Source organism: Phocoena phocoena, chromosome 20, assembly GCF_963924675.1.
Source record: "Phocoena phocoena chromosome 20, mPhoPho1.1, whole genome shotgun sequence".
In the NCBI taxonomy this organism is placed as follows: Eukaryota; Metazoa; Chordata; class Mammalia; order Artiodactyla; family Phocoenidae; genus Phocoena; species Phocoena phocoena.
Genome location: NC_089238.1, coordinates 52,288,216 through 52,407,364, shown reverse-complemented (window position 1 = coordinate 52,407,364; position 119,149 = coordinate 52,288,216). Strand labels below are relative to the sequence as shown.

Below are 119,149 nucleotides of genomic sequence, written 5' to 3'. Positions count from 1 at the left end.
ACTAACACAACATGGTAAATCAACTCTGCTCCAATAAAAATTTTAAAAAAACAACAGGTGGGATCATTTAGCGGTGCATTCTGCTTAGGACACCTGGATTAGGACAGCCCAGGGTGCATCAATCACGTGAATCCCTACTGCGCAGCATGGGAACTCAGTTTGCCAGAGAGGGAAAGTACTGTTTTGTTTTGTTTTGTTTTGTTGTGAATAAAGGTCCCTGAGCTTCCTCACCACCCTCCCCACCACTCAGAAAGAAAAAAAATCACACGTAAAGAGCAACTTAATTATACTTCATTTTTTGGAGAAGTAAACATAAAATGTTTCATGTACCCATTTAAACAATAAATTCAGGGAACCAAAAACTCTACTCAGGAACTACAAGGAATAGTAAAAAAACAAACTTCAGCTCCAACTTTCTGGCCCATCAAGAGGGAGATAGTATGCCTGTATTTGATTTTAAGGTTCCCCTACATTCATGAATCTCGAGGTGATGCCATTGCCTAAAATCCATATTCAACTTGCTATGAATGTTGGGTGATGAATTACTGGCCTCACCTTCGCTCATGTGGCTTTAAGAAAGAACCAGCTGTTCCCTCTCTGGGTGGAGTGAGAAAAGCTGGCCTTTATGCAGCCAGCTGGGTCTAGTAGTATCAGGGCTGGGCCCAGACTGTTCCAGGATCGCAGAGCTCAGTCCTGAGAGCAGCGTGGCCTGGCTTTGCTCCACCCTGGCTGCACATTCCAATCACCTGGTGGGAGCTTTAGCAATACCCGTGCTGGGCCCCACTCCAGACCCACCCATTCAGAGTCTCTGAAGATGCAGCCCAGCCCTCAGTAGTCTTAAAACTTCTCCAGCGTACTCTACTTCGCACAGCAGGCCCTGGTTAAGAAGCCCTGGTCCCGGGGAAGATGCTACATGTTTGCGTTAATACCAGATTCACGTTCCTCCCTTTTCTGTGTCTGGGGTATGTTACTTACCCTCTTTGAGCCTCCATTTCCTTATCTGTAAAACAGAGGTATAACAATATTAAAATCTCAAGGTTATTCAAAGTCAAGGGTCTAGCAAAAGCCCTCGTCCCCGAACAGTTAATGTTGGCCTTTCTTCCCTGCTGTCTCTGAAGGCACTTCCCTTTGATCCACATTTTCCATTCAGTCCCACAATAGCTTGCCAGTTTATTCTGCTGTCTGGTGTAAACACGTGTAACCATGTCAGGGTTATTTATTCCTAGGTTGTGAACGCTGAGTCCTTGTGAGGATTAAAGGAGAATGTCTGGCATACATTGAGTGCTTGGGAAAAAATTACACTACCAAGCGCGGCATCTCTGGTGCAGAAGAAAAGAGCTCAGGGCTTATGGGCATCAGAAGGCCTGGGCTGGAATCTCAGCCCCTAGGATCTAAAACTGTGATTTGTCACATGACTCCCCTGAACCTCACTTTATTCTGCAAAACAGGTTGCGATGCCCTGTCACAGGGTTTGTTGAGAGGATTAGACGGAAGTTATATAAGTGAAAACATGATCGTATTCTCCTTTCTTGTCCATTTTGTGTATTCAGAAGAGAAATGGTCCCCATCCATCAAGAATATTCTCTGAGTCAAGTACTTGGTGAAGCCCTCTGCATGTACTGGCTTGCTCTGGCCTTATAGAATTCTATGAGATGCGTGTTCTTAGCAGTGTTTTGGGGATGAGAAAACTCAGGGAAGACAACCAGGTTGCCTTAGATCACACAGCTGCTCAGAGATCGAATTAGGAAGCAAAGCCAGGAAGTCTGACTTCGAAATATATACTCTGACAATTCCACACAGCTCCAGCGCATGAGGGATGTTTGCTAGGTTTCTACCGAGTGAAGTGAAGGGTGGAGGACGAAGAAGGCCAGTCTTGGGTTGATATGATTGTCTTGTTATGGAATACTGAGCAAGCTCCCTTCATTCAGGTCCCAGCTACTCCTCAGGGACAATGTTATGGTGAAACAAAGGACTTTTTCACGATGGTGATAATAACTTGATCATAACAATAGAGATCTATATATTTTCTAGGGCTGCCATAACAAAGTAGCACAGAAAGTAATTTTCCCAGTTCCAGAGGCTGCGAAGTCCATAATACAGGTGCCGGCAGGGTTGGTCTCTTCTGAGACATCTCCTTAACTTGTAGACAGTCTTCTCACTGTGTCCTTACATGGTCCTCCCTCTGGATATGTACAGCCCTGGTGTCTCTGTGTGTCCACTTTTCCTCTTATAAGGATACCAGTCAGTTTGGATGAGGGCCCACCCTAATGGCCTCACTTTAACTTAATCACCTCTTTAAAGGCTCCACCTCCAATGCTGTCACATTCTCGGGTACAGGGGTTAGGACTTCGACATATGAATTTGGGGGTGAACACAGTTCAGCCCATAACAATATCATGACAGCACAATGAGTTAATGCAAGATACTTTGGCTGAAAGTAACAGAATATCTGCCGACACACCAAAGATGTGCATTTATCTCAGACATCAAGTCACCTAGGGCTCCTGGCAGGCTCAGAAGCTCATTTGGGTCATCTCACCAGGCTCCCACCTCCCACACTGTCATCCTCAGAGGGTTGGTTTCTCATTCTTGGGCTTATTCAGTTTTGCTTATGAATGACTGCCTTCCCTCCAGGAATCATGTCCTTGCACAATAACTACAAAAATAAAGCGATAAGATGTGGACGAAGCAGGCATTTTCTTTTTCCAGCTTTCTCTCTTTTTGTGCTAGAGACAACTCTTTCCCATGATCCCCTGAGCAGATTTTTCTCTTAGTCTCATTGGCTGAACTGTGTCACGTGACCCCCGCCCCCCAGGCCAATCCCTGGCAAGGAGGAACAGGAGTGCCCTGATTTCCTTAAACCCGTCATGAGTCACCCCTGCGGAACACGCTGCTACCTGAATCATGTCAAGATATCATTAGCAAGGAAAAACGAGGGAATGGCTGGGGATAGGCAACTCACCGTGTCGTCTGCAGGCAGTACAACGTTCATGCATCCTCACATTCATTCACGCAACATATATTTCCTCAGCACCTACTATGTGCTGGAAATACAGCTGTGAGCAAAACAGGAAAACAATCTTGTGCGTTCTCAGAAATTATACCAACTACATGCCAAATTCGGAGGATATAGTAGTGATTAATGAGAGTCAGTCCCTGCCTTCTCGGGCTCTCATGATGTTCTTTCTGTTTGGGGGGTGAGTCTGCATATCCCCAAAATATGCACTTCCCAAGGCAGTTAGAGGCAGTGCAGGGGTTCATAGGACTGCCTTCATGTCAAACCTCCATCCTCCCTCTTTATCAACAAAAATAACAAGCAGCAGCTGTTCTTTCCCAGGAAGCTCTGGCATCGCTCTGGAACCATGAAAGTCTGACCCCTGCTTTCCATGTCTTTGCTAATATGGGAAGAGTGGGACAAGGGACTTGTCGCCAGTAGGAGCTGTCTCCTGGCCTGTCCTCCGGCCTCTGATAAACACCATTCACTGGATGCTTGACACATGCCAAGTAGCATGCTAAGTGTCTTATTAGCTGTCTTTTAGTTCATCTCTGTGAGGGAGTCATTAGCAATCTTATTTTTACAGCCTCAGAGACGTGGAGGAATTTGATCAAAGTCAACAGCTAGTCAGCGCATGTTCTCCCCCACTAGCCAGTAATGCTGCCCACATTTTGAAGCTGATATTTGAGAACAGAGGAGATATGGGAGCAAAAGTAGTTGTTCCACAATTTCTAAAATGCATGTGCTGACTTAAAATGGGATGAGAACTGGCCAGTGCATAAGAAAACAGGGCAATGGTAGTGTGAAGGGAAGTAGCTCTTCATACACAAGAGTTTGGGTCATTGTTTGCTGTGTAACACACCACTCTAGGACGTAGTGTCTCCAACATACAGATGGCCAAAAAGCACATGAAAAGATGCTCAACATCACTAATTATTAGAGAAATGCAAATCAAAACTACAATGAGGTATCACCTCACACCAGTCAGAATGGCCATCATCGAAAAGTCTACAAACAATAAATGCTGGAGTGGGTGTGGAGAAGAGGAACCCTCCTACACTGCTGGTGGGAATGTAATTTGGTGCAGCCACTATGGAGAACAGTATGGAGGTTCCTTAAAAAACTAAACATAGGGCTTCCCTGGTGGCGCAGTGGTTGAGAGTCCGCCTGCCGATGCAGGGGACACGGGTTCGTGCCCCGGTCTGGGAGGATCCCGCATGCCGCGGAGCGGCTGGGCCCGTGGGCCATGGCCGCTGAGCCTGCGCGTCCGGAGCCTGTCCTCCGCAGCGGGAGAGGCCACAACAGTGAGAGGCCCGCGTAACGCATAAAAAAAAAAAAAAAAAACTAAACATAGAGCTACCATATGATCCAGCAATCCCACTCCTGGGCATATATCTGGAGAAAACCATAATTCAAAAAGATGCATGCACCCCAATGTTCATTGCAGCACTATTCACCATACCCATGACATGGAAGCAACTTAAATATCCATCAACAGAGGAATGGATAAAGAAGATGTGATACATATATACAATGGAATATTACTCAGCCATAAAAAGAATGAAATAATGCCATTTGCAGCAACATGGATGGACCCCAGAGATTATCACACTAAGTGAAGTAAGTCAGACAAGACAAATATCATACAATATCACTTATATGTGGAATCTAAAAAAATGATACAAATGAACTTATTTACAGAACAGAAATAGACTCACAGACTTAGAAAACAAAGTTATGGTTACCAAAGGGGAAAGATGGGAGGGAGGGATAAATTAGGGATTTGGGATTAACATATATACACTACTATATATAAAACAGATAATCACAAGGACCTACTGTATAGCACAGGAAACTCTATTCAATATTCTGTAACAACCTATATGGGAAAAGAATCTGAAAAAGAATGGATGTGTGTGTGTGTAATTGAACCAGTTTGCTGTATGCCTGTAGCTAGCACAACATTGTGAAACAACTATACCCCAATATAAAATAAAAATTAAATTAAAAAAACACTATTAAACGAAAAAAAAAAGACTTAGTGGCTTCAAACAACAAGCATTTGATCACGTCTGTGGGCTCTGTGGGCTCAGCTCTGTGGGTTGACAGTGCTCTGTGGGCCAGTTCTTCTGCTTTCACAGTGTGGGTTCCTGGTGTGGCTGTGAGTCAGCTGGCAGTTGACCGGGACACTAGGAGGGCTGGGCTTGGGCCTCTCTCCTTCCCCATGTGGTTTCAGGGCCTTCCTTGACCCTCTCCCTGAGATCTCTCTAACAGGATAGCCAGACTTCTTCCATGGCAGCAAAAGCCCCCAAAAGTGAGTATTTCAAGAGAGAGGAAGCAGAAGCTGCCAGTCTCCTTTAAGGCTGAACCTAGGACTGGCATAGTTTCATTTCCCCTGACTGGGGCAAGGAGGGGCCACACCAGGGTGTGAATATGGGCCTGGGCTGTGTGGTCCCCTGGGGCCACCTCTGGAGACTCGCAACCTCAACAGATCCATTTCCATTAGAGCCTCAGCTCTTCCACCTGCTAAGCTGAGCGCTGAGCTATTGGCTTAAATCTCAGAACCTCAGTCTCCTGATCTCTAAAATACGAATGATAATATCTGCCTCACAGGTGGCTGCAAAGTTTAAATTAAACATTGTAAGCTCTAATCGTGTATGTCATGGTGCTTAGAATATAGTAGGAGTTCATAGTGTGCTCCTTTCCTATCGTTTCTTGGAAAAGAGAGAAAACTTGGAAAGGTCAGCCAGTATGATAAGCAGAAACATTAATTTTTTGGAGCAGCTACAATGTATACAACTCTGGTCTGTCCCTGGAAGGAAAGTAGACCCTCATGACCCAGTACAGGATTTTAAGTTTCTTCTAGTTTGGCTGTGAAGACACGTACACAGTAAGTAATAGCTAGTTCCCTATTATACCTGCTCTAGAAGAGGCACAGATAAGTATCGTGGGAGTTCTGAGGAGGGAAATCTTGCTCAGGCTGGGGAGGGTTAAGAAAGAAGGCTTCCTGGAGGACGAGGTGCACAGCCGAGCCCTTGAGGGTGGGAAGAAGTTAGATGGGCAAAGAGGAGGCAGGTGGGAGGGCCAGAGTGGGCAATGGCGTGGAGCTGGACAATTCTAGCAGGCGGACAGGGAGGAAGCAGAGCCAGCGCCACCAGGGACTTAGTGACAGATAATGACAATTATAGGTGCCATTTATTGAGAGCTTCCTAGGTGCTGGGCTTTCCTTGTAAGCCTTTTGTACACATGATCATGTACTCCTCACAATCACCCTAATGGGTGTTTAGCCCCATTTTACAGACAAGGAGAGTGAGGCACAGAGGAGCTAAGTAACTTGCCCAACACCACAGATCTAGGCTTCGAACCCACGCAGCCTAGCTCCAGAGCTGTACTTGCAACCACTGTTCATTTCCACTGCCTCCGGGATGGAGGTAGTGGAAATGAACAGTGCACAGTCCGATCCCCGTTTAGGGATTAGATTGTGCCAGATTGTAAGAATTTGGGCTGTACGCTGTAGGCAATGGTGTCCTAAGTCAAGAGGCCAGGTCCAGGAAGGCATTTCTGCGGGAATTTTGCTGTGCTGTCCAACACAGCAGCTGCTAGTAGCATGTGGCTATTTAAACTTAAATATAAGTTAATGGCAATGAAATTAAATTCCTTATCCACACTAGCCACATTTCAAGGGCTCTGTAGACACATGTGGCTGGTGGCTGCCATCTTGGCCAGTGTAAATCACTGTGGAAAGTTCTATTGACAGTGCTGAGTTAGCAGGAGAGCTGCCAAGATGGCATTTGTATGTGACTCAGGTGGACAGAAGCAGTTATGACTGCACGACAAGCCAGTTTAGAGAGTATAATTGTCAGAGAAGCCCATGGTTGTCAATGGTAAAAATGTGAATAGCTCACACACTCATTCATTCAGCTGTTCCACAAATACGGAGGGCCACCCATCCGGGGTGGGGTTGCAGTGGCACAGAAGAGGTGACAAAGAGGCATGAGTGAGAAATCCTCCAGGGTAGGGAGAGGGGTTTTCCAGAAGGCTTCCTGAAAGGGGCAATGCCAAGCCAAGAGCTGAAGGATGGCTGGGAGTTGGCCACGAGGAGAAGCTGAGAGGAGCGATCCAAAAGGGCCACAGTTTGTGCGAAGACTCAGAGGCATCCCACAGCGTGGCCACACCACCTCATTCCAGATTTTTGAAGGGGTGGGTGTGCAGGAGAGGAGAGCAGGGGCCAGGGGAAATGGCAGGCAGGAGAGAGAGGGGTGGCGGAAGAGGAAAATCATTCAGACTTGAGGCACTGGAGGCTGGGTTGCTGAGAGGGAAGCAGGAAGAAGGCTGGGGTTCGAGGAGGCGGTAACTGGCAGGGCCCTTCTCTGAGTTGGGTTGAGTAACCCCTGGGCTTCCTCCCAAGTCACACACGTTTGCACAAGTTGGCTATGTTGCTTCCAGCAGTGATCCAGAGACTGTGGAAGAGGACTCCCTTCCAGAGGGTGGAAGGCATGGTACAGAACCACACACAGTCTGCCCTCTGGAGGATCTGAGACGCTCTCAGCGTGAGCAGGAAGGCTTGGCCTCCTCCCTTGGGGAGGGAGAAGGATGGGGGTTCCCAGATGTGTGCTCCTGCTCTGTAGTTTGTGTATCTTGTTATCGTGACACAGACCCGGCAGACACTATTACTATCCCCTCTTTATGGAGGAAGCAACTGAAGCTTTGGAGGTGGTACCCCGGACCAGAAATCACACAACACGTGGCTGGGGTGGGAGATTGAACGTGGAATCCTCTTACCTTGTAATTTGGGGAAGGATGCACGAAGAGGAGGCTACCTTCCCCAAGGCCACTTTTTCCATGGAATGTGCTGCGTCCATAAAGCAGCCTCGAGATGAAGATGTAAAGCTGAATTCAAAAGGAAAAGTTTTTTGTGCTATAAAAACAGCAGGCTTATTTTGCAATTCTGTATCTTCTACTAACAAAGTTGTAGCCTAAAGTGAGTTAATATTTCCCTTTTGGAGATAATGTTATCATATCTAAATTACTTTGCGGTTTTCCCATTAAGTTAGCTCTTAAATGGTGCCTCTAATTAGCCGGTGTGATAAGCTGAGCAGGATAATGTGGAAATCTCGGATAGCAGCGTTCAAGGTAACAGGAATAGTGCCAGCACAGGTGGCAGCTGCCTCCCCGAGGGACAAGCGTTGGTGGTGAGCTCCAGAACACAGGATGTAGGGAGTGGTGGGAGAGCCTCCCCAAGACTCCCGGAGTGAACACTTCACCACTAAACAAAGACCATAAATTATGCCATTAACATTTAAGAGGATTCATAATTTCCTCAAAGTTCTACTAAACAGCAGAGACTGGTGTCGTATAGGGTATTTCAGACAGAAAAATGGGAAATCATAGCTCCTGACCTCAATGAGCTCAGAGTCTGACAAGGGAGAAAGGAATGCAAATAATAATAATAATCATGCAGAGGTGCTGTGTATTATCATTTATATAATACTAATTTGCCACACTTGGGAGAATTGACAAGACTGAAATACAGCGGACATCACTGGTAGAAAAAGAAGTGCCTTCTAACGCCTGAGCTGGAACAGTTCAATTTTCCACCATGTACTTCAGGGCCCAGTCAGTGAAGCTGGACAAAAATTCAATTTAAATAATAACCACTGAGTTATAGTCTGGACGATGTCCTGACATTTCTACCTCGTAAATAATCTTTCACACTGCACCTCTCACCTCCAGTCCCCCAGCTGCTGTCCTCACTATTTTTGACCTCTTAGGAGCAGCCTCCTCATGGGCCCCAGTCCCACCCCTTCCAATCTACCTTCCCTGCTGCCACCAGGTGACCTGGCTGAAATTCAAAGCTGACCACATCATTCTCCTATTTAAAATCCAGAGATAAGCACAGTGCCCGGCACATAGTAGGTCTCAAGAGATACTGAATGAATGAATGGCAAACGGCCTCATTGGGCTATATCGTCATTGTATTAGTTTGCTAGGGCTGCCATGACAAAGGGCCACAAACTTGGTGGCTTAAACGACAGAAATTTATTCTCTCATGGTTTTAGAGGCCAGGCGTCTGAAGCCAAGGTGACAGTAGAGCCATGATCCTTCTGAAGTCTTGAGGGCAGACTCCTCCAGCTTCCGGTACTGCTAACAATCTGTGATGCCCCTTAACTTGCAGCTACATCACTTCAACCTCTGCCTCGGTTGCCATATGGCCTTCTTGCCTCTGTTTCTGTGTGTCTCTCTGTTCAGATCTCCCTCTTCTTATAAGGACACCAGTCATTGCCTCAGGGCTCCCCTTAGCCAGCATGACCTCTTCTTAACTTGACCACATCTTCAAAGGCCTTGTTTCCAAATAAGGTCACATTCACAGGTACCAAGGGTTAGAATTTCAATTTCAATCCTTTTGGAAGTTACGGCTGAACCCACAATAGTCATTAAGCAAAACAACTCAAAAGTGGAAACTACAAGGGCTGTAAGTGGATTTATTTTTACATCTAAGTTCTTGTAGTTTCTCTCTTGTTCTCTTTTATATATACATATATATTTATTTTTCCTTCTTCTCTTTTTTAGGGCTGAAAACTTAAGCAATGCTAAAATGGAAGTAGATTAAACTGTTACAAGGGCATGGATTAAGCGGCAATTAACTCGTGCAGAGGCTGAGAAGGCTTCAGAGAAACAGTTTATAGTTGAATTATTCTTGAAAAAGCGTGTAAGTGTGCAAGCGTATGAGAGAAGACATTCTCAGTGGAGAAACAGCATGTGCAAACGTGTGGAGGTGTGGCCTGCCGTGGCAGACCACCCAGGGGGGATAAGGTAGGGTTTTGTGGTTTATGTTGGTCCTGGGGTGCTGACACGCAATAGGGACTTAACATTCTGGGGCCTCTCCCTGAGAACCCCTTTCTACCAGCTTTTCCCCCACCCCTACCTCCACCTCACCCCTCTCTTCCTGACTAGTCCTTTAAGATCCAGGTTACCAGGCACCCTATAGAAGCAAACAACAAGGCATACATGAGCAAACTTGGAAGCCTCACCTACATACATGTTTAAAAAACCAAGAGAACACAACCCACCATTCCAGTGACTCAGGTCGTTATCAGTTGCTCAGAGCTGGTCCCCAAGTATAGAACTGAAACCACGAGAAGAGTGTGCAGGGCACGACTCAGCTGTGTGAGTGTGTTTCCCAGAATTTGATCTGGCAGCCTGAGCCTTCGAGTGGGATCAGCGAAATGAACAACAGAGAGATTGTTAATTTGGTTTCAACAGCGTTGAGTCCATAGCAAGAATCACAAAGATGTTCATGCCCTGTGGGCAGGCATCCCAGTCCCAAGGATAGACTTGTCTGAGCTTGGCTTTCCCAGAAGCAGACCCAAAGACAAACATTCCAGTGCAAATGGCTTATTTGGGTGGTGAACCCAGGAGTGGAGCGGTGAAACAGGGAGGGTAGACATTAACAGTACATTATCAAGGTCATTACCATCTCAGGAAACTGAGGCTCAGTCTGGTGGGAGACTCTGCAGATGGTGTGAACATGCCTTAGAGTAATCTTTAGAGAGCTGGGGGATTGACTGACCCAGCAACTTTGGTCAATAGGGTGAGAGTTTCTTCCGAGAGGCTCAAACTTCCAGGCATTTCCATTCTGTTCCTTGTGTGCAGAGGGAGGCAAAGAGCCATGGGTGCATTTAGAAGCCTTACATGGTAAGTGTAGGGTAAGGTGGGGCATTGACAGTGTCTGCTATAACCCTCAAGAGATAACTCAGCCCAGGCTACGGGGTAAGTGCAAGAAGATGTTCATAGAAGTGTTGACTAGGATAGCAAAAGTGAACAGATCACAGACAGGTGACGAAAACCACACAGAACATCTAGCAAAATGGGAATGGTGTAATCAATGTCCATTCATTGAAAGGAGACCCAGCCACCACCATGCGGATTTCAACGCCCTTTAGCAACATGGAAAAGGCTTACTATCTAATGCTAAGTGGGAAATGCAGGATGTAATATGAGCTAGTTATACGTACACTACGATTGTGCCTGGGTAAACATCTGTCTTCAAGAAAAGAAGCATTTGAAGAAACCACAAAGAAACGAGAATGTATTAGGGTGATGGGACCACGCAAATTCTTTTGTCATGTTGTCTTTTTGATCGAATGGAAGGCAAATTTCAATATGACTAACAAAAACACCAGTTACTATAGCATTGCACCCCCTCCCAAATAAGCTGCTTGCACTTAAATTCTTGTCTAGGCTTCTGAGGGGACCGAAACTAAAATGGGTCTATTCCCAGGACTGGGATGTCTGGGCCACAGGGCGTGAATAGCTTTATGGTTCTTTTTATGAACTCAGTGCCCTATTTAAACCAAACTTGCTCTCTTTCTGCTTTCATTGGCTGATCCTGCAATGTAGGATTTGGAGGCTTAGGCAGCTGGATCAGATCCTTGGAATCAGGCTCACATGGGTCCAGCCATGTCCTGCTTCCTTTCTTCACATACACAAAGGTTAAGACACATTGGGAGCTGACATCACCAAGATGAATTCTGTGCCCAGGAGTCTGCAATTTATCAGAATATAAAGAATATGGAAATGGAATTCAGCCTGCACATTTGTGTTCCTTATCGAATGTCTCCAAGCATGTTCCACGAGGGACATAAATGAAGCCTTTATCCAGGAGACACATTATCTCTGCGTGTGGCCTTCCACATAGTTTTCTAATGAAAGTCATTAGATGCTTGGCCCCTGGAGATAAGAGACAAGTTCTGCCCAGCCTGTGTTCCAGCCTGTGAGTCAGCGATGACATCAAATTCTACCCAGGGCTCTGCCTGGAAAGGCTACTCCAGGGTTCTTGGAAGGGCTTCTGGGAAAGGGAGGAGGGGTCAAGTGTCAGCCCCAGGGACTTGGGAAATGGGGCCAGGCTGGCAAATGCTCATTGAGTCCTACTGTGTGCCAGCCAAGGGATAGACAGAGGTTAAGAGACATTATTCCTTCCCCCCAAGAAATTCACAAAATAAAATAATCCAGATGTCCATCAACAGAAAAGAGGATAAGCAAAATGTGGCCTATCTGTACAATGGGATATTATTCCTCAATAAAAGGAATGAAGTACGGATACATGCTCCAATATGGATGAAACCTGAAAAAGTATGCTAGGCACAAAGGTACACATATTGCATGATTCCATTTGTATGAAATGTTCAGAACAGTTAAGTCCATAGCAATAGAAAGTCGTAGTTACCAGGGGCTGGGGGAGAGAGGGGTGGAAGCAAAAAACAAAATAATGGTAACTCAGGTCAGAGCAAGCTAAAAGCTTAAAAACAGACATTAGACAGCTGTGCTCTCTAAAGCTGTTGGCCACCCTGCCACAAGAAACGGTTTATCTGACACCTTTTTTGAATGCTCCAGAGTCCCACCACATTGCATGGCTCCCTTCTCCAATCTCAAATTATTAATTTCTTAGGAAGACCATCTCTTGTTATAATGGTACAAACCAGGCCCTTGGTGTCATCCCTATCACAACCCAAATGGCCTAATAGGTATTTTTCTAAAGAAAAAGTTCCCAAGAGGAACTCTGGCATTAGTAGTGAAAACAATTTTTCCCACCACTAAAGTATCATAGTATTTTGGCAAATTTAATTAATCTTGAAAGTTATCATGAACAACAAACATTACTCAGGAAGGCAAACAAAGAGCTAAGGTGGGGCTATATTAGTTCTGAAAAACCCTGAATTGGTACAGCCACTATGGAGAACAGTATGGAGGTTCCTTAAAAAACTACAAATAGAACTACCATATGACCCAGCAATCCTGCTACTGGGCATATACCCTGGGAAAACCATAATTCAAAAAGAGTCATGTACCAAAATGTTCATTGCAGCTCTATTTACAATAGCCAGGAGATGGAAGCAACCTAGGTGTCCATCATTGGATGAATGGATAAAGAAGATGTGGCATATATACACAATGGAATATTACTCAGCCATAAAAAGAAACGAAATAGAGTTATTTGTAGTGAGGTGGATGGACCTAGAGTCTGTCATACAGAGTGAAGTAAGTCAGAAAGACAAAGACAGGGGCTTCCCTGGTGGCGCAGTGGTTGACAGTCCGCCTGCCGATGCAGGGGACACGGGTTCGTGCCCTGGTCTGGGAAGATCCCACATTCCACGGAGCGGCTGGGCCCGTGGGCCATGGCCGCTGAGCCTGCGCCTCCGGAGCCTGTGCTCCGCAATGGGAGAGGCCACAGCAGTGAGAGGCCCGCGTACCGCAAAAAAAAAAGAGAAAGACAAATACCGTATGCTAACACATATATATGGAATCTAAGAAAAAAAAATGTCATGAAGAACCTAGGGGTAAGATGGGAATAAAGACACAGACCTACTAGAGAATGGACTTGAGGATATGGGGAGGGGGAAGGGTAAGCTGTGACAAAGTGAGTGGCATGGACATATATACACTACCAAATGTAAAATAGATAGCTAGTGGGAAGCAGCTGCATAGCACAGGGAGATCAGCTCGGTGCTTTGTGACCACCTAGAGGGGTAGGATAGGGAGGGTGGGAGGGAGACGCAAGAGGGAGGAGATATGGGGAAATATGTGTATGCATAACTGATTCACTTTGTTATAAAGCAGAAACTAACACACCATTGTAAAGCAATTATACTCCAATAAAGATGTTAAAAAAAAAACCTTCATTGAACATTTATTCTATAAACTTTTCTGGAGTGCCAAAAAAAAAAAAGGAATGAAGCATTAATACCTGCTGCAAGATGGATGAACTTTGAAGACACTATGCTAAAGTGGAAAAAGCCAGTCACAAAAGGCCACAGAGGATTATATGAAATTTCCAGAATAAGCAAATCCCTAGAGACAGAAAGTAGATTAGTGGCTGTCAGAGCTGGGGGAGGGAGGAACGGGGTGTGAATGCTATCAGAATATGGTTTCTTCGGGAGTCATGAAAATGTTCTAAAATTGATTGTGCTGATGGTTGCATAACCTTGTGTATATACTAAAAACTGTTGATATATATTTAAAATGGATGAATTGTATGGAAAGTGAATTATATCTTAATAAAGCTTTTGTTATAAAAAAAGAGAAAAGAAACTCAGAGGAGAGAGGCATATTATTTGAGGCAAGTTCTACAAGGTTCATTGAGGAAGTGCTGTTTGAGCTAATCGGGGATCAGCTTGAGGGTGATCACAGATGGACTAGGGAGAAAGGGGTTCCTGCAAAAGGAAGAGCCCAGACAAATGCACAGAGACATGAAGGAAGGTCACCAGCAATGAATTATGATAGGATGAGCTGTGACTTTGAGCTTCTGGGGGAATGATGGGCTCATGAGAATTTATAATTTTTGAACAGGTAACGCATTCACATAGTACAAAATGGAAAAGTCTCAAAAAGGCGGCCAATGAAACAAAAATCTCGCTCCTGTGTCTGTCTCCCACTCACCTAGTCCCCGCTCCCCACACTGGGCAATCACTGTTGCTAGTCTCCTGTATGTCCCTTAAGAGATATATTATACACATATACAAAGAAGTATTCATATGGGTTGTGTGTAAATGGAATTGGAACCTCATCAATGTCTCATACTTCACTTTTAATATTAGCCAAAATCTTAGAGATCCTCCCGAATTCGTATACAAAGAATATGTTCATGTTTTAGTGGCTATTTAGGATGTACTACCTTTTATTAACCAGTTTTCTTTAAATGGACGTTTAGGTTGTTTCCCATCTTTCCTTCTTACAAAATTCTGTAATAAATAACCATATATATATATATGACATATCACATATGTATGAATTCATCTGTAGGTAAAGTTTCTAGAAGTGGAATTGCTCCATTACAGAGCTTGTACTTTTAAAATTTTTGATAGGTATTGTCACACTACCCACAATAGAGGTTGTACCAATTCATACTTGCATCAGCAATTGGTGAGAGAGCATGTTTCCCCACATTCTGGGGGTGTGTTTGGAAACATTGTCAGAGATCATTTCATATAGGGCCTTGAATACAAAGCCAGGAGGTTTGAACTTGATCCATTGACCATGGACACCTGTTGGAGGGTTTAGGCAGTAGGTGAGGATGGGCAGTTTGAAGTTTTAAAGGCTTATTTTCATGATGACATCAAATAAATTTTGTAGGAAATTTTTATTCTCAAACAGGCATGAGTGGTAATGTGATGAGTCAGAGAGCAGAAAAAATCTCCATTAGGATTGAAGCCATGTTGGGGAGAAGGTGATTATCATCTGGGCACAGCGGCCACAGACAGTGGGGTTGGATATGAGCTCAACTTGGTTTCTTTTCCATCCATAATTCTAGCTTTCCCGCCAGTTTCCTTTTATTGCATACTTCCCACAAGCTGATGGCTCCTCGTGAAACATTTAGCCCTGAAGGGTAATGACATAAAAACCGATAACAAGGAATTTTTATCAGAAGCTAATGGTTCACCCAATGACAAGCAGACAAGTGATACAGCAACTTTATCTTTCTCTACAAGACCTTTTTGCAAATTAGTTGGATTTGGAACTTCATGGAACAAAGAGCTGGGGGAAGCAAAAATGCAGACACATTAACAAGATGTGCATTAACAAAAATGCAGACACTTAACAAGATGTGCATTAACAAAAATGCAGACACTTAAACAAGAAGTTAGTCACTATTATGTGATACAACAAGAGAAGGAAAGATGGACGGCAGCCAGTTGTGAAGGCACGAGCATATGAAGGACCTGAGAGCCAGGCCCATCCAGATGCTCCAGCCGTGGTTCAAGGATGAGCACCTTGGCCTTGGTACTCTTGGGGCTTGCCCTGGGGTTTAGGGCCATTATGGCTAAGCCAGAGGATGGCAGCTTTTGCTCTAAGAGCCAGGTGGCTTTCAGAGATGCTTGCTATGAATTTGTGCCTCTCGGCCGCACCTTCTATAGTGCCCAGAGCTGGTGTGAGGAGCAAGTAGGCCATTTGGTTTTTATTCATGGTGAATCCACCCAGCTATTTCTGCAGAAGCACCTCACCCAGGACAGGGAACGGTGGATTGGACTCACATGGAACTTGGCTTGGAATGATACTACAGAAGGTAGGTGCCACGATAATTTTGTTTTATGGGGAGCCTGTGGCTGTGATTCTCACCATAGTTTCTTACTCAGAGCTCCATGGAACAAATTAGTACATCCCAATTCTCATGGTAAGGAGACCCTCCTTTTTGGTTGTTTTGTGGATCAAATAAAAGAATTCTTGTGCAGTACCTAGCACAGAATCCAGCTTGTAGCTGACATGCTAGAAATGTCCCTTTCTTTGCTTGTGCCTAAGACTAGCTATGGCTTCTTCAGTTCTTGCTAGAATAGTGCCTGGCACTGTCCTGAGTGCTCCACGTCCATTTTCACAGTGAATGCTTATCATAACCGATGAGACAGTTATGATTGTTGTCCCTATTTTACAGATGGGAAAACAGAGTCTCAGGAAATAATGACTAAGCTATTTTCAAAGCACTTCCACATGTCCTTCCCCCACTTGTTATGAGGCTGGAGTGGGTTAAGTGCTTAGCACAGCTCAGTTCACATTAGACAGTCTCATGGTAACAGTTGTCCTGGAAACCCTACCTTACCCTTCGCTCGGTGAGGACCCCTTCCTCCAACCCCCGCATGTTCAGGTGAGTCCTCCTCTTTGCACCTGTAGGATCTTGTCCACACATTTAGGAGAGCACTTTTGGCATGACTTCAGTTTTTAGTTGTCTTCCCCCCAGACTATGAGTTCTTCAAGGGAAGGAACCATTATTCTGGTCGGTTTTGTTTTCCCAGTGTCCATACACAACAAAAAATGAATGTCCGTATTTAAGCCTTACCCCTGCCCCATGAGGCAAGCACTGCTACTCTTATTTTATGAATGAGGAAAATAAGTCCAGAGGGATGAAATGAGTTGTTCAAGATGACAGCGTCCTGCTACCTCCCATTGCCCAGTAGAAGCTGCTGGGTTTTATAAATGAGTAGCTTGGTCTGGGCTGAACACCTGTAGAAATGTACCAGCGTGGATGGAAATACTTTAATAAAGGAGCAGCCGGAGAAGCTCATTTTAGGAAACTCACAGCCAAGAGATTTGAATTCTAAAATGCATCTTCAGGCAACATCTACTGAATGGTTTCTTGCTTTGTAGATGCAGAAATTGTGGATTTCTGTATATCGGACACCCATTCACATGCAGTTAAAGGAGCGTGTCTATTTAAAATCTCCAAGGGATACTGCATGGCTGCTACAGAAAATGGGGTAGATCTGAGTAGGCTGATACGTCCCAACCTCCATCGCTCAGTGTTATTTAAGAAGCAAGGGACTGTCCTGGCTGTGTGCGATATGATGGCATTTATGTAACTATATTTCAGGCATTCATAAATGTTGATGTATGGATACAATTCATCCTGGAACAATTTTCAAGAAACATAACAATAATGGGAGTAGTCCATAGGTTGAAAGAGGGAAGATGTTTTCACTTTATACCCTTTTATGTTCTTTGAATTTTTTTAACCATATGTATGGATTTCTTTTCCTTAAAAAAATGATAAATGTATTTTTGAGTCTTCACAGTAAATAGTTTACAGCCAGTGTTTTCTAGACCTCTGGTGTACCTCTGTATTACACACACACACACACACACACACACACACTTCAACAATCATGTTGGTGTATTCAAGGCTCTGAAGAGTACCAAAATCATGAAAATTGCTTCCACTTTAACTCAGTGCTGCCCAAGTATATTTGACAAGGGCCCCTGCTTCTCTCTGGAGTATGTCTTGCCATCCCGAGGCACACTTCTGTGCTCTTTTTTATTTTATTTTTTAAATTAAAAAAATTTTTTTAAACCTTAAAAAATTTTTTTAAATTTATTATTATTTTTTTGGCTGCATTGGGTCTTCGCTGCTGCGCATGGGCTTTCTCTAGTTGCGGTGAGCGGGGGCTACTCTTTGTTGCGGTGTGCGGGCTTCTCATTGCGGTGGCTTCTCTTGTTAGGGAGCGCGGGCTCTAGGCGTGCTGGCTTCGGTAGTTGCAGCATGCGGGCTCAGTAGTTGAGGCACGTGGGTCCTAGAGCTCGCGGGCTTCAGCAGTTGTGGCTCATGGGCTTCAGTAGTAGAGGCTTATGGGCTCTAGATGCAGGCTCAGTAGTTGCGGCACACGGGCTTAGTTGCTCCGCGGCATGTGGGATCTTCCCGGACCAGGGATTGAACCTGTGTCCCCTGCATTGGCAGGCGGATTCTTAACCACTGTGCCACCAGGGAAGTCCGGTGCTGTATTTCAAATTGTGGTTACACATTACTGGAAGCATCATCTATTTAATCAAACCTCTTTGTATGGGCTCTTGGGCTCGGCACCCCGGTTTGTAGGCTGAGACCTTATCTTGGAAGATAGTGGCTAGGTGATGCCCCTTCACTGGCATGGGACAGAGAGGCCTTCAGCCTGTCAGCACTGCCTGAGCACCCACTGCACACAAGGAGTGGAGCTGGGGCAAGCTCTCTGCACACCAGGATCAGGAGGACCCTTCCAAGTCCTAGTGGTCATATTCCCATCCCAGGGCCCAGGATCTGGCTGGACACCTCAAATGTGAGCTACAGTCACTGGCGCCGAGGGCAGGATGCTTCTGTAACCAACCCCTGGGGCTACAATGGGAGAGACCCTTCCTTCGGGTGGTTGCCCTCGGACAACTGCACACAGGAGTTTGCCTTCATCTGCGAGTTTGGTGAACTGGCCTGTGCTGTGGGGTCTCCTTCCTTCTTTCTTTCTCTGACTCTCTCTGTCTCTATCTCTCTGCATCTCCTTCTGTCTTGTTCTCTCTTTTTCTGTATCTCTCTGTCTCTGTCTCTCTGTCTCTACCTCTCTAAATGCCCACAATCTCCGGCTGTGTGATGCTCTGTGTCTCACTTCATCTCTCCAGCTCATGTCCCGCTCTCTCCCTGTCCACTTACCTGCCTACCTGCCCTCTAGTCTCACTTGTCTCTCTGTCTTCCCCTCTCATAGCCCACATTAGAGGGAAGTGCTCAGCCCTATCTCTGCTCCCTTTCCAGTCTTCCCATGAAGAGACATGTGGTCCCAGGAGGCTGTTCTCACTCACCCTTGACTCCCGCTCCCTGGTCAGCCCGGCTTTGAGCCCCTCACCCCCGCATCTCACTCCCAACTCCCAAATCCCCCCACGCTCTGCTCTTGTGCCCTTTCCAGCTGCTGCCTGTGGTAGGTCCCTTTTGTGGGCCCTGGGAACCCCTTCTTGGGGACTTTGTGTGCAAGTCCCCGCAGGAGTGGCCCGAGACCCACACTGGGTCCTGCCTGCCATGGGGGGCCTGGTCTTGGAGCTGAGCTGCCTTGTGGTCCCCTGACCCTCAAGCCAGCCTTGACAGAAGGTTCTGGGCTTCCAGGCCCAGTCCCCTCCCTGGTTCTAAGCCCCTCATTGGAGACTCTGGCACCCAGGCCCCAGTCTGGGTTCAGACACTTATGGGGACCCCTGCTATATATCCCCCACAGTCAGCTTTATAGATGCCACGCAAGCTTAACTTTCCTGCCTGGCCGATTCGGAAAAGTCGAAAGCTTTGTGGACCTGTGGGTTGTGTAGCTTCCTCACTTCTTACCAAAGCTCCCCGCCAAACCCCATCCCCTTCCCCACTCCCACTGCAAGCCTGTCTCAGCACCGTCGGCCCCCAGGGTCTTGCAGTCCCTGGCACGAAGTCACACTAGGAAGAGCTAACATACATCCAGCAGGAGTTCCCGGCACTGAGCTGTACGTGCCTCTGTGCACTTATTCATCACACAGTAGAAATACCTCCATCATTCTGTCGCAGGCCCATGATAAAGCTAAGAAAAGTGATGCTCAGAAAGGGTAAGTTCCACACAGCTGGGAGGTGACAGAGATGAGACGCGAAGATCAGAGAGAGAGACTGGGAGACACTGTGCTGCTGGCTTTGAAGATGAAGGAAGGGGCAGCCTCTAGAAGCTGGAAAAGGCAAGGGAATAGCTTCTCCCCTAGAGGCTCCAGAAGGAACCAGCCCCGCCCACACCTTGATATTAGCCCAGTAAAGCCCATTTTGAACTTCTGACCGTAACTGTAAGAAGATAAATTTGTGCCGTTTAAGCCACTAAGTTTGTGGTCATTTGTTACAGCAGCCATTAGGAAACGAACACAGATCTTGATCTCAACCCCTGCCCTGTGGCGGTCCCATCAGGCAGACGGGCCTGAGTCTGAAGCCAGTGTTTCCTACTTTCTGCTGTGCACGTCTGAGCCAGGTCATTCTTTATCAACAAATGTTTACTGAGCACAGACCACATGCCAGGAGCTGGGCTGGAGTGGGGTTTCAGCACAGTGACCCCACAGAGCCCGATGTTACCACAGGGGAGGATAATAGTGCAGCTCATAGGACTGGCATGAAGACTCGATGAAATCACTCATGCATTCAGCAAATGCTTGTTTAGCATCTATGATGTGCCAGGCATTGTTTTCAGAGAAGTCTCAAGGAAGGCACTCGAAACAGGTGGAATGATACTTGCCACTTTTACAGCCCTGACCCTACTTGTACAGACTCATCTGATCCTCCTAACGACTCCCCCCATAAAGAGGAGGCACGGAGAAGCTGAATAACTTGCAGAAGACCACACAGCCCGAGTGTGGCTGGGCTGGCCCTGACCCTGGGCAGTCTGGCCCCAGAGCCATGCTCATGCCCTCCACATCATCCCCTTGCTGAGTCAGCTCCCACTGTGTCCTTGCATCTCACAGTCCTGACCCCTGAGACCCCTCTGCTTCCCATTACCTGGGCACTTTCCCATCTGTGACCACGAGCCCTCCTTAGGTGTCACCTTACCTTTGCCACAGGTGTCGGCCAGAGTCTGGCCTGCGAGAACCTCAATGCCACCATGCACTGTGGCTCAGGGGAGGTGATCCAGATCCAGGATGCTTTCTATGGGCGCCAGACTCCCCATTATTGCATCCAGGGTGCCGGGGACCCCTCAGACCTGGAGGAGGAATGCAACTGGGTCAGCGTCAAGGACGAAGTGGCAGGTAGGGCCCAAGGGCTCTGTAGCTCTGGCTGCAAATGCAGGGCACTTCCTGGTGTCCTGTGCCCAGCAAAGGGTCTGGAAGGATTGAACAACCTTCATATCTGACCTTGGGCTTCCATCATATAGGAAAATTGGCCAGTCTGCCCACAGTACCAAGCAGGGGAGTAAGGGGGCCGTGGCTCACCCTTCACCTGACATCAAACCCACCTGGCGGGTCAGGTGGACATTTTCCTCCCCACCCCAACTGGGTGCAAAAACGTTGCTTTCTTTTTTTAATTTAAATTTTTAAAATTTCGAAATACTTCAAACGCATGTACAAGAATGAAAAAAGTTTCAGTGAAATCCTCTGGACCCACTACCCAACTTTGTCAAATCTTAGTATTATGCCATATCTGCTTAAGATTCCCTCATTATAGAAATGAATAAAACATTAGATTCGTATCATCTGTCTTGATACATGTTGTACTAGTTTGTTTCACTTATTATGTAACTATATCATAGTTTGTCTTTTCCTCTATTGAGAGATGTGCAGGATTGTTGCTTAATCCTTGCTATTGCGAATAGTCCTGAAACAAACAAACGTTCCAGGTGGTATCTCTCCTGTTCTGGATGGTATCTCTCCTTCACGTGGGAGAGTTTCTCTAGGGTCTTATTTTTCTAAATCAGATTAAATCTGCCTCTGAGCCAGGTTTGTCTGGTGACAAGGATTTTCCCTTGGAAAGAAACTTGCACCTCTCCCCGCCACATCTGACCCACATCACCCCTCCTCCCCTTAGAGCAGGCGTGGGGGAAAGAAATGCCGACATCAGCCAGTTGGTTCTCTTCGTCTCGCCTCGTTGCCCCAGCACTCCTGAGGCTGTGGCCCACCAAGGAAGAAAGGCCCGGAGGACGGGCCAATGGGTGTGCCTCCTTCACAGATGGAGCTCAATGGGCTATTTCCTTAAAGGCCCAGATGCAAGCTTCCAAACCTTGTAGCCACACCCAGAGGGCACATTGGATGGGAGCCCTGCATCCTTTTGGGGAGGGTTGGAGGAGATCTGGGCAAAGCCCCAGGGGGGCTGTTTGTACCTAAGTGTCACCACCACTCATTCATTCAGTCAGTTTGCTGACAGACGTTTATTGAGCACCAAAATTGTGCCATGCACTATCTTGGGCTCTGTGGATGCAGGGATGAATCAAACACAGTCTGTTCTTCGAAGGGGTCACAGTCTAATGGGGAGACAGAAACAAATACAGGCAATTACCTAGCACTGTGCTCAATGTCACACAGAAGGGAGAAAAGGTGCTGTTTAGTTACTCATGCAAGACTCATTTTGTACCTGCTATGTATCAGGTACTGTTCTGTGTGCTGGAGATAGAGCAGTGAACAAAAACAAAGCAAAACAAAACATTCCCTCTCTCTTGGAGATTGTAGTCTAGTGCTGTGGATGCACCTAGTAGGGTACAGATCTCACACTGAGGGGTATAGCAAACTGGGTCCCAGCAGGAAAACAGAAATCATGCTAGGTCTTCCAACAGAGGGAATTTAATGCAGGGAATTGGTTACCCAATTACTCAGTCACGGAAGTGCTGAGAAGCCGAATAGGGGATGATGATCCAACCCTGAGATTAGAGGAGCAGAAAGCCGCTACCACCCCAAAGGGCTGGAGGGACAGCCATGGGGGATGTCACACCAAAACCAGAAGTCAGGGCCACCCGGCAGGTGCTAGAACCATGATCTGCCCTGTGGGAGCAATGACCACGGAGGGAGGGATGGGCCCCAGGGAGCTGGAGCTTCAGAGGAGATGTGGTGAGAGAGAGGGCAAAAAGCACCCTGCCCTGTACCTCTTCCCGTCTGGTGCAGGCAGACTTTGAACCCCCAAATTCCCACCCTAGTCCCTGGAACTGAGGGTATGATGAGATGCCATGCCCATGAATATGTTAACTTACGTGGCAAAAGGGTCTTTGTACGTGTAATTATGGTTGCTAATCTTAAAATAGGGAGATTATCCTGGATTATCGAAGTGGGTACAATCTAATCACATGAGCCCCTCAAAGCAGAGAATTCTCTCTGGCTAGAAGCATAAGAGAGGGGTGGCAGATGGAGAAGTCAGTGAGATTCAAGTATGAGACAGATCTGACTCCTCACTGCCAGCTCTGAGAGACAGGGGGTCACATGGGAGGACTGGAGAGAGGCCTCTAAGAGCTTAGGGTGGTCCCAGCTGATAGCCAGCAAGGAAATGGGACCTCAGTCCTACAGTCCCAAGGAACTGAATTCAGCCAACAAGAAGAATGAGACTGGAAGTAGATTCCTCCCCAGAGCCTCTGTGACACCTTGATTTCAGCCCTGTGATACCCTGAGCAGAGCCCAGCTGAGCCCACCCAGACCTCTGACCTCCAGAAAGGTGAGGTAATAAATGTGCTGTTTTATGCCACTACGTTTTTGTAATTTGTTACAGCAGCCATTGGAAGTTAATATGTCGTCTTCAGTCTTCCATCAGTGCCTGCCAGTGCACAGGGCAGTTTGGGAAATGTAGTTCCCTGCAATTTGGAACCAAGTAGGGTGAGGGTGGATCTGTGGACCAACGGTCAAAGGGCTGGTCACCTTCCCAGAAGAGGTGAGATCTAAGCTGAGACCTGAAGATATGATAGGAGTCACGCAGGAAAAGGACAGCTGGGTGAATGGGGATGGGTGTTCTGGGGAGAGGGAGGAACCCATGCAAGTCCGAGGAAGAGCGTGGTAGGTGCAGGGAACTGCAAAGCACTCAGCATGGGGGGAGGTGGGGCACTAGTGCCTGAGGAACCCAGACCCTAGCCCCAGGATGTTGGGGAAGCACTGGAGGGTCACAGCATCTGCCTGTCCCTTCTCCAGGCCTCTCTGTAGGCATCTATTATGTCTACATGGGCAGAGGGAATGGGTGTTGGGATGACCCTGAGGCTTCTGGCCTTGGGTCTCCACACTCCTCCCTCCTGTGGGCACCTGGTGCCCGTGGCAGACACAGGGTTCCTAATCTTGTGCCCTCTTTGCCAGTTCTCAGGATGTAGGTTTCTAACTTAGACCATCTGAGTAGATGCTACTGGACCAGTGGTTCTCAAAGTGGGGTCCCTGGGCCAGCAGCATCGACATCGCCTGGAAGCTTGTTAGAAAAGCAAATTCTCAAGCTGCCCTCCAAATCTACTGAATCAGAATCAGGGTCTGGAAATTTTTGTCTTCATAAACCCTCCAGGGGATTCTGGTATTCTGAAGTTTGGGAACCATTGTGCTGGACCCTGAGATATTTGAGGGCAGGAATCCTGCTTGTTTCTCCCCCAGCACCGGGCTCAGTGCCCGGTCTTCAGGAGATACCAACAGGTACTTGTTGGGGGGATGGTGGGTGAATGAACGAATTCAAGGTCACTCATCTCTGTCTGACCCTATCCTTTAATGTCCTTCACACAGTTTCTGCTTCCGCTGGGATGTGGGTGCCTCCCAGGCCAGTGCCAGGGGGCTGCAGGCCTGCCAGGGGGCAGCAGATGGGACCTACTTTGGAGACCTGTGCCCCACCTGGGGCAGTTACCTGTGGGTGCAGTACCACTGCTGGGAAGGTGAGTCCCCAACTTGCCTGGGTGTGGGAATTCCCTTCTTATCTCTAGCCCTCCTTGGAGCAGAGGGTGCAGCTATCCATGGGGGTGGATCTGCTCAGTACTGAGAGACCTCCTCACCCAAAACTGCTGCCCTGTGGCTTGCCCTCCCCACCTGGCTTAGCTGCGGGGTAAAGCATTTGAGGTTCAGTTGCAAAACAAGCCATCAAGCCAGAAGTTGAAAAACAACTGTTTTAACCCCAGGACGCTTCAAATTAAATTTCATGCGGTGACCCAATAAACACAACAGACAAAACCAAGATTACTTGATTGGAAGGATTCCCACATGCCACACGCACTCAACCACCACCCTCCCTGTAGACTGCCATTTTAGAATGCACAGGGACTTTTACAAATCTAAAAAACCATAAAAATAACCCATATTACCAGAATTTATAAAAGTTTTATAAATCAAGAAGGAAGAATCCCTCCCTTCAATTCAACAATTCTACTCCTCATAAAGAAACTACTCAATTGTTTAGAATAAATTCTTCCCTGCTTTTTAAAGTGTTTTCATAGACATGGCTGTGTATGAACGTATAGATGTATATGTCTACAACTCAATTTTTTTCACTTAATAATATATCCTGGACATCTCTCCAAGTCACTACCTTATTCTTTTAATGACTGCATAGTATCCCATCGTAAGATTATGTCAAAATTTATTTAACCCGTTCCCCTCTTTTTTTAAATTAATTAATTAATTTATTTTTGGCTGCTTTGGTTCTTTGTTGCTGCACGCAGGCTTTCTCTAGTTGTGGTGAGCGGGGGCCACTCTTCATTGCGGTGCGCGGGCTTCTCATTGCGGTGGCTTCTCTTGTTGTGGAGCACGGGCTCCAGGCGCGTGGGCTTCAGTAGTTGCAGCACGTGGGCTCAGTAGTTGTGGTTCACGGGCTCTAGAGCGCAGGCTCAGTAGTTGTGGCGCACGGGCTTAGTTGCTCTGCGGCATGTGGGATCTTCCCAGACCAGGGATCAAACCCATGTCCCCTGCATTGGCAGGCGGATTTGTAACCACTGTTCCACCAGGGAAGTCCAACCTGTTCCCCTCTTGATGGACCCCTTTTGGGGTTGCTTCTGAGTTTTTGTTGTTATGTATCACTCTGCAGTGCTCTCTTGTGCATTCTTGTGCATATATCTTGACATACGCCTGGGATTATTTTTAGAGGAGAGATCCCTCGTAGCGGAAATGCTGGGTCACAGGGTACGTGCATTTTAAATGTTAGTAGACATTGCCACATTACCCTCCAAGATGGCTGTATCGAGTTCATTCCTATCACAGTGTGAGTGCAAATTTCCCCTCAAGCTGGGACGCCACATTATGCCATTGTCCAACCAATTAATCGGTCAGAACGGCAAATTCTACCGAGTCCGTGAGTAATGGTTCAAGGAACTCTGAAGGGGAAAGATGAGTCAGAGAAGGTTGGGGTCCCCAGGGGCCATCCAGGAGAGCGGGGTCCTTGGGGACAGGAGGAAGAGGGCTGCACGGAGGAGAGGATGCAGGAAGGGGGGGTGGCACTAGTTTGCAGAACACACTTGGGTGGAATAAGAGTGAGCAGGGTGTCTTGTTCCATTTTCTGGGAAGAGAGGCCACATGGTTTGGCAGCACTTTCCGTTTGGTGGTTTTCCTCCTGGACAAAGGGTGCCCTTGGAGATCTGCCAGTTGCAGCCCTGCTGTCATCAGACAGACGGGTAGCTTAGGGGTAGGGGGGTGAGTTGGGTCTGGCTACCACATGGACCAGATTTTCTGTCCTGACTTTGATTTCAAATATCTTGTCCCTCGTGAATCGGTGGGTTCTGATCACCGTCAGTTTCTGATTTCTGAAGGGAAGGACTTCATCCAGCAGTATCCCCTGCCCCCCAGCTCCTGCCTCTGTGCCCAGAAGGGCCTGCTGCACCCTGAGTTTCCTCGGATGATCACGAATCCGTACCAATCAGGACCACAGTGGCTTTCTGACCAGCTCAAGAAAGTCCTTTTCATTTGCATTCAGGTCCTTACATATTTTCCCTTCTCATTTAAGTCAGAAACCAAAAGACTGTGCCGCACCCATCAGCCCATGGCTGGGTGAACCGCCACAGATTCTACCCCTCACCCCATCCTCCAGGCCAACTTGTAAAGCTCAAATTTGTAAAATTTAATGTGCACTAAACTGCTAACGATGATTCATCAGCCACCCTAGCCAAGGAGATTTTCCTAAAGGTGCTTTGCCTCTTGCCTTTTTAATCATTATAAAATACACTTAGACAATCAATGGATCCTGGTTAAATAAATTAGGGTACATCGTGCAGCTATTAAAGAGTATAAGGCAGCTCTAACTGAATTCATATAGAACAACCTCCAAAATATTCTAAGTGAAAAAAATGGAAGGTGCCAAATAGTGAACAGAGCACCATTTGTATAAATAGAAAAGTATGTACATGCTTGTGAGTGTGTAGGTATCTCTGGAAAGAGACCCAGGAGACTGGTAACAATGGCTGCCTCTGGGGAGCAGAACTGGGGGACTGAGGGGTAGCAGTCGGGGAGGACTTTCTTTTCACTGTAGACCCTTTTGTACACTTCAGATTCTGTATCTGGGTCATGTATTACCTAGGAATGAAAAATAAAATTCAAAAGAACTTTAAAAAGTAAAAATTTTAAGACTTTAAAAGCCCCACTAAAGATAAAGGTCAGGTAGATAGAAGAAAGTAGGTTTTAAACAGAAACATCTGCTTTGCAACAGCAAATGGTATTTTGAGTTCTGATGTGCAGGCCTGAAGCTGATGGTGGGCAATGAGAGTTTCATCTTTTTTTTTTTTTTTTTTTTTTTTTGCAGTACACGGGCCTCCCACTGCTGTGGCCTCTTCTGTTGCAGAGCACAGGCTCCGGACACGCAGGCTCAGCGGCCATGGCTCACGGACCCAGCCGCTCCATGGCATGTGGAATCCTCCCAGACCAGGGCACGAACCCACGTCCCCTGCATCGGCAGCTGGACTCTCAACCACTGCGCCACCGGGGAAGCCCAAGAGTTTCATCTTTCACAATGTCACCATTTCCCTTACATGGCTCCTCTGTCCCTACATTGGAAACCTGTCCTGTATAATTAATATGGGGGATGGCCACACTTTTGATCCCTACTACCCCACAAGGTAAGAGGAATTTCTGAGTCTTGAGAAAAAATGTATCAGTCAGTTTCTGCTTCATAACAAAACACCACAAAACTTAGTGACTTACAATAATAATTATAATTTTTCATGGTTCTTTGGATCAGCTAGGTGTCTTTTCTTGTCTGGACTACCTCAGCTGGATGGCCTAGGAAGGCCTCATTCTTTTGTCTGGCAGTTAGCTGGATGTCAGCTAGTGGCATGTGTCACTCATCACCCAACAGGCTAGCCTAGGCTCATCTGCATGGTGGCAGAAGAGTTTCCAGCAGGGAGTGAAAGCAAGGCCCAATGTGTAAGCATTTTTCAAATCACTATTTGTGTCACATTTTCTAATGTCCCATTGACCAGAGCAAGTTCCATGGCCAAGCCCACACTGAACAGGTGGAGAAACAGTCTCCACCTGTTGGTGGAAGGAGAGGCAGAGTCACAGTACAAAGGGGCATACATATGGGAATGGGAGGAATGGTGCTCACAGGTTTTCTCAATGGAGAAGGTCACTCAAACAGTCATGGAGAGCTGGGTCCTTTTAGCTCGGCTCTGCGGAATCTCCCGAGTCACTGTCCAAGGAGTCAGTAACGGGGTGAAGAAGATGCTCACCTGCGTGTACGAATGTTTTTTGTTGATAAGGATAATAAAAATAATAGTAGCAATATTAATAACAGTCCAGCTAAGCAGCTTTCACACCCAATCTCACTTAATCCTCACAACAACCCCATGAGCAGGAGCTACTCTGTCCTGAATAACAGCCACTCACCATATGAGCTGCTGGGCCCTTGGAATACAGCTGCTCTCAACTGAGATGTGCTGTAAATGTAAATGCACGTGGGATATTGAAGATGTAGCTCCCTTCCCATGAAAGAATGTAAAATATCTCACTAAGTGATGTTTTGATACTGATTACACATTGAAATGATAGTATTTTGGATCTACTGGGGTTAAGGAAATAATTTTTTAAAATTAATTTCACCTGCTCCTTCTCACTTTTTTCAGTGTGACCATTAGAAAGTTTACAATGACACACGTGGCTCACACAGTTTCTGTTGGACAGTGCTGAACTACATAATCATCTTGTTTTACAGACAAAGCTACTGAGGCTTCAAGAGGTCCAGTAGCACTGCCCAAGCCACGCAGCTGGTGAGTGACAGCATAGCCAGGCAAGCCAGGGCTGCCTGGAATCAAAGCTCAGGCTCTTAGGCTCTTAGGCCCTGGTGGAGAACACAGCACACAGCATCGGGGCCCAAGGGCACCAGACGCTGCATCCTCCAGGGAAGAGTAGCTCCCCAAGCTGATGGCAGCTGAACACAATTCATAACATTTCAAAGTCCTACCTGGGCCTGGAATAAGCTCCATTCTACCCTGCTGGGTGCCCCAGCTGAAGGGGTGCCCCATCAGTTCCAGATCCTCCTTGGCATCTGGCTCATTTCAGAGAAATCAAGGATCCCCACGAAATCATGGAGGCCCATAAGCACCTCTCCTAACCCTGAAACATCTCTGGTTCTACTCTGTGTGGGCTAGAGGTTCTGAATTCAGCCCTGTGGGTGCCTGCCATTCCCAGAAGGCCTGGGTGGGCTGGGGCAACCCGGGGACCAACCCGGTCCACAGTCCAAATCTGATCCTGTGAGTGCGGGTCTCAAACTCAGAAGTCCTCTGGGGTCTCAGGCATTGTGCCATGCCGCAAAATAAAATGTGTCCAGAGGCTGGGGTTCTTATCCTAGATACGATGTGAGACCCAGAGACGATCTCTGGGTTTCTATTTCCTTCCCTATCACATTTATATTGATGGCGATCTTAACTGTTTCACAGAGTAAAATGAGAAATTAAATATGAAGTTGCTTTGGAGAAAAAAAAGGTTTAAGTGATAGAAATACCCATGGCATTATTCTGCAGGTTTCTTCCCGTTTGCTACCATTTCATCGATAAAACAAGAAATGCTGGGGCTTCCCTGGCGGCGCAGTGGTTGAGAATCTGCCTGCCGATGCAGGGGACACGGGTTCGAGCCCTGGTCTGGGAGGATCCCACATGCCGCGGAGCAACTGGGCCCGTGAGCCACAACTGCTGAGCCTGCGCTTCTGGAGCCTGTGCTCCGCAACAAGAGAGGCTGCGATAGTGAGAGGCCCGCACACCGCGATGAAGAGTGGTCCCCGCGCGCTGCAACTAGTGAAAGCCCTCGCACAGAAACGAAGATCCAACACAGCCAAAAATAAATAAATTAAAAAAAAAAAAACAAGAAATGCTAAGTTACATAGTCTTTCAGCCCCCAAATTTTATACAAATTGCATTTGGCATAAGTCAAAATTGACTGACTGTAGCCCTGCTAAGTTCTTTAGTTACACAAGGACATTTCAGTAATATACAAATGTAGTTAAAAACTAGAGCAAATGGGACAAAATGCAAATATTTGTCCACTCTGGAGGTGAGTCCAAGGGTGTTTATCATATTACTCTCTGGAATTCTCTGTGTGATTAAATGTTTTCATAATCTAAGAGAAACAGCAATAAACAATGCTTTACATTTGCAAACCCTCTGGGCATTTGCTGTAAGTGAAAGCTACTGCATTTTCTTTTCTCTTTCGAAAGAAATAAATGGTGATACCCTCCACCATCACTCCAACCCGATAACCCAATTTTGTCTACTGTAAAGATCTGTTAGACCTTGAAACTACCCACTCACCTTCTGCTATCATTTTTATTAACATTGGGAGATATATTTCTGATGCTTTCTTATCAGCACTAGCAGCCTCAGAACTCAGTTTACAGTGTGAAAAATGGCATGAATTTTAAGTATACAGAAGTCACATACTTCGTGCAAACGTCACTATGCTTTTTTAAAATGTGTTTGTACGGACTCCTACTTTTGCTTAACTCCTCATTAGGCTAACAGGTGAATTTTTCAAATCGGACTCTGTCTCCACCCTAGATAAATCACATGAGCTAATGGATAGGATTCAACCTCAAATAGAAACAGCGTAAGAAGTCAAAGGATTTCTCCTTTAAAAGCTCCTTCTAGCCTTGCACTCCCCATGTCTTGTGTTCATTTGCATGGCAAGCTGTTTTGTTTCTCTGTTTGTCGTCGGAAACTTTCTACATTTCTGAAATTATATTATGTGCCTATAGACACAATTTGAATAAAGTGAAATTTGTCCAAGTCCAGCGTTGGGTAATTCAGCGCCACCTACTGACAGATCTGGGTATTGCCATAATTCTTGGGTCTTTATTTTGAGTCACCTCTGGACAGAGCTGAGTCTGGGGGACCTCTCATTAAATTGTATCATATTCACGTCAAGTATCAAAGCAGTGTATACAAACCAGTAAGTGATGGAATTTTGAAGTAATTTTTCAACTTTTTATTGAGGCATAAGATATGTATAGAAAACTGCACAAAAAGACACAGCTCAATTAATTTTTAGACAATAAACACATCCATGTAACCAGCACCTAGATCAAGAAACAAAACATGACCCAGTACCCAGAAATCCTCCACGGGCCACCCCCCCCAACAAGGATACTGATTTCTAACATCATCGACTACTGTGACCTGTGTTTGAAATTTTTATAAATAGAATCGTAAAGTATATTTTCTCTTGTGTCTTACTTCTGCTCAGTATGTTTTTGAGATTTATGCATATTGCTGTGTATAACTGTGATTTCTTCTTTCTCACTGCTGTATAACATTCTGTTGTATGAATATTCCTCAACTTATCCATTCTAGTGTTGATACGCATTGGGGTGGTTTCCCATTTGTACTATTACAACTTGTGCAACTGTGAACATTCTAGTACATGCCTTTTCATGCACATATGTACACATTTCTGTTGGGTTTATACCCAGGAGTGGAATTCCTGGGTCATAGGATCATTAAATTTAAGTTGTTGTCTCCATTGCTTTGTACTCCAAGCACAGCTTCTCTTTGTTGGCAGCAGTTACTAAACCACTTTGCACTCTTTTCTCTTGGGTGAGATCACTGGGTGACAAATCAAGAAAAATCCATTTCTCTGCTTTTTAGTCCTGGGCAATTTCAGTTGGTGCCAGAGTTTAGAGAATGGAATAAATTGCTTCTTCCAGACAGATTGCTGAAAAACAGGTAGGATTCAAGGCCATCTTCACATTTCTACAGTTAGTCTCCTTGTTCTGAAATCTACATGGTTTGATACTAATAATGGCCACTCCAACATTCTTTTGATTAGTGTTTGCTGTTACATCTTTCTTCCATCCTTTTACTTTTTTGTTGTTGTTGTTAACTGTTTTCTCAAAGTGATTATTTAAAAAAAAATTTTATTGGAGTATAGTTGTTTTACAATGTTGTATTAGTTTCTACTGTATAGCAAAGTGAATCAGCTATACGTATACATATATCCCCTCTTTTTTGTATTTCCTTCCCATTTAGGTCACCACAGAGCACTGAGTAGAGTCCCCTGTGCTATACGACCATCCTTTTACTCTTAACCTATCTATATTGTCATATTTAAAGCGGGCATCTTATAGACAGCATACAGTTGAGTCTTGGTTTTTTAAAATCTCATCTGGCACAATAATTGGTATGTTTAGATTGTTTACAATTAATGTAATTATTGATATAGTTAGATTTAGGTCTACTATTTTGTTATCTGTGTTCTGTTTGCACCCTCTGTTTATTTTCCCCCACTCCTCTCCTTTCTTCCCCTCTTTTGGATTATTTGAATATTTTCAGCATTCCATTTTAGCTTACCTATTGGCTTTTTTGGTTATTTTTCTTTGTATTACTTTTTAAATAGTTTCCTTGGGGATTACAATATACATATCTAACCTTTCACAATCTACTTAGAGTTAATATTTTCCACTTCAGGTAAAATGTTATGGCCTTACCAGCATATAGTTTCCTTTGCCTGCCATCTTTTATGTTATAATTGTCAGTTGTAGGATTTTTACATACATTGAAAAGCCCTTTCAACAGTCATACATATATTAAAGAACTTAAGGGGAGAAAAATAGGCTACATTTACCGAGATATTTACCTTTTCTTGCACTCTCCCTTCATTCCTGAAGTTTCGAGTTTCCCTCTGATATCATTTCCCTTCAGCTGGAAAAACTTCCTTCAAATTGCCTTTTTCATTTTTTTAAAAAATAAATTTGTTTATTTATTTATTTATTTATGGCTGTGTTGGGTCTTTGTAGCCGCACACGGGCTTTCTCTAGTTGTGGCGAGCAGGGGCTACTGTTCGTTGCAGTGCACGGGCTTCATCATTGCGGTGGCTTCTCTTGTTGTGGAGCATGGGCTCTAGGCACATGAGCTTCAGTAGTTGTGGCGCACGGGCTCAGTAGTTGTGCCTCATGGGCTCTAGAGCACAGGCTCAGTAGTTGCGTCACACGGGCTTAGATGCTCCACGGCATGTGGGATCTTCCTGGACCAGGGCTCGAACTGCACTGGCAGGCAGATTCTTAACCACTGAGCCACTGGGGAAGCCCAAGCATTTCTTTTAAAGTAGATTTTGCAGCAACAAAGTCTCTTACAGAATTTCTTCATTCCTGAGAATGTCTTTATTTTGATTTAATTCCTGGAAGATATTGTTGCTGGCTATAGAATTATGTGTTGACAGCTCTTTTCTTTCAGCACTTTGAAGATGTCATTCACTGTCTCTGACCTCCAGTTTCCAAAGAAATCTACAGTCATTCAAATCACTGTTTTCTCTACATGTAGTGTATCACTTTTTTTTCAGACTGATCTCAAGATTTTTTTTATCTTCAATTTTCAGCACTTCACTATATGTGTGGGCAAGGTTTTCTTTAAGGTTTTTTTTGTTTTGTTTTTGTTTGTTTGTTTTTTACATTTGGGGTTTCACAGAACTTCTTGAATCTTTAAATTTATGTGCTTTGTCAAATCTGGAAAGTTTTCAGCCATTATTTCTTCAAATATATTTTTCTACAGCAACCTCTTTCTTCTCTCTGGTGCTCCAATAACACAAATGTTTTATCTTTAGATATTGTTACACAGATTGCTGACATTCTGCTCATTTTAAAAATTTTTAATATTTTTTTCTCTATGTTCTTTAGATTGGATAATTTCTCTTGCTCTGTCTTCAAGCTCACCGACTTTTCCCTCTGCCATCTCAATTCTGCTATTGCATCCAACCAATGAATCTTTTATTTCAGACATTGTGTTATTAATTTCTAAAATTTCCCCTTGGCTCTTGTTAATAGTTTTGGCTTCTCTGCTGAGAATGTCTAGCTTTCCATTCATTTCAAGAGAGTTTCCTTTTACTTCATGGAGCATAGTTATAATAGTTGGGTTAAAGTCTTTGACATTTTAATATCTGAGTTACCTCAGGGTTGACATCTACTGATTATGTTTTCCCTTGAAATTTGGCCACATTTTCCTGGTTCTTTGTGTATCAGGCAATTCTGGATTATATTCTGAACATTTTAGGTAGTAGGTTCTGACACTCTGGGTCCTTTTAAGAATATTCTGGAAAATGTTAATTTTTTCTTGTCTGTTTGTTTTGTTTTAGCAGGCAACCAACCCAGTTAGGTTCAGACCACACATTCTGACTTGCCTTCTGTGAGCAGTGGTTCCCATTCCAGTTCAGTTTCCAAAACCGTCAGGGTCTGTTCCATTCATGTGCCACTTGGGGTGCTGGTTTACGCTGTACTTTAGTCCAAGAGGCCTTTGCTATATTTCTTTGGGTCTGTTCTGCACATGTGCAGTTTCTGGGTGAACTCATGATTCATGCTGGGCCATACACAAAATTAGGGAATCATCTTCTCTGCATCTCTCCTTTTCAGGACTTGCCCCACAATCTCCAGCTCCCACAGGCCCCTTTCCATGGATCCTCTGGATAGAAAGATTAGTTTTCTCTTAGGGATTTTGGGGTCTGCATCACCCCACACAGTCAGTGAGGCTCCAAGAGAGAGGACAGCCTGGGGTAGGTACAGGAGAGAAAAAAAAAAGACTAACACAAAACAAAAGTGGGTATTTCCTCTGTAGTCTCAGACTCACTGGGGCCCTTTTTCTGGTTCTCTGGCTAAACAGAGGGTGTTTCTCTCGGGGTTTTTGTTTTCTTTACTCACTGTGCAGTACCATGACCCAGACTAGCCTCGGGACAAAGTCAAGAGATAAAGGAGATTAAACAAACAAACAAACAACAACAACAACAAAAAACCCCCCACAAAAAAAAACCCAGAAAGAAAACAGGAAACTCCCGTCTTTATGGATGATAAAACTTCTTAAAGTTTTGACTTTCACCCGCAACCTGCCTACTGTTTTTTACTTTTCAGGGTCCTTGGGTAGTTTCTTTTTGTGTTCTGCCCAGGTTTTTAGTTGTGATTAATGGAAGAAATAGGCTATAGTGGGCTAACTCCATCTTGGCCGGCACCAAGAATCAGGTTACTGTTCTCCAAGCTTTATCACAACTGTATCCATTTGTTAACTATTTCTCAAGCCCTCACTATGTGCTAGGCTCTGTGCTAGATGCCAGGTATAAAGGGAGAACTAGACAGACACTGTCTGCGCTGACAGCCCCACAGGGAAGCATGACAGTAAATAAGCGAGCACAAAAGGGATGAGTGTCACCTAGGAGAAGCAGCAAAGCTATGGCAGTTATAAAAGAATCTAAGAAGACACCCCTGAGGAGGTGATGTTTAAGCTGAGAACTGAAGGAAGAGCAAGCGTATGAGCAAAGGGATGGGCAAGAGGCTTCCCTGTAAAGAGCACTTCTGGGCCTTGGGGTGGGGAAGAAGTGACATGTTCTATGAACTGGAAAGAGGCCTGAGCTACCAGTATACTTACAGAAGGGGAGTGTGGCAGGAGCTGAGGAGGAGGACAGGAGGGGAGGTCACATGAATCTTCTGGGGCCATTTGAGAGATTTTAAATTAGTCCCCTTGGGAAAATGAGAAGCAAAACATACTCACAATTTTGATATGTTTGGACTCATCCCATTTTACAAATGGGGAAAACAAGGCTCAGAAAGGTAGGCTGGGGCATAGTATTTTACAGATGAAGCAAGAAGGCCCAGAGAGGGGGTGTATATGAGCCACAGAGGGAGAAAATGGCAGACAACAGACTTGCAGCCAAGCATTCGACTCCCTAATTAGTCAGAGCTATTTCTTCCATTTCTCACCTGCTCCAGGAGTCTCAGTGTAACCTTCACAAACACAGAGAGCGTGGCTTGGTCGTGTACCACCTTTTTCTTCATTGTTTTTTATCTTTGCAGAGCGGGGGAGATGTATGGTGGGAGTGCACACATGCACACATGTGAATGCGCGTGTGTGTGAGCCCAACACTGGTAATGTTTCTGACCGTTGTTGGCAGTTTGTCCAGCAGCGTTTTCCACCAGTTCACAGCCCCTGGGGAATTCACTGTGTTTGTCGAGTGTACAACCAGCCAGTGGAACGTGATAGCTCAGAAGCAAGTGACGATGTGAGACAAGATGGAGAGGCTCTGTGTGACTGGGTGTTCTGGCCTGTCCACATCAGGAACCAGCCCTCTCTGCTGGGCAGTCTTCAGGGACCCTCTGTGGATTCAGGTGGAGCTTGATGGAGGTGAGTTTGCAGAAATGGTCAAGGTCAAGGCAGCCTTGATTTGCCCCCAATCTATCCATCTAGCTCCCAGGCTTCAATAAATACTAACAGCAAACACTTATGGAATTAGTTTCTTAGCCACTCATTTATTTAGTACCTAGGGTATACCAGGAACTGGTCTAAGTGCTTATATAGTAGCCCACCCAATACATTTTACGGAGGAAGAAATGGAAGGAAGGTTGAGAAATTTGGCCAAAGTCGCAAGGCTAGTAAGCTAGTGAGAGCAACCATCCTTCTGAAGACCATTTGCATGCCTCTAGTCCCATCACAAGACTTGAACTTCCAAGCCATTCCCTGTTGGGGGAATGTGAATCTCATCACAGCCAGCATCGACCAGCTTGACACAATCACATTGCCCCCAGTTAGGGCTGGTAATCAACTACAGCAGCTGTTATGGCTGGTGTCCGTGCTGATTGCTCACAGTTTCTCTTCTGATTGGCCACAGAGGCCATTCTGATTGGCCACAGAGGCCATTCTGATTGGCCATCATGTCCATTTTGATCAGTCAACGTATCCATTCTGATTTGTCATGGCATCTATTCTGATTGGTCATAGCAATATTTCTCATTGGTCACAACGTCCATTCTAATTGGTCACAGCATCCATTCCGATTGGTCACAGTGTCCATTCTGATTTGTCAGAACATCATTCTACTTAGCTGGTGCCCATGCAGTTTCAGTTGTTAAATATTTTGAATATCACCCCTTCTGTCAATAGACTCTCCCATCCTCACCGAAGGCAGTATCTTTCCTCAAGGCACAGGTCCAGTCTGAGATCTGGACAGAGACCTGTTGATATAAACTGAGTGGCACAGAGCTGTGGAGGTAAGGACATGTCTCAGTCCAACCTCATACCACCCAGAGCCTCACTCAGAGCAGTAACTTCATGGATCTATAACGGGACTTTAAACACCGTGCTTGGGGCTCCTTTCTGTTCTGGTGTGCTTGTTGGCTGAAGATAGCTTGCTAGGTGCACCTGGAAAAACTTAAGATAATCTTTTTTCATTCTACAAATATAATTGAGTGATTACTCTTTGTCAGGTATGGGGGGGAGGCAGCAATAAACATGGAAGTCAGGGTTCCTGTTCTCAGAGGGCTTACGTCAACACCATCAGCAGCAACCGTAGCATCACTCAAACAAGAAATATACTAGCTTGGTTTCTATTGGAAAGAATCCTAATTTAGTGGTTTAAATCATATTTTTTAAGAGTCAACCACAATATTTAGCATCCAGTGAGGATAACCAGCCCCAGTCTGTAAGGGAGCCCCACCTTAATGTGAACAGGCTGAGTTCTCTCGTTGGGCAGGGTTTCAGGCAGTTAGTCATGGAGATGGAAAGGGCTTCACTGCTTCGACTCAAGACAAGACTGGAGGCTAATTCTCATGCATAAAAACCAGCCACACCCTTAAGAGATGCTACCTTTTGAGCCTTCCTCGCCACAAGGATATCTCTATCAACAAAATGTTCTGAGGTTTTTACTACAAACTTTTAAGTTTACGGTAACACATGCATAGTATGAATAATTAGAGGGACTTCCCTGGTGTCCAGTGGTTAAGACTCCGCGCTCCCAATGCAGGGGGCCCGGGTTTGATCCCTCATCAGGGAACTAGATCCTGCATGCTGCAACTAAGAACCCACACGTGGCAACGAAGATCTTGTGTGCTGCAATTAAGACCCGGCGCAGCCAAATAAATAAAATTAAATAAATAAAATAATTAGAATATGCAGGTGAGCAGAGAGGGCCCTGAAAGAAAAATCACTCATGAACCCAATACTCAGAGATAATCCGTTTTAATATTTGGGTGGGGAGGATATATCCTTACATATGTCTTTATATCCATATCTATGTCTATATGTGGAATCTGACTTTACAACTGGAGTCTGAACTACCTCAGTATAATCTACTGCATGACTGACATTCTTAAATGTGTCTTACTCCACCTAGGAACAGGGGTGACTTACACTGTGCTGTCAGGTAACACAACCCTGGATGAGTTCACCATGCAGAGGGGCCCGCTCCCCTACAGTGTGACCCTGGATGGAGCAGTCCAGCAACGGATGGGCCCAGGGATGCACCACTTGGAGATCTGAGCCACCAGCAACACCACCACCTCTGCCCCCTCCAGAAACATCACCATCCACTTCGTGGAGCCCCTGTCAGGCCTGCAGGCCTCCTGGGCTCTGGCAACTTGGAGCTTGGACAGGACCTACTGGTCAATGTCTCGGCGGCTCACGGTATCCCGGAGAGGCTGAACTTTGAGGTGGCAGGACTCAATGCAACCTTCTCCCATGAGAAAGAGAGCCTTGGGGGGCCATTTGGGACTTACCACGTGGCAGTTCCTCTTGAAGGTACTTGGAGTTTGTGGCTCCCCTTCCAAACCTCCCTCCTCTTCCCTTCCTGACTTGGTGTCCAGGGTTCTGCCAGCCAGTTTTTCAGTGTGTCCCAGACAAAAAGAAGGTTCACAGCATCCAGCCTGGGTCACAAAATAAGGAAGAGACAGATATTACTTGCAGTTATAGAACTTATAGTCACAGGGATTCTCAACTTTGGCACTTCTGACATTTGGGACCAGATAATTCTTTGTTGTGGGGACCGTCCCGTCCACTGTAGGATGTTTAGCAGCATCCCTGGCCTCGACCCACTGGGTGCCAGTAGCCCCAGCCCCCAAGTCATGACAACTACAGATGTCTCCAGACATTGCCAACTGTGCCCTGGGGAGCAAAATCACCCCCACTGAGAATCACTGGAAGAGAGCGGGAGTACTTGGATTTCTTCCATCATTTCTAGAGGAGAATGTGTTTTGGGAAACTGCAGTCCACGCCCTGCGGGGGAGAGATGGGTAAAAACTAAAGGGTGGGAGAGAGAGGAACAAGAGAGGAGGTATCAGGAGGCTGCCTGGAATAGAGATAGGGCAGCAGACCGGCTGGCACCAGCCAGGGCAGGAGGCCACAGCTGACGTGCATTTAATCTGGAAAGAACAGAGTGTCTCTGAAGGCAGTGCGGTGAGGTCAGCAGGCAGGAAAGTGATGAAGGTGGCAGAGTCTCCAGCCCACCCAGGTCCGCTACCCTGGACCTCAGGGGTGTGTGAGAAAGGGGGTAATGATGTGCAGGTATGGGCTACCATGCCCTCAGCAAGGGATGTGGCAAAAGAGATGGCAGAAGGAACGACAGAGTCAAGAAGAGAAACATCGCAATTTTGCCAGGTACCAAAGGTACAGTTTGGAACAGGAAGAATCTGGAAATGAAATGGAACGACAATGGCAAATATAATAAAGAGGCTGTAATTCAAATGCAAATTAATTTTTGTCTCCTATAAAAGCTACTTGGTAGGAGATAAGAGATAAAATCTCCATACACCCTCTGTGACTTTGGGGCTCTCTCTTAGATGATAAGCAGTCTTCTCCTCCCCATGAGAAAAACAGACTGGATACCTCCAGGGATGAAGGGAGTGAGGGGGGAAGGAAAGGGAACCAGGTAGGACAGGAAGGTGCTCACTTGGTGGCGCTGGCCTTGCTCTCACCGCCCAGCAGATGTTTGCAGCCGCCTCTCGTAGGAGCTTCTATGGGCTCTTGAGGCTCATAGACAACTGACAACTACAGATGTCAGACAACTACAACTACTGAGAATAGACAACTACAAGTACTGAGAATAAGAATTCACTCAGTCCGGGGCTCTCCTGTCACCAACAGGGTCCCTTTCTCTGTTCTCCTCGTTCTCTCTAGCCTCTCCACCACCTCCCCGCCGCCAAGGCTAACATCGGGTCTTTAGAAAATTCTCACCCAGTCCTCGGCTGCTTCCAGCCAACTGTAGTCATTTCCCAAATGCAGAAATGCTGCCTTTCCTCTCTCCCCTTCCCTCTCCTCCACCCGTCATAGATCATTTCAAGGGCATGAGTAAGGAACCTGTCCATGGGGGTTCCCAGCCTCAAAGAACACATACCCAGCTCACCAAGGGCCCTCTCTGAAGACCTTCTCTCCAGGCTTGAGAAGAGAAGGTAGCACCCACCACCTCTTCCCCATGAGGGAGGCAGGGGGGCGGGGATACTCATGTAGCAGCGGCTCTCTCCAAGTCTTCTGACAAATCCTCCTCTCCCCTCCCCACTCTCTCGACCCTTTTAAAACCGTGTCATGGGCCTCCTTCTGCTGGAATCTCCTCTCTCATCTGGCAAATGAGCACCTGCTCATCCTTTGAACTTCAGCTCTAGCCCCTGCCCCACCTCATTAACCATTTCTTTCTCCCCCAAGGTAGAAGCAGACCCCCAACCCCATACCCACACTGCCTTCCATGCCGATTCCCACACTGGAGTGTCCCACATGCCTACTAGACCATAAGGCCTTGAGGACAAGGACCATGTTTCATTCATCTCTGTGTCCCCAGAGCCTTGCACCATGCCTGGCATACATCAGGGATACATTAAATTCTTTGATGATGAAAGAGTCAGATACTGCCATCAGAGGACTGGAGAAGCACAGGCTGGGAGAACTGTCTCAGAGCAAGTTAAACAATTTATTACAATGCCCATAATTCTCCACCCTTTGCATTGCAGGCACCTTTCTGGTCACTGTGCTGGTGCGGAACGCCTTCTCAAACTTGAGTTTGAAAATTGGAAGCATCACTGTCACAGGTAAGAATTTTCTGCAAGGGGGTATAAAACTTGTGACCAGGAGTTTAGGGCATTGCACTTCCTCGGGAATCTAGTGAGGGGGCCCTCAAAACAGAGCTTTGAATGCTTATTTTGTTTCACAGATATTAAGAATTCTCTGGTTACTCTACATAGGCAATAATGTAAGCAACAGAACATCCAACCATTGATACAGAATTCTAAAACATTCAAATTTGTATTCGTTACACTGCTTTAGGCTTCAAATAATAGAAAGCCCAACATAAGTGGCTTTAAGTTCAAGTCTTATTATCTTACATAACTAAGAAGTTAGTTCCAAGGTTGGTTCAGTGGCTCAGTGTCACCAGCGAGGACCCAGGCTCAGTCTGTCATTCTGCTCTGCCATCCTCAGAGCTTTCGCTTGGTCCTTAGGCTTGTGTCTCATGCAATCAAGATGGCTGCCGCAGTTCCAGACATCACCTGTCAACCCAGCATTATCCAGCAGCAGCAGAAACCCATGTCCCCCTGTGCATCTCTTTATATTAGGGAAAAAAATCTTTCCCACTAGTCCCCAGCAATCTTCCCTTTAGGTACCATTGGCCAAAGTTGGGTCAGGTGCCCAGCTGTAAGGGATGCTGGGAATCCAGCATTTTTAGGCTCTGTGGGAGAAGATGGATTCTGACAGCCAAGAGGAAGAGCAGGGTATTGGCTGTTGGTAGGCAGCCAATAGTAGATGTCACTGTCTTTAAATTCACCTTGACTGTGTTTGCCCGGACTTTTGAGTAGCAAGAGAAAGAAAAGCAGTTCAAAATGGCTCAAGCCAAAGGAAATTTTATCAACTCAGAAAATAAAAGTCCAGGGTTTAGGCACAGCAGGATCCAGCCACTCAGTGTCTTCGGAAATCTGCCTCTCTCCATCTCTTTGTTCTATGTTGGCTTCAGTCCGACTCCCTCTTCCCAAGTAGTAGCAAGATGGCTGCAGGCTTCAGTCCTTAACCCCAGAGGAGAAAGAGCATCTCTGTGTTGATATTTTCAGAACAAGTCCTGAGGCTGCCTCTCACTTGTCTAAGCTTGGTTCATGGTCCCTCCTAGACCTGTTGCTGAGACCAGAGGGGAGTGGTACTCAGGGCAGACCAGGATCACACGTCCACCCCGGAACATGACGTAGGATCAGATTCACCCAAAGGACTGAGGGTGGGGAGGGATGGTTCCCCAGGGAAAATATCATCTGTAAGTGCCATTATCAAAAGAAGGGGGCGGGGATGCCTGGACGGGGGAAGAAAATATGAGATGTCCGTTCTACTTACTGTCCACAGTCCTCCTAGGAGTTTCCACGTATGGAATTTGAGGTCCAGGGAGGTTAATTGACTTTGCAAAAGTCACTCAGCTAATTCATGGCAGGATCAGGGTAGCAACAATTTCTCTGGATTTCTTCATTCAGGGTTATTGGACCATCTTCCTTCTTACGGTTAAGAAAGATCTCTGTGTCTGGCATTTTAGCTTTGTTTTGTATGATTTTACAGACCTTCAAACTTATCATTGTGAGAATAAGAATTCACTGACAGGGAATTCTTTAAAGATCAGTAATACCCTGATCTTAAAACCTCCAAGTCACCAGGGCCTAGTCAATCACATGGAATGACCAACCCTAAGTGCTTAACTTAATCAGGACACTTTAATTAGCTATTAATCAAACTCACATTTCAATATCTTCAGAGCATATCAGCTGAGAGTACCTTTTCCATTTTTTTTAACTTGACACACTCATATTCTTTACAGATGAATAGATGACAAAGCGCTAATATATACAGCACAGCATTCGGTCCTCCTGGAGCTTTGAGAAATAAGGGCTGCCTTCAGCCTTCTTTACGGATGAGGCACCTAAGACTCAGAAAGAGTAACTAACCTGTCGAGGTTTGCACAGCCATTAAGACACCAGTGAATGGATCCAGAAACACACCATGGCGTGCTGAGTCCAGCTCCTACCAGCCTGCCAGAGCTGGTTGTGCCCATCTCTCCCACTATGCATTCAGTGAGGTCACCTTGGTATCCTGAAATCTGCCTGTATGGGAACATTTGCACCACAGAAAATAGCATATGAGATGAGGGCTCCGCACCCTCACCCTTCAACTGGCAGGTAAACATTAATGGCGAACAGCTGCAAGTCTGACCTTAATCTTGTTCTACCGGCCACTGGCAGCTGTCCGCCTCTTTCTTACCTGCCAAAGAGGTGTCTATAGCCCAGCTGTGAACATGACGGTTTTGCTTTTGACCCATTTCCTACAACCTGAATATTCTCTGCGTGTCCCTAAACCATTTCCAAAGACAGGCAGATACTCCCAGGGCATCCTCAGTGTACGCTCTGACTCTGCCCTTTGGCGACCTTATAAACACCACCAACGTCTGACACCCATCCCCACTGTGTTCATAGCTCCTTTCAGTCTCCAAGAACCACCTGGAACAAAGGCTCAGGAAAAGAATGTGAGTATTTTTTTTAAAACACTTAACCTCACAAGAAAAAGATGTCTAAGTACTCTGTTTTAGTTTTGAATTTGGGCTTTTTGGGGCTAACAGCAGAGCACTAGCAATCACTGAGGCTTCTTCTGTTTAAAAAGAAACCCAGAGGGATTGAAATCAAATGAAGCACGCCCTCTAACCACAACAGCAGCATGTTATAAATCAATAAGAAGTTATCTAGGATACGTAGATATCTCTCAGACATCTTGGAAATTAAACAGCACACGTCTTAAAAAAAAGATCAATGGGTCAAACGAAAAAATCACAAGGATATTTTAAAATATTTTAAGTGATAATGACAATACAACCTATCCAAATTTCTGGGATACAGCTAAGGCAGTGCTCGGATGGAAATTCATGGCTTTTAATGCTTCTATGAGAAAAAAGGCCCAGGTCTTTTGGTATTTATAGCAGGACTAAGTCTTTGACTCCTTGCTGTTGACATTGCTCACGCATGCATTTATTCAATGACAAGATTTATTGTGCCTCCACAATGTTCAAGGATTGGTATTAGGGGCTGGGGAAACAATGGTGAATAAACAGGTGGGGTCCCTGCCTTCAGGAAGCTTAGTGGGTGAGACTAACTCACAAGTTAGCATATAATTAAGAACTGTGATGCGTCTAACTAGAACCAATACAGTAGAGTGACAGCAACTAACAGAGGGTGGACTAGCAAATGTGATCAGACACGGGCTCTTGAGAGGTAACATTTAAGTGGGGACCTGAAGATAGGACAGTCAGCCATCCTGGAAGCAGAACACGAGCTGTCTAGGTATGTAGATGAGAAGGCCCTGAGGCCTGTTGTTGGAGGCGGGGAGGATGTAGGAGATTATAGAGACGGACAGAGGCCAAATCACATGGGGTCTCAGGTGCCAAGGCAAGGGGGTTGAGTTTTATTCTCAAACCAGAGAGACCCCTGGGGACTGAGTTCTGCCACAGCCTCCTATTATTCCCAGGACAAGCCCTCTGGGCCTGAGCTGTTTAACAGGTCTAACCAGAACTGATCCTGGAACACACCACATGCCTGCCAACCCCTTTCCTTGAATCCATGTGCTCTCCATCGTTGCCCCAGCTCACCCTCACTCCTCCTCCTTCCCCGGCTCCATAGCCCTGGGGTCCTGTCCTCTGGGAAGGTTGCCCTGACACCAGCTGTCTGCTGTGTAGAGGTAATAGCTCCGCACTGTCTTCTGCTCCAGACACAAGAGGAAGCGCGTCACTCGTTTTTCTCATCTGATCCACAGCAGCCCCAGGAGTCAGACACTGTCAAACCCTTAGGGGGAACAGATGTTCTCAACCTACTTCCTCCCTCATCTATTATCACGATCCCCTGAGCCCTCTCTATCGCAGCAGTTAGCACTCTGCATTTTAATTGTTGGGTTCCTTGTCTGTCAGACTAGATATAAGGGCGGGGGCTGAGTCTCTATTCCTCTATCTCCAGGCCTCAAGCACTGGGCCTGGCCCAGAGCAGGCTCTGTTAATGCAGCTGAACGCGTGATGAACCCTTGGCACCCAGCCCGCACTCGTCCTAGTCACTTACCCAGTGATCCATCCCCTGCAGGCTAGGGGGATCAGACAGGTCTGTCTCCACTCCATGCCTCACACTGTGGCCACCCCTGGCACAGGCTGCTCTGGGGCGCAAGGTGGGGTGCCGGCTGTGGAGGGCGTCTCACCAGCCAGCTGCTTTTTCCGCAGAGAGATAGAGGGGATGTGGAGCTGTGCGTGGAACCCGGTCAGTACTTGGATCCTTTCACGACAGTGACTCTGGGCTGGCCAGATAGTAACATGGACTTTCGCTTCCAGTGGGCACGTGGTAGGTGACCTTAGAACTCTGAACCGTCCTATCTCACCATGGAGTGATGGACAGCGGTCAGCTTTTGCTGCTCTTTTTCTTAACCTTCACATCAGGATTACTCACGCTTGACCTTTTGTGTGCCTTGTATGTGCCAGAGATTGTGAATTCCATAGAAATGGGAGGTGGGTGGAAGCAGTGGCAAACCACGATGCGGGTGGCCCTGAAGGCAGGCAACCAGGAGAGGCACTATCTGTAGAGAATTTAGGAACAACAGTTAAACCCTAAAACCCAGCCTGCTTTTTTATTGTCACCACAAACAACATTAGTGGTAAAATACTCCTCCCCTCTTGGACTGAACCCCTCTTTTAACCTCCACGCTCTTGGTATGCCACTGAGAAGATAGTTTAGAAGGAGGAAGTGATGAGGCCTTTTCTGACAAACCAAGATGGTAGCACCGGTACTTATTTTTAAGAAATGGTTGTTCTCCTTTTATACGGATATATCCTAGCTATCCACACACTCTTCTAGAAATAAAATGAATGCCATTCATACTGTACATATTGCTTTTGTTACCCTTTTTTTTCATTGAACAATGTATCCCACATATTTTCATGTCTTGGTATCTTCTTCTCCATCTTGATTTTCATAATAACTGCATAATAGACTGTCAAATTGCTGCATGATCATTTATTTACCAGCGCCCTCTTTTTGGACTTTGAGGTTGTTTCAAATTATTTGCCCTTATAAACAACGCTGTAATGAACATCCTTACAGTTCAATCTTTACTTGCGGCTGTGGTTACTTTCATAAACAAGTTCCCAGAAATGGAATAACTGGGTCAAAAGTCATGTAACATTTGAAGTCCTTTGATATTAATTGGTAAGTGCTCAGGACATCCTTCAGCATGTTAGTTCTTGTTATCTGAATTAATAGAGGATACAAATATAGGCTTTAGGTGATTGAGCTGATGACCTGACCCCAGGCATATCCTGTGAATGACTACACATCAGGGGTAGTTGGGGTAGTGGATACACATTAATCAACAGAGTTGAAGGGCAAAGGACACAGAGACTTACTGAATTGGTACAAAGCACGAGATGACATGCAGCGTCCCAGATAGAGATACAGCCTCCCAGGTCCCCAATGTACCACACAGAGACAAACAGCTGTGGACAATCACTTACACCAGGGACAAGAAGGTGCCTTCTCCCAGGCGGGGCTGTATATCCTCTGGGCGCTTCTTCTGCTCTGTGCTGGCCTCCTCACCAGTGCAAGTCACTGATGCAAAACAAGCCAACACATCCTGCAGGTTTGCTCAGAGTCTGGGTGAAGCGGGGGTCATTTCCCCAGAAACATTCTTCCGTGGCACCATTCCTTCAACCTGAAACTAAAAAAAAAAATCTCTATTTGGAACCAATTTTCTTATCCATGACCCATTTCTTCTAAAAACCCCAAACCAGAAGGTAGCCACATGTGTCAAGTTCAAGGTGCCTGGGTGGATCACAGTGTTGGCCTACCTCTCTCTCTCAGGGCACTGCTGGGCTCAGTGGAGCGACTGTGTGGAGAGGCAGCTGCGCCGCACAGACCAGAGGGAGTTGGTAGTGCCACCGTCCCGCCTGCCGACGCCTGACTCTGCTGTTACCCTGCCCCTGGCAGTCTGGAGAGGCTGGGAGCTGGAGAACCTGGAGAAGTAGTGCCTCTGTGTGTCTGACCCCCTGGAACTCAGGCCGCGAGTCAGGTGGGAGCACCAGAGCAAATTCCCGCAGGGCTGCCATTTGGCCAACATGTACTGAGTGCCAGCTCTGGCTACACTGACTAATGGGTAGGACGTACAGTGGTGGGTAAAACCAGACCCAGTCTCAGTTCTCACTGGGGTTACTTGGTGATCAGCAGTGGTTCACACAAATGAATGGAAGGAGAGAGCACGCCTCTATGACAACTTCCCTGACTCGGGGTCAGGGAAGGCTGCCCTCAGCAGAGATGTGAAGACGGAAGAGGAATTAACTTGGCCAGGAAAAGGTAGGGCGGGAGACAGGACAGACAGTAAAGGGAGGGAGCATACAATAATCCGGAAGTGAAAGAGGCTGGTGTGGCTGGAGCATGGAGGAAGAGCAGGCAAGGCCTGGCTCCGGCAGGGCCTTGAGGGTTATGTCAGACACATGATTTCGGCCTTTATCCTAAGAGTTCTGGAAAGCCACCCAAGACTTTTAAGCAGGCTGGGAACATGATCACGTTTTGCTTCTAAACGCTCTGGTAGCAGGGTGGAGAAGTGGCTGGGGCGGGGTCGGGAGGCGGCGAGAGAGGACTCAGGGAGGTTGCTCAGGCACTTGCAGGAATCAAGGTGAGAGTTCAAGGTAGCGCGGCCATCAGCTGGGTCCCTAAAGGAAGCAGATGGCTCACTGAAATTGGGAACGGAGGGAAGTTGGATAAAGGGTCTATTTACAGACAAGGGCAGGGATAAGGGGATCAACCAGGGATGACAATGCAGGACTACAACAGGAGGAAGCCATTGTCCCTCTTAGGCCTGCAGGGGTAAGAGAAGGGGATGGCATCTCTGGAACCCCCTTGGGAGCTGCAGCTGCAGGAGAGGTGCCCCCGGCACGAGCTGTGGCCTTGGCCAGAGGAACACGGCCTCTGCCAACTGCAGTCCATTTGGTAGGGAACAGGGAAAGTGGTGAATAACTATCCCAACCTCTCTCCTCTCAATGCTCCCCACTGGCTGGGCCCACTGGCAGGTGTGGAGACTCGGTGATGCAGTTTATGGAGATCAGTCCCTGGCGCACAGAGCCACAGAGTTGATGGCAAGTGGGCTGCAGGGGCAAATGGAGAATGTCTGGCTCACTTGCACTAGGGTAGACGTGAAGACAGAAGTGGGGAGATTCGAGAGCTATTTTAAAGCTCATACTAAAAGGACTGGGGATGGGTTGGACACAGCAGGAGTCAGTGATCTCTCACTGGCTCATGTGAGGGAATATGACATTACACAGAAGGCCCAGGACTCGGGTCCAGACGTGTGGGCCCATGTTCCATCCCCCACTCAGGAGTTGTGTCACTGGGACTAATCACACAACTTTCTGAGCTCAGTTTGCTCGTCTGTGATATGGGGATTCTCATAGGGTTGTGGTCAGCACTGGCTAAGCTAATAACAATGGGATGTGGCATGTGTGCTGTAAAATCACAGGATTCACTGATCATTATTAGCACTAGAAAGAATCATGGAAATTGACTGCTCTTATCCCCTCACTTTACAGGTGAGGAAACTGAGGCTCAGAGAGGTTAAGTGACTTGTGCAAAGCGGTCATTCACAAGTGGCAGGGGCGGGATTGGAGTCTAGGGTCCTCTCTCAGCCTCACACACTTTCCGTGTCATTCTCCTGTGCAGTGAATGAAATGGGAATTCAGGCAGGAATGAATCGCTTCATCTTCGTGACCTGGTTTTGGTTGGGGCAGAAGTTGTTTTTATTCCATCTCTCACTTGACAAAGCCATTTCCTACCTTCTCAAAGGACTTGAGAAGAACTGGACAAAAGACCAGGCGGGCGGCCACAACGTCTAAGGGAGCATCCCTGCTCCTTTCTCTGTCTGCCTTTCAGCTGTGAGAACTGCAGGCCAGTGAATGCCAGCAGGGGCGTTATGCTCAAGGTCACCGTGGGGGACAAGTCTGCAGCAGCCGTGTTCAGCTGGTATTTAGATGACACCCTGCTGGAGAAGGCGAGGACACTGGCAGCCTCTCAAAAACAGAAACGTCTTCCCACTTTGATTGACCAGACCTGAGTCACATGTCCAGGACTGAGCTGGGGGTTGGTCAACTCCACTCAGAGCCCGAGGAGTAGGAGTCGGGGGCTGGGGAGCATTGGTCAGAAGACAGAACGGATGCAGCGGAGCAGAAACAATAGGGAAACATCGCAGCAGATGCTGTGGGTGCCCAGCCCATCCTTACCAGGCTGATGCAGGCATCCCCCAGCTGCGATGGGGCGGCTGCTGGCCAATAACTGTGGGGTCTAACAGCCTAGCCCCCCGGGCTCTGAGTGAGACAATTTCTATGGTGCAGCTTATGCTCCAGAGCTCCCCATGGGATCAGGCTGAATGAAGCTGGATGCCTCCCGAAACCACTTCTTTGCCTTGTTTCATTCTCCACCCCATTCGGCTTCCCTCCCTGCCCTCCTGGTTTTGCCTGAGAGCCCTCCCTCATAAAGGCCCTGCACACAAATCCTTGTCTCAGACTCTGCTTCCAGGGAACCTGGCCAAGGACAAACACTCTAACGCGGCTGGAGATGAGCTATTTGGGCTGACCTCAGGAAAGCAGGTGATACTGCCGTCCATCCATTGGAGACAAATCCGAAAGGCCTCCCAGGGTCAGAAGCCACTGCCCTGCTGAGTCCTGTAGGCTGGCTGCAGCCTCAGGGGCCCTGGACTGTGCTCTCTTTCAGGCCGAGCCCCTCCCGGCGGCCTGCAGACTCCGAGGATTCTGGCCGCGATCTTTAATCCTCCTTCAGGACACCGCCACCCTGCTGCTGAACAGCTCCTTCCTGAGGACCAGCAGCCAGGCCACTGGAACCAGAGTCAGAGGTGGGAAGGCCTCCTTCAGTCTCATGTCACAGATCCTGTCTCTTGCAGACAGTGAGCAAGACAAACCCAGGAGCGCTGAAACAGGGGACATCAGTGCAGGGCGGGGGCCATACACAGGCTCTGGTGTGAATCCCACCACCGCCACGTTCTAACTGGAAGACTTCAGGCATCGGATTCAAGGTCTCTGTGCCTCAATTTCCTCTCATGCAAATGGCAGAACAGAAACACCCGCCTCTGAACTGTGTGATGCAGGGTGGATGACATACCACCAGTGGTAAAAGCAGTCGGGTATGCAGCCTGCACGTCCTGCCAGGCGATTCAGTGCTTCTCACTTAAAACAAGCCCAGAGCAGCAGGAAAAGTAGACTCTCAAAAAGATAGATAATGGGGTGATTACTCTTTTTCAGATGCATTCCTTTGATTCAGTATTTCTCAAAGTGGCCCATAGACCACCTGCCCAGGATAACCTGGGGTACTAGTTTAAAAGGCACACTCCTGGGTTCACCCCAAACCTTCTGAATTAAGTGTAGGCCAGGGAATTCATTTTAACTGATTAAAATTCTCTATGCCCAGCTCTTCCAGGTGTGCACTCCTTTTGAAAAACCAGGTGATTATAACAGGTGGTGTGGGGTATTGGCGCAGCCTAGCTCGGGGCTCTTCATGGTGCCCATGGTCTGGGGGGAGTTCTGAGTGTTTCCAGATCCTGGCTGTGGCCCGTCCTAACTGGGTCTCTTGAGCAAGTCTTGTTTCCCGATATACTCCCTCCTCACTAAAGCTCTGGGAGGAAGCTATTATTATTAGCCCCATTTTACAGATGAGAAACTGATTCTTAAAAAGGTGAAAGCCAAGGTCACATGGATAGTAAATGGCAGGACTGGGATTCTATCTCTGCCCAGTTTCTCAGAGACCCTGGAATGCCCTGCATCAAGGTGGTGAGGGGGTGGGCGTGGGAGTTGTTAGATATGCAGATTTCTGGGCCCCATCCCAGAATCTACAGAGAGGTCTGAGGCCCTGGAGAGGGGCCTGGGAACCTGCATGTTGAACAAGCTCCCAGGAGATCGTGAACCATGGCGGAGTTTGTGCGCCTCACACAACCCCCTAAGCACCCTCCGTCTCCTCTCCCCAGCAGTGACCCAGCACGCCTACAGGGAGGGCACCTACGTGATCAGCTCCCACTGCCCACCTGTACCACTGCCCCAGAGGAGGGCATTGTTCTGACGAGCTTTGCCATCTTCTGCAACGCTTCCGCCGCCCTGGGGCTCCTGGAGTACTGCTTCTGCCTGGAGTCAGGTACCGGCTTGGGACTAGCTCTCCCCTCAGCTCCTGGGCTCATCCTCTCCAAGAATAGGTGCCTGTCTCTCTCTGGGAGCTGCAAAGAATATGTTCCATGTGTGAGAGGGGTTTGCAGGATGACCCTGAAGCCCCGCCCCCAGGCACAAAGACCCTGCCACACATCTCAGCGAGGTGAGAAGCAGTAACTCCCTATCTTCTCCACAACTGTGGAGGCCAAAACAACCTCTATCGTGGCATGAGGGACGTGGAACGGGCTAAATGGAGGAGGATATGCAGAAGTGTGACCACGTGGGGTTGCTACCAGGATACCACTCCTCAGTGCACACTCGGAGTAGCCCCGACCCCTGGAGCTACTCAGGACAGGGGTGGCCTGGTTCACAGAATCGTCCACGATGCTGACCCCACCTTGCGGGAGGTAGCTGGGAATGGGCGATGTCACAGAGCATGCTGAGCTGAGACGAGACCTGTTTGCACAGGTTTACAGGAGAGGACGGAGCACGCTGATGCCGCCCCACTTCAGTGCCCCAGCCAGTGTCCTGTCAGCACAACCCACACCCAAGACAGCAGCAGGGCAGCAGCAGGAGAGACGGGGTGAGCGCCCACATTGCCTCTGCTCTTCCGATTCGGGGGTGGTTGGTCCTTGGCGGGCCCGTTTGAGTCCTTGTCTCCTCCCAATGGCCTTTGGCATTCTGTGACCCTCACAAGAGCTCTGAAAATGTGCCAGTCAGATTGGGACCTTCCTGCAAACCTAGGCTCCAGGAGTGTTGCAGGGGTGCTCCCCAGGGTCCGGCATTAAACGCCGCAAGGACATAAACTGAACCCATTGACTAGGCGAAGGTGGAGGGGCCCCATTCTCAGACCCAAGGGATTGTGGTTTTCGTGGGGTGCCCGTCAGATGGACATGGAATGCAGGGCTGTTCAAAGGGCCATGACTGGGTCTGAGTCTGGAAGGGACCAATTCAAGGAAGGTAAGCAGATTTCATTTCAAACCTGCGTCCCCCTAAATGGAGACGCCAGGCTAGCTGCTCCAGTAAGGGGCAGGGAAGTGTGACCATATAAAAATGAGCTGTCAATTACAATTCGAGAACGCTGTGATGGTCTGCACACTACAACGAAGTGATTCCAATGATAGGCGGGTCCCCTTTAAGGATACGAAGGATATTCATTCATTCATTCACTCTTACAGCAGACGTATTGAACGTCAGGCTCCGTTCTAGGTCCTAGATATACAGCAGTGAACAAAAGAGAGGAAGTCTCTGACCTCACTGTATTTATAATTAGTGGTAGAGATAGCTGGTAAACAAAGACACAGGGCAGGGGCGCTGCTTTAGATAGAGCGGCCTGGGAAGGCCTTTGTACAGGAAGTGACATTTGAGGGAGTTTGGATACGTCTTGAACCAATTGTTAAGATCTTCTTTTTCTCCTCCTCCTCTTTCTCCTTTTCGTAATTTGGTTTACCACCTTGAATTTTTCTAAAAAGCTTGTAAATGGGGGATTCTTTTGCTGAAAACTTTCATGGATTTTAGTAAAATTATTCCAAAGTCACAGCAGCACGTGATTACTTAGAGACGACAGTGGATTGGCATAAATAGCCATCTTTTCCCGGGAAGTATGGAGTCCACGAGTGCCTGCCGTGACTTCACGAGCTGTGGCTTTTGTGTCCTTGTCATCAGGCTCTACCTTGGTGGGTTTACAGTGTCCCTGGGGCCTGGAGATGCCCCCCTAATTGTCCAATGTCCATTTGCCAGGTTCCTGTCTACACTGTGGCCCTGAACCTGCCCTCCCATCAGTTTACCTGCCACTTGGATCAGAAAACAATGACTTCATGCTGACAGTGGTCATTTCTGTCTGCAATCACGTGGGTGACAGACAGCAGACCCAGGCAGCAGTTAAGGTGGGTGGCAGCCACTGTTTCTCTACTAAGACAACTTCTTGACTTGTCTAAACCTCAACAAAAGGGTGGCCGGGTTGAAGGGAGCCGAGGGTATGACCAGATGAGTGGTTGATTCATTCATTCCTTCAACGTGTATTTACAGAGCACCTACTATGTGCCCGGTCCTGGGGATATAGCCGTGGACAAAACAGATGTGGTCTCCATCTTTGTAGATCTTATGACTAGTGGCCAGTATAGGGGAAGGGCCTGGGGGACTTGGGGTGGGGGACCTGAGGGAGATGGGGGCAGAAGGATCCAGAGGTGAGTCAGCCCAAGTGCCTTCAGAGTCCAGAAGAAGGAGGACCCAGATCAGCCAACAGGTCTATAAGGCAGAGGCTGGATAAAATCTCAAGTGAATTTTAAGGGTCAGAAGCGTGCTGGAGTGGAAGGGCCTGAGAGCACGATGAGGAGGGCAGTGAGGGGAGAAGTAATGACCTGCCTGAGACTTGCTTTTAGTGGCCGTTGGCTGCTGGCACAAGTGGGTCCCCTGCCCTCCAGCCTCAGAAGAGCCCCCATGCCAGGCGCCAAGCCGTCCAGCCCTGCTCTGTTTCACCACGTGCAGGCCAGGAACTTCAGGCTCCAGGTTCTGGAACAAGAACCGATGGGCTGAGACCCTCCTGCTCTGAGCATGTCTCTGGTCTCCCGTTAGGCCGCACGTGGAGGCACCCGTGTGGAGGATGCGGCATTTCAGGCCGCAGTGTGGGACAATGTCACCGCCACTCTGCAGGGCGGGCATGGCCCTGAGCAGCTCTTCCAGCTGGCCAGGTCTGTGTCATCCGTGCTGGACCAGCAGTGCCAAGGGCCGGGCTCCGGGCAGCCGCTGAGAGAGGATGCCAGCAAAAGGTGCTCCCAATGGACTCCTTTGTCCCTTTGCTGGGGCCCTGGGGTCTGTATGCAGCCATTCGGGGTGGGCAGTGGGGTCCACGGATCTGTGGAGAAGTCTTTGGGTGCCTCCCGAGTTGTTGATGTCACCTCCCTCTTCTGGTCCTTTCAGTGAGTGACACAGGATGAAGGAAGTCTGCTTTCTCTGCTCAGCCTCACGGAGCCACAGGTTTCTAGGGCAGGAGGGAATTTAGAGGGTACCACTCCAGTCTCTTCCTACTAAAGAGGATGAAACCGAGGCCCAGAGGAGAAAAGTGACCCCATCTTGGTCATACGGTTAATGGTTTGATGTTGTCCCAGCTCTGTCATTTACCATCTCTATTGACACAGGCCTGAATCTCTCTAAGCCTCAGTTTCCCCACCTGGAAAACAGGGACAATAATAGTATTTTCCTCATAAGGTTGTGGTGAATGTTAAGAATTACATTCACTGTAGCTGTGGGTCAAATCATATGAAATTGCCAACATTCAACCAGTTTTAATCCACAAAAATGGCCATTCCATGTGCTACAACCTAGCATTAGAAACAACTCTGGCAAAAGGTATGATTACTCCCACTCCCAGCGTGTGCTCCCAGGCATGCTACCTGCGTGCACCACACACAGCATCACACCTGCTGGGCATGGAGGACAGAAGACAGGCTCCTCTGGTTCCTGAAGGGTTTGCCTGAAAGTCCTCAGCATGGTGCCGAGGATGTGAGCAGCTTTCCCGGGTCCACATTTCCAGTAGGTGGTGAAGACAGGAGCAAACCCAGGTTCACTCTTCCCCTGCCCACCTCCAGCCCTCTCACCGCAGCCCCTTCCTTCACCTAGTTCCCCCACTCCCACCCCCCGCACACCCCACTTGGCTCTCATTCACCCCGAGCATAACTTACAGCAAACTTCCCTTTGGATGCCCTGGGGTCCTAAGCACACAGACTGCACAGCCTGACGCAAGGTCTTCTCATGAAACACCAGAGTCCTGTCGGGAGACAGACGTCAAGCTCTAACTGGGCAATGGAGAAGATTTTAAGAAGGGCTCTGTTGAGAAAACTGGGGGCAAGGTTTCAGAAACAAACGACAGAGAACACAGGACCCCAGGGGCTCACCTTGAAGTGACCAGCATCCTCAAGGGGCAGCTACGCGTGGAGGGGGCTCCCCGGTAGGAGTGGTGGCTTTGAAGGATGAGGCAGGCAACCCCGGCAGGGAGGGCGCTGGGAGCAAAGCTTCCAGCTCTCTCTCCTCCTGCCCTCTCGTCTCCCGCTGAGTAAATCCACGAGCCAGAGGCTCAGCAGCCAGTGACATCTCCATGAAAGCAGCCTCCGGGATGGCGACCAAGGATGGGGAAGAGCTGCAGAGGCAAACATGAGATTATCCATTACCTGACTTTCGTTCCAGAACGTTCTGACAGGAGTCCCCTCATAGACAGGGCTATTCTTTCCTCCATCCAAGCCACGCCCTGAATGGAAGCCTGGCTGCACCCTGAGCTGTTGGCAGACATGCTCAAACTCTGCAGCTGCTGTGAACAACTGTTAGACAGTTAGAAGAGTGAGTTGTGAGTAGCAAGCAGGACGGGAGGGTAAGAGGGATTACTCACCTCTATCTGTGTTCTTCCAGATTGTTGGATGAGCCATGTCTGGCCATGTACATTTAAATTAAAATGACTTTTAATGAAATAAAGTTAAAAATTCAGTTCTCTGGTTGCACTAGCCACATTTCAAGGACTTAATATGTAGTCACATTTGGCAAGTGGCTATGTTACTGGACAAAACAGGGACAGAACATTTCTATAAATGCAGAAAGTTTGATGGGGTGGTATTAAAATTATATTCTTAGGTTTTTCTCTGCCTCAGCCAAAGCCAGCCCCTCTCATTAGGGCTTTGCGGCTTAGAAAGCATGCTCCCCAGAAGCCGCAGTAGGTCTGGCTTAAGGCTGGAGTTGGGGGATGGCTGGAGGGATCCTTGTCCCCATTGCCCCAAAGGCACACAGGGACCCAAGTCTGCAACAAGACCTCCCATCCATACTGGGCCAACAAAGTAATCCAATTTCTGAATTTCATGCCATTTTAGTCACAGTGAGACCCTGAGACACCATTTGTTTTTAAATAATGCCAGATTTTACAGATTTTTTTTTTTTGGCCGTGCCATGTGGCACATGGGATCTTAGTTCCCTGACCAGGGATCGAACTCAGGCCCTTGGCAGTGAGAGTGCAGAGTCCTAACCACTGGACTGCCAGGGAATTCCCCAGATACTACATATTTGATTTCAAGATTTGGAGAAAGCTTAAGACATCCTGTATTAGTTTCCTCCTGCTGCTATAACAAATAACCATTAACTTTATGACTTAAAACAACACATATTTATTATCTTACATTTCTGGAGGTCAGAAGTTTGAAATGAGTCGCACTGGGCTAAAACCAAAGTGGTGGTGGGGCTGTGAACTGTCTGGAGGCTCTAGAGGAGAATCCACCCATTGGCTTTTCCAGCTTCTAGAAGCTGCTCACATTTCCTGCCCCATTTTCAACACCAGCATCTTCAAATCCCGACTCCTCTCCCTCTGTCCCTCTCTCCCCATCTCCATCTCCCTCTCCCTCTCCACCTCCTCTGCCTCCATCATCACATCTTCTCTGACTCTGACCCTCCTACCTCCATCTAGTAAAGACCCTTGTGATTACATTGGTCCCAACTGGTTAATACAGGATACTCTCCCCATTTCAGAATCCTTAATCAAATCTCCAAAGCGATTCTTCCGAAGTGCCTTTGGCCATGTGAGTAACATATCCATAGATTTCAGGGATTAGGATGTAGCTATCTTTGGGCTATGATTCTGCCCACCACACATCCTAGGAGACAAGAAGAGGTCTACCGGCTTTGGAAAACCCCACATGAGCCTGGTCACTTTCTCAGACCCCAAATCTTTCTGAAACAGCTTCATCAAGCCACTGGAATTACATTTCCTCTCCCCACCTTCCTATGTCTATGCCAAGGTCAGAGAGCACATCCTGTGTCTGTGGGGTCACTGCCTGCGGTCAGCACCACCTTGGGGGACACGCGGAAGGTGCAGGAGCTGGCCGAGGCACTGAAAGAGGTGACCCGCCGCAGTGAGGAGCTCACGCCCTTGGCCCCGGTGAGTAGTTCCCACCCGCTGAGCCAGGCAATAGGACGTGCACCTCTGCGGTGGGTGGCTGACAACAAACCCCAACCCAGGTCGCAGGTCCCTCAGTCACAGGGCCTCCAAGACTTCTGCCTTCTTGTCCCCAAGGACCCCACAGGGGCGATGCCAAGGGAGGGAAGGTGCCCCCCTCACAGCCCTGGGTCTCCCTCTGCTTGTGATGGCCTGTGTGCTCACACACCTCACTCCCCCACCAGCCGGTGCGCACCTGAATCTAACTAATCATTGGGTGGTCAAGGGTGTGTCCAGATGCTGCTGCTGACCTGACCATGTCCCCCACTTGAGTGCACTGTGATGTCCAGCTGCCAGCTCTTGCCTTTCTTTGCCTGGGGGCCTTCTCTGACCTCCCCTCCAGAGTCCATTCTGCCTGCCCACATGGCAGGTTGGACATGTCAGGGGGTCAATGCAGTTCTCAGTGACTAATGGGCTGGGGTACAGATACCCCGGCTCCCCTGCTCCTCTTGGTGGAGACCTCCCAAGTAGGACTGAGCCCCAGGTAAGTGGCTTGATCACACCCCCTGGACTGGCTTCCTACCTTTCCCTGTCTCACTTCCCCATTCTGCTTCCAGCATTTCCTGGGATTATCTCCAAATAAATGACTGGTTGTCAAATTCTTGCCTTAGGGCCTGCTTCTTGGAGAACTCAAATTGAATCACCACGTTCCCAATGCTGTGGCAGACAAATGTCAATAAAGAAGCCGTAAGCAGTAAAGGGGAGAGCTGTCTTGGCTCTGCCCCACCCACTCTGTCAGGAGGTTGTCCCCCTCACATTCCTGGTCCTGGAGCCTGCTATGCTGACCTTTATTTCTGGGCCCCTGATCACCCTAATATCACACTTCCCACTTTACACATCCATTTGCTCATGCATCCCTTCTATGCACATACATCTATACACGTACATATACATCTGTCTCTCCACCCTTCCACTCATTTATCCATGCATTAATTTTTTCATTCATTCAACAAGTGCTCCCCCGATGCCTAGTATGTGCCAGGTACTATGCAACTCATTGAAAATTCATCAGCAAATCACATAGCCATGGCCTCTGCCTTCATGGCACTTTTAGACAACTGGGCCCGCCAGTTACTAAACCATTTCACAAATATATATATAATTACAAAATCGGAATAAGTGCTATGTCCATCCATCCATCCAGCCAGCCAGCCAGCCAACCAGCCAGCCGGCTATCTCAAGTCAGTGAATGTTTACTGAATGCCTACTATGTGCTGGGCACTGAGCAAGGCACTCTGGGAAAGATCCAGAGATGCATGAGGCTAGTGTCCTGAAGGAACTTAGAATGTAATAGGGAAGGAACACCTGGCCTCAAGTCAGTGACACAGGCAGCTTGTGTGACGGGCCCAGACCAGATTTTCCCTGGCTTGAGCCCCCACCTCGCTCCCCTCCACTGCAGCGCTGGTCCCTGGAATGGCCCAGGGGCTGGTCTAACCCAGGCAGGGGCGCATGCTGTTCTTCCTCCTCCTTGGGGTGAGCCCAGCGGGAGGCCAGCAGGGCTCTGCAGCATGCCAGTGAGGCCCTGTTGGCAGTGAGTGCTGAGGCCCATCCTGAGGACCCGAGGCACCAGGAGGCCACCGGGGACCTGGTTCCAGGCTGTGTGCAGCATGCTGGAAGCTTCCCTGAGGGACAGACCAGAAGAGCCTGCAGGGGCCAGTGGCAGCCAGGTAGGTGTCCCAGCCCAGACACAGACGTCACGCTTACCACGTGCCCAGCTCATACCAGCACTTCTAGGTGGATCTTTCTCCACATCTTGCAGATGAGGAAACTGAGGCACTGAGGTTAAAGTCCTTTCTAGGAGCTGAAAGAAAGGCTCCAGAGACTAGAGCTTCTGGGAGGCAGTGTACAACAGGCCAAGCGTAGCCTTCAAAAGGGGCAGCCTGAGTTTGAACCCTGACCTTGTCACTCACAAGCCCTGTGACCTGGGCCAGTGACACAACTTCCTGCAGCCACATCTCCTCACCTGTAGTAGGTGGACAAACTCTGCCTCATCCTGGAGAGGCCACCCATTGGAGAGATCGTAGGTTCACCCTTGCAGGTTTGAATCCAACTCCTGCTTCACTTAGACAAGGACACAGAACATCTTTAGAAGAGAGGCAGCCCCCAGAGTAAGAAGAGCTGCAGCACAGCCTCACGTGGCCGCAGCACCCAGGACGTCATCATGACGGAGCCACAGAACCCATTACCTGCTGCTCCACAGCCCTTTACCATGTGGGGCCATCACTGCGTTCAAGAAGGACTCACACACACATTCTCACACGCGGCCACACAAACACACTCAAACACATATCCACACACTCACACACCCCCACAAACACTAACACTCATACACACATTCAATCACACACACTCACACATTCACACACACTTCTAGGCACTCATTTATGCTCACATACATCGGGAAGCACACACTCCGGCACACACTCACACAGATGCACATTTACACTCCTATCTTCACACAGGGCCACACAGTCACACAAACACACAGACTCTCATATATGGTTGCAGTCACACACAAGACCACATACGCACACTCATTCATGCTCAGATACTTATACTCCCACACCCTCAAACCACATTCACTCAGACACACATTGACACACTTACACTCACACACACACACAAATACTTACATTCACACCCAGTCCCCCTCAACACACATGTAACACTCACATTCACGCACGTACGGTCGCACACCCATCAGACGTAATGCACGCACGCACGCGCAGCCTGCGCACTGATAGGAACTCTGCACAGACGTCCAGCCCTCCTGCTCCCCACGGCTGCCTTGGCTTCAGCGACGTCACATCTTCACCCAAGGGCTTGGGTTGCATGGGGACTGGAGTCTGAGCCCGGGTGACCCCGTGCAATGGCTCTGCCTGTGACTTTCCATTTCCCCACGAATAAGACCTGGGCTGTGGGCAGATGTCAGGGTCCAATGGAGCAGCACGGACAGGCGCACAGTGAGCCCTGCCGTGATCCCGGCGCTTCCCCTCATCAGTGCGTGGCCGCCACAAGTCATCACTCTCTCTGTGCCTCTGTCTCCCCGTCTGCCAAGCAGGGGAGGTAAAGCACCTGCTGGCAGAGCCTGGAATCTTCTAAGTGCTCACTCTTGGTTCCCTACAGCGCCTGGTGCCCAGGAAGGGGCCTTCCATCATGGTCTCCGCCTTGCTCCTCTGCCGGTCCCCGCCAAAGGGCACACTAGCCTGGTGGCAGTAACCAGAGGTGGTATACGGACACCGGTCCACAGCAGTATCCCCTGCTTCCTTTTCCAGACAGCCATAGTGCCCCAGCTGCTGGGAGCTGTGGGGCACATGCAGGCCGCCGTCCTGCCGGGGGGGACTGCCCAGGGGCCTTCCAGCCACGCTGGCCGCCCCCTCCATCTCCGTGTACACAAACAGGTAACCGGCTACACTGTGGTATCCCCTGACCTGGCTCATGCCACACCCACATCCCAAGACCCTGTGACAGGCAGAGCCCAGGAGACCTGCCTGGCAGTGGGGGAAGTGATGGGAGCTAGAGTGGAAAGGGCTTTTCACCAAGAGAAGGTCCCCGTGTCGGGTGTTCGTGCAGCACAGGAAGGGACGTGGTGAGCGCCACGCCAGTGTCAGAGCCACGCATGTGTCCTGAGAGACGGGTCACGTTGGGCTGTGCAGGTGAGGGGGCAGAATGAAGGGGACTAGCCCACTTTTAACCTCACCCAGACTGTGTCTGGCAAGCCTGCTGCTCTGTGGACCTGTGGGGATTCCGGACGCACTTGCCTTGGGAGTTTCTCCGTGGAGCTCCTGCCTACCACTCACTGAGCCCTCCTCCAGTACCTGGGGATGCCCTCCCCCTTCCATCCCTCCCCATGACAGTCGTGGGCTGGATGACGCTGCAGGCACCGCTGAGACCCCCGGCTCCGAGCACCCTCCCTTGGCTCCTCCTGCCAGGGGTGCTCTCCTGGATCCCAGGGGCAGTTTCCCAGAGCAGCATCTGGATCAGCACTAGGGTCTGAAACCAGATCCCCTGCCTACTCAGATGGGATGAGGTCAAAGGCCAGTAAAGATGGCTTTATGGGAGCCCATGACATCAGAGGTCAAGCAGGTAGGGGAGATAAGTCTGGAGAAATGTCTACAGCCAAGCTCATTTATTCATTCAACAAAATACGTATCGACCACCATCATGAGGCAGGCGCTGCTCTAGGCACTGGGGTGCCACAGTAGGCAAAGCTGGCCACAGCCCTGTCCTCAGGGAGCCGCCAGCCCAGAGTGGAGACATTGGCTGCCTTCTGTGCTGCTCCTACCGATGTAAATATGCAGGACTATCTACAGGGATCACAAAGAGCCACCCACTCTGATGCTAAAGCCGGGACCCCTGTAGAGCAAGAGGTGGGCAGACCTTCCTCTATCTGACCTTCTCCCCTCTCTCCTGGCACCTCTGTTCTCACCTTGTGGAAAGAATACAGCCCCGGAGTTAGCGAAGCTCCCCTGTGCACGTTGCTGCTGCCAGCTCTGCGACCTTCACCCTGCCCGCTGCCCCCTCCCTTGGCTCCATGGAGGACGGTAGGGTGCCTGTGAACATAAGGGTAACAACGGAAGGAATCTCCCTGGGAACAGCCCTTTAGAGTTTGCAAAGCACCTGCACATATATTTGCTCATTTATGTTGATAACAACCCTGTCAATTATGGAATTATTATGCCCATTTTACAGGTGAGGTTCAGTGACTTGCCTGAGGCCACAAGCAAAGTGGCAGAGCTGGGGTTTAGACCCAGGCCTCTGACTCCCCAATCCATCCTCTTTCTACTGTGCTGTGGAATTTCTCCAGCAGCCCTGGTTTAATTAGTCATTGGAAAAGAAGCTCTTCAGACTTTGTTCCATAGCTAGGAAACAGTAAACTCAGGGCTCTTTCCATTCCCAAATTAGGGCACATCTGACTCTCTGCTCCTTGAGCCTCAGAGAAAGCAGACAAACTTCTTTCTCTTAGAGACTTGCTGGCTTTGCAGGAAGAAAGGCTCAGACCGTTTATAGCCCAGTAACTGCTCGGCTGTAACAAGTCTGATTGGTTCTCTAGGCCCAGCTTTCTGAAGCCACAATCCTGAAGGCAAGACACATACCAGGACAGACAGCAGCAGCTAAAGGCGGGGTGCCCTCCCAGTCACCCCACAGGGCAAGAACCACTTGCCCATCCCATTTTAGGAAACCTCATCCTTCACACAGGGTACTGGTCACCTTCCGGCCTTCGGGGCCCTTGGCTGACACTCTTTGTTCCTGGTTTCAGATGAAGAGTTTCCCAAAGAACCCATTCCCAGCGTGAAGTCACTTCGATGTCAGCGGAACTGTTGGTGGCCTCCCTCTGACCAGCCCTAGTGGACAGCTCATGCCTGTGAAGAATTTGTCGGAGGATATCGAGGTAGAGTTGGGGTGCTCTCAGAAGTCAGGAGGTGCTTCTGTCTTCTTTTTCAACTTGGTTGGGACCAAAAGTTGGTCGGTTATGGGAAAAAAAAAAAAGAAAGATTAAAGAAGAGAATCATTAAAAATGATCTTTATCCTCCCTTAAGCATTGTATTTTAACGTAAAACTATAAATGTACATCATCATCAATCTTAAGGTGTACAACTGAAAGTTTCTTTAAATCTGTTGATTGGAATTTTAATCATCTTCACTACATAAATCATCCCCTGAACATAGTTAGATTTTCTTTAAAGTGAATAAAAAATGTAGGCACACTGGTATGAGTTCAGATTCTTTTGAGATTGTAGTGACTTTTTTTCTAATCTTCTACAGTTTTCTCATCAGTGACTAATTCAATAACAATTTTTCCCCACTCATCTTCATTGAGTCTTCTCAAAGCCTTCAACTTAAGTTTTTATGCAAATAGTTCTTTTACACTCCTACTTTGTTAACTTATCACTTTATAAGAGCTATCATCGGGACTTCCCTGGTGGCACAGTGGTTGAGAGTCCGCCTGCCAATGCTGGGGACGCGGGTTCTTGCCCCGGTCCGGGAGGATCCCACATGCCGCGGACCGGCTGGTCCCGTGAGCCATGGCCGCTGAGCCTGCGCGTCCGGAGCCTGTGCTCCGCAACGAGAGAGGCCACAACAGTGAGAGGCCCATACCGCCAAAAAAAAAAAAAAAAAAAAAAAAAAAAAAGAGCTATCATCAAAACAGACCCTTACAATCACAAGTACAATGGACGTTAGCGGGTGTGGGATCAGACACAACTGTCTATTGTTGAGCATACAGCCTGACAGGCAGGAGGGGCTGCCAGGATTACTAGAGAGGAGATGTCGTAGGTTGAGTTCCTTGGAAGCAGGCACTGAGAAGGTGTTTGTGGTGCAAGATGCTTGCTAGAGATCAATGCTTGTGGCGAGTGAAGAAAGAAAACAGATTGGACAGAAGTCAGACTACAATCCGGACTCCACAAAGGCTCAGTCAACCCAGAGGGGGCTCTGCAGCAAGTAGCAGCCACCAGGGCTCTAGCAATCGTGTTTGCTATCTTCTGTATGTTATGATGTTTTGATACCTTAAAAATCTTGCTGGCGGGGAGAGACTGCCCCTCCCGGGGCCAGCCAGCTCTCTCAGAGAGAGCAAGGGCTCTGCCAGGGCACACCTTTCATGTGAACACCAACCAGTCCTGAGTCTATACCCCAACCACCCCCTTTATCTCACTCACTCACCAGGCCAATATTCAAGCTCTGCCCCAAATCATCCCAGGGCCAGGTACCAACTAGAGACCAGCCCTATAGCCAAAGTCTGCTGGAATTATTCAGACTGGCCAATCCTAAGCTGTTTTCTATGCCCTGTCTTGCCTTTCCTGTGGAAACCCCAATAACGCTGTGGACTAGGCTTTCCCCCTCGCCTGCTCCTGCATCCTGACCGAGTGCTTCCCTCGTGGCCCTGCATGGCATGGCAGGTCCTCCGCTCCTAGGGAATATAAGTAATAAATTCTTCAGGGCAGACCCTGAAGGAGCTGAGAGCTGGAGCCTGTCTGCTGACCATACTCCCTGTGACTGGGTAGGAGGTCCTTCCTAGAAGGGAGAGCTGGGTGGCATATTCCTGTGTCTACCGTAGAGGGCCACCAGGAGCAAATAAAAAGTGCATGGTGGGCATTAATCAGTCTGTTTTTAAAAGGGGATGGAGGGCATCAGTTAAGCTGGAGAGCTGATTAAGTGGAGCGTGGTTGTGAGAAATTCTAATGTAAGAGTAAAAGCAGAGGAATAGCAGCAACTAACTGGTGAGCGCTACTATGTATCTGGCACCTGACTCAGTATTTTGTATATGATAACATTCTGAATAGTCTCCATGAGTCTATGTATTCTACTGATGACAAGAAACTGAGGCTCAGGAATTCCCTGGCGGTCCAGTGGTTAGGACTCCGTGTTTTCACTGCTGAGGGCTTGGGTTCGATCCCTGGTCAGGGAACTAAGATCCGTAAGTCGTGCAGTGAGGCCAAAAAAAAGAAAAAGAAAAAAGAAAACGAAAGAAAGAAAAAGAAAAGGAACTGATGCTCAAAGTGGTCTGTTAATTGGTCAGAGGTCCCAGAGTTAATACAGGGCAGAGTCAAGATCAAACAGAGGTCTCTGTGCCTCTGCGGCCTGTGCTCCTAACTTAATCTTACTTGCTCCACTCTTTGATCGACACCACCACTAGTTCATATGCCACCCTTGTGCACTTTCTGTGCAGATGCAGCCCCAAGCTGGGGTGAGCAGCTCGATGAGTACTGGCTGAATAAACGTCCCCAAGCTATCTACATCCTCATCCCTGAGCCGTGAATACGTCACCTGACGTAGCAAAAGGGGACTTTGCAGATGTGATTCAAGTTAAAGATCCTGAAATATAGAGATGATCCTGGGTTATCTGGGTGAGCCCAGTGTCATCAAGAGGTCCTTTTAAGAGGCAGGCGGAGGGGGAGTTGACTCCAGAAAAGTAAAAGGTGATTTGATGACAGAAGCAAGAGGTTGGGTGATGCAAGGAGGGGCCATGAGCCAAAGGACTGCAGGCACCTCCAGAAGCTGGAATAGGCAAAGAAGGGGATTCTCCCCTGGAGCCTCCAGAAGGAACTAGCCCTGCCAACTGCGCCCTGTGAGACTGGTTTTGGGCTTCTGGCATCCAGAACTGTAACAGAATAGATTTGTGTTGTTTTAAGCCACCAGGTTTGTGGTCATTTGTCATGGCAGCCCCCGGAAACTAGTGGAAAGAGCAGCGCGCAGGGTGGATTTCGGGTCCCCAGGGGCTCACCCTGCCCAGCAGCCCTGACGCTCACTGGCATTCCTGTCCTCGCACACCCTTGATTTGACTGTTTCTGATGACAGATCCTGCTGCCTCAGCTTTCAGAAGGACACAGCGAGCCAACTGTGTTGAACCTGACCAGACCTGAAGCTCTGTGGGTGAACCTGACTTCAGGGGGTGTGGCTTTGGGGATCCAGCTGCACTGGAGATCTGACATCCCACTCATGCTCAGCCTGGGCTACGGCTACCACCCCAGCGTGACCAGCAACGACGCCCAAGCTCACCTCCTGCCAACGGCTGTTCCAGGTAGTCCCACCACTGGGCCAGTTTCTTGAGCTGCTTCCTGGGGGATGTGACCAGCTTAAAACTTGAGAATCAGGGCCATAGGGAAAAAGAAAAACAGAAAAACACTTGCTACATTCAGTGCTTATTTCTGTTGGTGGTATTATTACTATTACTAGGTGATATTAGGTGAACACTTGCCCTGAAGAAGCTGACAAGCACTCACAGAACTGAACTCATTACAATCCTCATAATAGCCCTTAGGGATGAAGAAGAATAAAATTTCTACTTTTCAGATAAAAACAGAGAGGTTAAGTAACTGGCCCAAAGTCACACAGCCAAGAAGGGACAGAGTCAGAATTTGAGACCTGGTCAGTCTGACTTGGCAGCTGTGCTCAGCACCCTGACTTGGGAGTGCCTCTTCTTCCATGCTCCTGGTCTCAGGAGGAGAGGGTACTCCTAGGACACCGGGGCAGCCATCAGGATCAGATTCCCTGCCAAGGCATCTTGGTGCCCCTCTCCCGTCATGTTAGTCCAGTTTCCATGAGGCTTCAGACGGATCCAGACCCCCGCTTCCTGAAGATGGGCTGTCCACATGGATCCTGAGCCCAGAGGACCTGCATTTTGGAGAAGGCATCTACTATCTGACCGTGATCCCCCAGTCTGACCTGGAGCCGGCCCCCAGCAGGGACTTCACAGTTGACATCACCAACTTCCTGTCCCATTTGTGTTCTGGGATGGGGTCCAGGGGACTTGGGACAACTCCAGGTGCCAGGTAAGGAAAGGGAAGCAAATAAGAAGGTGGTAGAGCTGAGACTCAAACCCAGGTCTGTCCGCAGAGCAAAAGCTCTAAGCGACGTGACGCACTGCTTCTCCAGAGCTCACAGAGCCCTTGGAGGCATGGGGCCCTATTAATTGCAATCAGATCCCTGTCTCAGGGCAGCTCAGCTCTGCCTCCAAGGACCCAAGCCCATGACACTGTCCTGGTGACAGACATTGGCTTTGAGGCCATCAAAAGCCATCCCTGAGGTATCAGTGTCCCCCTTCCTTCTTCCATGCCTTTGCATATGCTGCTGTCTCCCCCAGGACACCCTTCTTCCCTACCCTGCCTGGAAAACTCCCATTCACCCTTCGATCTCCCAATCCAATGCCACCTTCTTTGGGTGGCAGATGTTTTCAGTCTCCCTCTGTTGGACTTCCATACCCTCCCCAAGAACAGCAACCTCCACATCTAGTTGAAATTTGTCACACACCTGTCTCCATCCCCTACACCATATACCTTCTTTCATTCATTCTACAAATATTCACCAGGTGCAAGGCCAACTGATAGGGATACAATGATGAGAAAAACCAGTGAGCTTTCAGTCTAGCAGAGGACACAGACAAGAAGCAAATGGCACATATGTCCAATGACAACAGTCATAAGTAGTGTAAGAAGCCAGGTCCCAGCAGAGCCACAGAAGGGGACTTAAAGCCAAGCTCCTTCCGGGTTTGTTTCTGCTGCATTTTGGCTTCCTTGTCAACTCCTACTTCCAGCTGCCACACATAGGGAGCCCCCCTCAAAGTGCCAAGAAGAGACGAAGGCACGTTGAGATGTCCAAGAGACAGTGGGTCCTCCACACCTGAAGCACAGGTCTTTGTACCTCGTGAACGAGACCCTGGGTGTGTTGCAACCTTTTAGAGTCCTCGCTACCAAAAGCTTGTCTGATCCCCACGTTGCTGGCAGAATACCTGCTGCAGCCTGCCTTCCAAGGCCGGGGCTCAGAACAGGATGGTGCAGGGGCTGGCAGCACTGGCTCTGCCATCAGACAGACTTGGGTCCAATCCCACGTCATCAGTACTTGCAAGGTGACCTTGGACAAGGCACCCCACCTCTCTGAACTTTCCCATCTGCAAATGGGGATAAAGGATGGCTGCCACTTACCACAGGGTGGGACCTGGACGAGGGGACCTGGACGAGGTTAGGGGTATAAAGTACTTAATGTGGTGCCTGGCACATAGGAGGTGCTCCACAGATTAAAGTGATTGCTGTGTTAGACACTCTGAGCATAGAGAAGACAAAACTATATAAAATGGAAATCAAGCAAAACAATGGACATAGGATTCAGCATGTGGTTGGGTTGAGGGGGAGCATGGGGACGGATTGGGGGAGGACCACTTAGCTAAACGTAACTTATTGGAAAGTTCCTAGCTTTTGAGTGGAGTCATGGGTTCCCAGGTGCTTATTATGTTATTAAGAATATACAGCTACTAATGCACACATACACGAATGTGGGGTGTACAAAAGAATGTGGGGGCTTCCCTGGTGGCGCAGTGGTTGAGAGTCCACCTGCCGATGCAGGGGACACGGGTTCGTGTCCCGGTCCGGGAGGATCCCACATGCTGCGGAGCGGCTGGGCCCTTGAGCCATGGCCGCTGAGCCTGCGCGTCCGGAGCCTGTGCTCCGCAACGGGAGAGGCCACAACAGTGAGAGGCCTGCGTACCGCAAAAAAAAAGAATGTGGGGGCTGTGTTATAGTGCCAAAATTATATTAACCCAATACTGTGTACCTGATGCTCATTATATAGATGTTGATACAGAGATCTCAATACAGAGATCATTGAGGAGCCATAAATAAGTGAATGGGGAAAAAAAATAAGTAAATGCGATCACTAAGTTTGGACGGAAAACCACAACTGTATTCTCAAAATAACTAAAGAAAGTTCCAAATCTGTAAACTGCAGACCTTATCAGGGGGGAAATGCAGAATTGTTGCAAGGAGTTTGAGAACTGCATTATTTGTACATTTTTCTCGAAGGATACTAAAGGTGAAACTACTGTCACGAGGGGATCTCATGAAAATTTTCTGGTCTTTCCAGATTAATTTATGGTTTTCAAAAGGACTCTCATGCTGGAAAAGACTGGGAAAGCCACTGTCCTCCAAGTCTTTGTGAAAACCCAGGAGGGCAAAGATGTTAGGCATAAATCAGGTCTGGTCCCTGGGCTCCCAGCGCTGAGATGGTCTTGTCACTGGTACTAGCTTGGGGTTCTTCTCTGAACTAGCCCCACCCCTCCTGGGTGTGCCAAGGGTTCCTGTAAGACCCACAGCTGTATGCCAAATGCTGACCAGGATTGGGAAACGGTGAGCAAACATGGAACTAAGACCCATGTGAAATCTGTCAATAAAGCAGTTGACGCCATAGCTGTTGGAGGGGTCAACCTCCCTCGGTGGCTCGTTCAAGGTAAAAGAATTACCTGCTGGGATGTTTGGGCTGCTGCGGGCTCTTCCTCACCAGGTGCTGGGCACAGAACTTTCCGCATGCCAGTATTTTCTGTTGCCTCCTACCTTACCACCTCGTTGTGGACCCTGGAATGAAAAGGTAGTGCTGGGTTGTAGGTTTGAATTAAATCTTTACCCACCAAATGGCCCTGGGTGGATTGCAGGCTGGCTGGGGGCTTTAGGGAAGGACTGCCCCTAAGTGCAGAGTATGAATTAAGAGCCAGATGGGGGCCCTGCCCTGCCTCATCCCTGTCTCCTCCCTCCCCCAACCGCACTCCCCACACCACCAGGGACCTCGTGCCCAAGTTCCATCTACACGCCCCGTTTCCCCAAATTTTGCCACCCTTGTGCCCAGGGATGGCCACAGCAGTAGCCAGTCCTCCACAGAAGGATGACCCTGAGGAATGGGTCTGGGCAGGCCCTGTAACAGCGAATTCTGAAGTCCAGGTCCCCAAACCACCGTCTAAAAGTGGGCATGCCAGGACCAGGACTAGGTGAGGCAAGTGAGGCATCTAGAGTGCAAAATTTAAGCGGGGGATCTTTCTTGGGGTCACCTAGGACCTCGCCCTAGTCCTGGCTGAGTGGTATGTGCTGTGGTGGGCATGCCCTGCTCCGCCCCCGACTCTTCATCCTGTGCAGAAGGGCGCAGCCTGAGGACGGCTAGACTGGGACTCTCCAAAGTGTGAGCCCAGGACAGGGGTGCCACAGGTGCCTCGATCTAAGGTGGGTAAAATTTAGAGAATTTTTTCCTGGTGCCGAGACACCAGCTTAGGATTTAAATATCTGTCCTTCCCTTTTTCTTGCATGGTTCCCCCAACCTCCGTCTTTTTTTTTTTGCTCTTCAGTGTAAGATGACCAACTGTCCCAGTTTGCCTGGGACTAAGGGGGCTTTCAGTGTGAGAAGCAGGAAAGCCTCTGGCAAACTGAGATGAGTTGGTCACCCTGAATGTCCTCTCAGCACCTTGCCCATTGCCTGGCCTGGAAGGAGCCCCCGACAAATAGCTGCCCAGTGAACGAGCACCCGGTGGGAGAATGCAATGTAAGGACACATACCAAATGTGTGGTGACGGCTGCTTTTGGAGGCTGGTGGACAGAAGGGACTTCAATTTTACTCGTAATACTTCTTACCTAAAAAAAGCAGAGCAGACTGGCAAGATGGACACAGTTGCTCACTGAGGACGACAGGTGCAAAGATGCTTATTATAGACATTATTCTCTGCATTTTAAAATTAATTCTTAAGTAAATAAAAAAGCCCAAAGGAATCCCAGAGCTGGTCTCCCAGCAGCCTCCCCAGCCCCTCCCCAGGACAGTGTCCCCCCACAGTTCTCCCCACTTGAGCTCGGGCGGGCGGGGAAGTGCTCCCTGAATATCCCTACCAGGGCCTCTCTGGGGTTGCGGGGGGCCACGGACCACCCGCTCCCAGATACACCGCCTCTGCAACCACCTCACCTTCTGTGGAAGTACGTTCCTGGTCATGCCCAATGCCGTGGACGTCCGCCAGACCGCTGAGCTCTTTGCCACCTTCGCGGACAGCCCTGTGGTCGTGACCACCATAGGCTGCCTCTGTGTGGCCTACGTGCTGGTGGTGATCTGGGTGAGGAGGAAGGACGCTCAGGATCAGGCCAAGGTGAGGCTGCACAGTCCCCAGCAGCAGGAGGGAAGACAGGAGTGTCCCCTCGCAGGGGCTCCAGGGGATGGAGCCCAGGTGGGGAGCTGAGGGGCCAGCTGCAAATCCAGGCCTTGACCCCTGGAGTCATCTCAGGTAAGCTGGCCCCTCAGCCTCTTGACCAGTAAAATGTCCTTGTTCATCGAAGTATCAGGAGGAGTATGAAACTGACCTCTTATTGAGAATTTACTGTGTGCCAGGTACTACCCCCACTTAATGCTCACGATAGTCCCAAGGAGAAGGTACTGTGCGGAGAGTCCCCAAGACCACCCTCGAGTTCAGTGATTTGCTAGGACTCACAGAACTTAAAAAAGCCACTATCCTTACGATTATGGTTTATTATAGTGAAAATGGTGCAAATTAAAATCAGCAAAGGAAAGGGTCCAGGAGGGATCAGGCAAGAGCTTCTAATATTCCTCTCCCAGTGGAGTCCTAGGGACAGATGAATTCTCCTAGCAATGACGTGTGACAGCACATGTGAAGCACGGCCAACCAGGAAAGCTCCCCTGAGCCTTGGTGCCCAGGGTTTTCTTGGGAGTAAGTCCCATAAGTATGGAGCCTGCATGACTGACTTCAGTTAGTCTCCAGCAACCACTGCTCCCCATGCCTGCCTAGGTCAGACTGACAGAGCGTGGCCCAAAGCCCTCACCACAGATCACATCGTTAGCACATACTGCCTGGGGTGGCCCAAGGCCCCACGTAGTCAGACACTCTTATCAAGCAGGCTATTTCAAGGACTTAGAGGTTATCTTCCCTGAGCTGGCCAAAACCGGTCCATGCTTTGGAATGTGTGGGGTTTGGATAACCCAAGCCTGCTGAATTCACCCTTTACTGCACAGCACCTTTATCATTTTACAGAGGAGGCAAGTGAGGAGTGGAGAGGGCAATTAACTAGTCCAAAGCCACCTCCCTGCCAGGGGGCCAGAATTCGAACCCAGATCTGCCTGACAATAAGTCAGGTCTGAGGATAGAAACGAGATCAAACTATAACCATTTGTGCAACCAATTGTGACAACAAAGTTCTGATTATTTTTCTGATACATGCATCATATCTGACACATAGTAGCCTTCAATAAACATTCATGAGTGACTGGGCGCACAAATGAATACAAGGATGCATTGTCACAAAGCTCTGAAACTTTCAACATTCCCTACCGCCCCTATACACAGCAATACTTCTCAGCGTGTTAGGATGGTATGAAACTTAAAAAGATAATAGTTGCCCCATTTATCCTGCTGTCTTTGATTTGCCCAAGGGATTTAACATTAATACGTTAAGTCCCTCAGCTTTACGTTCATTCCTGGGAAGCAGACTCTGAGATGGAGTTAAGTATGCAGGGTGTTTACCAGGGAGTGCCTGGGGTCAGCCCCTGGGCAGGGAGGGAAGGAGGCAGGATGGGCAGGGGAAGAAGTCAAGCTGGGATGCAGCCCACTGACAGCTGGGGGACCCCTTGGGGAGCTCTAGAACTGTCCTGAGTTGGGTTGAGAAGCCCAGGTCTTGATCTTGGGCAATGCATCAATCTGTTCTTAGATATCGGCCTCTCCAGGATGGGGCATGACCTTGACAGAGGCGACTCTTGCATTCCTGGCTACACCACCTGGGCAACTGGGAAAACAGCCCTCCATTGACAGGAGATCTGGGCAGCTCATCACAGAGCGCTCTGCAGCTCTGACCAACTCCTGCTATTTATTTTCTGCGAAAACAACTTAACATTCATTCCTTCTAAATTCCCTTAGAGGCACAATCTGGTTACCAAGGTTATGAGAAATTGTTTATGAACAGAGTTTGCATTCATCAGCTCAAGCATCAAACATTCTCAGCTTAATATCAAGTTCATTTCCAATTTGACTACTTTGGGTGGTATTTAATAATGAATGTATTTTTTTATTTTAAAAGTCTTGGTTTTCACTGAAAACCCTGCTGTTGTAAAGAACAGTTCTCACCTGATAGAATGAATCAATAGCATACATAGTTTTGCTTTCCCCCTTTAATTGCCATGAATGCCCAACTCACTCTTGGCTGCTGTGCTGTGGATGAACCCACCAAGCAGAGCCCTCCTAATGCCATCCTTCTGTCCAGGTGAAGGTCACAGTGCTGGAGGACAATGACCCCTTTGCCCAGTACCACTACCTGGTGACAATTTATACCGGACACCAGAGGGGGGCAGCCACTTCCTCAAAGGTACCTGACCTGCAAGACACCTCGGTTGATCAGCACGTCCCACTCAGCAAAGCACCTGCCAGTCCGTTGTTGAGTTACTTTAGCCCAGTGGATTTTGTTGTAGGGTTTTTTCACTTTTGCTTTTTTTTTTTTTTGAGAAAAGTATCTTTTTGCCAGACAAAATAACACCCTAAGCCCCAATATTTAAAAATTAAGGGAGAGTTGGGGTCTGGTACTGTACTCACTGGTCTTCTCATTTAATCCTATTAAAAAATAATTCAGACAGCTGGCTACCTGCACACAAAGTGTTCACATATGAAGAACAGTCAGTAGACTATTATCAATGAATAAAGGGGAAAACAGAATTTCTAAGAGAAAGGGGAGAAAGGAAAGAAACAAACAATGGCAACCATTTGAAAACGAGCCGTGAATTACGTTTTTTAGGAAAACTGATAAGCTGGCATCCATCTGTCCCTGAGAAGGCTGACTAGAGGTCATGAGGACACAATTCCATTTGTTTATGAATTCTCTGAAATCCTTAAATTTAGCTGTGGAGCATACAGCAGGTTGTCTCTGTCATGTCTCAGCATCCTTAGTTAAGTCTGGCCTCACCCTATCACTCATGAGAAGGTAGCATCCCCTGCAGCAGCCTCCAAGCTTCCTTTACTGAAACTGTGCTCCATGGAACTCCACGGAACACAGTTTGAGAACCACAGGCACTGTGTGTACTATCCTGGAGAAATCTCCATTGTTTTTTTTGTTTTTGTTTTTTATTAATTAATTAATTTATTTTTTGGCTGAGTTGGGTCTTCGTTGCTGTGCGCGGGCTTTCTCTAGTTGCGGCAAGTCGGGGCTACTCTTCGTTGCAGTGCGAGGGCTTCTCATTGCGGTGGCTTCTCTTGTTGTGGAGCACGGGTTCTAGGCACGTGGGCTGCAGTAGTTGTGGCTCGAGGGCTCTAGAGTACAGGCTCAGTAGTTGTGGCCCACAGGCTTAGTTTCTCCGCGGCATGTGGGATCTTCCCGGTCCAGGGCTTGAACCCGTGTCCCTGCATTGGCAGGCAGATTCTTAACCACTGCACCACCAGGGAAGTCCCTGTTTTTTAAAAAAATGACATTAGGCTCCATGAGAGCAGGACATGTGTCCACTTACATTTTACTTTTTATTTTAAAAATCTTATTATTTTAATTTATGTATATATTTATTTTTATTTATTTTTATTTTTTGCGGTACGTGGGCCTCTCACTGCTGTGGCCTCTCCCGTTGCGGAGCACAGGCTCCGGACGCTCAGGCCCAGCAGCCATGGCTCACGGGCCCAGCCGCTTCGCAGCATGTGGGATCCTCCCAGACCGGGACACGAACCCACGTCCCCTGCATCGGCAAGCGGACTCTCAACCACTGCGCCACCAGGGAAGCCCTATTTATTTTTATTTAAATTAAAAAAAAATTTTATTGCTGCATCTCAGGGCCTTAACCAGCTAACATAGAGTAAATGCTCAGTAACTATTTGTTGAATAAATGCAGGAATCACTTTCATCCATCTAATGAAACATCCATCCCACTTCCATTTGACACTGAAGAGCTGACCTTACAGGGAAAGAAAGAATGAAAATCTGTGATCCATAGGCCATTTCTCTTCTTGAAGAGTTGCAGTCACCTTTCAATTGATACTGTCTTAGTTCGGTTCTCCTGGCACAGTGGTTCTCAATTGGTTGGCCCCCAGGGACAGCTAGCAATGCTGGAAGTGGTTTTGGTTGTCACAACTTGGGAGAGGAAGAGATGCTACTGGCACCTAGCGAGTAGAGGCCAGGGATGGTGCTAAACATCCTGCAGCACACAGGACAGCCCCAGAGCTGTCCTACAGTGGAGACTCTGCTGTAGAAGCCGACTCTGAAACAAGGATTCAAGCACAGGTAGTTGATTTGAGAGGGGATCCCAGGACACCACATACAGCAGTGGGAAGCCAGGTAGGGAAGGGAAGGAACAAATAAGGGGCGCATAATCAACCCCATTACCTCTGTGGGCAACTGCAGCCCAATCCCACTGGGGAACTCTGGAAAACAGTAAGGAACGTGGGCCTCAAAGTCATCCCAGCTGAGGACTAAGTGAACTGGGTTATTTATCCACCAATCCCACCAGGCATTGGTGGAAAATGGCTTGCAGGGGCCATCAGTTCTCTGCTACCTTCAACCTGCTGCTCTAACATCCACAGAAACCCCCAGGGAAAGAGGCACAGCTGCTGGCAGTTGGACGTGGGAACCCCACAGTGGTGAGGCTGAGTGATGGATGTCAGGGGAGCATAGGTGTCATCTGCTGTAGTTGGTTTTGGCTCCGGAAATCAGGCATGGCCACCAGCCATCATCAGGATGGCTTCAGAAAAATACAGAGTCCTGAGCCCTGTGCCCAGTATTCTTGGTAGGTCTGGAGTGGGGCCTGGGAATATGTATTTTCAAAGTAGTGGGACATCATTCATTCCTGTCTCAGAGCCGGGAACTCTGGGAGGCACTGAGAATATAATCTCTAGGGAGAAAAACCAGTTCTTGCCCTCCAGCCCTTTCAAATAAATATTCGAGAAGTCTGAAAAGGTCATCAGGAAGCATTTATGAGTGTAACTCATCTCCAGGATGTCAATGCAGATAGTGTCACCCCAAAATCTTCACACAACTGAAAAGTAACTCTGGCAGGTCCAAGATGGGAGGAGAGGAGGTGAAAAGGCCATGCTTTGTTGGGTTTCATTGGTTTTTCAACACCTCCAGTGAAACACGGGGCTCAGTTACCACGTGGAGCTGGCCACTACTGGTCTCTGGATTTCAGGTGACTGTCACCCTATATGGCCTGGATGGAGAGAGTGAGCCCCACCACCTGTCAGACCCCGACATCCCGGGTTTTGAGTGAGGAGGAGTGGATGTGTTCTTACTCTCCACCCTGTTTCCCCTGGGGGAGCTGAGGGGCCTGCGGCTATGGCATGACGACTCAGGGGACCAGCCATCCTGGTGAGTCAGGGGTGGGTAAACCACAAGCACCTACTAAGTGCCAGGACCAAGGCTGGGCATTGTGCATTTGCTGCTTTGCTGATCCTCACGAGCCTCTGTAAGACACATAGAATGGATCCCCATTTCACAGATGAGGAAACCAAGGGTCAGAGAGGCCCACCAGTCCACAGGCCACACAATGCTAGTCCCTCCCTTGACACATCTGCAGCATCAACCTGTCATTTAGCCCTCCGTTTTCCCATCTGTAAAATGGGATAGATGCCTATTGCAAAGACAAACCCTGCCCAATACGAGGAAAGTAGATGAGACACTGGGCTGATTCTCCAGTAGGAGACCTAAGAACAGCTCTTCTGCAGAGCACTAAGTTAGGTCTTCCTGTGCTTTTCTCACTGGATGCTCACAGTGACCCTCTGGAACAAGCACTGTTATTATCCTTGTTTTACAGGTGGGAAAATCTAAGCTCGGGAAAGATAACTGACCTGCCCAGGTCACACAGCTGGCAAGCTCAGAGCCAACACTCCTTCCCACTGTCTGAGGCCAAAACTAGTGACTCAGATGGGTGGTCCCCAGCCTGAACACTCATCGGTGGCTGGCAGCTTTAGGAAAACACAGCATTTAGACCACTGTCTTTGACTCATTTAAGACAAAAACACTAATACATTAATGCTTTAAGATCCTCAGCTGCAGGGCTGGTTCCTGGGAAGCGGCTCTGAGATGGAGTTGAATATGGAGGCTGTTTATCCAAGGAGTGCCTGGGATCAGCCCCTGGGCAGGGAGGGAAGGAGGTAGGATGGGCAGAAGGAGAAGAGCTTTGATGCAGCCCACAGACAGCTCAGCTGACCACACAGGGGGCTCTGGAGCTGTCCTGAGCTGGGCTGAGATGCCTGGGTTTTGATCACACCCAGGTTCTATACCCAAAGGTCACAGAGGATGTCAGCCTCCCCAGGAGGCTGTGTGACCTCAACAGAGGTAGCTCTTGCATGCCTGATGGGACTATCCTTCCTGAAAGGAGAAAGTGCATGTCAAGAGCTTCTTAGCACAGTCCCCACCAGTAAATGCTCAATAAAGAGTGCCTCTTGTTATCATTACTCTTATTTCCCTGTAAAGCAACTGCTGCTGGATCTGACCTCCCAGCAGAGGCAAGATGATTTCATTTCTTCCTGGGCCTCAAAGATCTAAATCAGGTTAGATGATCGCCACGAAGTGCTGAATGGATGGTAGGCTCATTCTCTGGATGGAAGCCCACAGGAGGACCAACTTTCGTGTGCTCAAGCCTGCACCTCCCTATACACACGACAACCTGGCCTTCCTCACTTGTAAAGCCCGGTGACCCTGGGCTTGCTGCCCTGCGTGAGGGTTCACAGTTTCAGAATGCACATTCTTGCAGCATATCTGTGAAAACCTGGCAGCCTCCAAGCTGGCGGTCTACACTAGCTGAACTCCCCACATGAGGCCAAATTCACCCACTGATTGGGGCATTTTGATCAAGTCACCAAGAGCAATGAAGAAAAATACAAAGTCTCTTTCCAAGAGTTCTCGTTCTTGGGCTCAGGTCTGGACCTTCATGGGATCCAAATAAGTCTCATCCCCCCACCACATTATCCTCAAAAGTGTGGGTCCCTTCCAGGTACGTAAGCCGGGTGCTGGTGCATGACCTGACAATGGACGGTAAGTGGTACTTCCTCTGCAACTCGTGGCTGTCCATCAATGTCGGAGACTGTGTCCTTGACAAGGTATTTCCAGTGGCCACAGAGCAGGACAGGAAACAATTCACGTACTATATTTTCTCATTTTAAGCAAATGCTCTTTACTTTGTTCTTTCATCTCTAGGGAAGTTGCGTTATAACTCAGTCACAGCCAAATAAAAGCACATTTCACCTAGTGGGCCGGGGTAGCTCTGAGTGCGTGACATTGATAACCAGCTTTTCTTGTTGCAGTGAAAGGGCCCTGAAGGGACATGGACCCTCCAAGACAGAATTATCTTCAGGGGGTGATAACAGTTATGGAACACTTATCCATATTTACTTACGAATGTCACAGAATAATATTGTTTACATGAGTGAACAGACTGATCTGAATGGTGATTCAACGTCTGGCCACCTGGAGCTTCTTCTTCATGTTGTTTTATCCTAGATGCATTTTTCAGCATGTTTCCCCTTGCTTTACTCACTCCCTCACCCCCTTTCCTGTCGTGCATCCTTCCACATCTGTCCCCAAACACAAATAAACAGATACAAATGTACACACATGCATGTGCGCACACACACACAACACCACAGAGCGCTATTTTGTAACTTTTTAAATGGCATGCTACTCTAACTATGTTGCCTTTTTTCTTTAATAATATATCACGCACATCCTTCCAGGAGGGTATGTTTGGGTCAAATTTTCCTTATTGGTTGCATGATATTCCACAGAATGGATGTCCCACAACCATTCTCCTATGGATGGGCATTCAGTCTGCTTCTAGTGCACTTACTGCAAGATGACTTTTCCTCCCAGCTGCCACTGTGAGCATCTCAGCCTCCAAGGGGGAAAAAGTCTGAATCAGAGAGACTTGGACCCCAAGAGAGGTATAACACAGACGTGGGCACGGATCACAAAGTCCCACACGCCTGCTGTTGACTTGCCGCGTGACCCTGGATATGTCACCGCACCTCTCCAGGTCTCAGCTTCCGCATCTGAAAGATGACGAGTTCAATGTGCCTGCCCCATAGGGGGTCCCAGGTCCCATGAGACGATGTAGGAATGTGCTTGGCACACTACGCGGCTCACACTAAGTACTCAGTTACAGAAGCAGGGATTATCTCCGAGGGCATCAGCACATGGGATGCCCAGAAACTCAGCAAGGAGCTCTCTGAAGGCAAAAGCTCCTCATCCCTCCCGTGAATCCCTGGTGCCCAGCAGAGAGCCTGGGACACAGCACCAGGGGCATCAAATATTTGTTGAATAAGACAAATAACATGGACAATTACTGTTGTTGGCAACTGACCTCTCTCTTTCTGCACCTGTACTCTGAGTCCAGGCCACCGGAACACCCCCGAGTGACAAAGCATCGTACAACCCTGGAGGGTTCTGGCATTGACCAATCAGGACAGGCGGCAGCTGGGAATCTCTACTCTGGATACTCTTAGCATAATCTGGGCCTTTGAATAGCTCCTGTGGTTAAACTACATTCTACTCATAGGGAAATAATACAGATTCTTTAGGAGAATGTGGTGCCATTTTCAGAAACCCTGTCTCACAATTTTTATTCTCTCAAACTAAGTCTGAACCCAAAGCCTTGGATTTTTAACCACTATTCTCTAATGCCCTAATTATAAGAAAACAAATAATATTAGAGTTATATATTATTATTTAAAACTTATAACAAAAATTATTGCTAACACTGATGAACACTCACCTATATGCCAGCTACTTTGCCAAATGCTTTAAAAAAATTATTGTCTTTAATCCTTTCAGCAATCCAGTGAGGCAGGTTCTGTTATTACCCCCATTTTACAGATGAGTAAACTGAGGTACAAAGGGTAAAGTAACTTGCCTGAGGTCACGCAGTAGTAAGAGGGCCGTCTAGGGTTCCAACCACTCTGTCCAGAGTCCCCATCATTAACTTGAAGTGATGCTACTATGATGCTGTATTTCTTCTATAAAAGAAAAAAAACAGATGATGAATTTTAGAAACAAATCCCTCCCTCTCATCCCAGGATTGCTCCAAAGAGACTAGGCTTCTGCCCATTCCTGTCTCCCTAAATGCCTGTCCCTCTCCCCTGGCCTGTCCACAGCCACCTGTTTTTCATGAAGACCTCCACAGGCTTCCAGGATGGCCACATTTGGTACTCCATCTTCAGCAACTCAGCTTGGAGCAACTTCACCCATGCCCACCAGGTGTCCTGCTGCTTCTCACTGCTCCTCTGTACCATACTGACCACCATCATGTTCTGGGGTGTCCCCAAGGACCCAGCTGAGCAAAAGATGGGCTTGGGTAACTCCCACTGTCATGGCGATCAGGGCTAGTGGCTGGTGGACATGAACTGTCACTGCCCCAGAAATGCCTTGCAATTCCAGAGGTCCCAAGACCACCCTCAGGTTCAATAATTCATTATAAGGATTCACAGTAGTCAGAAATGCCATTATACTCGTAATTATTAGAGAAAGGATACAGATCAAGATCAGGAAAGGGAAGAGGCACGTGGGGCAAGGTCCATGGGAGACCAAGCGTGGAGCTTCCAGTTATGATCTCCCAGTGGAGTCTGGACAGCGCTCACTCCTCCTGACAATGATGTGTGACAACACGCATGGAGTAATGCCAACCAGGGATGCTCACCCAAGCCTTGGTGTCCAAGGTTTTTATTGGGGCATGCTTGCATAGACATGGCTGAACCCAGTATGGCTGACCTTAGCCTCCAGCCCCTCCAGAGGTTGAGGTGATACGGTGCAACCAAGGCCCCCACCATAAATCACATTGTTAGCATAGACTATATGGTGTGGCCCAAGACCCCAGGTAAACAAAGGCATACCCACCAGGCAGGACAGCCCAAGGGCTTAGTGGTCACCTCCCAGGAGCCACTCAAGGGGCAGACCTCTCTTTGGGCAAGGTTAACCCTTACTGCACAGCCACCTTCTTGAAGGGGTGGAGGGGACTCTCCCCTTGGCCCCCTCCCTCCATCTGCCCCAGGTAAAGTCGAATTCACTTGGCAGGAAGTGATGATTGGGCTGGATGATTGGATTGGGCTCCTCGTGTTTCCCATCAACCTCCTGATCGTTCAGATTTTTTGGAGCACCCGTCCTTGGGTAACCAAGGAGCAGAACGCTGGGAAATGGGATGGGGGGCCCCCTCAGCCTGGCCCCCTCACCGCAGCCTGTGGAGGATGGTCTTCTGACACCTGAAGCAGTGACCAAGGCGGGTCCTCAACCCCGGCAGTGTGGGGAGCTCTAGCCTGGGCAGAAGGGGGTGGGGACTGGGGTTTGAGGCCTACAACCCACGTTGTCGGACAGCATCAGTCACTAAGATTTGTCAACTGTGTACACATGCACATATACATATGTGCACACAGTACACACATATACCTACACATGCACACATACACACATGCCACACGTGCACACATTCACCACACACACACCTACAAACGTGTACACACATATACACATATATCTGCACAGAGCACACATGTACACATACGCACACACCTACACATGAATGCATACACACATGCCACGTGTACACATCCACAGACATACACCCACACCTACATGTACATGCGTGCACATGTACACACATGTGCACACCTGAAAACACATGTACACACAAGTGCACACATGCCACATACGCACGTTTACATGCATGTACACACCGGCACATATATTCACGCAAACACCTACAACATATACACACATGCACACACATTTTTGCGTACCTACTATGTACAAAATATTATACTTTCAAACAGATTGCAGGCTGGAAGCACACAGAAAGAATTCCCTCTGCATTCATGCACACGTTAAGCATTTATTGAGCACCTACTGTGTTCCACACTTCAAGGAATACAGCCTGGAATGTATCAGTTGAAATCCTAGAAGAGGGATTTTTATGGGGGACAAAACAGAAGCTCAGGGTGGCCCAACGTCATGTCTCAGTAGGCAGAGCTGGGATTCAGACCCAGATTGTCCAGCCCCAGGGCGAGTGCTCTTGACCACTCTGCTGCCCCCTCACCTGTAGCTCACGTCCCCTTCCCTCTGGGTGACTTGCAGGATTTGTGGAGATTCATCAGCTCCTTGTTCAAAGCTCTGAAGGTGCCACCCCCTTGCTCCGGCTGGGACTTCACGAACTCAATGGACATCAACCAACTGCTGGCCTTGGTGGAAGACGTCGTCTGTCAGCAGAACAAAGCAGGGCAGGTGTTCTGGAAGGAAGCCAGCCAGACAGGGGGCCCTTTAACACTCACTCTTGGGTCTGTGCAAATGAAAGGTGAGTCCTAACATTTCTGGGCCGAGATGGGGCATGTTGGAGGCAGGTGGATGCAGGACCGAGGGCCACGTCTGTATCACTATCACAAGGGAGTCAAGAAGTCCTACTGGGGGTCTCCCTCACCAGCCTCCACTCCAACCACTTGCCACCGCCTCCCTCACAGTACCACAGGCATCCTGCTCTCCATACAACGCCAAGCTGCCTTCCCACTAAGGCCTGCACACATGCTTGTCCTCTGATCTAGAATGTTCTTTCTCCTCTCTTCACTTGGCCAATGCCTACTCAGACTTTATTCTTGGCTGATGTGTCCCTTCCTCAGGGGAGCAACCCAACCTCTGAGCCCACAACAGGGTCTCCAACCATGTGCTCTTTAGCCCCTAAGCATCTCTTGCACTGCTTTCACATTGCTTGTTGCCAAATCATGAATTGTGTGAAGAGCTACACATATGTAGTGCACATTATTCTGGTTTGAACTAGTCTCTCTGGCTCTGCTCTTGCCCCTTTCCTTTCCATCTTCTACCCAGATCGCTGCCTCCAGTGTTTAGATCAGGCTGTCCAATAGAACTTCCCACAGTGACAGAAATGGTCTATATCTGCACTGACCAATATGGCAGCCACTAGCCACATGTAGCTATTGACACTTGAAATGTAGCTAGTGTGACTAGGGAACTAAATTTTTTATTTTAATTTTAAATTTTATAAATAAGTTTATAAAAAAAACTAAACCATATATATCTTCCCATAAAAACCTGTTCCTCTTCCTTGTTATTCCTATGAAATCTTTATTCCTATGAAATACTAAAAATTCAGAATCACCTTCTCTTTCTCCTGCAACCCTCGCTTGCAATTCATACACACCTTTGAAAATATCTTTCGAGGGACTTCTCTGGTGGTGCAGTGGATAAGACTCTGCACTCCCAACTCAGGGAGCCGGGGTTCAATCTCTGGTCAGGGAACTAGAAAAAAAAAACAATTTTAATTTTAAAAAGTCACATGTGGCAAGTGGCTGCCATATTGGATGGTGTGGGTTAAGAATGCTGCCATTTTTAAAACACAAGGCTGGTCACAGTCTAAACCTTGTTTAGAATATAAAAATGGGGTCTATAGATTAGGGAGTTTGAATTCATGACTCTTGGCTCCACCTCTGATACAGTGAATTAAGTTTTCTAAGGTGAGGCCAGGAATCTGCATTTTTTACCAGTCACTTTTGTGACTGTTATGCACACTGCATGTTGAGAGTCACTGTCCTCAAGACCAGGTCCCAAGTCCTTACTGTAGCACTCCCTCCTGGCCAGGCCTATGCTGACCCCATGGTCAGCCCTACTTTGACCCCCGTGTTCCAGCCACTCTGGAGCATTAGCCCTGAAGAGCTGGGCTTGGGCTGCCCATGAAGGTTGTCCCTGCAGTAGCTCTGCTGATGCCCATGCTGGACACTTGGCCCTGTTTGGGGTCTTTGGGGTTTGGGGGACTTTGGCATTCACAGCATGGGCCTTAGAACCAGGACTCTGGAGTTGGCCAGACCTGGGGCTCTCCCAGATACCAAAGCAGCTGTGCAACTTTGGACAGTTGTTTAACCTCTCTGAGACTATTTCCTCCCCCGCTATAAAACAGAAGCGCTGATCCACCCAGCTCCTTGGCTTGTTTTGAGGACTGAATGAGATCATACGAGTCTGACACAAAGCAAGGATTCAGTAAGTGATTATGATTGCAAATGATGGTATCTTCCGGAAACATTGCCAGAACGCTTACGAAGGCTGTTGATGCTGGAACCATTAGCTGTGGCTTCAGTGATGGAGGCCCAGGAGGGAGGGGGAGGTAGGAGGCCTGAGTCAGAGGGAGTCAGAGTCAATGCTGCCAGGTCTTTACCAACATCGGGTCTGAGCCACAGCCTTCTTCACATCACTTGTTATTTTCTCATTCACTTCTCACTGGTGACCGGGGAGGGGTCCTGGGGTCAGGGTGCTCCATTTTGCCATGCTCTATATCCAGTTTCACGCACCCCTTGTGAAGATGCACATTGGTCCAGACCTGGGCCCTTCCTGTCCCAGGAGAATGTGCCCCTGGGCACCGGCCTCCCAGCTCAGGCTCCAGGGACCCAGGCCTGGTTCCACCTGGAGAGTCCAAGCTTCCCTTAGAAGGCTCAGGGAATAATGAAGAGGTTCAAATTTGTTTTTTTCTTGCAATGAATATGTATTACCTCTGTAATTTAAAACAAAAAACACTTTTTTTTTAGTTTTTTTGTTTTAAATATCAATGTTCTTTAAAAATAAATTTATTTATTTATTTTTGGCTGTGTTGGGTCTTTGTTGCTGCGCATGGGCTTTCTCTAGTTGCGGCGGGTGGGGGCTACTCTTCATTGCGGTGGCTTCTCCTGTTGCGGAGCACAGGCTCTAGGCCTGTGGGCTTCAGTACTTGAGGCTCACGGGCTGTAGAGAGCAGTCTCAGTATTTGTGGTGTGCGGGCTTAGCTGCTCCATGGCATGTGGGATCTTCCCAGACCAGGGCTCGAACCCATGTCCCCTGCACTGGCAGATGGATTCGTAACCACCGCACCACCAGGGAAACCCAACACCTTTGTTTTTTTTTAAAAAAAAAAAAAAAACTTAAGGAAACTGAAATTTGAACAAATGAACTATAGGAAAACATTCAGAGATAACAGGGAGAAACTTCTCCACTGACTGGTTGTTTCACGCTATTAAAGGACTATCATTATTGTTTTAAAAATTGATAATGACACATTGTGGTTTTGTTTTTTTTTTTTTTTTAAAGAAGATGCTGGGGGTAGGAGTTTATTAATTAATTTATTTATTTATTTTTGCTGTGTGGGGTCTTCATTTCTGTGAGAGGGCTTTCTCTAGTTGTGGCAAGCGGGGGCCACTCTTCATCACGGTGCGCGGGCCTCTCACTATCGCAGCCTCTCTTTTTGCGGAGCACAGGCTCCAGACGCGCAGGCTCAGTAGTTGTGGCTCACGGGCCTAGTTGCTCCACAGCATGTGGGATCCTCCCAGACCAGGGCTCGAACCCGTGTCCCCTGCATTAGCAGGCAGATTCTCAACCACTGCGCCACCAGGGAAGCCCTGTGGTTTTGTTTTTAAAAGGAGTACTCTTCTTCCATAGAAGCATATTAAAATATTTAGTGTCAGGACGTGGGGCTTGGAATTTACTTCAAAATAATCCACAGGGAGAGGGTGGGTGGGGTGCAGGCGAAACAGGACTGGTGATAGGATGAGGCGATAATTTTGAGCAATGGGTATAGGTTCATCTCATCATTCTCTTTATTTTTGTAATTTAAATTTTTTCATAATAAAAAGTTAAAAACAAACGATTAAGACTTATACCATCTTTGGCAACAGGCAAACTTGGGTTCAAATTCAAATCTTGTACGTATTAAAATATTTGCTGATAAGAGAACATTATGTCTAGGATTTGCTTAAGGTACTGCGGGAAAAAAAAATTGGAGGGCTGAAGCGAGACAATTTTGGCAAAATGTGGGTAATTGCTGCAGGAGGGCAATGGGTATACTATTCTTGTCTCTTCTACGTATAAGGAAATTTTGAAAATGCCCTTCATAAAAGACGAAAAGAGGAACATTTAAATCCTAACTGACCATATGAGCCAAGTATCCCATCTTTCTGAACCTCAGATTCCCCATGGTTTGGCACACAGTAAGCGATCGATACAAGAAAGCCATTACTAACACTCCTGTTTCTATTGCACAGTCTGCTCTGTCACTCAGCACCAGCTGATGCTCTTTCTCTCCCTTGTCCTCCAGAAAAAATGCAGTGCCCCAGGCCCGAGGTGGGCCCAAGAGACGCTGGGAAGGACAGTGCCTACAGGCAGTGTCTCTACCTTCAGCTGGAGCACCCCAGGGCTTTTCCCAGGGCCAGAGCCACACCCAGGCACTGGGGCAGCTGCAGACCCTGAAGGGTTGCCTGGGGGGACAGCCCGGAACCCCGCCTCCAGCACACTCGAGGTAATACACTCCCTTGGGTGCTCCCAGCCTGGGGCCTGCAGGGAGAGCACATCCCGGTACCTTGGAAGGTTATTCATCCAGATCTCCCCAAGAAGCAGCGATTATGGACTGCACAAATTCAGGGAAGAGGACTTTGAACAGGGTGATTTTGCCAGATGACGGTTAGAGCCCTTTGTACAGCACTTTACAGTTTATAACCATTTTCACGTGGGTGTTTCCTAGCTGCACACTCTTGGACAAGCCCCTCATCCTCTCTGAGCCATAGTTTCCTTACCTGTAACATGGGAATGATAATGCCTATCTCCTGGTTCAAACCTAAGAAGAATTTAAAAGGGCCTGGTCCATGAAGAGCAGCATGTGGGCTAAGCGTCGAAGGGCCTGGAGACCGAAGTCCTCTCCAGGGTCCCATTGTCACTGCTGGCATAGCAAACATTTTGTTTACCAAACATTTGCTTTCATCTCCATGTGAACTGCCTTCCTCCCCTTTGAGGTCCCAAACCCCTACCCCCTTTTTCTCTGAGATGCCACATAACCCTCAGTTGCCTAACTTGTCCTTGAGCCTTATATTCTTCTGGAGCCCCTATATATATGTAATTAAATTTTTTTTTCTCCTATTAATCTGTCTCGTGTTAATTAGACCAGCCAGAAGAATGTAGAAAGGGTAGAGGGAAATTTTTTTCTTCCCCAACAACAGCACCATAATTCAGTGAAAAAATGACCATTTTTTGAGATGTATTCTAAAATAATTGGTGATGATTTTATATTACGTGTGAAATTTATTTTTAAATATTCCAGAAAAAAAAGAAAGCATGTGGGGATAGATGATACACGTTTGACAAGGAGGTGATGGTTGTTGGAAGTAGTTGACGAGGATTCACTCTACTCACTGATTTCCGTATGATGGGGAATTTTCATAATAAAAACTTAAGTACCAGCCTTCTAGGCTTGCCATGAGGAATAACAGATAAACCCTGTATAAAGCAGTTTGCATGGGGACTGGCTCCTAGTAAGCACTGAATAAAGGTGACCTGAATAGAATATATGTATGTGTACCGGATAGAATACAGAATAGGATAGAGGAGAATACTGAGGATCTGAGGGGTCAAGGAGCTTGGCCAAGGTCACACAGCTGGTAGGGTTGGGGCAGGGTTTGAACTGGAGCCCAAATGGTGCCCCCTGATTATACCCATCCTCTCTTGCAGCTCCCTGCAGGCGAGCAAGCCCCCTCGAGGCCTCCCCTGGTGGTGTGTCTTGGTGGGCTGGCTCCTGGTGGCAGCTACCAGCGGAGTGGCAGCCTTCTTCACCATGCTCTTATGGCCTGCACTACGGGCGGGTCAGCCCCCTCAAGTGGCTCATCTCCATGGCCATCTCCTTCGGGGAGAGTGTGTTTGTCACCCAGCCCCTGAAGGTCAGGACCCCTGTGTGGCTGCCCTCCTGCCCTCCTTCCCTCCACCCATGATTTCCCTCCTGCCAGCTGCCCAGTTCTTAGGCTTCAGCAATTCCTTCATCTATTCAATCTATTCATTCAACAAACCCACTTGGAGCACTGCTTCTGGGTGGACCTGGGGCAGGAAGGTAACTACCAGGATAACCCATGCTCCCTCAGGGCCAGATGCTGACATTTCATCATCACAATCACCCTTAGGAGGGGTCTCACCTCCATTTTACAGATGAGAAAACCTGAGGTTAAGAGAATAAGGTCACCAAAAAATCTTGCCCTTAGGCCACATGTATAAATAGGAATGATATCATATTTCCTCAGGTCTAGGATGCTTTTGATTGTGAGATGAGCCAGCAACTTACACAAGCTTTACCTTCAGAAAAAAACCCACCAAGCCATTAAATGTGTGCATGAACTGGAAATACACTCCTATTTCTGAAAATGTAAAATTACGCAAGAGAGCAGTGAGAGTCAAAGAGACCCTGAGCCCCGCCTGGAAGGAGCCAGGCAGTAGGAATACTGTGTCGGGGGAGCTGCAGAAGTGAGGGAATATTTAGAGAAAATCCTTCCACCTACGAGGCATCACAGAATTCCCCCACCCTCATTCTTCCCTTAACAGCCTTCGTCAGGGACTTAAACAGCTCCTGACACCTCCCTCAATCTAGTCTGAGAATATTAAGAACAGAGACCTGAACCTTTTTGTTCCCCAATCAAACCACAGAATCCTACTGTGCTTGTGCACTGAAGGTACACAGACGATGTAATGGAAGGAATTACTTAACACGGAAAGAAAGGGAGGGAGGGAAGGGGGGAGGAGGCAGGTGTAAGCAGCTATGCTAGTGAGTCACCAGGCTGAGGGGTAGGAGAAAGGCCAGCAGGTGGGAGGGCAGGAGAATGCCGGAAGCAGCGTGAACTCAAGGATTTGCTGGTCTCTGCCTGGTTGGTGGCCAGGCACGCAAGCCCTGCCCCTGCCCCTTTATGACCACGTCCCCTCTCTGCAGAGGATGGCTTCCCCAGAGCATGGCTCCTGCACCCAGGACACAAGTGTGGCTCCCGTTCTACCCAAGCTCAGACCAGGAATTGACAGGGAGTTTCCAACACAGGCTTGGGGTTCACAGTGGGTGTCTTCCAGGTGCTGGGGTTCGCTGCTTTCTGTGCGCTGGTGTTGAAGACAGTGGAGGACGAGGAGGAGCCTGTGGCCCCCCTCCCGGGACGTGTCTCTGGCCCAGGTAATGGTGCCCAGGTGCAGGCAGGGCTCTGGAACCTGACAAGGCTGAGAAAGCCCCGTGGAGCCCAGACACTGGGTGGTCCCGGCCTCAGACCTTCGCTCCCCATCAGCCTTCACCCTGACTATTGAAGCACCCCCAATCCATCCCGGGACAAGTGACTCTTCCTCTGTCTCTTGGGCAACCTGTTCCTCCCCTATCCGAGCCCTTCTCTCTGACACCTAAGCATGAAGAGGCACCATGGGGTCCACGTTCTTCAAGGGCCTTCATCCTCTGTGTAATCCCAAGCAAGCAGCTTTCTTCCCCAGGGCTCAGGTCATTAGACAACCAAAACACAACAAGCTTGTGTGCCTGAGGGGTGTGAGGGAGCTATAATTAGGGTTCTAAGACAAAGGTCTGCAAACAACAGCCAGGGGGCCAAATCTAGCCCAGAGCCTGTTTTTGTAAAGAGTTTTAGTGGAACACAGCCATGCTGACTGGTCAGAGGAGCCCACGACCAGCCCTCTTCCCCCCAACCTGATTTCTCACTTCCCAGCTGAAACTCCTGAGGGTGTCTCCAATAAGAGAATTACAAAAAACAAACAAGCAAACAGAACAGATTCAACACTCTAATAGTCTATACAGAGATTTTGACTTTCAGGGAAAGTAAAACGGGAACAAACGAAAGCCCACATCCCTACATCATCATGCAGTGTGGTGACCTCCTCATGGGACTGTATTCTTCTGCCCTACAATAGGGATTTGGCTTTGTAGATCCAAAAAGTCCATTAAAACCATCTTCCCAAGTCAAAAGAGTAATTTTTCTCCAAAGAGACGACAGCCTCCTGACCAATCAAATATTCATTCAGTAATTCCTTTGGCAATTATCCAGGGAGTACTTTCTGTGTGCCAGGCAGTACAATGGCTTCGGAACATGATTTACATAAAATCCAGTCACTGTAAGTGTATAATTCCTGATTTTAGTAAATTTATAGAGTCGTGCAACTATCACCACAATTCAGATTTAGAACAGCTTTTTGGAACTTACCCCCAAAAGTTCCCTCTTGCCCATCTGAAGTCAATCCCCACTCTCAGCCTCAGCCCTGGCAACACAGCACTGACTGGATGGAACACGTTGCTGCTCTTGGAATGAACAGCCCATCTGGGAAGACACATTAAACAAGTAAATGCACAAAACGACTTGTAAGAGAGAATGAGGGGGTAGAATAAGAGGGTGGCTCCTAGAGGATGGGAGAGGGAGGGTCTGAACACTGGGCATGTGCAAAGGCCCTGAGGTGGGACAAGAGCTTGTCATTTTATAGCAATTACTGACAGGGTGGCCAGAGCATGGGGAGCTGTGTGTGCATGGAAGAAATGCTTCAAGATGAGGGCAGAGAGGTGGATGGGGAGCAGGTCATACAGGGCCCTGTAGGGCCCGGGGCCATGCCGGGGTTTTGGAGTGTTTGAAATAGGAGAGCAGCATGATCGGACTTGTGATTTTGTGACTGCTCTTGGAGACCAGAGGTATTGGGTCAAAAGTAGAAGTGCAGAGGCCAGTAGGAAGACTACTGAAATGGTCCAGACTAGAGGTGGCATGCATTAGCAGTGGGGGTGGACAGAGGGGCATGGATCCAAAGGATAGATGGGTCAATATACCCCTATCAGACTGGCTAAAAAGAGTGATAACACCAAATGCTGACAAGGATGCAGAGAAACTGGAGCATTCATACGTTGCTGGTGGGAAAGCCATTCTGGAAAAGTTTGGCAGTTCCTTTCAAAACTAAATATGGGCTTACTATACACCCCAGAAATTACACTCTTGGGCATTTATCCCAGAGAAATGAAGAATTATTTTCATATAGGAACTTGTACACAAATGTTCACAGAAGCTTCATTTGTAACTGTCAAAAGATATTTAGCCACTCCTAGGAATCTACCCAGGAGAAATGAAAATATATGTCCACACAACACATTCATACCAACATTATTCTTAATAGACCAAACTAGGAGTAATCCAAATGTCCATCAACAGGTGAATGGATAAACAAAAGGTAGTATGTCCGTACAATGGAATATTACTCAACAATAAAAAGAAACTAACTATAGGGAATTCCCTGGCCGTCCATTGGTTAGGACTCTGCGCTTCCACTGCAGGGGGCCCAGGTCTGATCCCTGGTCAGGGAACTAAGGTCCTGCAAGCCACGTGGTGCGGGAGAAAAAAAAAAAAGAAAGGGAAAGAAAAAGAAACGAACTACTAATATACACAACATGGACAAACACCAAACCATTGTGCTAAGTGAAAGATGCCAGATACAAGAAACTATGTACATATGATTCCATTTATATGAAAAGTCCAGAAAAAAGAATCTATGAAGACAGAAAGAACATTAATGGGGCTAAGGGTGGGGATAGAGTGGGAGCAGAGACCAATTTTAGGGACATGAGGAAACCTTTGGGGGTGACAGAAATGTTCTAAAACTAGGTTGTGGTGATGGTGGCACAACTCTACAAATTTACTAAAATCACCGAATTGCAGGCTTCTAACGGGTGAAATTATGAAAATTATAGGTCAATAAGGTGGTTTGAAAAAGAAGATACTTGGAATGACATATAACAGGACTTTGAGATATTAGTAACCTTCATCCTTCCATCCTTCCAAATTTTGGAAGCACTGGGATCCATCTTAGAGTTCAGGAACACAGAAAGACAGCATCCAGGAATCAGTAAGACTTCAGGTGAGGAAGGCATCTGTGCTTTCAGTATGAGGAGAATTCTCCAGCGGGAGAAGAAGGGACGGAATTCTGAGCACTGGGATGGCATGGGCAGAGGCATGGAGGGTAGCGTTGGGAAATGGCTCCCAAGGAGGAGGAACAGTGGATCCCGTTGTACCTGGTGAGGGGAGTCTCTTGGTTGCAAACGTACAAGCTGGTTCCACTGCCCATTTGGGGGACTGTCCTTGTGCCCTTGCTTTCACAGACCCCTCTGCCTTGTTCCAAGCACGAAGAAACAGCAGAAGGGACATCTACCAGAAGCCTCTGGCCTCTGACGTTGAGAAGATGAAAACCACCCACCTCAAGGAACATAAAGCACTTGCCTTAATCAGAGAAATCTTGGGTAGGCAGCCAAGATTACTTACGAGCAACCTTCCCACTCGCTGGTTCTCAACATAGATTTGAGCAGATGTGGTACAATCTCTGACAGGCCCACACTGCTTCTGGGCCCATCGCCCCAGATATCTACCCTCCCCAGCTTCTCCCCTAAACTTAAAATCCTTCCGTGGCTCTTCCAGGCCCCTAGATAACATCCAAACTCCCTGCTGTGCTCCACCCACCCAGGCCACCTCTCTCTGCCCCTTGTGCCCTCAGCTCCAGTGACACTGCCGTCCCGCAGCTCCTGACCCAGGCCCTCTGGCATCTAGTCTGCCTGGAATGTGCGCACCCTCCTCCCTGCCTTTTCCTCTGGTTAATTCCTTTTATTCTTCAATTCTCAGCCCAAAGGCTGTGTCGTCAGAGAGGCTCCTCTGGCCCGCTGACCAGACGCTTTCAAACCTCCCTGTGTGTCTTAGTCTGGGTTCCCCCACAGGCAGATCTGGGCATAAGTAGTTGGTTTGGGAGGCGATCCTGAGAAGCACTGGTAGGAAAAAGTGCAGGAAAGAGACGGAAGCCGATGGAAGGCGGTTGGTGAGTGGGTTCCATGTGGGCAACTGGGGCTCAGTCCTGCTGAGACCTCGGGAGGGGCGAGCGTAGTACGCACCCCCTAGTTGCCACCCACCAGGTCACTGGTGAGGGCTGCTTCCAAGGAGGGCGCTGACCCTGCCGCAGCCCTGGCCTGCCCTCCCACGGGGAGCCCATGTGGCCAAACCACAGAGTGGCGGAGCTTGCGTAGGAGCTGCATGTACAGAATGAAAAACAAGACAGATGTGGGCAGAACCCCAACAAGTCATCTTGGAGCGGGGGTGCCAGAATGCAGATTCCCAGGCCCTGGGCCCAGAGATTCTGGTTCAGTAACGTTCTGCATCCCCCAACATGATTCTGATGTCGGGCCTCCTAAACTAAATCTTTGTACCTAGTGGGCCCTTAGGTCACACTCACCTGTCTACAGGTGTGCTCCATGAGGGCAGGGAACACGTCTGTCATCTTTATTGCTCTATCCTCAGCACTGCAACATGGCAGAGCCTCATTTTTTTTTTTTTTTTTTTTTGGCCACACCATGCAGCATGTGGGACCTTAGTTCTCCGACCAGGGATTGAACCCCTGCCTCCTGCAGTGGACGCTCCGAGACCTAACCGCTGGACCGCCAGGGAACTCCCCAGAGCCCCATTTAAAAAACATTCTATTTAAGAAACATTCATACAGCACGAAATCCGTTCAGGCAGTATTTTAAGTGCTTTATAAATATTAATTTGTTGACTCCCTCACCACAACTCTGTGTGACAGAATTATCCCCATTTCACAGATGAGGAGAGGGAGGCACAGAGGGGTTAAGTCACTTGTGAAGGGCACATGGATAGGAAGTGGCAGAGCTGGGATTTGAACCCAGGCAGGAGGCTCATGGCCTGTGAACTTTACTACTTTCTGCTGTCCTTATAAGGACTGATTCCTTTGTCACCAGAGGGGCGAGTGGCTGGTCTACAAGACCTCAACTCTTCTGAGCCATGTGCCTTTCCAGTTCCTGCCCTGGACTTGGTAGGAGCTGGGGCCTCTGCCTGACCAGGGGCTGTGCCTCCCTTCCCAGCGCACCTGGGCTCCCTGTGGATGCCGCTGCTGGTGGCCTACGGGCAGGGGGACCCCAGCGCCTACCACTTCAACAGACACCTTGGGCACAGCTTCACCCGAGGCTTTTCAGCCGTGCTGGACTTTCAGGACTTATTCACGTGGGCCAACACCACCCTCGTGAGCAACCTGGACAGTCATCACCCAGGTACCGTCCACCCACCCCAGGACGTGGGTCAGCTCCCTTCTGGGAACAGCTGTGGGTCACTGTCAACTTCAGCCTTACAGAGAACCAATAACCACAGAGCCATATGCTTTGAAGGAGAGACCCTCTGAGGGTCCCTAGCCCTCCCTGGATGCAGAGTGGAGAACCTCCTTCTTAGATAACTGAGCAGGAATTGGCCAGGCAGAAATGGTGTGCCAGGCAGAAGGGACAACATGAGAAAAGGCAAGCCTGAAACACCGAGGCACTATACTTCCTGGAACTACAGAGCTTGGAGTGCGACTTCAGTGTACGGTAGGAGTTGAGGACCCACGAAAAGCAGAGCAGGAGAGAGGAACAGGGGCCAGATCATGAAGGCTCTGGAAGCTCATAGTTTGTGCTTAAGGGAGTGAGGAGCCACTGACAGCTTCTCGGTGAGGCAGTAACATAATCAAATCTGTGGTAGAAGCTGCATTGGAAGTTGGAGTTGAGGGTAGGTAAGTTAGGATGCTGGGCAAAAATGATGCGACTGATGTAGGGATGGGGGCAGAGGCGATGGAGAGACGGGGTGGGTGCAGACAACATTGAAAAGGTACTATTGGTGGGCCTCGTTGACCCTTAGGATGTGGGCATCGAGGGGAAGGACATAAATGGTCTCCAAGTTGATGACTGGGTAGAAGTTGCCATTCCCCAAGAGAAGTTATGCAAGAAGTAGACCAGGTCCAAGGTGGGGAGATGGTGATGAATGGTTGAATGTAGTCTGTGGTTGGCCATGAACTTCTCTTGGCTAATTCTACAACGGGCACACTGAAATTCACATTAGCCTCCAGGCCAGAAAGCTTGGGATGTGTTAAGATGATGTTGATGGCTAGATTTATCCACTTGTTTCTCATCTCCAGGCTTTATCACTGATGGGAACCCCAAGCTGGTGGGCAGTGCCCAGATTCGCCAAGTGAGGGTCCAGGAAAGCTCTTGCGCTCTTGCCCTGCAGCTGCAGGCTTCTCTTTTTTTTGTTTTGTTTTTTTCGGTACGCAGGCCTCTCACTGTTGTGGCCTCTCCCGTTGCAGATCACAGGCTCTGGACGCACAGGCCCAGCGGCCATGGCTCACGGGCCCAGCCGCTCCGCGGCACGTGGGATCTTCCCGGACTGGGGCACGAAACCGTGTCCCCTGCGTCGGCAGGCGGACTCTCAACCACTGCGCCAACAGGGAAGCCCTGCAGGCTTCTCTTGATGGATGCCGTGTGCCATATTCCCTGGATGTTGAAGACCTGTCAGACTATGGGGAAGGCTGGAATGCCTCCGTCCTCAATAACAGCAATGACTTTTCCCAGGCTTGGCAGTACCAGAGCCAGAGCCAGCGCCGAGGGTATCCCACCTGGGGCTAACTCACTGTGTACCAGGGAGGAGGTTACGTGGTCCCCTTGGGGACTGATCGCCAAAGTGCGTCAAGGTAAGGCTCACTGGATTCACATGCGGCAGAGGAAAGACATTTGCTCAAGTCCAGGTCTGATTGGAGGGTGCAGCTTTCAAAACAGGGCCGAGCCAAGCTCATTGTATCATTGTGGGGAGGGGCTGGGGGATTCAGAGGCATTCAGGTCATATTTTCAGGCCCCTGGAAACTGTGCAATCTCAGAGTTCGAAGGGAAATCCTGCTTCCAGCATTCTCAGCCTGGTGCACCAAGCCTGGTGGCCTCTGCTAGAGCCAATACAGGGATGGGAAACTTAGTACGACGTAAAGTGTCCGCCACCAGGCAAGTAGGAAGTGGTGAAGGCTCTTAACCTTAACCAAGAATTATGCAGGGTCTGAGGTCTTACCCTACTCATAAGCTAACACACTAGCCTGTTTCATGGATGCTGGCAGAAGACACAAGACTCCTAGGTCAGAGACAAAGGATTTCATTACTCACAGCAAAAGCAGTAGCAGAGCTTCATGGTGTTTGAAGTCAGTTCCCTAGGAAGGGCCACGACAGATGCTTGCCCATGCAGTGAGTTACAGTACCAAGGAGGAACACTGAGCTTGGAGCATTCACTGTTTCTACAGTGGCAGAAGCAAGCCTGCTCTTTGTCTGAAGGAGGATGTCACCTCATCCCTTGAGACTGCTCACTGCAAACTCAGCCCTGAGACGATGCCTGGGTAAAGCCCCGCCAGAGCCTTGCATTCCTGGAATACTCAGCACGAATGTGCAGGGACACTCAGGGCCCACACACACTGTGTCTCCCAGCACGCTCTAGAGTCAGAGAGCCCTAGGTTTGAAACCCTGGCACTGCTCCTGTTAGCTGTGTAGTCGCAGGTGAGTTAGTGAACCCATGTGAACCTCCATCTCCTCCACGGCACTATTACAGCACCAAGGAACACAGGGAGCAAGCCCCAAAGGAGGACACCTGGCAGGGGTCCCCTGGGGTTAAGGACAGGCCAGGAATAGCTTATTTCCACATAATAGGTGTTTTCCTGCCACTCTGAACAACTGATACTCTCTCTCTGCTTCTATGTATCAAAGCAGGACGCAGACCCACCAGGGACAGGGCATGTTTTAAAACAGGCCCATCATTACTGCTCTAAGTAATAACAGCTATTATTACTACATGTGCACACACACACGCACACACACACACACACACACACACACACTTCTATTTCCTCTTCACAATGATCCTGAGGCACTGGTGTTAACACTATTGCAGATGAGGAAACTGAGGCCTGAAGACATTATCAGCTTTCCCACAAGGCAGGCAAGATTTGAACCCAGGTCCCTCTGGCATGTGCTCTTTCCACGGCACCCGCGAGGATATCTCCAGGAACTGGTCTTGTGAACTGCCAGCCCAAGAGGGACTGTAACAGTTGCAGCTGCTGCCTGCCTAAGCCCCTGATGCTCTATGTGGCTGCTCTAACACCATGGTCCTCCAACTTTAAAATGCATCATATACGAAGTACTATGTATAAAATTGGGACTTCCCTGGTGGTCCAGTGGTTAAGACTCTGCGCTTCCACTGCAGGGGGCATGGGCTCGATCCCTGGTCGGGGAACTAAGATGCTACATGCTGTGCAGTATGGCCAAAAAAATAAAAAATAAAATAGGCACGCAACAAGGATATATATATATATATAATATAATTCCCAAGTGAATTATAGCCCTTATTCTGTAATAACTTTTAATTAATTAATTAGGCTGCACCGGGTCTTAGTTGTGGCACGCGGGATCTTAGTTGTGGCACGCGGGATCTTAGTTGTGGCACGCGGGATCTTCGTTGTGGTGTGCAGGCTTCTCTAGTTGTGGCACACAGGCTCAGTATTTGCGGAGCGTGGGCTTAGTTGCCCCACGGCATGTGCGATCTTAGTTCCCTGACCAGGGGGCAAACCCACGTCCTCTGCATCGGCAGGTGGATTCTTAACCACTGGACCACCAGGTAAGTCTCTGGAATAACTTTTAATGGAGTAAAACCTATAAAGGTACTGAATCACTATGCTGTACACCTGAAACTAACATTGTAAATCAACTATACTTATAGATAGATAGACAGACAGATAGATATAATGTTTAAAACAAACCAAAAAACCGCCAATCATAATCCCTTGGAAGGCTCATCAAAACACAAATTCCCAGGTCCCACCCCCAGAGTTTCTGACTGGGGAGATCTGGGGTGGAGCTTGAGAATCTGCAATTCTAACAAGTTTCCAGATGATGTGATGCTACCAGTCTGGGGACTGCATTTTCAGAACCTCTGCTCTGACGGCCAGGGGACCTTTGCACATGGGATGGGAAACTGAGGCCCAGAAAGAGGAAATTAATTCCCCAAGATCATGGCAAATGAAGGGCAGACTAGAATCACGTCTCCTGATTCGTGGGACTCTGTTCATTACATCAGTGATTCCCAGCCCTGACTGTACATTAGAAACACCTGGGGGCTTTTGGCAATGCCTGCCACTACACCTGAGACCAATAAAAACAGAATTCCTAGGAGAAGGATCCAAGCACTGGTATCTTGAAATCTCCCATGTGGTTTGCATACACAGCCAAGATTGAGAACCCACTGGAAAAATGACTAAAGAAAACAATTTAGGTGATGACAAAAAAACTTTAACTTTTCATGAAGTGGACTGTCTCCATTCAGAGACCTGCAAAATGGAGTGGAAAGCAGGAAGCTTTTGCAGGGTAAAGAATAATGAACAAGGAAGCGGAAAATAGAAAGTATCTGATTGGCCAGGGCCACAGAGTCAACCTTGTTTGGGATGAGAAGGAAGAGGAAATAAGTATAGAGCCTGGAATCTGCCTGGTGTTTGGGGATTAGCTGACTGGATATACTGCCTTTCTGGTCAAGGGGAGCCTTTACAGAGACACAAAAGTTATCCAAGTTTCAGTTTGCTGACATGGCACCCTGCACAGCAGCAGCTCCATCTTGGGCCCAGAAATTTATTTCAAGATGTTCATATGGTTACTTTGGTTTAAATTTTGAGAAACCACCAAACTGTTTTCCATTTCACATTCCCAGCAGCAATGAGGGTCTTTGTACACAAATTCCTAATAGCCTTTGTGGGGGTGGGTGGGGTGGGTGGAGGGCATCTTGTCATTCTCAATGGAGGGGAAGAAGGAACCGTTCCCCTGGGGATAAAGAAGGAACCCTGTGGGGATAAAGGCAGGAGTGAACACCCTTGGGATTCCCAGAAGGAGGTCAATTCCAACACAAAAGCAACACTAAACAGTGAAGTGACTTTGGCAGGGACCAAATTGGACGATAAAACCATGGCTTCCCCTTAGAAAGAAAAGCCCTCAAAGAGAATGGCCCTACCTAAGTTGCATGGTTCTTTCTCCCTCTGCAGCTGTCAGAGGAAGGAGAGATCGTCAATTTGCTACTGATGAAGATACTCAGTTTCCTGGGCATGAAATGTAAAAGACAGGAGCCTGGAAGCAGCAGTGAGCAGCCTGAGTTGCTGTCAGAGGCCTGGGCCCCTCAACCTGTATCAGCTGTGCCCCAAATTTAAGCTGTTGGTCCAGGCACAATCATCTGTAGAGTAGGGGAGGGCCAGCATCTTAGGCCTACACTTACCAGTGATTCTATAATCTCTCCAGGTCAATATTTTTCTGTGTCCATAGAAGAGTTACCAAACCTGGCAAGCAAAAAAAAAAAAAAGGAAAAATACATACATACCTCCATACAGTTGCCACCACTATCATAGACCGTTTGTTCAAATGTATTTTCAAGTAGAAATATAACAAATATTGTCTGGAGTTCGGGGACGGGGGGGGGGTGGGAAATCCCCTCTACAGACTAATTATTTCATCTTCTTGGTCAGTCAGGAGTTGCCTTTGAATGATTCTAGTTCGGGGTTTCCTAAACTGTGTCCAGGAGATGCTAATGGGTGTCATATTAGTTTGCTAGGGCTGCCAGAACAAAGTACCACAAACCGGCTAGCTTAAAACAACAGAAATTTATTGCTCCACAGTTCTGGAGGATAGAAGTCCAAAATCAAGGTGTCAACAGGGCCGTGTTCCTTTGGAAGGCTCTCTTTTAGCTTCTAGCGTATGCCAGCAATCCTTGGCGTTCCTTGGCTTGTAGATGCATCATTCTAACCTCTGCCTCTGTTGCCACATGGCCTTCTTCCCAGTATGGGGTCTGGGACTTCAACCTACCTCTTTAGGGGCCACAATTCAACTCATGACAGGTGTCATCCTCCCCCAAATGTTTCTAGCTCAAACGTGGGAAACACTGGATACACAAGTGCTTTAGCATGGGAATTGTTAGAGCTTTTAATATGCTAAATGTGTACTGTGAGTCTTCTGGGGTGAGATGAATGTGAGCAATAAAGTGTGTACTGACTCCCAAACCCCTATGACCATGGCTTCTGGTAATGAAGCACTTCAGTCAGGGCTAGTGTTCCTTAGGCAATACCTTGGGAATTGTTGATCTACACCAGTGGTTCTCAATATTGGCTACACGCTAGAAACCTCAGACTTCATCCCAATTGATCAGAATCTATGGGTCTCAGGCATCAATATTTTTTAAGCCCCCCCAGATGATTCCAATGTGCAGTCAGACTTGATAAACATGCTTTAAATTCTGAGAACCACAGACCTAGATAATAAAAGTCTTCCAGGTGACTGTGTGGATAAGTGCACATTTCCCCTCTCCTATGCAGGAGAAGCACCTCACGAATCCTCTCCAATTCACCCTGTCTTGTCTGTCCTCCTAACACACCCATTGTAGAAGGTACTCTAGGTAGCCTGCCCCAAATCCATTCCATACTTTCCTCCTTGCTATCAGAATCCCAGTTTGTTCAGGTAGACCCTACCCCTACCCCACATGACTCATGGTAAGGTGACCCTGTGGCCACCTCAAAGTAAATCTTGATTTGTCTTAGCAATAGCCCTTGACAGGGCTTCCCTCGTGGCGCAGTGGTTGAGAGTCCGCCTGCCAATGCAGGGGACACGGGTTTGTGCCCCGGTCCGGGAAGATCCCACATGCCGCAGAGCGGCTGGGCCCATGAGCCATGGCCGCTGAGGCTGCACGTCCGGAGCCTGTGCTCCGCAACGGGAGAGACCACAACAGTGAGAGGTCCGCGTACTGCAAAAAAAAAAAAAAAAAAAAAAAGAGATGGGCTCTAGTGCTGGACATTGTCTGGTCTAAGACTGCTGGAACTCTGACAGCTACCCTGAGACCATGGGGAACAATATGAAGATGGCAGAGCAGAAAGATGAGAGGAACATGCACACTTGATGAGGTCATTAAACAGCTAGTTTAACGGTGAAGCTGAACTACTGCCAGCCTTCTATCTGGATGAGAGCTTAAATATCCTTTTATGATGGCTGAACCAGGATCCCACCTAACTACCATGATAATCAAAAGCCAGAATCCTTTATAAACAGAGAAACACATAATGTGGCAATACACATAACACCTTGGGGATTTATCTTCTATCCACCCCAAAGCCCATCATCCATTCTTTATTGTGTCAGGTATGAACATGAGCTATATAAGCAGATAAGCATCAAATAATTCATACCAAGTGCACACGTGTCTCCCGAAAGTCTGGTACAGAAATCTACCCAGACACATAAAGTCCGTTAGTTTAAATAGGAAAAGTTCTAAGATCTAGAGAAGTTATAAATTCTTCATTTCTCTTTCCCATCTTTCCCATCCACTCTCCACTTCTCTGTTGACTATAAATATCAAATTGGAAATTTCTTGTTGTGAGAGAGAAAAATATATCTGCTCAAAGAGATGAGAAGGCCCCCCTGAGACACCTGAAAGAAATGACCACCTGCATTTTCAGGTGCCTGTACCAACTGTGCAATGAGATGACCTTTCACATTCCAAGCCATGGATGTTACAAAGATAATCAGACAAAAAAAAAAATTTTTTTAATCCACAATGCTTGTTACATTAAAAAAAAAAAAAGACACACTTCCTATTGCTTTGGCATAAGGGCCCACGACATAGCCCACACATTGATATGTGACCTTGTTCTTCATACCAAATGAGTTAGTGAAGCTAGGAATAAATATTTTAGGGCATGGCTTGCATTATGCTGCAGTGGCTTGTAACAAAACAATAAAAACAGAACACTGACATTATGGAAACCAGACAAGATCTGGAGTTTACAGTAGACCACTGTGAGCCAGTCAGCATCCCAAACAGCGGCAAGTAGAACAGAGCCTAAGAGCAGTTGATTGTGAATCAGACTAGAGGGCAAGTTCTGCTACTGCCACCTAGTAACTGCTTAAGTCATAAAATGCCTTCCTCATTCCACTCCTGGGAAAGTTAGTTAAACTTTCTGAGTCTCCAGCTCTTCATCTACAAAATGAGTATAATACCTACCAGAAGGGGTTTGGAGAAGATTACAAAGATAATATCTGCACAGCCCCAGCACATAACAAGGGCTCAATAAGTGGCTATGATTTACTCAGAGGAAAATGGAGCACAGCAGCCCTTGCAAGCCACCACACACATGTGCCCACATCCCCAATTTTATAAATGAGGCAGAATCTCACTGCAACATTTGGGTCGCCCAAACGCAAACACTCACACACACACACACACACACACACACACACACGCTTCAAGGTACTCATCCTGTAATACTGAAGGTGTAGAGACTGAAGTGTTTTTCACTCCCCCGTTTCTTTGCTGATTCATGCCCACTCCATAAAATCCATGTTAAAGGTGAGATCTTTCCTCAAACCTAATTATTTTGTCTCCTTGGATTGGGTGAGACATGTCTCCTGCTTAAGTAAGGAACTGATCATGCTGGGTCTCAACTCTCTGCCTTTTGATTGCTCCTGCAGTCCAGACCCCACCAAGAAGCCACTCCTACCCCTTCAACAAGTCCTTGCCCCTCTGAGTTTCATGATTCTGTCTGTCCCCTCTTTGGGGACCGTGGGCCTTTTGGGATCTGTAAAGTAATAAAGTGGGTTCCTAGACTGTTTTCAGTATTTCAAAAAGTCAAAGAGAAACTGCATTTGTGTCACCGAGTCTTTGGCCAATGCCCAATAACCATCTTTGGCTGGCATGATTGTTTGGACCTACTATGAATCCTGCTCTGAGTGACCCTGATCCTCGTAGAAGGGTGGGAACTAATCTTTTAACAGAACTGGGAGCACCCTGCCTTCCCCAGGGCCCAAGGGCACTGGAATGCGCTGGCCCAGCAGTACCACCCCTGACTGGAGCCCATTTCACCGCCCTGGGTCGCGGAAGCAAAAAGGCCTGACCCAGCGCTTTCACTCGCCCAGAAGCAATGCCGGAAGGCGTGGTTCCCCGCCTCCCGGGAGGCCCCGCCCTTGACGGCCGGCCCGGCCCGGCCCGGCCCGCCCCCGTACTAGTCCCCGCCCCTCGCCGCAGCCCCTTCCGGGCCACAGGGCGTTCCGAGTGTCACGCCCCTCCCGCCTGCCACCCCATCAGGCCCCGACCCTCCCGGGGCCCCGCCCCTGCGCGCCGGTCCAGCCAGCTCGCTCCGGCCCGGGGCCGCCCCATTCCCGCCCCGCCCCCTCCAGCCGGGGGTGCTCTAGATGCTGCGCGGAGACCCTCTGCACCCCTGCGAACATGGCGCTGCGAGTGGCGGGGAGCGTGCGGGCCGCGGTCTGCAGCCTGCGCGCCATCTCTACGCCCAACGCGCCCTGCCCGCCGCGGCCCTGGGGGCTGCGGGCGGGCGCCGTCCGGGCGCTGCGCACCGGTCCCGTTCTGCTGTCGGGTAAGTGCGGGCGGGCACGTGGGGCGAGCCAAGCTGACTCGGGGTAAGGGGCTGGGGCCTCGATCCTCACCTCGGGTCCCCGTCGCTGGTCGCCCCGGTCAAGGGAGGCGACCCCTGCACACGCTTATTGTTGTTGGGATCCCGTGTCGCGAAGCCGCTACTCCCTGAGTGACTTAAACGACCCCGCAGTCTTTGTCCTGCGGGTTGGGAGGAGGCGGGAGGAGGGCGGGGAGGCCTGGAGAACACGCGCGGCCGCCGTGTCCCGGTTGCTTCCGGCAGGAGCGTCGGCCGCTCGCTGCTGGAGACCCGGGCGAGCGTCGCCGAGCTCCTTCCTGACCTTAGATTTCTAGCATTTGTGAGCATCGTGGACCCTAAGAGTGAAGACAAATAATAGGCTTTACTTTACTACACGGATCGTCACTGAATTCTGAAGTAAAAGTAAAGCAAGAGCATTTATTGAAATTTAAAGCACTGGGTCTAGATTTTTACCAGCTAAAGCTGGCACAACTTTGGAGACAGCTATTTCCTAAAGCAGTGAGATAAACTCTACTGGACTCCACGTTCTACTGAAGTCTGTATCGAGTCGTGAATGTGTGTTGGGCTGAAACGAGGCCTTAGTTACATGGACTTGAAGGAACAGGGAGACCTTCCCGTATATGTCTTGGCTATCTGTCCTACTTTAGCACGCGTTACCGCAGAGGAAAAACCGTTTTACTTCATGCACCAATACCTGAGACATTAACTGCACCTCCGAGAACTCAGGCTTCTTGCTGACAGAGCGCAGGTCTGTGGTGGCTGTTCTCTCATTAAGTTCGTTGTTTTAGAAACCTGTTTGGGACTAGAAAAGTTGATAGGTTTAAGTCCAAAGTCAAACATTATGAAGCTTACCTCCTCCCCACCCCACCCACCCATTATAATCTCTCAGCTCTGTTAGTGCCGCATTTCAAGGGAAGAGCATTTCTCAGATAAGAACTGAATTTCAAACCTATGTATTTTGGTTATTCATTGTTACACTATCACTAGCTTTTTGCATTTTCCTGTTATCTAGTTAAATATTGCCCAAGATATCAATACCCATGATCTGGTTGAACACCTGGGTTTTTAATACTAAAGAGACCATTTCACTTCACCTCTTATGAGCTGTGACATCTTGGGTAGTCACTTAACTTCTCTGAGTCTGTTTCCCTAATCAGAAAAATGGAAATGATAATCCATACCTTACAGATTTGTTGGATGAAATGAAATAATTTAACTGCTGTACATATAGTTTGACGCATAGTAAGTACTTGATAAATGTTACTTCTTATTAAATATTAGTGTATAGACTCAAATAAATAGCGGAAAGTTGATCAAATGTTAATGTATTTTATTTGACTCAGTGACTGAAGGGAGGAGAATGCAAACTTCTCATAAATTACTCAACACACCTAATTTTGGGGGGGCCAAAACCCATGTTTTTCAAGACTCAGAGGAAAAGTAATTATTTACCTAATCTCCTGTTCCCTTTTTTCCTGTTGGGCCAAGGGTTAAAGGAGAATTGTACGAATCATCGTCTTTTGCCTAAATTGCATGGCCTAGTACAAAGACGTCATGGCCTTTGAAGTCAAGTGGACCTAGGTGCCTTTAGCTTAGCAATGTTGCCGCCTTTTCCTCTAAACTTGTGGTTGCTCAGTTGCTAAATTGAATGTGAGAGCACTCTTATTCCTAAGATTATCTTTACAATTAGGTAAGATGGCAAGACCAAAGTCAGGACACTAATTTCAGAGGAGTCATATGTTTATGGTTGTCCAGTCCTTACTTTTAAAAGGTATATTAGATTTAAACTGCCAGTTTTAGAGTTGTGACAGAATGTTAGGGAGAATTGAGTCCTGTAGCCAAATAACTATATATTAGATGTTTTGCTGAGCATCCTCTTAAACTTCAAAAAAAAATTACTTCACTCCAGCTTTTGAGTGCTTTCTATATGCCAAGCACTGTGTTTTGAACTGGGAATACAGATGAGATAAAGCCTGCTCTTGCTTGCTTTGTAATTGGTCTACTGCCTGGGGGAAACTGTAGCCTGTTAAGTGCTATGAGTGTGTGGGGGGAACGGTGTGGGAGAGTGGTGCAGAGTGCTGTGGGAGCAGGTTGGACGGCCCAGGAACCCAGGCTTGGAGGGCTGCATAAGGCATCTGGCAGGCAGAGCTGCTAAACTGAGATCTGAAAGTCAAGAAAAGGCGGTGGGGAGAATGGGTTGCAGTCAGAACACTAAGTACAAACACACTTTCTTAGGGAAACACACGTTGACCTGAAGCATTTAGTAATTTGAAGTGGAATGAAGCAAAGCAAGTTACTTTGTGGCAGATTCTGCAACCTCTTACACTGAGGAGTATGATATTAAAGTTTTTTAATGACTGGGAGGAAAAGAAATACTCTTTATTTACACTCTGCTGTGTATCAGAGCTGTGTAATCAAGGCAGTTTAATGTTGTTTTAAGTACAGTTATCTTTTGGGTAAGGGGTAAGAGTGAACCAGCAATGCTTATTGTAAAACAGTATTGAAATTAATGAGCCATTTTCTTATGCCGATGTAGTATTTTTGGAAAAATACTGCTTCACTTCAGAATGTGATACATATTTAGGAAGGTAAGTTCTTTAAAAAATATATTATTTTAAGCAAGTACTTTTGACATTAAATCGTAAGGAATTTTTTTCACATCACTCTAACTTTGGTAGGTCTTTCTTCCAAGATTGAGTATTTTGGCCATCCGTGTATTTGAAGAGAAGCAGCTCATAAAGCCAAGGCCTAACCTGTCCAATGAATGTCGAGCAGAGGCTGCCTTTCTACCATTTAATGTCTTAGCTCTGAGGTGACTATTGAGTTCTGATCGTATAGTTTGCTTCTTTAAATGATGGTAGTCACTTTCCTCAAGGGGAGACTTGAATTCATTTAAGGTGGAATCAAGAACTTAGACAAGCTATAATTGTTCCAGGTCAGTTTTATTCCTGTTAAGATTCCACACAGCTCTACCTAAAGAGGCACATAATTTTTTAGGTTAAATCATTTATGAGCAGTCTTTATGCTCCTCCCAAAAGCTCATCATTCTGACAGACTTGCTTTGTATGACAGACCCGTAATAGATAAATATATATATTTGAAATGTGCTCCAAAATTTGTGTATGTGTGTGTGTGTGATTTAGACTGAGTAATGTGAAGGGCAAATAATCATATCTCCAAAAGATGCAAAGGTGTTCACATCAAGCCATCTTTGCCTAAATGGTACCAATGTTGAGATGTGTCTTCTCACATGATCTGTTTTGTCCTGGGCAGTATACTGTTGAATGGCAATGCCAATAAGTCAAACACAAATAATGGGAAGGTCCTGCCCTTTGACAGCACTGATATGTAAAAAAATGCTTTTTAAGAAGCGATGCCACTGCTTTTCTGAACTATTGGTCTTCTATTTAGGTCGTAAATTCACAGACAAACATGAATGGGTAACAACAGAAAACGGTGTTGGAACAGTGGGAATCAGCAATTTTGCACAGGTATCGGATAGTCTTGCAATATTTCAGTCTGCTCTTGCCTAAATTGGATTGCTTTACCTTTTAAAAATTGTTTATTCTGCCCCTTAGTATTATTTTGGGCCCCTTACAGGCCCTTAGAAGAACATCAGTCATAGATGGAAAAAGTAAAACATAGTTAGGGCAGCAGATAGTGTTTTTAGAGATATTGAAAGGTTAACACTTAAAATTAAAAATTAAATTCAAGAGAGAAATGTTTGTTTCATATTGGGGCAGTTAAGGAAAAAAGCAGAGCAAAAGCAAAAGGGCTGGAGTGTTGACAGTGTTTTGTGGATAGCAATGATATACACATGATCTGGGGACTTGAAGAGGGAACACCTAGATTGGCACAGATTACACAAAGATAAACCTTTTATTTAGAGTTTGTCTCTACTAATTCCCTTATTGCCACTGATCCCATATTGAGATACTGTGTAAAAGAAAACTTGAGAAGCCAAATAGCAGCATGCATCACTGATTTTCAACGATCTCTGGGTGGGGTGGGGAGAAGGGGCGGGGGATATTAACTGATGGGAGTATACAGTATTCTTCAGAAATGTTGCGATCTCAGGTACTGAGAATCCATGACAACTGTATCTTCATTGGCATATCTGTACCTACTGAGGCCCAGTACAGCATGCTTTGTGAAATACTGCATAAGTATTGTCCTCCTCTCCTGGAGTTTATGAGGGGGAATCAGCTACATGGAAAATGACATACAAAACATTATGTGACGGATGCCTTGAGTAGTACAAGGCGTTGTAACCCACTCACCTGATGGAGAGATCACTACTTATTAGTCAGCAGATGCAGTAGGGGAAATGGCCTCAGTAAAGTTGCAGAGGTGGAAAAGCACAAAGTGTGTTCTTAGAGGAGCCGGTAATCTTTTAGGGGGCATATGGTTTGTGACGGGGTCACTGCCACCTCTGGGAAATCCAGCTAGTGGCCTGTTTTCTTGCAGATCCTGAGGTAAGAATAATTTTGCATTTTTAAAGGATTATAAGAAAACCAAAGAATTTGGCCCCTCAAGTGTAAAGTATGTACTGTGTGAATTAAAGGGATTCAGTGTTTGGCTTGTTCCTATTTACTAGGTTTAATTTGATTTCTTAGAGGTTTGGTGCTTTGTTTTTGTCTTTTAAAGGAAGCTTTGGGAGATGTTGTTTACTGTAGTCTGCCTGAAGTTGGGACAAAATTGAACAAACAAGGTGAGTGTTTTTCTCATCTTGGTATGTCATGATTCATGCCATGAATTTTCTTTATCTTGCATAATAACTTGTTTGTACCCAGGATCTTTTAGAGTGCTTTTTCCTCAAGTAACAGAAAACTTACATAAGAGTAGATCAACCAACAGGGGTTTATTATATCTCATACAAGCAATCTTGGAAATAGGTGGATACAGGATTGACTCAGTGGCTCAGTGAAGATTCTCAAGGACACAACCTCTCTGGTACTTTTTCTGCCTCAGCATGTCAGAGGTTACAGAATGGCAGCAGAACCTTCAAGCATCATGTTCTCAATGACAGTATCCAAAAGTAGGAAGAGGACAGGCTCTCTTTGTCTCTTTATCGGGAACAAATATCTCAACCAGAAATCTCTCAGATCACCTTTTCTTTTATCAATTTAGCCAAGTCTGGGTCGTATTGCCATGCCTAACTGTAAGGAATGATGGTGAGGAGAATAATGAGCATTTTCAGACTTTACAATGGAAGGCAGGAAGTCGAGGGAAATGGCTCTTAGCACCCTCCCCGCCACACGTTGATATAGTATAATATAGCTGAAGTCTCTGAAGTTTAAAAAATAAAATCTGTCTTTCTTTGGAGGCAGTAAAGAATATCAGGATAGAACATGGGCTTCTGAGTCAGAATCTGGTTTTAAATCCTGGCCTCTCAACATAGCTGTGTGATTTGGGAGAGATTACTTAATGTAGGTCTCATCTGTAAGTTGGGATAATAATACTTACCTCATAGAGTAGTTGTAAGGATTAAATGAAATTAGCATAATAACCAGCATAAGATTAGTGCTTGATAAATGTCAGCCAGTGGAACCACGTATATTATTATTCATGGGTTCCTTGACATATGTCAGGTAGCCCTACAGAATTTAAGTATCTGTTTTCTTTAATCATGTTTTATTTACTGTGTATGCACTTTGCTGTTCTCAAGCAGATCAGAAATTTCTTAACATCTCTTTATAGCAAGTGAGAAGCATGAACCTACTTTTTGTGCTTCTATTATAGAAAAAATTCTATTAAACTAAATATGTTGAGTAATACCCTTAAACTAATGAATGCTTTCTTTAAACTTTCTGCTAAAGGTGTTTTTTAAAGTGATACAAAATTTACATACAGTGAAAATGCATGGATCTTAATTGTATAAGCCAAAGAGTTTTGACAACTGTGTTTATACACTGTGTAAACCTTGCCAATCAAAACTCTTCTCAATATACAACCACTTCCCTGATTTCTGTCACCATAGATTACTTTTGCCTGTTCTTTAACTTCATTTAAAAGGAATCAGACAATATGTATTATGTATGGCTTCATTTGTCTAATGTCATAATTTGGAGATTCATTCATATTGAGTGATCAGTATTTTGCTTTTTTATGCTGCGAAGTCCCATCGTGTTTGCCAAAGAGGTTATACCATTTTACACTCACCAGCAGTATGAGAGAGTTCCAGGTGCTGCATATTTCATTGTGGTTTTAACTTGCATTTCCCTAGGACAGATTATTGTTCACCTTGCCATGTGCTTTTTGCCACTCACATCTTTTTTTGTGAAGTCTCTAGTCTTTTACTTGGGTTATCTTTTTACCATTGATTTTTAGGCATCATTTTTTTTTTTTTTTTTTTTTAAAGTATTTATTTATTTATTTATTGTGGTACATGGGCCTCTCACTGCTGTGGTCTCTCCCGTTGTGGAGCACAGGCTCCGGACACGCAGGCTCAGCAGCCATGGCTCACACACCCAGCCACTCCACAGCATGTGGGATCTTCCTGGACCGGGGCACGAACCCGTGTCCCCTGCATCGGCAGGCAGACTCTCAACCACTGTGCCACCAGGGAAGCCCTAGGCATCATTTTAAATTCTAGATACAAATCCTTTTTCAGAAATGTATTTTATGAATATTTTGTCACATATATGTATGGAACATTGTCTTCTCTAAGAAGTCTTTTGTCTATCTTCATAGTTCCCAGACTATATACCCCAGTGCCATGAGGTGCTGTGGGGTATTTTTAATTTTTAACATCTGTTGGACACAGCACAAACTAATAAACAATGGAGGTAACAATTTCAATGTTGGATCTTACTACATTACTTTGGGTAATGTGACTTTGAAGCAAGTACTGCACAATTGGCATGGAACATCAGGCACGGCAGTGATAGATGTGACCTGATTCCCTGATGGAGAACTTAATACAGTATGCAACAGACACATAATTTATATCTGTAAATTGTAATTAAAAATGAAAATTTTTTTGTTCAATTTATATGTGTTAATTTTTTCAAACAGCTACTCAATTGTTAGGATATAAAAACTTACTAAGGAGTTTGGACCTGACCTCTTAATAAATTGAAGTGTTAGGTATTTGTTTTGGTCTAGAGATTACCACAAATCCTTACTGAGACACTTAAGGGCATTGTGAACTGAGAAAGTGAGCAACTCTGGACCATACCAAGGTTTGCAGAGATATAGTATTTCATCATTAGGTATGCAATTTAGGTGTGGAGTTTTTCATAGATGCCCATTATCAGATGATGCAGTTCCTTTCTATATATAGTTTGCTGAGAATTATCATTTGTGGATGTTGAATTTTTGTCAAATTCATTTTCTCCATCTATTGACATGATCAAAGGGTTTTTCTTGTTAATGTGATGAATGGTGATTCATTTTTGAACGTTTAACCAACCTTGCATTCCTGGTAGTCATGATACAAAAAGTTAAAAATTATCTCTAAAAACATACTGCTGGATTTGATTTGCTAATTTGTACATTATGTTCATGAGAGATATTGGTCATTTCTTATAATGGCTTTCTCAAATTCTGGAATCTGTTATATTGACCTCATAGAATAAGTTTAGAAATATTCCTACCCCTTTTCTTTTTCTGAAAGAAAGTGCAAGATTAGTGTTGTTTCTTCTTTAATTGTTTGATAGATTTAACTGGTAGAATATGAGCCAGATTTCTTTGTAGGAAGGTTTTTGATACAAATTTCTTTTATTCAGATTTTCTATATTATCTTACATTGGTTTTGAGAAATTTTTCCATTTCATGTTGTTATATTCAGCATACAGATGCTCATATTTTTCATTTATTATCCTTTTATACCCATACGATCTGTAGTAAGGACTCCTTTTTCATTCCTTCATATTGGTGGTAGTTTTCTCTTCTCAATCAGTCTGCTGGCTCTATCAAATTTATCAATCTTTTGAAAGAACCAAATTTCTACTATGTTAAATTTTCCATTTCATTTGTTCTTTCATATCTTTATTTTCTTCCTCCAACTTTTAGATTTAATTTCCTTTTTCTAGCTTCTGGAAACTTGTGGTTTTGTTGGTTTTCAGGTTTTTTTACTGGACTTTTTTTTATCCATACTGTAAAATGCTGTCTCCCTTGTGGTGAGTGGCAGCTAAAATCTTAGTCTGATTCTTCTAGCCTTATCTAGGACACTTGGAGTCTGCCCCATGCACATATGATTCAGGGATCATTCAGAGACCTGGACAGAATTTATAGACAGAATTTGGGGCTCTCCTTTTTATCTCTATCCTTAATGAGATTTCCCAGCTCGCTTTCCAGTAGCTATGGTGGCCCCAAACTCTTGTCTCCTAGTCCTTTAAATCAGTAAGACTGAGATTTTCTTTCATAATTTTGGCTGCTCCATCTGGCACAGATCAGTGTCCTTTCTTCAAGGCTAAAAGTCATTTTAAAAAAATCACCAGTGTCATCCCTTCTTTCTAATGTTGCCTCCTTTCCATAAACTGACTGCTTTTGTTCATTTTCTAGTGTCTTTAGAAGCCAGGTCATTGATTTTAAGATGTTCTTTTTAAATAACGCCTAAAGATTTTATTTCCTTCTAAGCACTTTTTTAGCTCTGCCTCCACAAACTTTGGTGTGTTGTATTCATCACATTCAGTTCAGATCACTTGATTTTGTCCTGTAGGTGAGCAGGGCTTTTTTTTTTAAATTAATTAATTAATTTTTATTTTTGGCTGGTTGGGTCTTCGTTGCTGCATGCAAGCTTTCTCTAGTTGTGGCGACTGGGGGCTACTCTTCATTGCAGTGTGCAGGCTTCTCATTGCAGTGGCTTCTGTTGTTGCAGAGCACGGGCTCTAGGCGCACGGGCTTCAGTAGTTGTGGCTCGCAGGCTCTAGAGTGCAGGCTCGGTAGTTGTGGCCCTTGGGCTTAGTTGCTCCGTGGCATGTGGGATCTTCCCAGACCAGGGCTCAAAGCCATGTCCCCTGCATTGGCAGGCGGATTCTTAACCACTGCACCACCAGGGAAATCCCAGGGCTCTGTTAATTTTTCAGTCTTTTTTTTCTTTTCAAACTCTTCTTCAGATTGGTTAGTTTCAGATGATCTTTGTGTTCACTGACCCTGCTGCACTGTATCCAGTCTACTGTTAATGCCATCTAGTGAACGTTTTAGATATTATGCTTTCCAGTTCTAGAATGTCCATTTAAAAAATTATAATTTCTTTGCAAGTTATTTCCCCGTATATTCACTCTCACTAGTTTTTTGTTTTCGTTTTTTGGTCTTTGAACATACTTATAGTAGCTATTTTAAGGTTCTCTGCTAATTCCAACATGTGGGTCTGTGGATCATTTTGAGATCTTTATACTGACTACTTTTTCTCTAAACTATGGCTCCCTTCTTTCTAGAATTTCAACCCTCAATTTCCAGCCACCTTGGGGGCCCACACTCCATCCTCTGACCCCTTTAGCAAATCAGACTGTGGTTTTCTACTTGTGTTCTAGTTACACTGTGCTCTTTGGATGGGGCCATGTTGTCAGGCTATAGACTGTATAAATGAAGATCTTGCATGACAAAACCTATGGTTTTATTTTAATTAAAGATATTTAGGACTTTCTATCATTACTGTATTAGAGGTGATCACTTCTCCATATTTTGTATTTTGAGGTCACTAACTTGACATTTAACACTTTCTTTAATTTTCTCAATTTAGAGGAATTTGGTGCTTTGGAAAGTGTGAAAGCTGCTAGTGAACTCTATTCTCCTCTATCAGGAGAAGTAACTGAAATTAATGAAGCTCTAGCAGAAAATCCAGGACTTGTCAACAAATCTTGTTATGAAGATGGTAAGTTGTTGCTAGAAATTTTTTTAAGGAGTGTTTGCTGCAGTTAACATTTAATCTGGAATTTAAAGCAATCTTTAGCTGATGGTGACTTCTTTTTGCCCTTCTTGGTACTAAATAGAGATAATCTGCTTTAAAAAGGGAAAACAGTTTAGCTGAATATATAAGGTTATGTTTAAAATCTCTGTCAATAAAAGCATTGCCTTATTTTATAGGGTTCTTAGTATCATAGTTGTAGACTCATTGTAAACACTTCAGAGTATTTACCTGTTCAGTCATAAAGCATCTAATCACATTGTGTGATATAGGTGGTAATAGAATAACATTTGTTACATTAATTTTCAGTTTTCTCACATCTTCATCTTCATAATAATGTAGTAAGGTAAGCTAGCAACAATTTTTTCCATTTTGTAGATGAATTGAGGCCCCAAAGGATTTCTCTGCTAAGGTCACACAGCCAACAAGATGCAAAATTAGCATTAGGTTGTAGTTCTCTGTTTCCTATCACCTACTTCTTCTCTCTACTAAAGCTTTCTAATGCCATTAATCTAAGTAGTTACAGTGTTGGTGTTCATTTTGTTAAAGATATACCTGGCCTTGTGTATTTGGATCCATATGTAAAGTTGTTGATGCTTATTACAGCCTAGAAGTTCTTAATCCATTATGGTAGAATTTCTTCTGGTTCTTTTCAGTTATGATATGTAAGGAATATTAATTTAATTCTTACAGCTAAAATTTAAAGCTCTTTGAACAAATAATGAGTGATTTATGTAAAGAATACTAGGTTAATTTTGAGGCACTCAGAATTTACATTTTGAATGAATTTGACTTTCTCTTTAAAAAGGTGATTTGGAATATAAGATACTTTTTTTTGGTTGCAGGTTGGCTGATCAAGATGACACTCAGTAACCCTTCAGAACTAGATGAACTAATGAGTGAAGAAGCATATGAGAAATACATAAAGTCTATTGAGGAGTGAAAATGGAACCCCTAAATAAACTAGTTTGAAACAACTTAATCTAGTATAGTTGTCTTAAATTAGTGGTGGATAGATTTTTAAAAAGCAACTTTTAGCAAAAGAAACTACTTTCAACAATGTTGCCTGAAGAAAATACCCCTTAACTTCCTAATGATTGCACATAAACACTATGCATCTTTTTCACAACAGCCTGTGATTTTTAGGCTAGTCTCCAGTTATAATACTCAGAATTCCTGAAATTATCTGTGGTAAAACTAGTTATAAAAATTATGTAATTCAAGGATAACATTGTTATCTTAACCTTATATAATATTGTAACTTGCTTACAGCCATCCCTGGATTTGGGTCAAAATACTCAATGAACTTGCCACTGGAAATAAATGGCAGTGGAGGAAAGTTTGTGAGTTGTATAGTGTCCAGTGAAGAACGTTACTCTATTAATTTTGCAAAATATACTGTGTTTGCTGGTGCTACTTCTATACAGTGAAGCAACAGCCTTGCAGGAAAATAAGAAACAGTTTAATAATAAAATATTCAACTTCTTAATCGTGTTTTTTGTTTTGCTGTTAATATTTCATTTAGTGACTCCACTAGTATTTGTAAAGATGCTAATTTTAACTTACGGAAAGTTATTTTTTAAAAAGGAATTTTAAGCCCTAGCGATGAAAGGTTGGTTCCAAGAAAATGTTTCCTTTTAGTCACAAATCTTGCTTTTCTTAAGCAAAGATCTAATTGCCTGATAGCATCAAGTACTATTTTTTGGTCATTTTTAACATAAAAGATATCATTGACTTTGTTTTTCTATCATGCCAATTAGAAGAGAGGAGTAAAAACAAGGAAAGGTGAAATTTTGATCAGCATAGCACATGACATCCTTAAGAAAGTTAAACCACATTCACATAAGGTTTCTACTTAAGTAATGGGGACAGAAGTGGACACAGTGGCCAACATAGCATACTTTCTAATTAAGCCAATGGTAGTACTATAGTATGCTGACATTTGGGGCAGGGGATAGAACATACATAAGTATATACACACACACAGATATATACTTATACACACACACAGCAAGAACAAACTTCTACCATTTTCCCAGTTACTAGAGGAAAAGGGAAGTATGTAGACACTACTATCTTCTGGTAAATAAAGAGCAAATAAAGAACATACAGTACGTAGGTAGGTAAATAACGTACAAGTCTTTCCTGTTCCTCTGCAGAAAGAATGCATTCTTTCCAGCGCTGTGCCAGTGGCCATATCACTGCTGAGCTGTGTGTGTCTGTTATTAATCAGGTTAATTAATTTGACTGTCTGCTTTGAAAATAGGGATGAGTAATAATTGCTCATTTAAATCTAAATAAATCTTGTTTTAAAGTTACTCTCATATATTACCTTCTTTCATCTTTACCACAGTAGCCAGAGCTAGGGAGGGCATATCCATAACTACCACCATTTCACAGATAAGGTGATGGAGAGGATAAGAGGATATGGTTAGGATTTTCACATTTCCTGGCTCACTCTTCATCAGTTCCTTAGCAAAATGTAAGTTACTATGATAATACTTAAGGGAATTCCCTGGCGGTCCGGTGGTTAGGCGCTTTCATTACCAGGGCCCAGGTCCAAAACCTGGTCAGGGAACTAACATCCCACAAGATGCCTTAATGCGGCCAAAAATATATTTAAATGGGAATCTGGCAGGCGGGGGGAGGATCAAAGAACAAAACTTTATGACAACTTGCTCTTTTTCACTGTTTAGAATACAGAGCCAGTTCAACCTTCGTTTCTATTTTAGTGCTGCTGAAAATAAGAGGTGTTGAATGGCCCTCCAAATGGACTAAATCAACAGAGAATTCAATTTCTCAGACCTCATATTCCTTTGAATGGTTTTGGTCTTAATAGAGGAGCTTAATACAGGTTTTTAATAATGCTTTCTAATAATTTAAAATTCAAGAAATGGAACAGGTAACCCTGGAAGTGTTCAAAAAAATTTTTTTCTCTTATCACCTCCCAGATAGTTGAATAGTTTAAAGAAGTTGAGGGCATTAAGTTTTAATAAAGAAACCACTAGAGGGCTCTCCGTACAGGCATGCTAGTATGAAAATGAGGCTGGTATTTCAGGTCAAGTCTCAAGCAAATCAATTTCTGAATTTTTCTGAATTTCTGCAGCTTTTCTGGGGCTGCTAAAATGTCAGAGTACCACCCACCTTCAGTTTTTAAAATTACGCTAACTGTAACTGTGCCTTCATTACTTCTCAGCAATCACTATTATTTCAGACCTAATCATGCATCTTTCTCAGTGATTAAATTCTTTTTTCTTCTCAGCAACATGGCTTTACTATTAACTACCTATCCCCATCAGTCTTTTTTTTTTTTTCCTTTTAAATACACTTTTTTAGAAAGTAGATTTAGGTTCAAAATTGAGCAGAGAGTAGTTTCTGTATACCTCCTGCCCCCATCTTGGTGTTTTAAAAACATTCCTTTGCCAACTCAGATCTTTTTCTACTAGAGCTTCTGTGTCTTGATTCCATCTCTACTTTGGCTTTTTATAAACATGACTAGCCAAACGCTCATCCCTTTTAAGTTTCTGCTCGGTCATGTTATCAGGCTTTTTTTTTTTTTAACATCTTTATTGGAGTATAATTGCTTTACAATGGTGTGTTAGTTTCTACTGTATAACAAAGTGAATCAGCTGTACGTATACATATATCCCCATATTTCCTCCCTCTTGCGTCTCCCTCCCACCCTCCCTATCCCACCCCTCTAGGTGGTCACAGAGCACCGAGCTGATCTCCCTGTGCTATGTGGCTGCTTCCCACTAGCTATCTATTTTCCATTTGGTAGTGTACATATGTCCGTGCCATTCTCTCACTTCGTCCCAGCCTACCCCTGCTATCAGGCTTTTACCGGCTCAGCTTCAACAGTGATTAGAAGCCCGTTTAAAACGGGTATGCAGGCAAAATTAGTGTGAAGCAAATCATTTGCCAGATCTTCCACTTCCACATGTACTTAGAATGTGCTTTCAGTCAAGAAGTTTAACAGTTATTTAGTAAATCTTAGTTAAGACTTTAGGTATACTTCCCAGAAACTGAGAACACAGCTTTAATGACTTGGCTAACAAATCCTGCTAGTCAGGTGGTTTCACATTTTCTATTTTCAACAGAACTAAAGGAGGTTCTTCCTAACCAAACTGTCAAGTGGTAATTAAAAATTTTTTTGTTGCTTACTAGGTGATTTCTGGTGTGGAAAGGAGTTTAAAAAGTTAAGAGACATGGCAATGACAAAAACTTCATGGGGCTTCCCTGGTGGCGCAGTGGTTGGCAGTCCACCTGACGATGCAGGGGACGCGGGTTCGTGCCCCGGTCCGGGCATGCCGCGGAGCGCCTGCACCCGTGAGCCATGGCCGCTGAGCCTGCGCGTCCGAAGCCTGTTGCTCCGCGACGGGAGAGGCCACAGCAGTGAGGGAACCCGTGTCCCCTGCATTGGCAGGTGGACTCTCAACCACTGTGCCACCAGGGAAGCCCTATTTTTTTTTTTTTTTTTTTAGATTTTTTTTGACGGGGACCCTTTTTAAAGTCTTCATTGAATTTGTTACAATATTGCTTCTGTTTTGTTTTGGTTTTTTGGCCTGGAGGTAGGTGGGATCTTAGCTCCCCAACCAGGTATTGAACCCACACCCCCTACATTGGAAGGCAAAGTCTTAAACATTGGAACGCCAGGGAAGTCCCTCCAAACGGCTTTTAATCACAGGGATATAAAAGGCTTATGATATTTTTCTCCAGCAGAAATATTCACATTTTTAAAACCAGAAAGCACAAGGGCTTTGGAACCAGACCTGAGCTGGGTTCTACCACGAATGCCTGACTCCGGGCACAGGTTCCCACCCCTGGCTGCACCTTGGGATGCTCGAAAATACCAGCACCAAAGCTGGGAGGGGAGCAGGGGGTGACATTTCACTGTCTTCAACGAGTTCCTCAGCTGATTTAGCAACGTGGGGCTATTTTTCTACATTTGTATAAAAGATGCCAATGCCCACTTCACAGGCTGCGCTGCTACACGACAGGGGGTGGCGCCTTAAAAACCTACTGGCCTGCACCACCCTGGCACAGTCCTTATGGGGGAGAGGCGATTGGGGGACAGTGGGCAAAGTCTGGGGACATTTTTGGTCGCCTGGCATCTAGTGGGTAGAGGCCAGGGACGCTGCTAGCCACTCCCCATCACAGAACTATCCGCGCCAAGGGCAGCAGTGCGGAGGGAGAGGTCCTGGGTCTCTGAGGGGAAGCTGGTTCCAAAGCCCTCACTTTCTAACTCTAGGGTCCGACGGGCACCCAACCCCTCGGTGGGTTTCCCTGACCAGCACTTAAGGCTACACGGTACCTCGCGAGGCGGCCTCCCGCGCTCTCAGCTGCAGTGAGCTCCTCAGGCGCGGGTGGAAGGTTCGCGGTCGCGCACAGCCTGCCGGGAGCACGCGCCCACCGCGGTCAGTGGGCGTCGCCTCCCGCGCTCAGCTTTGTTGCGCGTGGCGCGTATACGTCACTTCCACTGCGAATCCCCCGCAGGCCCACCTACCGCCCCGCCCCCAGCGCGTCCGTAACCCAGGGCAACTGCCTCTGCAGCCCGCCGGCGGGGACTAAGCTACCCGGGGGCCTTGCACCCCGCCGGCCCCACAGGAGGGTGTGAGCGGCGGCGGCCGCTTCCCCGCCTCCGGGGCAAGTCCCCAGACCACTCCACGGGCTGCAGCGCGACACCCCCTGCCCAGTTCGTAAGGAAACTGCCTTCTGAGGCGGGGAGGCAAAAAGGAGAGGTAGGGTGGGCCCGGACTGGAATGAGACCGGAGAGGGCCTGGGGAGGAGGGCGCGGAATGGGTGGGGCAGTGGGAGGAGCCATTGAAAGGGCGGAGGCCTGTGAGGGAGCAGCCAATGGGGAAGGGGTGGGGCTTGTGGAGCAAGCGGGGGCGCTTTGCTGGAGGGCATAGCTATTGAAAGAAGGGGATTGGGAAATTGGGATTGACATATATACACTAATATGTATAAAGGAGATAACTAATAAAAACCTGCTGTATAAAAAATAAATAAAATAAAATTTAAAAATTCAAAAAGGGAGCATCTTTTGTGGCAAGGTAGGAACTGCTGGAGGAAGGGGAGGAGCTAGATGAGGAAGAAGGAAGGATCGTGGAAGAAGGGGAGGGGCCTGTGCGGGAGGGGTGGGGCTACTAGAGGAAAGAGAGGATCCAGGTGTCAACTGCCTGGGCTTCAGGAGCTACAGGTGGAGTGAGTGTGTGTTTCAAGACTTGAACTTTCCTGTACATTGTATGCTGTGTGAGAGCTGGGAAGATGGGCGTTGCTTTACCATTTTACTACCAGTGTTAGGCATCTAATAGGCACTTCGTGAGTAATGAATATGACTGGAGAAAGCAGAAGAGTTGGAGACTGGGATTGGAGTAGAAATGTTCCGGTAGGGAGGGATGGTTGTAGAAACTGCTGTCCTAGGAATCATTCTGTGAATAATCAAAGCTGCTGTGCTCTGTAGGTGTATAAGAAGCATAAAGCACAGATAATGTACATGGGGAGATAACATTTATACTCTTGAAAATGTGAACAAATTGTTCGAATGGGGTGGTGCAACCTTTGAGGCGAAGTTTCAACTGCCAAGTTGTGTTCCCAGACGGTAAGTTAGGTCTCAGTCCCAATATCATTTTCCTTTAGAAGCTATATTGCCAGTGATCGGCATGCTCAGGCCAATCTTCAAGACCTATTTAACCAGTTCATATGCATAAAACTTAGCTCTGCAGTAAGAAACTTAACTTCCATCATGGCTAAGAGTGTTTGTATTCTTTGATTTCTTCATTCAACACATGTTGATAAGGATCCACAGGAATAACCTTTCAGAATTCCAAGTGAGGCTGCCAGAGACCCGACTTTCCCTGGCTGGAATTCTGATATAGATTCAAGATTCTTTGAAACCTGAAACTTCTAGGAAAGTGGGGGTAGGTGTGTGGGCATGGCGTAGAGCCAGGGAGCGGGTAAGGAGTTTTGAG

General features: G+C 47.2%; 2 protein-coding genes across 2 annotated transcripts; both read left to right on the top strand.

Moving 5' to 3' along the window:
* Window positions 1-15,754: 15,754 nt before the first annotated feature.
* On the top strand, window positions 15,755-101,918 carry LOC136140335 (polycystin-1-like protein 2). The gene is given in 48 exon segments (XM_065898405.1): window positions 15,755-16,055; window positions 18,536-18,700; window positions 20,816-21,014; window positions 24,464-24,564; window positions 27,564-27,723; window positions 36,020-36,249; window positions 38,234-38,464; window positions 38,467-38,637; window positions 40,836-40,913; window positions 43,320-43,369; window positions 45,098-45,215; window positions 46,728-46,935; window positions 48,789-48,906; window positions 49,626-49,764; window positions 50,890-50,934; window positions 50,937-51,053; window positions 52,805-52,950; window positions 53,639-53,832; window positions 56,843-56,975; window positions 58,516-58,620; window positions 58,622-58,703; window positions 60,312-60,364; window positions 60,366-60,433; window positions 61,473-61,599; window positions 62,293-62,424; window positions 65,328-65,550; window positions 66,109-66,249; window positions 66,252-66,303; window positions 70,185-70,413; window positions 72,533-72,634; window positions 75,426-75,604; window positions 77,232-77,378; window positions 79,387-79,586; window positions 80,280-80,440; window positions 80,442-80,504; window positions 81,356-81,572; window positions 85,344-85,433; window positions 85,436-85,544; window positions 86,747-86,855; window positions 86,857-86,952; window positions 88,118-88,214; window positions 91,167-91,304; window positions 92,925-93,110; window positions 94,004-94,101; window positions 94,326-94,555; window positions 94,806-94,860; window positions 97,922-98,059; window positions 101,829-101,918. Coding segments are annotated over 48 exon segments (6,621 nt in total).
* Window positions 101,919-102,106: 188 nt separating this feature from the next.
* Window positions 102,107-113,650, top strand: GCSH (glycine cleavage system protein H). The gene is made up of 5 exons (XM_065899287.1): window positions 102,107-102,286; window positions 105,734-105,813; window positions 106,970-107,033; window positions 112,011-112,142; window positions 113,021-113,650. Exons 1-5 carry the CDS (start codon window positions 102,139-102,141, stop codon window positions 113,116-113,118), a joined length of 522 nt encoding a protein of 173 aa, XP_065755359.1. The 5' UTR covers window positions 102,107-102,138; the 3' UTR covers window positions 113,119-113,650.
* Window positions 113,651-119,149: the final 5,499 nt, after the last annotated feature.

Bases quoted from the DNA above. Each gene is read 5' to 3' on its own strand.
- GCSH (XM_065899287.1), top strand. From the start codon at position 102,139: ATGGCGCTGCGAGTGGCGGGGAGCGTGCGGGCCGCGGTCTGCAGCCTG. The intron at 102,287-105,733 runs GTAAGTGCGGGC...TCTTCTATTTAG, and splicing joins CGGTCCCGTTCTGCTGTCGG to GTCGTAAATTCACAGACAAA. The intron at 112,143-113,020 runs GTAAGTTGTTGC...TTTTGGTTGCAG, and splicing joins CAAATCTTGTTATGAAGATG to GTTGGCTGATCAAGATGACA.